The 144179-nt window shown below is 36.7% G+C and overlaps 1 protein-coding gene, 2 long non-coding RNA genes and 1 pseudogene across 3 annotated transcripts; 3 read left to right on the top strand and 1 right to left on the bottom strand.

Annotated features, from left to right (window-relative positions):
• The first annotated feature begins 56593 nt into the window (after positions 1-56593).
• On the top strand, positions 56594-108037 carry LOC141511680 (uncharacterized). Its single transcript, XR_012475364.1, has 3 exons — positions 56594-56734; positions 59059-59150; positions 107668-108037. It is a non-coding gene; the product is annotated as an uncharacterized LOC141511680 (long non-coding RNA).
• Positions 64186-67056, top strand: LOC141510882 (mitochondrial enolase superfamily member 1-like; annotated as a pseudogene).
• On the bottom strand, positions 67645-73753 carry LYZ (lysozyme). Its single transcript, XM_074226115.1, has 4 exons — positions 73531-73753; positions 72854-73018; positions 71252-71327; positions 67645-67837 (listed from the first exon to the last, which is right to left on the bottom strand). Exons 1-4 carry the CDS (start codon positions 73658-73660, stop codon positions 67771-67773), a joined length of 438 nt encoding a protein of 145 aa, XP_074082216.1. The 5' UTR covers positions 73661-73753; the 3' UTR covers positions 67645-67770.
• A 3373-nt stretch (positions 108038-111410) lies between the features above and the next one.
• LOC141511679 (uncharacterized) lies at positions 111411-117033 on the top strand. Its single transcript, XR_012475363.1, has 3 exons — positions 111411-111599; positions 113351-113426; positions 116720-117033. It is a non-coding gene; the product is annotated as an uncharacterized LOC141511679 (long non-coding RNA).
• The last annotated feature ends 27146 nt before the right edge of the window (positions 117034-144179 follow it).

Below are 144179 nucleotides of genomic sequence, written 5' to 3'. Positions count from 1 at the left end.
AACCTAAAGCCAAAGGTCTTGACTACAGGTCCAGGGTTCTTTTCTTTTTTTCTTTCATTTTCTTTTATATCTTTGATTGTATTAACTATTTCCTAAATGCATTATTTAAAAATTTTTTATAAGGCAATGGGGTTAAGTGACTTGCCCAAGTCTAGGTAATTATTAAGTGTCTGAGGCTGGATTTGAACTCAGGTTCCCTTGACTCCAGGAGCGGCACTGTAACCAATGGACCACTTTGCCCCCCCCCCCGAAAATATATTAAAAAATTTTTTTCTATTTTTTTTTGGATCCAATATTTCTCACTTGCTGCTCTTCTATCCCTACTTATTGAGAAAGCAAACAAACAATAAATAGCTAGAGATCTGAACAGTGACCAACTGCTTCTCTGGGACAGTCCTCTAGGACTGCTTCTCTCTTTTCTAGAACTATGACTCTGAACTGGGGTAATGATTGAGAACTATTAGATGACAACTACTCCTGCACTATGTATTAGTTAGGGATACCCAGAGATTTCTTCCTGCCCCAGTGCTTCCATCCTCTTGTCCCATCTCATTTCTCTTTCAGTTCTTGGATTCAGAACTTTTCTTTGTATATCATGATTCTGGCCAGAGCTAGTTCACCATGTCTGCAGATTTCTCTGTCTCCCTAAGCTTCCCTGGTCTAGAAAAACAACTAGTTGCAGTTTATTTTCCCCTTGGTTTTCTGATTAAAATTTGATCTAGTACATTTTCTAGATCTTTGAGGAGGAGGTTTGATGGGTGACCTAGGTTGTATTTATTGTATTTATTAGTTTCTTTAATTGTACATTTCCTTAGATCTCTAGATCTATGGTTCTCTAATGTATATTAAAATATCTAGTCTGAATTAATGAGCATTTATTAGTGGAGGGTAAAGTATCTGAAAATTCAAAAAAGAAGCCAAAACATTCTATTCCTTCCTTCTGACTGATGATGAATAGTCAGCAATGACTACAAAATAATATCCACCAAAGAAGAGACTATGTTTTGCTTGGAGATGATAAGGTTTGATCTTGAAAATTAATAGGAAGTAGATATTTTCTTATAGGTCTTCTAAAAATTTACCCTCTGATGTGTCTATTTTTTTTAAAGTGCCTTTTAAAAAAAATTTAACAGTTTTTTTTCCACTTGCCAAGCCAAGCAGAGTCCACCTAATTCATGAGATGCCACATATATCTGTGTGACCTTAGATACCGTGATTAATCTTGCTGGGTTAGTCACAAATAAAGGAGCTGCCGGGGTTTTATTTACAACGCCGGCTTCTTTATGCTAGTCTGTCCTCTTACTCACCAGTCCAACGCGTGATGAGTCTTCGGGGTACCTCCGGCCCCCACTCTTTGATGGGGGAAGAACCAGACAGAGCGCCTGAGGTGGATAATGAGTCTTTATTCTTCTGTGATCACATCCCGCTCCCTCCCAACCTCTCAGCAGACACTTTTATCCCTTCTGTCCTCCCTCCCATGAACTCTTACCCAATGAGGGGCTGAGTTCTGTAACATTCCCTTATAAGGTGATTATGTTTCCCCCACTAAGCGACCGCCAAGCCTCTTCCCCCCGCCCCCAACATCTCTCCCTTTCTGTTTTACAAGGTTATCACTTGGTGTGACCTTAAGCGGTGCTGAGGTTAGCGCAGAGTTTATAAAGCTGCCCTGCAACGGCCTCTTTTTCCTCCGGCTCAAAGGCGGGAATACTATTCCGGCCCCCCATGCTGTCTACTAGCCGAGGCTGCAATCCTAACAGGTGGCAGAACTGGAAAGTTCCCGTTCGGCAAAAGAGAAGGAGGAAGCAGGGCACAATCAGACAGGCCAGCACGGCAAGGAGCGTGATTAGAGCAGAAGGAGAAAGGGGAGAGAAAGAAAGCATAGTCAACACAATAGGGGTATGTCCTTCAGGCAATATCTGAGAGTAAACGCCCTCTCCTTCCTCCCGGTCGGAAACGACCGAGGCTGTCTGGAGAATCCGACCAGCGGATTCAGACGTTCCCTAGCAAAATCAGGTCCCGGGTTTCGGCACCACTTGCCGGGTTTTTATTTACAACGCCGGCTTCTTAATCCCCTTATAAAGGAATGTTACAGAACTCGGCCCCTCATTGTTTAAGAGTTCATGGGAGGGAGGACAGAAGGGATAAAATAATCCCCTTATAAAGGAATGTTACAGAACTCGGCCCCTCATTGTTTAAGAGTTCATGGGAGGGAGGACAGGGGGGATAAAAGTGTCTCTGTAGAGACGGAAAGCCTGAAGTATAGCATATAGTTCATTCTTCTGAGTGGAGTCAAAGGGGGTATCAAAAATCCAGGTGGCCGGTCTAGCAGGGTCATGGACCACAGCACGGCCCAACCTGGTAGCGTCAGTGAAGACATTAGGGCCGGTCACTGGTTCTGGGGACACTAGAGGGCGCGGGCGGGAAAGGTGCAGTTCAGCGAACACTCTAACCACCGGAGGTGGCGTGAGTCTGGTCTGAGAGAGGGTAGTCAGGACAGTGGCCCAAGCGATAGATCCATCAACTAGCGAGTGGGTCACCTCCTCTGGGAGGGTAAAGTTGAGGACAGGCAAGAGGCCAAAGAGACGCTGGCATCGCTCTGAGGCCTGAAGGCAAAATAAGGCCAGGGCCTCCCACCGGTCCCAGATGATGCTCTTAGTGGTCCGGGGGTATAGCCATTCAAGGCATCCATGTCTCTGGAATAAACATCCCCAGCCAAGGGAACTGTCCCCCAGTGTGTGGAAGAGGACAGGCGACTCTGGGTCGTATTGAACCAAGAAGGAAGAGGTTCTGCGGAAAATTTCCGAGAGCGCCTGTCTTGCCTGGGGGGTCCAACTTCTAGGGGATGACAGATGGGAGTCGCCTTTAAGGACATCATATAGAGGTTGCATTAAGGAGGATGGGAGGGGCATAGCGGGACGCAGCCACTGTATGGCGCCAACAATCCTCTGAAAATCATTAAGAGTAGTGTATCCCTCGACGTTGATCGGAGGAAGTGCCCTACTAATCTTTCCCGGAAAAATCCTATGCCCCAAGTAATCATAGGGGAAATCCATCTGTACCTTTTCCGGGGCTATGTGAAGCCCCTTCTTGCGGAGGACATGGGTGGTGCGTTGCAAGCAAGCCCGAGCCCCCGTCACAGAAGGTGCTGCAATCAAGATATCATCCATGTAATGTATGAGCATGCAATTTGGGAATTCTTTTCTGATAGGATGTAGCAGAGTATCCATGTAAAGCTGGCACAGGGTGGGGCTATTGGCCATTCCCTGCGGTAGGACGGTGAACTGATAATGTTTACTGGGGGCTTGGAAATTGATCGCGGGGAGGGAAAAGGCAAATTTTTCTTTGTCCTCCGGGTGGAGGGGAATGCTATAGAAGCAGTCTTTAACATCAATCACTATAATAGTCCACCCTTGCGGGACTGCAGTGGGCATAGGGAGACCAGGTTGGAGGGTCCCCATGGGTACCATGTTGGCATTTACTGCCCGAAGATCAATCAACATTCTCCAACTCCCCCCTTTCTTTTTTATGACAAAGACGGGGGAGTTATACGGGCTAAGGGACGGTTCCACTTTGTTCTCGCGCAGGAGGGTCATTACTATGTCTGTGAGGGCGATGAGCTTTTCTTTTGTCAGGGGCCACTGCTCAACCCAAATAGGTTTCTTATTAATCCATGTTATTCTGGGGGAAAAGCTCATCTCTAGAGTGGCCCCAATTAATTTCCCCGCAGGCTATCAGGGGTGGCAAGTGTCAGGTTAAGCTGGCTCAAGATGTCTCTACCCCATAATGCATAAGGGAGGTCGGGTAGGCACAGTGGGGTGAAGAGTCCAGATTCTTCCAAAGCTGACCACCGTAAGGCGTGTGCTGCTTTCATGGCAGATCTATTGCCCCCCACCCCCGTCACTGCTTGAGGGCTCTGTAGGAGTGGCCACTCGGGCCTCCACTGTCCCCTATTTATGACAGAGCAATCGGCTCCAGTGTCAATTATCCCTTCGAGCTTCTGATTTTCCACCGTGACGGTTAACAGTGGTCGCCCAGAGCTGACCGGGCGGACCCAGTTCACCTGAGCGGGAGGGGTCCGCAAGGGCAGCGCCTTTCCCACCTCTTGGCCCTGTTTTACCAAGGTGGGAAAGGGGTGGGGGTTTGTGACCCTTACGGATGTGGGACTTCCGGGACCAAAAATGACCTGGATATGGGTGACTAAGTCCACACATCTCTCAGCCCCTGTGATGAGCGCTGGGAAAGTAGTTAGCTCGATGGGAATCATCGAGGTTTACCAAGGCCCGATCTCTCTCTGCTGTGTCCCTTCTCTATAGTCAACCCTCACGGGGATAGTCACAGTGATGGGGCCGCTGTCTTCGAGCACGGGGGGGGGGGGGGGGGGGGGCCGTGGCCGGGCCCCTCCCTTTCCCTTTTCCCGACTTCCCTTTGGATCGGCAGAACCTGGCTATGTGACCTGGCTTTCCACAGGAATAACAGGTCGGAACTGAAGTGGAGGGGGGCCGCTGCCTGCACTGTGCTTTGAGGTGCCCTGGCTTTCCGCACCCAAAACAGGTGGGTCTCACCTGCATACCACGAAGGGCGGTCAGGAGGCTATCCTCCCGGTTCTCCATGGCAGTCACTAAGGCTTGAATTGAATCCTCGCTGGGCATGTCCAGCAATTTGTCAACAATTTCTTCTAATGAAGCGTCGGGGGGAAGGCTGCTAACGGCTGCGATCCCTTTGGGGCGAAGTCCCTCTTTAATCAATTGTCTCATAAGTAGATCAGATCCCGGTGTGTCTCCCATTATACGAGTCACTGTCTCTTTAACCTCGTTCACAAATGAGAGGGGTGTCTGATCTGCTCTCTGCTTCAGCCCAACCAACTTCTGTGTGGCTCTCCCCCCTTTCATGGCTCCAATCTTATCCCAAGCTGCAACATGTGTTTCTTTAACAGTCTCTAGCTCAAACTGGCCATACCGGGCCTGAACAGCAGGGTCAGTATAGGCTCCAGTTCCACACAGGAGGTCAATGGCTAAATCCAGGGGAGTATAACCCCGGGATTTTGCCAGCTTAGAGGCCTCTCTGTGGGCCTGAGCCTTAAAAGCTAAATATGAGGAGGCATCCAGGCACGCGGCTGCAATTTCGTCAAAGTCAGCAGGGGTCCAAGGGTGCGTAGCGAAGAGGTTTTGCATCAGTCTTTTTACATAAGGGGAGCTTGGGCCGTATTTAGTCACGGCCTCCTTAAGTTCCTTAAGCATCTTAAAAGGGACAGGGCGGTAGTCTCGGGCTCCGGTAAGGGGGTCCGTAAATACCGGGTAGAGGCCCCAGTCATCCCAGTCCACCTCCTCCCCTTTCTCTATTGCTATGGAGGCACTCGCGGCAAGTAGGCCGGATGGGCGGAGCCCTTGAGGGGATCTCTGAAGGGCGGACAAGGAACACGGGGGATTTTTTGCCTCTGTTTCCTGGCTGGGCCGCCAAGTCTGGGGCGCGGCAGCTGTCCAATCAGCGCGGACTCCTCCCTCCTCGTCAGCAGCCTCCCGGTCCCACCTACTCACGCTCCTCTTCCTGCCACCCCTGAGGACTGTTTGCACCCCTCCCTTCCCGCGCTCGGAAACTTCCGGCCCTGAATCTCTAAGTGCGCCACATTCATCGCCCTCCCCCTTTCCTTTCTGTCTCGGTAAGGAGGGGCATGCGGCATTTTCTTCTCCCTGGGGGCCCCTTGTTCCCCCATTGTTTCTTCTAAGTTCCTCCCATGGATACAGGGGAGGGGGTGGCCTTCCCTCTTCCTCTGAGCTCTCTGAATCCGATCCCGCCAACGAGCTACCCACCTGAGTGCTGATTGGTCGTGCCAAAGTCACCTTCTGGGGATGCAGGGCTGCATCCACTATCTTATACACTGTAAAATCCTCAGGGGTCAGTTTTCCCGGGCAGGTGTCATCATAGGAGGCCATCTGCTGCCCTACCACCTTCCATTTACCTGGTTGGATCCCACTATGTTGCACCCAAGGGCAGATGTTCCAGATATTCTCAACAAAAGCACGGCACGTCTTGATAGGTAATTTACAGCCATGCTTAGTGCAGAGTTTATAAAGCTGCGCTGCAACGACCCCTTTCTCCTCCGGCTGAAAGGCGGGAATACTATTCCGGCCCCCCATGCTGTCTACTAGCCGAGGCTGCAATCCTAACAGGTGGCAGAACTGGAAAATTCCCGTTCGGCAAAAGAGAAGGAGGCAGCAGAGCACAATCAGACAGGCCAGCACGGCAAGGAGCGTGATTAGAGCGGAAGGAGAAAGGGAAGAGAAAGGAAGCATAGTCAACACAGTAGGGATATGTCCTTCAGGCAATATCTGAGAGTAAATGCCCTCTCCTTCCTCCCGGTCGGAAACGACCGAGGCTGTCTGGAGAATCCGACCAGCGGATTCAGATGTTCCCTAGCAAAATCAGGTCCCTGTTCCGGGCGCCACTTGCCGAGGTTTTATTTACAGCACCGGCTTCTTTATGCTAGTCCGTCCTCTTACTCACCAGTCCAACGCGTGATGAGTCTTCGGGGTACCTCCGGCCCCCACTCTTTGATGGGGGAAGAACCAGACAGAGCGCCTGAGGTGGATAATGAGTCTTTATTCTTCTGTGATCACATCCCGCTCCCTCCCAACCTCTCAGCAGACACTTTTATCCCTTCTGTCCTCCCTCCCATGAACTCTTACCCAATGAGGGGCCGAGTTCTGTAACATTCCCTTATAAGGTGATTATGTTTCCCCCGCTAAGCGACCGCCAAGCCTCTTCCCCCCCGCCCCCAACAGGAGCTGCACTCGATGTTTTTTCCAGCTTTAAATTTATCTTAAAAGACTCTATTGAATATTTAATCTTTCCTCAGTCTCTGTCCTTTTTCTCTTGTCTCTGTCTTTCTCCCTTGGCTGCTCAAGCCTTCCCTATGAGTTTACTTTTCAATTGCTTAGTATATAGCTTGATTCTATCTACTTATTCAAAAGTTGCCTCTCCTAATTACATTGTAAACATCTTGGGCCCAGTGACTATTTCTGTCTTCCTTTTTGTCCCTAGTTCTTTGCACAGTGCTTGATAAACAGTAGCTACTAAACAACTGGGTGTTGATAAATGGATTGATTTCCTTCTGATCTTGGCTACATTTGTTTTATTTGTACAAATGCTTCTTAATCCAATGTATTCAAAACTCTCCATTTTACATCTCACTTTGCTCTCTGTCTCTTATTTATTCATGAACTGTTTGCCCATCCATTAATTTGATAAGTAATATAGTCCATGTTCTTTAAATTTTCTTGTAAAATCCCTCTAAGACATGAATCCATTTTGACCTTATCTGAGTAATTGATATAAGATATGCCCAATTTCTGTGATTTTGCTTTCCACTTTTCCCAAATTTTTTACCAAATATTACATACATGTATGTATGTTTTTATGTCTGTAGTCATTCTTTTTATCAGAGGACCATTTCATCAAAGACATGATGACATAATTTGTGCATTATGTTTATTATAATGAAGGGAACATTATGCAAAGTTTGCCTTTTCCAGAACCATTGATAGTTCTAGAGTAAACCACTATCTACAAAAAAATAATCTTTTTATTTTTATCACTGTCTATGCTTTTTTTCTGCACTTTTTGTTTTATTTCTATAGATAATATTTCTTCTATAATGTTGAATAGTTATTGTGATAACAAACATCTTTGTTTTACCCCTGAAAAAGCTTTTAACTTATCCCTTTATGTGAAATGTAGACTTCTTTTGGGATAGATAGTATGTATTCTTTAGGAAATTATTACTGTGCTTGCCTTGTCTGAATGTATTGAAAAAATCATATAATTTTTGCTTATTTTGTTATTGATATAGTTAATTATATTTATACTTTTCCTAATATTGAACTAGTTCTATGTGCCTGGTATAATATAGTTTGGTCATAGTGTATAATCTTTATGGTATATTACTGTAGTCTCTTTGCTAGTACTTTGCCTTAAGTTTTCTCATTTTTTTATTTTTTATTTTTTTCTCATTATTTTTAATAGGGAAATTAAACTCTAACTTTTTCTTTCTTTGCTTTATTTTGATTCTCCTTGATTTAGGTCTAAAGACTATATATATTTGGGGGCAGTTAGATGGCACAGTGGATAGAACATTGGCCCTGGAGTCAGGAGGAACTGAGTTCAAACCCAGCCTCAGGCACTTAATAATTACTTAGCTGTGTGACCTTTGTTAAGTCACTTAACCCTATTGCCTTGGAAAAAGCAAAAAAAACCCCTATATTTGCCTCATAGAAGAATTTGAAGGATTCCTTCTTAACCTACTTATCTGTCTGGTCCTGGATCTCCCTATACTCCCTCTCACCCCCCTTTAAGCAGCTCATTTATGGCATGTTCAATTTCTTTTTTTTTAGGGTTTTTTTTTTGGCAAGGCAAACGGGGTTAAGTGGCTTGCCCAAGGCCACACAGCTAGGTAATTATTAAGTGTCTGAGACCAGATTTGAACCCAGGTACTCTTGACTCCAGGGCTGGTGCTTTATCCACTACCCCACCTAGCCTCCCCAATTTCTTTTTCTAAAATCAAGTTATTCAATTATTTTATTTTCTGGCTTGTTAATCTAGGCCATTCATTTTGTAAATCTCTACTTCATTTAGATTATTAGTTTTATTTACATATAGTTGAGTAAAATAGCTCCTAATACTTTTTTAAATTTCCATTTCATTGGTTTTTGATACTGATAATTTAGTTTTCTTCTTATTTAAAATCAAATTAGCCATTGATTTATCACTATTATTTTACAAAATACCAGATTCTAGTTTTATTATTAGATCAATGACTTGTTTTTTAGACTTTCAATTTTGTTAATTTCTCCCTTGATTTTTAGGATTTCCACTTTGTTTTTAATTGGGGAAGGTATTAATTTGGTGCATTTTTTCCTTTAAAAATTTTTTTTGCATATAAAATCTTGTGCACTGTTCTTCCCTTTATTGATGTAAACAATTTGAAGATATAAATTTCCTCCTAACTGCTCCTTTGACTGCATCAAATAAATGTTAGTATGTAATTTCATTATTGTCATTATCTTTAATGAATTTATTGGTTATTTCTATTATTTGTTCTTTGACTCATTCTTTAGGAATAGAATATTTAGGTTTTAATTAACTTTTAATCTATGCTTCCATAGCTTTAATTGAATACAATTTTGGTTTCATTATGGTCAGAAAAAGATACATTTTATATTTCTGCTTTTCTTCATTTGTGAGATTTTTTTAATGCCCTTGTACAAGGTCAGTTTTAGTAAAGATGCTATATACAGTCAAGAGTAGCTCCTTTCAATTCTCTCTTAGTTTTTTCCAGAGGTCTTTTGCATAACTTTTTAAAAATTCTATTCATCTTCTTAACTTCTTTCTTATTTCTATTTTGATTAGATTTATTTGGTTCCATCAGGGGGTAAATTGAGGTTTCCCACTAATGTGGTTTTCCTGTCAATTTTATCTGCACTACTTTAAATTTTTCCTGCAATAATTTGGATGCTAAGCCATAAAGTGATTATAAACTCAATGATTGATATTACTTTATTGTTTATGGTAGCTTTTAGCAAAATATAGTTTCCCTATTTATTTCATTTAATTCATTTAATTTATTTCTCTTAAGTGAGTAAATTAAATTTATTTTAATTCTATAAATTTTTGCTTTTTTGCTTTACCTGTCCTTTTCACTTCACTTAAATTATAATAGATTTTGCTCTAAATCCTTTCCACTCCTTTGAAAAAGCTTTTTCTTGACTTTTATGTGAAATTTCTTAGCTTCTTCATCTCCTTTTCCTTCCTCCCAGTACTTTTCTTTATCACCCATTGACTCCATCTTTTTACTATATTATACCATTATATTCTGCTCCTCTTTCCTGTGTCCTGTCTGTCTGTCTATCTATCTATCTATCTATATCTATATATATATCTATATGTATCTATATAGGACTATATCCATATCTATCTCTATCTCTATATATCTATCCCTATCTCTATAGATATGCTCCTTCTAACAGCTCTTATAAATGAGAAATTTCATATGATTTATCAATATCTTCTTCCTGTGCAGGAATACAAACAGTTCAATATCATTAAGTTGCTCATAGTTATCCTTCTCATCCACCCCCTCTATGGTTCACCAGAGTCCTGTACTTGGAGATTAAACTTTCCATTCAGCTCTGGTTGTTTCAATAGAAAAGTTTGAAAATCCCGTTTCTTTGAAAATCCATCTTTTCCCCGAAAGAGAATGTTCAGTTTTTCTGGGTAGTTGATTCTCAGTTGTAAACCAAGATCTTTTGCCTTCTGGAATATCATATTCCAATCCCTATGAGCCCTTAATGTAGGTGCTGCCAGATCCTGTGTAATACTGACTATGGAGCCTTGGTAGTTAAATTGTTTGTTTCTGGCAGCTTTTAGAATTTTCTCTTTGATTTGGGAGTTTGGGAATTTGGCTATAATATTCCTAGAAGTTTTCTTTTCCGATCTCTTTTAGGAGGTGACCGGTGAATTCTCTTGATTTCTATTTTACCCTCTGCTTCTAGGATCTCAGGGCAATTTTGCTGTGTTATTTCTTGAAAAATGAAGTCTAGTCTCTTCTCCTGATCTTGGCTTTCAGATAACCTAATAATTTTAAAATTATTTCTTCTGAATCTGTTTTCGAGGTCAGTTTTTTTTTCCATTTTCTTCTAATTTTTGGCTTTTTTGGAAGAGTTTTATTTCTTCCTGATTTCTTGCAGTCATCAGTTTCCTTTAGTTCCATTCTGCGTTTGAAGGAGTTATTTTCTTCAGAGAGCTTTTTTATCTCCTTTTCTAGCTGGCCAGTTCTGCTTTTTTAAGGCATTCTTCTCCTCATTTGCCTTTTGTTTTGCTTTTTCCATTAGGCCTAAACTGGTTTTTAACATATTATTTTCTTCAGTATTTTTTTGTATATCCTTCACCAAGCTTTTTCTCTGTAATGCTCTCATTTTTCCTCTCAGTTTTTCCTCCACCTCTCTTAATTTCTTTTCAAAGTCTTTTTTGAGCTCATCCATAGATATGGAAGCTTTGATTTTGTCGTCATCTGAGTATGTATTTTAATCTTCCATGGGACTAAAGTAATTCTCTATGGTCAGATTCTTTTTCTGTTATTTACTCATTTCCTCAGCCCAAGACTAATTTACAGCACTTCCAAGGTTTGGGGTTTTTTTTGGGCGGGGCAACACTCCACTGGGACCTTTATTCCTCCAAGGTCTTATGCTCTCTTGACTGTGGTTTGATATGTAAATGCACTCCCTACTTCCCTCTGCCCTGGGGCTATAAGGAGGAATCCAGCTTGGCTGCTTAGTATAGAAACCCAAACTGCAACCTGGATCTGAATGTAGGCTTGCAGCCGAGTCCTACCAGGAAGGAAAGCAGAGAAATCTCTGCAGGCTTCCCTTACCATCTTTGGGGATGCAGGATGCTTTCTCCAGATTCTTGCTGCAGATTCTGCAGCTTATGCTCTTCACTCCACACTCATTCTAGTGTAGCAGAGTTCTCTCCCCACTACTTCAAGCTGTTGCCAGTGATCTCTGGGCTGGGCTATGCTATGCTGTGGCCCCAGCTTTTTTCCAACCCCTGGTCCTGGTTCAAACACACCTTTCCCATGGAACTCCTAAGTTATCTTGAACTGGGAAAATGTATCACTCAGTCTTTCTGTGGGTTCTGCCCCTCTAAATTTTGACTAGAGTCATCATTGTTTGTTTTTTTGGAGTTTGGGGGTGGGAAGGAGTTCCCAAGAAATGCTGCCTTCTCGCTGCCATCTTAGCTCTGCCCCCTCTCTGATTTCAGTGATTCTTAAATTATTTCTCCTTGATCTGTTTCCAGATCATTTATTTTAGCTGTGGGATATCTCATATTTTCTTCCATTTTTTCATTCCTTTGGTTTTGTTTTAATATTTCTCCATTTCTCAGGAAGTCATTGGCTTTCCTTCCATTAGTTCTGATTTTCTTTTTTCTTTCTTTATTTTCACCTATATGCACATGTATATTTTAAGTTACAAAATTTCCTCCCACCCTCCCTTCCTACCCCACTCCCCTCAGCAATGCATTAATATTAATTTTCAGGGAGTTATTTCTCAGGTAAAGTTCATAGATCTTGTTCCAAATTGTCCTACCTGAACTTCTGTCCTTTTGTGTCCTCCTGCTGCTTTGACTGTTCAGTCTGGAGCTTGTAACATTTTTGGGCTGCTAATATCTTTTTTAAAATTTATTTTTATTAAAGATATTATTTGAGTTTTACAATATTCCCCCCATTCTTGCTTCCCCCCCCCCCCCCCATGGAAAGCAGTCTTTACTTTGTTTCCATGTTGTACCTTGATCCAAATTGGGTGTGATGAGAGAGAAATCATATCCTTAAAGAAGAGACAAGAAGTCTAAGAGGTAACAAGATCAGACAATAAGATATCTGTTTTTTTTTAATTAAAGGGAATAGTCCTTGCACTTTGTTCAAACTCCACAGCTCCTTATCATGATACAGATGGCACTCTCCTTTGCAGACAGCCCAAAATTGTTCCCGATTGTTGCACTGATGGAATGAGCAAGTCCTTCAAGGTTGATCATCACTCCCATGTTGCTGTTAGGGTATACAGTGTTTTTCTGGTTCTGCTCATCTCACTCAGCATCAGTTCATGCAAATCCCTTCAGGCTTCCCTGAAATCTCGTCCCTCCTGGTTTCTAATAGAACAATAGTGTTCCATGACATACATATACCACAGTTTGCTAAGTCATTCCCCAATTGAAGGACATTTACTTGATTTCCAATTCTTTGCCACCACAAACAGGGCTGCTAAAAATATTTTTGTACAAGTAATTTTTTTACCCTTTTTCATCATCTCTTCAGGATATAGGATATATTACTGGATCTGTCACCATGTTCCTGGTTTAGAGTTTCAGAACACTGCTGTTAGATTCAGTAGCTATTAGTCTATTGGGAATCCCTGCAGGTTTGAACTAGAGTTCAGGTTCTCCTTTGGCCTGTGGTTCTTCCTTGATTATTGCACTTCAGGTTTTACCCTGAAAAAGATTTCATTAGTCAAAACAAAAGTCATTGGTTCTAAGACCATCAGATACCATCATAATTCCATGACAGTAAATGATGCCAACTAGCAATCACTCATGTTATTCCCTTGACCCTCCAGGTCCGGCTTTTGGAAAATCAAAGGTTTTATCTTCTGGGGCAGTTTGGTTTTGCAGAGTTGAGAAGAACAATTGAATCACCTTCCTGACAATTAGACCATCAAAAGACAGGTTGATTGTACTGCACTGTCAAACTTTAAAGGTGCCATACTAATCATTAGATGACTGAAAGACAGATTAGTCATACCATATTATCACAAGGTTGGTGCCAAAAAAATCAGCCACTACACTGGCATTGTTTATTCCCTGCCTTGCTGGAGTACTGAGGTGCCTCATTGATAAGGGAAGGAAACCATGACCATAAGGCCAAAGACTCCCACAGCATCCAGACATCACCAGAAGTCCTGCTTCCTATCAAATCAGGACATGGGGTGAGACAGTTCTAGAAAATGCAGGAAGAAGGATGCCTTTGCACAACCCCCTCATTATAATAAACATATCTTTGCCATAATATATTTGATGACATGGCCCTCCCTAGTTGCAAAGGATTGCTACATACATAAACACATGCATACATATATGCATTATTTGGCCAAAAATATTGGGGAAACTGGAAAGCAATATCAAAGAAATAGGGGCTAGAATGATATTTTAAAGCATTTATCCAGATAAGGTCAGAATGAATACATGACTTAGATATAAAGAGAGATACTACAAGAAAATTTGAAGAGCATGGAACATATTACTTATCAGGCTTATAGACAGTTTATGAATGAATAAGAGATAGTAAAATGAAGAATTCTTATAACCTTAGATTAAGAAATTTTTATACAAATAAAAGAAATGCAACCGAGATCAGAAGGAAATCAATCCACTTTTCAATACATTTATTTAGTAGTTACTATTTATCAAACACTGCGCAAAAAGGCTAAGAATAAAAAAAAGGCAGCAATAGTCACTGTGTCTAAGATGTTTACATTGTAATAAGAGAGGAAACATTTAAATAATTAGATACATTCAAGCTTTATTCTGAGCAATGGGAAAGTAACATCACAGGGGAGGGTTCTAGGAGCTAAGAGAGAGAGAGAGAGAGAGAGAAAGAGAGAGGACAAATGAAAAGATGGATACAGATGCTTTGACTTTGTCATCTTGTGAGTGTGTCTTTTGATCCTCCATGAGACCAAAGTAATTATAGTTAGATTTTTGTTTTCTGTTTACTAATTTCCTCAGCCTATGATCTGGTTTTGCTGTGCTTCCTAAACTTTTGAGTGTTTTAGGGACACTCCCCCCCTCTCCAAAGACTTCAGTTCTGTCAATCTTATGAGAGACTCTGACTGCTCTCCTGGATTGTGCTCTAGTCTATGGATCACCACAAGCACTCTCTTCTGCCCTGGAGCTGTGAGGAGAATCCTAGTAGAGGCCGCAGCTTCACGCAGCCCGGCCCTATTCAATTTATGTGTCATCATAGATTTCCTTACTCTCATATCACATATGCAATCTGTTGTCAAGACTTGAAATTTCTAAACTTTTACTTCATTTCTCTAATACTGCCACCACCTCATCTCCTCATACCTGGACTACTGCAATAGCCTTTTGATTGGTCTCCTACCCCTAAATCTCTTCTTATTTCCAACTAAACTGTCAAATTGATCTTCCTTAAAGGCAGGTCTGACTGTGTCACTCCCCTATACCCCACACATTCAAGCATCTTCAGTAGTTCCCTATCACCCCTAGGATCAAATATAAAATCCTGTGTTTGATATTCAAAATCCTTTTTGACGTTTCTTGCTACCTTTCTATGTTCTTACACTTTATATTCTCCACCTCAAGCTTTTATATTCTCATAAACCCTGTATTCCAGCCAAATTGATGTCCTTTTTATTCTTCTCATGTGATATTTCCTTGACAGATTTTGAGAATTTATTTAATTTTTAAATATTTATTTTTCTAATTATATGTAAAGATAATTTTCAACATTCATTTTTGTAAAGTTTTCTCCCTCCTACCCTTCTCTTCCTCCCTACCTTAGGTTAGCAAGTAATTTGATATAGGTTATACATTTATAATCAATTTTGAGAATTTTCACTGGTTGCCCCCCCCCCCCCATGCTTGGAAAGCTGCCTCTTAATCTCTGCCTCTTAGGTTCCTTTGACTTTCTTTATATCTCCAAGTCCCAAAGACTTTCCCCATCCTACATAAACAGTGTAATGTAACATTGAAGAATACATCTTTTGGAACTGAGTAAATTAAAGCAGGTCATATTTTAATTTAAATTTGCATAATGTCAATTTACTCATATGACTATTCCATTATTAAACCAAATCACCATATATAAAATCATTATTGATGAGAAATGAATACAGTGCTGATATAAATAAATGAGATTTAAGCATTCACAAAATAACAGTGGCAGGAATCCAAAAGGGTCTGTTTCATATTCTAGCCTATTAGTGAAAAACAATAGACTTAAACAATAAATACTCATGAGAGGTATCAATAAATATTATGTCTAAGTCACAAGAATCTGAGTAAATCTTATTGTACTATGAGAATCATTTAATATTACCCACCAAATAACATTCAAAATTCTGGCAAATTGGCAAATATTCTGGCAAATAAATTCTTTCAAACTTATACCATTTGCCTCAAGTCCTACATTTCAGACAATGGTTACTCTTCCTATTCTCTTCGTGTACTATTATTATCCTACCACCACTCTGCTTGGACTTTCCTTATACATGGAACAGGCTACATTTTTCACTGTTTGATTTTATCTATTCCTTGAGGTTCAGTTCAGATTCCATTTTTTCCCCACTAAACCTTTAGTGAACTCTGGAATCAGTGACAATTCTTCCCTGTCAGATTTGATTTATATCTCATTTATGGATTTAGGAATTCTTTTCAAAGATAGTTATCCATGTATTTATCATATCCACCCATGAGACTGAAGGGCCATTTTTTAATTAAATCTTCATGTAATTGAAAACTATGGGTTTTAGAGCTAGGGAATTGATTTCTCTTTTAATCACAATCCTAAAATGGAAAGGAAATGCCTTTAAAACCATTCCTTTACCTTAATGGGGTGTGATTGAGATTTTCCCCAAATGCACTGACATCCTACAGGGCAATCAGAAGGTGGTTGGAGATGATTAAATTGGGTTAGTTCCTTTATTTTTCTTTTTTCTACTCTGCATTATTCTAATCTTTATTATTTATATAATAATAGTATTCTGAGTATTCAAATATAAGAATGTAGTGGGCGATTAACTGGGAGAATGGAACCCAAAAGAAGTAAGGGCTTATGAGGTAGCATCAACAATAGACCTTTAATAGCTGTATTAATATGATTATATATTATATGTAATATTTTGAATAGTATTCCATTTTTGACTGGATTCTAATTTTGAGCCTAGGCAACATGGCCTAGGTTCAAAATTAAATATAAAATATATTTGCTGTCCATCATAGTCAGAGTATGTACTTGGCAATGGATAGAGAATTACTAGTAGAGAACTACTAGGTAAAAAAATTAATGTTGTGTTACTTTACTAAATGATTTTTACAGTGAGTAATATGTTATCTTTCTGTAGACTTAAGAAAAATAGTACCATATAATCCTAGGGTCCTTGGTAGACAGATATCACATATAGTATTATAAGCAGGGATGGCAAATGTGAATATATCCTATCAGTTTGGTTACTGCCACAGAATATATATTAGAATGGACTTTATTTTGTCTTTAGCATCCTCCCTCATTAATATGAATTATTATTTATAATGATTTAAAATATATCATGCCCAAATACCTTTGGGTCCATGGACAATCCTCCTCACACAGATTTAATGATGTTATCTGTCATAAGTTCTGAAATGAAAAATCAAAGCTGTTGTAAGAAAATTTCAAATTCATTTCATCCAGAAGAACAAATACTACTTATTAAGATAGAATAAACAATATTTTAAGTGTATTCTAAATTCTAGAAAACTGGAAATTGGCTCAAGAAAGATTTTATTTTTCATTCCTGATCTTTCAGACCTAAGTAATATTGATATGAATTTATATAGGATTTTTTATAACACTTATAGATTACTTTTCTTACTGCAATCCTGTGGTACTGCTCATGATAGCTCTGGTGTAGGTCTGGACATGAATTTATGAGAGTCAGGTCTAGTAGAAATGTTCTCATACAAGCAAGGTTGTATTGCAAGAATCTACTAAATTTATTTTTGGAAACTTGGACTTTTTATAACAAAAACTTATCTCAGGAATTACCAGTTAAAGGACACCCACTTTCACAATTTCCTGGGTAAATTTACAATATTTGTTCTTAGAAATCTACATACTTCTTTACCAGAAAAGCCTTTTACAACCACCCCTGGAGCTACAGATTATCCCAGGTCAGGGTTCACTGGATAGCCAACAAATCCAAACAATGAACAATAATACATACATATCCCTGATGGAAAAGGTCACCAAGGATATGTGAAAATCACTCCCAGGGATTGGCCTTCTACACTGTGGAATAGTCAGTTATCCCCATTCTTCAGATGAGAAAAGTTAGACTCAGAAAGGAAATATAAATTTAATTGTCACACAAATAGTAAATACTGATTTGGGGACTGAAAGCCAGGTGTCTTTTCAGGATATTTTCCAGTACATCACCTTTTCCCTTGTTGAAGTGAACTCTATTCAATTCTAGAATAACAAGGCACTGGAGATAATGACTTCTAACTGATAAATGCTTCCAGAGTCTCTCCCACTTGAGCCCCAGGAAATTGACATCTATGGTGAATGAGATGGTTCTCTCCTAGTCCTATGGGGGGTGGGGGAGAACTGAACTCTCCACAATCAGAATTGTATAAACATGCAGAGAGGTTGGTTGTCAGGACTCTGGAAATGTAGCAGTAGCAACAAAAGGAGAGAGCTTGCAGTTAGGATAGTGTGGGGAAGAAAAGAACTTGGTACACCACCTCTCCACAGCCTCCTTGACCAAGTGCCTTTACATAGACAGTATTAGTGAGATGCTGGAAAAAAGCCTGAAGCTGAATGAAGTGGGGCTCCTGGGAGTCCAAACAGAATAATTGATGATAGTTGTCTCTGTTGTATGGAATAAAATGGTGAACTTTAGACATACCCTGTTCCTCACTGTATGTACTCTGACACTTTTTCTGAGCCTATATTCTATTCCTCATTTCTTCAAGTTAAATTTTCTTTATTTGGTGTTCTTGATGAGTGTGTGTTTGGGAGAAAGATAGACACAGGTAGAGGCAGAGAGATGGAGATAAGGCTGAGACAGAGACCCAGAGGACATTTCTTTATTATTACTTTTTGTAATAATAAATCACTGAGATTTTCCCATATGGGGGATAATTGAACAAAGGAAATTTCATTGATACAAATTATTATAACTCTCCCAAAGCCACAGAAAAGATAAAATTAATCTGGACTCAGACACAAAATGAAGTAACTTCAGAGGAGTAAAATCAGGATAATAACCTTCTGAGGTAGTAGCTTCAGACGACTCCCTTCTCACAGTTTGGGAAAAACCCGCCAATAGAAGGTAGAGTTGAGATAAGATATGAAAAGCAGCTTGAAAGGTAGAACTGGGAAAAAGAAGCTCTACCCACCTAAGAATGGGGATCTTACAATGTAAGTTCCCTGAGAAGAAAGTATAGGTATATTGTTGTCATTTATAGAGCATGGGACAGTAGTTTTTTTTTTTAATATGCCTACTGAACTGAATTGTCTTGTTCCATGAAGTTGTTCTAGAAAATATATTACAGAAAAGTGTGTTTGGAGGAAGAAAATCTAAGACAGTACTAATGTGTTCTAAATTCTGTGTAAGAAGATGTATCTAATGGCATAGTGAATTCATGGAATAAAAATGTCTTCAAATAAAAATGTCTTGGTGAAAGCAAATGTTTTTTCATCATTCAAGTAATTTTTTTGCACCTGACACACTTGTACATTGGCTTTTTGTCTTTAAGTCTATTCTCAACTTTTTTCAATCTGTGGACTGATTTTTTTAAGACCACACCTTCTCTGGACTGCAGCTGTTAAAAATAATGCCCACCTTAATGAGAATGCCATTACTTTTGATCGAATCATTATCTAGTTTACTAGAAAACACTGACTTTTTGGATCAGGAAATAGATCCTACCTCTGCAATTAATTCCCCCTTGATCTTGGATAACTTCCCTGGCCTTTCAATGTCTCATCTTCCTCATCTGTTAAAATAAGAGGATTGGAGGCGGCTAGGTGGCAGAGCACCTGCCTTGGAGTCAGGAGTACCTGAGTTCAAATCCAGCCTCAGAAACTTAATTACCTAGCTGTGTGGCCTTGGGCAAGCCACTTAACCTCATTGCTTTGCAAAAACCTAAAAAAAATAAAATAAGAGATAAGAGGATTGGCTTAAATGACTGCAAAAGGTTTTTGTTTTTCCTCTGACTGTAACCCTATGGGCCTATGATCAAGTTTCACTTTAACATATAAATAAGTTATTATATCATGCCTGAAACAAAGTGGTAGACAGTTTTATTTGAAAAAAAAACTAGCAGCATGATGTTTTTAGAACCATCAGTTGTTAAGAATTCATGATTGTAATTAAAACAACCAAGGGTGGGGAAAGGGATATTGTATCATTAAACTCTGATGGGACAAAATGGAAGCATTAATGAGAGGTCAGTATTTGTTAACATGTATGTACTCTTAGCAACTTATTTGATAATGACAATACACTTAAATATAAGATGTTTAGATTATAAGCCCAGCAATGCTGATGGCAGTTGTGTGACTTCTTTTTTAGAAGTAAAACATTAATAGAATATTCAGGATCAGCCTAAAGTAACAAGAATTCCCATTATAGGTACCATTTATTCTAGCCTAAGGAAACTTAATTGGTAACTGATTTAAATGTCTCAAAATTTAAAAGAGAAACTAAAGAATTCTGCCAATTCCTTCTGACTGATAATGTAATAATAAATATGACTAAGAAATAATATCCTCCTAATTAGAGACACATTTCTTATTTAGAAATCATAAGTAGGGGATTGGAAAATTAATGGAAAGTGAGGATTTCTTATTGGTCATCTAAACTTTTTCACCTTTGTTTACTTTTATTGGCATAACTGCATAGCTACCTATCTTGCCAAGTAGTGTTATTGTCAACCTGAATCCAATTCTTCTAAACTATGCATGACATGCCTCATCCATTCACAGTTATGGGGTCCTTTCATTGATGCATCAATCACGACTTGTTCTGAAATATCTCATAATTAGTCTTTGATCTGTTGGGGGCGGGGGGAAGAGGCTTGGCGGTCGCTTAGAGGGGAAACATAATCACCTTATAAGGGAATGTTACAGAACTCGGCCCCTCATTGAGTAAGAGTTCATGGGAGGGAGGACAGAGGGGATAAAAGGGTCTGCTGAGAGGTGGGGGGGGGAGCGGGAATGTGATCACAGAAGAATAAAGACTCATGACCCACCTCAGGCGCTCTGTCTGGTTCTTCCCCCATCAAAGAGTGGGGGCCGGAGGTACCCCGAAGACTCACCACGCGTTGGACTGGTGAGTAAGAGGACGGACTAGCATTAAGAAGCCGGCGTTGTAAATAAAAACCCGGCAAGTGGTGCCGAAACCCGGGACCTGATTTTGCTAGGGAACGTCTGAATCCGCTGGTCGGATTCTCCAGACAGCCTCGGTCGTTTCTGACCGGGAGGAAGGAGAGGGCGTTTACTCTCAGATATTGCCTGAAGGACATATCCCTATTGTGTTGACTATGCTTTCTTTCTCTCCCCTTTCTCCTTCTGCTCTAATCACGCTCCTTGCCGTGCTGGCCTGTCTGATTGTGCCCTGCTTCCTCCTTCTCTTTTGCCGAACGGGAACTTTCCAGTTCTGCCACCTGTTAGGATTGCAGCCTCGGCTAGTAGACAGCATGGGGGGCCGGAATAGTATTCCCGCCTTTGAGCCGGAGGAAAAAGAGGCCGTTGCAGGGCAGCTTTATAAACTCTGCGCTAAGCATGGCCATAAATTACCTATCAAGACGTGCCGTGCTTTTGTTGAGAATATCTGGAACATCTGCCCTTGGGTGCAACATAGTGGGATCCAACCAGATAAATGGAAGGTGGTAGGGCAGCAGATGGCCTCCTATAATGACACCTGCCCGGGAAAACTAACCCCCAAGGATTTTACAGTGTATAAGATAGTGGATGCAGCCCTGCATCCCCAGAAGGTGACTTTGGCACGAACAATCAGCACTCAGGTGGGTAGCTCGTTGGCGGGATCGGATTCAGAGGGCTCAGAGGAAGAGGGAAGGCCACCCCCTCCCCTGTATCCGTGGGAGGAACTTAGAAGAAACAATGGGGGAACAAGGGGCCCCCAGGGAGAAGATTCAGGGCCGGAAGTTTCCGAGCGCGGGAAGGGAGGGGTGCAAACAGCCCTCAGGGGTGGCAGGAAGAGGAGCGTGAGTAGGTGGGACCGGGAGGCTGCTGACGAGGAGGGAGAAGTCCGCGCTGATTGGACAGCTGCCGCGCCCCAGGCTTGGCGGCCCAGCCAGGAAACAGAGGCAAAAAATCCCCCGTGTTCCTTGTCCGCCCTTCAGAGATCCCCTCAAGGGCTCCGCCCATCCGGCCTACTTGCCACCAGTGACCGGCCCTAATGTCTTCACTGACGCTACCAGGTTGGGCCGTGCTGTGGTCCATGACCCTGCTAGACCCGCCACCTGGATTTTTGATACCCCCTTTGACTCCACTCAGAAGAATGAACTATATGCTATACTTCAGGCTTTCCGTCTCTACAGAGACACCCCTTTTAATCTTATTACTGACAGTATGTATTGTGCCATGCTAATCCCTCGTTTAGAAGATGCCTTCATTTCCTCGACTTCTTCCATTAGCCCACTCCTTACACAGCTGCAATCCCCCTCCGTGATAGAAACCACCCCCTGTTTGTTCTTCACGTGCGCTCTCACGTTTCTTCCACCGGCCCCATATTCCAGGGCAATGCGGAGGCAGATAGGGCTCTCTTGTTAAACCTGTCCACACCTGCCCAGCTGGCACATGGTAAGTATCACTTGTCATCCAGGTCGCTCCGGCGCCTATACAGCATTCCCCGGAAGGAGGCTCGCCAAATTGTGCGCTCCTGCACTTCTTGTGCTCCCTTTAGACAAGCCCTCCCCGCAGAGGGGTCTAACCCACGTGGGGACGGCCCCAATGCTCTTTGGCAGATGGACATTACTCACCTGGGTCGTAAGTACATCCATGTCTCGGTGGACACCTTCTCCTCCTTCACCTTCGCCTCTCTACAGCCAGGAGAAGCGGTTAAACACGTTCTCTCACATCTATATGCCCAGATGGCTGTCTTAGGCGTCCCCTCGGCTATCAAAACCGATAATGGGCCTGCCTACATCTTGAGAGCCTTTGCTTCCTTTTGCAAAGAATTTTCCATTTCCCATTCCACCGGGATCCCTTACAATCCCACTGGCCAAGCTTTGGTAGAAAGAGCAAATCGCACACTCAAAACTACGCTTTTTAAACAGAAAGGGGGAGTTGGCAGGTCACTGACCCATTCAGACCTGTCTCAGGTACTATTTACCATGAATTTCCTACAAGTCAGGGATGACGGCACTACAGCCGCCCAGAGATTTTTCTCCCCAAAAGGACATGCTAAGAAAGAACCAACGCTCCTGCCCTCTCCCACCAAGGCCCTACCAGGCTCTAAAGTCATGTGGAGAGATGAAGAGGGAGGTTGGCATGGCCCTGTAACGGTAAAGAACAGAAGACAGGGCCACCTGTCATTTCATCCCGAGGATAAGATAGAAGAGCCAGAAAGATGGCTCCCTGTTTACAAGATAAGAGACCTTGATTAATGCCCAACCCTACGGGGTGAGAGGAATTTCTTTCTTTTTCAGGCCTTCTGATCGTCGTAGGGATCCTTGGAGGTGCTCCATCTGAAGGAAATCCGACATGGGGAATACTCCGAGTTATTCCCTCTCCCCTTCCGGTAGCACGGAACTCCCCGATCTACCCTCGCCTGCTAGTGACCAATACATCGATGGGGCTCCCTTCTGCCTCGGTGGGGCCCCTCATGTGTGGCCACAGGGGAAAACATCGAGGATCCCATACCATGGAGGGATTGCCAGATGGCGGGAGGATACCCCCTTGAGGGTGAACAAGGACGCTGATTCTGGGAATCACCCTACTTGTTGTCTGTTTCTGCCGCCTAGCTAGGCGACAGAGGGGCTATATGCCTCTTACTCAGAAAGACACCTAGGGGTAAGACGAGTAAACCCCAAGACGGGCAACTTCTCCTGACCCAGCCGCCTAGGACGGGCAAGGTCCTGGGTTGAAGGAGATGACCTAAGACAGGGTTCCTCGCCCCCGGCTATCAGAGGCCAGTAGAAATGACACCGCTTAAGGCTAACCTCAGCACCGCTTAAGGTCACACCAAGTGATAACCTTGTAAAACAGAAAGGGGGAGATGTTGGGGGCGGGGGGAAGAGGCTTGGCGGTCGCTTAGAGGGGAAACATAATCACCTTATAAGGGAATGTTACAGAACTCGGCCCCTCATTGAGTAAGAGTTCATGGGAGGGAGGACAGAGGGGATAAAAGGGTCTGCTGAGAGGTGGGGGGGGAGCGGGAATGTGATCACAGAAGAATAAAGACTCATGACCCACCTCAGGCGCTCTGTCTGGTTCTTCCCCCATCAAAGAGTGGGGGCCGGAGGTACCCCGAAGACTCACCACGCGTTGGACTGGTGAGTAAGAGGACGGACTAGCATTAAGAAGCCGGCGTTGTAAATAAAAACCCGGCATTGATCTAAATCATTGTACCTTTTAGCTTTTGTATTAAAGTTGCTTGCCCACTGTGCCAACCACACCCCTGTGAAGAGTCCATTTTAATAATGACAGTTCATACACAAACTACTTATCCATTATGACTTAGGTAACTAAAAGGATATAATCCTTTCTTATCAATGTCATATTAAATACATTAATTCTTTTACTCTTTTGCACTCCATCTTCTGATCCTCACTGAGACCTGATTCTTTCCTGATGAATTCAACTTCCCCAAAATTTCACTCATCTGCCTCTCCCATTTCACTGGTCAAGGAAGGGGGAGTTGGAATTTTCCTTGTGCCCCATTGTGCCCCTTCCAATCTCTCCCTCTATCACCTTAACTTAATAACCTCACTTCATTTGAGGTTCATATTTAACACTCAATTCATATTCTAGTTGCTGTTATCAAGTCCTTTATTCCTTAATTTAATTTCTAGCTAAAAATTCTTCTCTTTCCAACTCTTGCCCTTATACCAGGGAACTTCAACATACAAATGCCACTCCCTCCAACATTTTAACTTTCTATTTCCTACTTTACTTTTTATCCCATTATGAATATGTGTAGTCAATCATAATAAATTTCCACATTGGCCAAAAATTTGTCTCATTCTGTATTCTGAATCTTTTTTTTTCTTTTCTTTTTTTAGGATTTTTGCAAGGCAAATGGGGTTAAGTGGCTTGCCCAAGGCTACACAGCTAGGTAATTATTAAGTGTCTGAGGCCACATTTGAACTCAGGTACTTCTGACTCCAGGGCTCTATCCACTGCGCCACCTAGCTGCCCCTATTCTGAATCTTTCTAGAAATATCTATTCATATCGCTATTTGGATGATAACATGTTTTATCATTATTCTGGAATTCTGGTAGGTCAATATACTGATAAGGATTCAGTATGAATAGTATCTATCACATTTATATACTGTTTTTTGTTCATCCACCCTCCAATATATGAGCACCCCTCAGATTCCCATTTTTGCCATCTCAAATATAAATGTTTTTATACATTCTGAAAATTTATTCAGGATGAATCTTTCTCTTAGTCTTTCCTCCCTTTAATTCCCCCTACCCTCTTCTTGACTTTTTCTCCTGTCTTTCTGTTTAATGAAATATATTTCTTTTATTTACTGTGAATTTGTATGTATATGTTCTTTCTTCTTTGACTGGTGCAGATGAGCATGAGTTTTAACTCATTCTCCCACCCCCAATTCATTCTCTTTGTTTAAATAGAAATCTGCATGTATTCCTTAATTATATGAAATAATTTCCCCTGACTTTTCTTTTTTTAATCTTTCCCTCCCCTCCCCTCTTTCTCTTTCTTTTCATTCTTTTCCTCAAATAATCAAAGATATAATAGAATCACTCCCAGGTCTTGTCTGTTTGGACTCCTTCTATGAACCCTGATAATGACTATGGAATCAGTGAGGACACATGTATCATTTCCCCATATTTGAATGTAAGCAGTTGTTCCTTGTTTACATCTATATTATTGTTCATTCATGATTACCTTTAATGTTTGTTTTCATTTCTATGTTTGGACTCTGGTTTCTCTACAGCTCTGGTTTTTTTCACCAGAAATATTTAAAAGCCCTTTCTTTTGTTACAAAACCATTTTTCCTCCTATAGCATTATATTCAGTTTCATTGGACAAGTTATTTTTGGTTGTATCTATATCTTTTGCCTTCTGGAATTCATTCCAAGCTCTTTCTTGCTTCACAGTGTTACCTGATTAATTATGTGTGATCTTAATAGTGGCTCTTTTGTTGAATTCTTTCTTTCTGAATTTTGAAGTACTTTTTCTTTGACTTAGAAGCACTGGATTTTGGCCATGCTGTTCTTAGGAGTTTTGATTTTGAAGTACCTTTTTGGAGATGGATCTTTCTATTTCTGCCTTTTCCTCTGATTCTAAGAGATCTGGGCAGTTATCTTTTGAGCTTTCTTGAAAAAATGATATCTAGACTTTCGCTCCTTTTTTTTTAGTGATAGTGTTCTAACAGTCCAAGAATTCCCCACCAATATATTTTCTAGGTCAATTGTTTTGGCTATGAGATAACTTACATTTTATTCATTTTTTCAAGATTTTTTTGACCTTTATTTTTATTTATTTATCTTTTATTCATTCATTCATTTATTTATTTATATTTATTTATTTGTTTATTTGTTTGTTTGTTTATTTATTTATAGGGGGTTTTTTGCAAGGCAAATGGGGTTAAGTGGCTTGCCTAAGGCTACACAGCTAGGTAATTATTAAGTGTCTGAGACCGGATTTGAACCCAGGTACTCCTGACTCCAAGGCTGGTGCTTTATTCACTATGCCACCTAGCCACCCCTTGACTTTCTTTAAATATTTCTTGTTGGCTTATGAATCATTAGCATCTATTTGGTCTGTTCAAATTTTTCAAGGGATTTTGTTGCTTAAGCAAGGTTTTGTACTTCTTGTTCCAAGCTATTAATTCTTCCAATTCTTTGTTCCATAGATCTTATTTCTTTGACATATTTTCCTTGAGCACTTTCATTCTACTTATAAACAAAAATTTTAAACTCTTTTTAAAAATTCTTGTTTTATCTCTTCCAATAAATTCTAGTTGAATTTGCTCCCAAACTGTGTTTTACTGAGGATTTGCTTGAACATGTTTTGGAGTCATTCTCTTCTGGATTTGTGTCTTGACTTCCCTGCCACACTTCTGGAGGGAAGGTTTGGGCTAGTCTTGTTGCTACTTTTTTGGGGTACTATGAGTGCTATGATAATCCAGGATCTTGGAGATAGGGCAGGGGATCTTACAGTATTTCCAAAGTATTTTTATCCAGAATAAAGTCTGATTTGGGGCCCACCCCTTCCCCCCCTGCCAACCCCAATCTTCCAGCTTTGCAAATTCATGTTCTGGGATATGCTTATGAACTTCACCAGTATCAGTTATCTGGAAAGTTCTTTTGACTCAGAGCAGTAAAATTGTAAAATGCCCTTTGGTTGGAGACTTCTACCTTGGTTATTCATTTGAAGGCTATGTTCTATGTTGGAATTAAGAGCTTGCTTTGGAAGAGAGAACTGAGCCACATCACTGCTGTTGTTATTGGTGGTTTCTGGAATTCTTCCTTTTTTCCATATACAACCCAGAATCTCTGCATAGATCCCATTTCCACTCTCTTCTGTATATGAGACCTAGAACTGGGTAATAAGTGTGATAGTTGCCAATTTGTTACCTGTTCTGGTTTCACAGACCTGATATAGGCCTGTGATGGCATAGTTTGGTTTAGGAGCCTCTTCTTGATATGGTGCATAGTCCCTTCCTGGGTGCTGGAGCAACTCTTTCCACAACATATTTTTGGCCTAACCTTGTATCCAGTGTCTGAAGACCTTTTTTTTCCCCCATCTCCTTATGCCAAATTGGTCTAGATAAATGACTCTCTAATGTTTTCTGGACTTTTTCATCAGGCTTGAGTCTGTTGCATTTTCTAGATTTGTTTAGAGAAATTTATGGATGGAAACTCACTGCCATCATGTTTCTGCTAATTTCCTCATTTCCCATAACTTCCCCTTTACCACCTCAGTTACAAAGTCAAACCCTTGATTTTGACATCACCCACAAAAGCACTACTTCCATGTTCATGAATTTTGAAATTCCCTTCTCAGATTACAATTTGTTTTTTCCCTTCACTCTGCCTATCTTGCAGTTCCAAATTCTACAATTTGGTCTCACATTGACCTCTAAAACCTCAATCTCTAAGTTCTTTCCCAGGCCATCATTCCCTGTACTGACTGTACTCTCTTTTCCCTATCTTGGCTCCATAATGGACCAGTTCAATTGCACTATTCTCTTCTTTTGAGTCCTTTGCTCTCTCTTATTATACTGTTGATCTTGCCCTTACCAAGTCTAAAAGTCTTAGATCACTCTCATCATCTGCTGTCTTCAGTTCTACAAATATAAATGTTGCTGAATGAAGGTGGAGAAAATCATGAAATCATGCTGTTGGGTCCTTAATTGGACTCTCACTGTGGCAAGGCAATCCTTTTATACTTCTCTAGCCAACTTACTGTCCCACCATCACTGTGGCTTTTCAAATCTTTTCATCCCTCCTCAAGTTTCTCATAGCTTCCTTCTCCCACCTTCTCAGTAAAGAAATACCTTAAATTTCATTGAAAAAAATTCAGGTCACTCACTGAAAGCTCCCTCTTCATCCCCGCCCCCATCAGATATCACTCAGAAGACTTCTGCCACTCTCTTCTCCTTTACCCCTGTCTCACATTAAGAGGTGACTACTTTCCTTGCCAAGCCAAACTCTTCTACCTGCACAAGTGATATTATACCATTCAGTTTTCACCAGATTACATCCTCTATTATTCCCATGCTTGCTTATCTTCAATCTCTTGCTGTTTCCCTAGTGTTGACAAAAGGTCCATATGCCCATCATCCCCTCAAACCCTCCCCTGATCCAATCATTTTCTCTAGGTATTGTTGCATATCTCTCCTCCCTTTTTTGATTTGTTTCTCAAAAGGCTTGAATATTATCAAGTGTCTATTTCCTTTCCTGTAATTCTTTAGTTAGCTCTACAGTTTAACTTCTGAACTTATCATACAGCTGAAATAGTTCTCTCCATAGTTACCAATGATTTCTCAATTGCTGATTTATTGAAGTTTTTCTCAATCCTCATCCTTCAATACCCTTCTGTAACCTTTGGTTTTGTCAATCACACCCTTCTCCTTAATACTTTTGTTTCTAATGTCTCTTCTGTCTCCTTTCTTGGATCTTTATCTAAGTCATACCTGTTTGAGTATCCTCAAAGACTGTGCTGGGCCCAGTTTTCTTCTTCCCCTATACTATTTTATTTGATGATCTCAATATCTCTTATGGATCAATCTATACCTCTATGCTGATGATTCATCGATTTACTTATCCCTAATTTCTCTTCTAACCTCCAGATCTATATCACCAACTGACTATTAGACATCTCAAACTGGATATCATGGACATTATAAACTCAACATGTCCAAAACTAAATTCACTCTATTTCCCCTTAAATTCTCCCCCTCTTCTTAACTTCCCTATTTCTCTGAATGGTATCATTATCTTTCTATGCACCTGACTTTTCAGTCTACATGTCTTTCTCAACGCCTCACTTTCTCTCATGTCCCATATCCAATTTGTTCTCAAGTCTTTTTATTTCTACCTTCTCATTATCAGCACCTCACACTTGAACCACCATCATAACTTTTTGATTGGTCTTTCTGCTATAAGTTTCTCCCCAATACCAAATGGTAAAGTGGCAAGACTGTCAGACTATTCAACTTCAGTGACTTTCTATTGACTCCAGTATTAAAATTTTTATCCTGTTTGGTTTAAAAGGTCTCCAATAACTTTACTTCCTTTTCACTCTCCTTATACTTTATACTCTTCAACTCTAAACTCTGGGTTCCAGGGATATAGACCTTCCTGATTTTTCCTCCCATAACAGCACCCAGTCTCTTGACTCTAGACATTTTTAGTTGCTGTTTCCAAGACTTGTAAAAAACAAACTTCTTCATTTCTATTTTCTGACTTCCCTGTATTCCTTTACTTCTCCGCTAAAGTCCCATCTTTTTCCTAGAAGCCTTTACCAGTCTTGTTCCTTCCAATTCTATGCCTTCCTTTTGTTGATTATCTACAATCAATCCTGTATATATCCTATTTGCAAATAGTTATTTTCATGTTGTTTTCTGTATTAGAGAGCAAAGACCATCTTTACTTTTCATATTTTTTTAGGTAATATTTTATTCCCCCCCTCCAATTATATGTTAAAACAATTTTCATGCTACCTCTGCTGGTAGAATGTAAGCTCCCTGAGTGTAATGATTATTTGTCTTCCTTTTTGTCCATAGTGCTTAGCCTAATGCTCAACAGAGTAAGTACCTAATAACTGCTTATTGCATAGTTGATTGACACTTCAGACTGGACTGCCAGACCCTTACATTTTGCAGGATCCCATTCTCTTGCTGAGAGAGAGAATAAGAATTCTATCAGCCCTATCTATATAACCTCATTGCATTGGAAAACCTTATGTATTTGGAAACAGTTGCTTTGTGTTCAATCTAACTTTGCCACTTACTACCTATGTGATCTTGGACAAGGTACTCAGCCTTAGTTTTTTCACCTATAAAATGAAGAGATTTTATTAGATGAACTAAAACGTCTCTGCCATCTCTAAATCTTCAGTCCTAGCTGAAAAAAATGGATGGGAATCCAAGCCTGAATAATATGAAACACATCCAAATCAATGCCTTGCAGTGCCTATCTTTGTTACCAAGGTTGAAACTGCTAAACTCCTTTGCTTCCAATCTAGACCACACTCTAGCTGTCATACTAAGCCTAGATTCCTATGTTTTCTATAGGTTCTTAAACAAAAACACATTACTCTGAGAATAATTCTAAGTCCTATCATCCAAGCTGTAATCTTCTAGTTATGTTTCTAATTCAGGGCTGTCCAAAATATGGCCAGTTGGCCACATGCGACCCACGATGCAATTTTATGCAATCCCCTATGGGTTTCCTAATCAAAACATGTTTTCTATTGTTTTAATAAAAACTTTTAAAAGTAAGGTGGACAGCCCTCTTCTAGTTAGTTAACAGTCTTCTTAAAATATAGTGTCTACTTGCCTCTTCTGTATTTTTTGAGACATGATGGAAATGCACGATAGGAAGAAGTAATAAAACTTCAATTCTTTGCTACAAATTTAGAGCCATGGGTTTAATTTGAATTAAGAGAGCAGGAAGAAGACTTAATAAAAGAGTCCTAGGCTAAGAGGGAGGAGAGCATTGAATTCAAATCGCATTTCTAACACTCATTGGTTGGGTCAGCAATGGTTGTATCTCTATTTGTTTTCTCATATGTATATTGAGGGTAATAATATCTACTTTTATCTTCCTCACAAGCTTGTGAGGATAAAATGTGATAATATTAAGGCAGACAGGTTGGAAAGTGATGATAGAGTAGCAGGGCCTGGAGTTAGGAAGACCTGAGTTCAAATCTGAATGTGACACTGGGCAAGTCATTTAATCTCTTTCTGCCTCAGTTACTTCATCTGTGAAATGGGAATAATATGGAATAATATTAGCACCTGCCTCTCATGGTTGCTTTGAGAATCAAATGAGATAATAATAAAGTGATAGCACAGTACCTGGAACATAGTATGTGCTCTATAAATATTGGCTATTCTTATTAATATATGTGAAGCATTTTACATCAATAATATTTATAAAGTTCTTATTTACAAATAATATTTGTAAAGTAGCTAGCATACAGTAGGTGCTAAATGAATATTTGTTATTATTATGAATACATATGCATTTTGAATGAATAATATTAATTATAGTATTGAACATTAACTTTGATTTTCAATATTTCCAATTTAATACTTAATTGTGGATTTTTATTTTTTATAATTTTTAAAAAGTTGCATGCATAAATCATTAATCAGTTCTTTCTAATTTTGTTGATCTAAGCATTTAGAGATATAAATTTTCTCCTAAATACTGTGATGGCTGCATTCTATACATTTTGGCACATTATCTCATTGATGTCATTTTCTTTAATGACATTAATTTTTGTTTCTGTGATTTTTTTCTTTGACCCACTCATTCTTTGGGATTAGATTATTAAGTTTCTAATAAATTGTTATTTAGTTCCTAATAATATTCTTGCACAGTGAACATTTCATAGTGACAAGATGGAAGGATTTTTGTGGCCAACCCTTCACTCTTAATTTCCAGCCTATCATAATCTTCCTCAAGTCTATGATGCTACAGAATTTGCAACAAATCATACTGTTTTCCATCTATGATGTTCCATCTGTGATCTGCTTCCATCTGCTTTCATCTGTTTCCATCTATGATCTGCTACTCTGTATGTTTGTTTGTTTTTGCAAGGCAATAGGGGTAAGTGGCTTGCCCAAGGTCACAAACTAGGTAATTATTAAGTGTCTGAGGTCGGATTTTGAACTCAAGTCTTCTTGATTCCAGGGCCAATGCTCTATCCATACACCAACCTAGCTACTCCTGCTACTCCTTTTGTCCTTAAAAGATAGCTGTCTCCTTCTTTCAGAGTAGGACTTTTTTGAGGGGGCTGAGATCCTGTTTATTGGCAAAATTCATGCAAAATTCATTTGACAAAATAATTGATCATGTTTGGAACTTTGTACCTCAGTTTACCTTAACTTTGATCCTAACAGCTATGCCTAATATATAATATTTCATCTTTTGTCTTCCTTTCTTTGTGCTGGCTACCACACATGCTTGGTATTCATTAACTATATCTTTCATTTTTTGCAAGGCAGTGGGGTTAAATGACATCCCCAAGGTCACACAACTAGGTAATTATTAAGTGTCTGAGATCAAATTTGAACTCAGGTCCTCCTGAATCAGGGCCAGTGTTCTTTCCACTAAGCCACCTAGCTGCCCCTCTAGCTATGTCTTTCTAAAAGAATCCCTCTCTTCTTCAAGAAATAGCTCAAGCACCACCTTCTTCATGCAACTTTTCCTAATCCCCACAACAGTTAGTACCTGCTCTCCCAAATTACCTTATAATTAAATTCACATCCATATTAATTTTCATTCTATTTGTTCATTACACATTACACAGTTTATTCTATTTATTCACTACATAACTTACTATTGTTCCTATTATAATGTAAGTTTCTTGAGAGTCGGGAATGTTCATTCTTGGCATTTTTATCTCTAACACCTAGCACAGAGTAGGTACTTTTACAGAGTAGGTACTTAATAGTTGCTGATTAATTAATTGTGGAATTTCATTCTCCATATGAAGAGTTGGAGATATTAATTATGGCATTAGCAGAAAATTAAATACTGCAAAGAAATTTTCTTGCCCAAAGGCAAATGAAGATGAAGCTTAGTTTAGAGAGATAGTATAGTAGAGACTGACTAGAATTTGAATTGTATCTGTAAGATTTTAAACTATGCCATCAACCTCTGGGAATTTGTTTTTCCATTATATTTGCAGAATGGGAATGATGATAATATTTTACTTTCCATTGTGTGTGTGTGGGGGGTAAGGGAGTGCTTTGTCAATCTTAAAATTCTTGCTTTGCCTGGGCAAATTAGAGGTCAGAGGGACTTCCTAGCCTTCCAGAACAGCCATTGGGTTATGTTTCAGTACTCTTTCCAGATGAATTAATTCCACAGTTGTCAGTTTGCTCCCAGGAGGGGGCACTCCTGCCCACCTATTCCAACTGTACACTTAAGAGTGACTACATGAGATTACTTCACTCCCAGGTTGAACAAAAGAGAACTAATTTTAACTAATTCTTCACTGTTTGATATGCTCCTCCCCCATCCCAGTGATGTTGAATCCCAATGCCTAATCCATCATTCTCATTCTTTTTGACCTAACATCCATTTCCCATCCCTCCTGTACCTCTCTAAAGCTGCCTATTCCTTCCACTGTGTTCTCTGGGTTGCCTGGCACATATGTAACAAACTAATTTTCCATAATAATTTTTTTTCATTTCTGTACTTTTTTAAATTTAAATTTTATTTTTCCTGATTATATGTAAAAATAAATTTTAACACTCATTTAAACAACTTTGAGTTCTGAACTCTCTCCCTTCTTCCCACCTAACTCCCTTTCATTGAGAAAGCAAGTTATTTGCTATGGATTAAAAATGTGTAGTTATGCAAAATAATTGCAGAAGTCATGTTGTAAAAGTAAGCATAACCCACCCTCCTCCAAAATAGAAGTAAATAAAAGAAAAATAAGAAAAAATATGCTTCAATCTGAATTCAGACACCATCAGCTCTGTCTATGGGGATGGATAGTATTCTTTATCATAGATCCTTCAGAGTTGTCTTGGGTCACAGTACTGCTGAGAAAAGCTAAGTCATTCACAGCTAATCATCCTATAACATTGCTGATACTTTGCAAATAGAGAACATTTCACATAGTATCTGGTCATTTCAGTTTTTACTGAGAGCATCCTGCTCATAATTTCTTATAGCAGAATAGCATTACATCATAATTATATATCACAATTTGTATAGTCATTCTTTAACTGATGGACATCCTCTTAATTTCCAGTTCCTTGCCACCAGAAAAAAAAATGCAGCTCTAAATATCCTTATACATATAGATCATTTTCCTTCCTGGTCTTCATTTCTTCTGGAATACAGACTTGGTCATGGTATTGCTAGATAAAGAGTAGGCCTGATTTTATGGCCCTTTGGGCATAGTTCTAAATTGCTCTACAAAATAATTAAATTATTTCATAACTCTTCCAACAGTGCATTAATGTCTCATTTTCCCCTACATTCCTTTCAACATTTGTCATTTTCTCTTTCTCTCCTGTTAGCCAATCCAATAAATATAATGTAGTACTTCAGAATTGTTTTAACTTGCATATCTCCAATCAATATTGAGTTATGACATTTTAAATATAGCCACAGATAGTATTGTTAACCTCACCTGTTCATATTTTTTGATCATTTATAAATTGGGGAATGACTCTTTTTTTTATGAATTTGACTAAGTTCTCTATGCTTGAGAAATGAGGTCTTTATCAGAGGAATTTGTTTTAATTTGTTTTACTATAACTGTATTTCCCTCCATCCTATTCCCCCTAACCCTTCTAAATCTATTCTCTTCTGCCCAGTCCCTTCTTAACAGTGTTTTGCATTTGATTACTTCCTCCTACAATCTTATCTCTCTTCTATCACCTACCCCACCCTCCCCTTCTCCCATTCCTTTCCTCTAGGGTAAACTAGATTTCTGTACCAATTGAATGCACATGTTATTTCCTCTCTGAGCCAATTTTGATAAGAGTAAGGCCCACTCACTCTTCTTCACTTCCCCCTTAATGCAGATGTTGCTAAATCTTTTGTTACCCTGACTGTGACTCTGCCTTAATTGAATTATTTCTTTCTGTATTCATGCAGTATTTTCTCCCAGACCTAGGGGCTCTGAAATTTGGCTATAATATTCCTGACAGTTTTCATTTTGGGATCTCTTTCAGTCAGTGAACAATGGATTCTTTCCATTTTTATTTTGCCCTCTATTTCTACAATATTAAGGCAGTTTTCTCTTGATAATTTCTTTTTTTTATATATAGATTTTTAAAATTTTTTTATTAATTAATTTATTTTCATCTATATGCATGTGCATATTTCTAGGTTACAAAATTTCCCTTTACCCTCCCTTCCACCCCCTCCCCTCAGCAGGGAACAGTCAGGTTAGCATTTTACATATATATTTTTATAAACATGTTTACAAATTAGTAATTTTGGCCATGAGGAATTAGGATTAAGGGAAAGAGATACATAAGAGATAATTTTTATAAAGTGTTCATCAGGGGCGGCTAGATGGCAAGTCAGCAATACTTGAGTTCAAATCTGACCTCAGACACTTAATAATTATCTAGCCCTGTGGCCTTGGGCAAGCTACATAACCCCATTGCCTTGAAAAATCTAAAAAAAAAAATTAAAAAAAATTAAAAAAAATATAAAGTGTTCATCAGATTCAGAAGGAGTGTTTTTTTTTCTTTGTTTTGTTTTGTTTTTCTTCTATGGATGGGGATAATGTAGTCTATAGCCAGTCAAATATAGTTGTCTCTGCTCTCTGAACTGCTGAGAGGAGCTGCTTCCAGCAAGGTTGTTCATCTGATTAATGTTATTGTTGATGTGTACATTGTTCTCTTGGTTCTACTCCCTTTGCTCAGCATCAGATCCCATAAGTCATTTCATGCTTCTCTAGAGTCCCATCATTCATAGTTTCTTATAGAATAATAGTATTCATGCACCATGACTTGTTTAGCCATTCCCCAATTGATGGACATACCCTCAATTTCCAATTCTTTGCCACTATAAAAAGAACTGTTATGAATATTTTGGAACATGTTGAACTTTTCTCAGTTTTTATAATTTCTTCTGGATATAGACCTAGAATTGGAATTGCTGGGTCAAGGGGAATAAACAGTTTTATTGCTCTTTGGGCATAGTTCCATATTCCTCTCCAGAAAGGTTGGATCCATTCACAACTCCACCAGCAAAGCATTACTGTCCCAATCCTCCCGTAACCTCTCCAAAATTGATTATCTTACCATTTTCTCATCTTAGCTAATCTAATAGGTGTGAGATGATACCTCATTGTTGTTTTAATTTTCATTTCTCTAATCAATAGTGATTTGGAATTTTTTCGTATAATTATATATAGCTTTCATTTCTTCATTTGAAAACTGTCTATTCATATCCTTTGACCATTAACAATTGAGGAATGATTTGTGATCTTAAAAATTTGTTGCAATTCTCTATATATTTTTGAAATGAGACCTTTATCAGAACTCCTAGTTGTGAATATTATTGCTTTCCTTCTAATTTTGCCAGCATTGATTTTATTAGTGCAAAAACATTTTAATTTAATATAGTCAAAATCATTCATTTTGCAGGTTATAATGTGCCCTAATTCTTGTTTGGTCATAAATTTATCCCTTTTTCCATAGATCAGTGATAGAATATTTTTTGGTCTATTAATTTTTCTATGGTATTGCTCTTTATGTCTAAATCCTGTACTCATTTTGACCTTATTTTGTTATAGGGTTTGAGTTGTGGATCTATGCCTAGTTTTTGCCATACTATTTTCTGGTTTCCCCACCAATGTTTGTCAAATAGTGAATTCTTATCCCAGAAACAGATGTCTTTGAGTTTGTCAAATAGTAGATTACTGTAATCATTTGCTGCAGTTTCTTTTGAACCTATCCTAATGCACTGATCCATTACTCTATTTCTTTACAAATACCAGGCAGTTTTGATGACTGCTGCTTTATTAGTATAGTTTTAGATCTGGGAGCTAGACCACCTTCCTTAACATTGTTTTCATCAGTTCCTTTGCTATTCTTGCCCTTTTATTGCTCCAGATGAATTTTATGATTGTTTTTCTAGCTCAGTAAAGTAGTTATTTGGTATTTTGATTGATATGGCACTGAATAAGTAATTTAATTTGTGTAGAATTGTCATTTTTATTATATTAGCTTGACCTAACCAAGAACATTTGACATTTTTTCCAATTATTTACACCTGTCTTTATTTGGGTGAGGAGTGCTTTATAATTGTGCTCATACAGTTTCTGAGTTTCCTATCTCTTGCTCTTAGACTTTGTTGTTCATATAAAGAAATGATGATGATTAATGGGTTTATTTTATATCCTGTTACTTTGCTCAATTTGTTAAATGTTTCAAGGAGTTTTTTAGATGATTTTCTCAGATTCTATATATATATCATCATATCATCTGCAAAGAACAAAAGTTTTTCTTCCCCATTGCTAATTATGATTCCTTCCATTTCTTTTTCTTCTCTTACTGCTACTGCTAGCATTTCTAATACTATATTGAATAGTAATGGTGATAATGGGCATCCTTGTTGCACCCCTGATTTTATTGGAAATGCTCTGAGTTTATTCCCAATACATATAATATTTGTTGATGTTTTGGATAGATACTAGTTATTATTTTAAGGAAAACTCCATTTATTCCTAAACATACTAGTGTTTTTAATAGTAATGGATGTTGTATTTTATCAAAGACTTTTTCAACATCTATTGAGGTAATCATATTATTGCTATTGGTTTTGCTATTATTAATTATTAAATTATTTTAATTAATAATTATATTACTATGATATATATTAATTATTAATTATTTTATAATATATTTAATTATTGAGTGTTTTCCTAATGTTGATAACCATCCCTACTTGCCTGATATAAACCCAATCTGATCATGGTGAATTAACCTGGTAATAACTTGCTGTAGTCTCAGTGTTAAAATTTTATTTAAGATTTTGCATCAATATTCATTAGGGAGATTAGTCTAAATTTTTTTTGTTTCTTTTTGGTTTAGGTTTCAGTACTATATTGGTGTCATAAAAAGATTTTGGCAGAACTACTTCACCTTCTACTTTTTAAAATAATTTATGTAGAATAGGAATTAATTATTCCTTAATGTTTGATAGAATTCTCTTGTAAATCTATCTGGACCTGGAGACTTTTTTTTTAGGGAGTTTATTGATGGTTTCTTCAACTTCTTTTTCTGAAATGGGATTATTTACATAATTTATTTCTTTTTCTGTTAATCTGGACAGTTTGTATTTTTGTAGTTATTCATCCATTTCACTCATTATCCAATTCATTGGCATACAATTCAGCAAAGTAGTTCTGAAATATCTTTTAATTTCCTCCTCCTTGGTGATTAGTTCATCCTTTTCATTTTTTTTTTTGGTTTTACAAGGCAAACAGGGATAAGTGGCTTGCCCAAGGCCACACAGCTAGGTAATTATTAAGTGTCTGAGGCCAGATTTGAACTCAGGTACTCCTGACTCAGGGCCAATGCTCTATCCACTGGTCCACCTAGTCGCCCAGATCCTTTTCATTTTTGATACTGATAATTTGGTTATCTTCTTTCTTTTTTTTTTTTAAATCAGATTAACCAAATGTTTGTCTATTTTACTGTTTTTTTTCATGAAATCAACTCTTAGTTTTATTTATGAGATCAATGGTTTTCTTGCTTTCTATTTTATTAATCTCTCCCTTGATTTTCAAAATTCTAATTTGGTATTTAATTGGTATGTTTAATTTGTTCTTTTTCTAGCTTTTTTAGTTTCATACCCAATTCATTGATCTCTTCTTTCTCTATTTAATTCATTTAGGCATTTATTTATTTGTTTATTTATTTAGTTTTTGCAAGGCAATGGGATTAAGTGGCTTGCCCGAGGCCACACAGCTAGGTAATTAATAAGTGTTACAGGCCGGATTTGAATTTAGGTACTCTTGACTCCAGGGCCAGTACTCTATCTACTGTACCACCTAGACATCCCCCATATAGGCATTTAGAGATATAAAGTTTCCTCTCAAAACTAACTTGGCTGCATCCCATAAATTTTGGTATGATGACTCATTATCATTTTCTTGGATATAGTTGTTGATTATTTCTATTACATGCTGTCTGACCACCCATTATTTAAGATAAAGTTATTTAATTTCCAATTAGTTCTTGGCTTATCTTTCCCTGACCCATTATTACATGTAATTTTTATTGCATCATTGTCTGAGAAGTATGTATTTATTATTTCTGCCTTTCTGCATTTGATTATAAGGTTTTCAAAAGCCCTAGCACATGGTCAGTTTGGTGAAGGTTCCTTGACAGTTTCTTGTAAGATGATGTTTAGGCTTTGTTTTTGATCATGGCTTTCAAGTAGTCCTACAATTTTTAAATTTTCTCTCCTGGATCTATTTTCCAGGTGAGTTGTTCTTCCACTATGATATTGCACATTGTCTTTTAATTTTTTATTCTTTAAATTTTGCTTTATTTTTTGATGATTTCTCACAAAGACAGCAGTTTCTCTTTGCTCAATTCCATATTTTTAAGGAATAGCTTTCTTCAGTAAGTAACTCCAGTTTGGCTTTTTAAGACCTTCTTTTCCTCATTGGCTTTTTTGAACATCTTTTCCATTTTTCCCAGTCTGATTTTTAAGATGTTATTTTCTTTGGTATTTTTTTGTATCTCCACTAAGCTGTTGACTTGGTTTTCAAGATTTTCCTGTATCATTCCAATTTTTCTTCCTAATTTTTCTTCTGTCTTCCTTACTTGATTTTTCAAATCCTTTTTGAACTCTTCCATTGTCGGAGACTAGTTCATATTCTTCTTGGAGACTTTGGATGTAGAAACTTTGATTTTGTTGCCTTCTTCTTAGAATGTATTTTGATCTTCCTTATCACCACAGTAACTGTCTATAGTCAGATTTTTTTTCTTCTGTTGTTTACTTCTTTCACCAGCCTATGAATTAATTTTTAAGGAAATATTTATTTATTTTCTTTTTGTACAAATAATTTTTTATACATTAATAAAATATTCTTGTTTAAGAGTAAACAGAATACCCCCCCACACAAAATATAGAATCGCTTGAGTGATAAAGTAAAGGGGAAAGAAAAAAATTACAATAAAAAAATAATAGTAATAATTGTAGGTATGGCCAGGTGGCGCAATGGACGAAGCACCAGCCCTGGAGCCAGGAGCACTGGAAGCCCATATCTGGCTCCATATATACCCAACAATCACCCAGCCGTGTGACATGCAAGCCACCCCAACCCTACTGCCCTGTAAAAACCATAAAAAAGAAAAAAAAGCCCCCAAATAAAATAAAATAGTAATAATAGTAGGGGCGGCTGGGTGGCAAACAGAGCACTGGCCCTTGAGTCAGGAGCACCGGGCCAAATCCGCCCTCAGACACCCAATGATCACCCCACTATGCAGCCCCAGGCAGGTTACCCAGCCCCATTTGCCCTGCACCTCCCCCCAAATAATAATAATAATAAATAATAATAATAATAATAATAAAAAATGTGCTTCAGTCTGTGTTCCAACACCACCAACTGTGTCGCAGGTGGATCACATTTTTTATAAGTCCATCACAAAAGTTATTTCCATATTTTTCCAGTGTTGCCATTGCTGATCGCAACTCCCTCCATTCGTACTTCTCCACTATCATGTACTATATTTTCTCTCTCCTTTCACTCTGACTCTGCTGTAGGATAGCTGAGTGGCGCAGCAGACAGATCCCTGGTCCTGGGGCCAAGAGACCCTGAGCCACCCTACCACCCCTTAGGCCCAGCATCGACCTGGCCCTATGGTCCTGGACAGGCTATCCAGTTCCCAGCCCCTTGCAAGAAGCAAAAAAGAAAATGTTATATCTGACCACTCTCCCACCATGGTCCATCCTCTCCTCCATCACTCACATCCCCCCCTTCCCCTGTCCTCCTGCTTCTTACTCCAGATGCCTATACCCCATTGAGTATATATGCTGTTTCCTCTCCTAGCCACCTCTGATGAGAGCAAAGATTCCCTCATTCCCCCTTGCCTTCCCCCCTTCCATATCATTGCAATAGATCATTGTAATGAAGAAAGAAAAAAACTTATATGAGATATCTTGGCCTATTCCTCCTCTCCTTTTTCTTTCTTCCATCACATTTCCCTTTTTCCTATTGACTCCATTTTTACACCATATTTTATCTGCAAATTCAGCTTTCTCCGGTGCTTCAACTATAAAAGCTCCCTCTACCTGCTCTATTAACTGAGAAGGTTCATATGAGTATTACCAGTGTCATTTTTCTATGCAGGAATACATGCAGTTCATCATCATTAAATCCCTCATATTTTCCCCTTCAATCTCCATGCTTCACCTGAGTCCTGTATCTGAAGATCAAACCTTCTGTTCAGCTCTGGCCATTCCAACAGGAACATTTGAAATTCCCCTGGTTCATTGAAAGTCCATCGTTTTCCCTGGAAGAAGACATTCAGCCTTGCTGGGTAGTTGATTCTCGGTTGCATTCTAAGCTCTTTTGCCTTCTGGTATATTATATTCCAAGCCCTATGAGCTGCCAACGTAGTTGCTGCTAAGTCCTGTGTGATCCTGACTGCAGCTCCACGATATTTGAATTTTGTCCTTCTGGCTGCTTGTAATATTTTCTCTTTGACTTGGGAGTTCTGGAACTTGGCTATAATATTCCTAGGGGTTGGTTTTTTGGGATCTCTTTCTCTGGGGGATTGTTTGATTCTTTCCATTTCTATTTTGCCCTCTGCTTCTAGAATATCAGGGCAATTTTCCTGTAGTAATTCTTTGAAAATGATGTCAAGGCTCTTTTCCTGATCACGACTTTCAGGTATTCCAATAATTTTTAAATTATCTTTCCTAAGTCTGTTTTCCATATCAGTTGTTTTTTCAATGAGATGTTTAACATTTTCTTCTAATTTTTCATTTTTTTTGGTTTTGAAGTAATGAATTCTGGTTTCTCCTAAATTCATCAATCTCCCTGAGTTCTATTCTTTGTCTGAAGGATTTGTTCTCCTCAGAGAGTTTTATCTCTTTTTCCATCTGGCCAATTTTGCTTTTTAAAGCATTCTTCTCCTCAATAACTTTTTTATCCATTTGACCTAAGCTGGTTTTTAGCATGCTATTTTCTTCAGCATTTTTTTGGATTTCCTTGACTAGTCTGATGACTTAATTTTCATGTTTTTCCTGCATCTCTCCTTTCTTTTCCCAGTTTTTCTTCTAACTCCCTCATTTGATTTTCAAAGTCTTTTTTGAGCTCTGTCATAGCCTGAGCCCAATTTTTGATTTTCTTGGCATCTTTAGATTCAGGAGCTTGTGCTTCCTTATCTTCAGACTGAGTATTTTGATCCTTCTTGGGCTCATATGCAAAATATTTCTCAATGGTCTTCCTCTTGTGTCTCTGCTTGCTCATTTTCCCAGCCTGAGCCTGGTTTTGGGGTGCTTCCTGAGCTTTTGGGACACCCCTCCACAAGAATCTCAGTGTATGAGGCTCTGTCCTCCCTCTTGGTCTGTGAATGACCATATGTGCCCCGCTCTGCCAGGGGGCTGAGGTGTGGGGGCCCTGTTGTTCTATGGGAGGGCCTAGACTGCGATCAGGATCTGAATGTGTTTAGAGCCCCAGAGTCCTGTTCCAGAGGCAGAGAATAGAGCTCCGGGCTCCTGCTTACTGGCTCCTCCTGCTTCTGTTTCCAGGATCTGGGCTGTGGTGGCCATGCTGCTCACTATGTGCCCTGAGGGCTGGGCTTCACGTGCTCTTTCTGGCAGAGGTCCCCTGCTGCTCCCCCAGGTTGTGCCCAGTGCTCCCCTGGGGTGTAGGTCAGGAGAGTCCCCGGCTGCTGTGAGCCATCGGGAGGCTGAAGTTCTTTCGCTCTGGTGGGCCACCCCTCTGGCAGGCTGCCCCTCAGACCCCAGGGAGCAAAGCCTTTCTTCTCTTTTCCAGGTTACTTTGAGGAGGAGAACTGCCTCATTGGGTCCCTCTGTGGGGGTTCTGTCTCTGGAAAGTTTAGTTAGAATCCTTAGTTTCGAAGCTTTATGAGAGTGCTTCTAAGAGACTTTGCTCTCTTGTTGCCATCTTGGCTCCACCCCCCCAGTCAACCAATTTTTAACTCTTTGATAAGGTAGAGCTCTGTTTCTAGGGTGGTGGGCTCACTATCTCAAGTTTTTGACGTTTGCAGTTCTTTTCAGAAATACTTCCAGGGACTTGCAAGTTTTCAATTCTTCTAAGGGAGTATGATCTAAAGAGAGATTTTTACTACTCTCCTGGTTTCTGATCTTATCTGTGAGTAACCATGACCCTCCTTTCTGCTCTGGAACTGTGAGAAGGGTTATGGTTTCCTGGAGCATCAAACTCTGCTGTACTACTGTTCCTCTTCTTTCTGGGACTGCAACCCAGGAATGCAAATGAGATCAGAATATGGACAAAACAACAGAGTCCTGCCTCAGTGGTAACAAAGAGACACTGGATTCTCCTTTTGACCACTTACCATCTGTAGAATAAAACTGGAAGCAGTTGCCTCTCCTGATTCAGTGGCTCCCAAGGACAACTCCTGTTCCACTGGGGCCAGTTCTGTGCTGAATTGTGCTACACACTCTCTCTCTGATGAAGCAGACCTTTCCTGATGACCTTCCAAATTGTCCTTGGTAATCTCTGAGCTGAGAGATCTGGAAACCACCAAAATTGCCATTGACCCAGTCAAGTTGCTGTCTGTTCTTGGATGGCAAGTACCAGTTTGCTGTTGTGTGACCTGCACGCTCTGCACTTCTCTCTCACCCTGGTACAACAGATAATTCCTGCTAATCTTCCAAGCTGTTTTGAACTGGAAAATTGTTTCTCAGTCTTGTTGTGGTTTTGCCACTCTAGAATTTGTTTAGAGTCATTATTTAAAGTCTTAGGAGTGGTTTGGGTGAGAATTCAGACAAGTTCCTGTCTTTACAGCTCTGCCACTTCTTTCTTGTTCTTTTCCCAACTTTTTTTTTTTTTAGGTTTTTGCAGGGCAAATGGGGTTAAGTGGCTTGCCCAAGGCCACACACTTTTCCCAGCTTCTTGAGGTCGCTGACACTGGCTCCTTCTTTATGACATAGCTTCTCTGATTACCCTCTGCAATGCTTGTTGCATTTTCACTCATACCCCTGACTCACTGGTCAAAAAGGTGAGGAGCTGGAATATCCTTTGTTCCCCAATCTAAAGAAATGACTGGGTTTTTTTTGCCCTTCTTTGGATCCCCCCCCCCCCCAGCTCTTAAAATGGTGCCTGACCCACAGTAGACACTTAAACTGTAGTTTAAACACTAGACTGACCATTATTAATCTTTGTTTTTTTATGTTTTTGCAAGCCAAATGGGGTTAAATGGCTTGTCCAAGGCCATACAGCTAGGTAATTATTAAGTGTCTGAGGCCAGATTTGAACCCAGGTACTCCTGACTGCAGGGCTAGTGGTCTAGCCACTGCACCACCTAGCCACCCCTGTTATTGATCTTGACTAAAATGTTTCCTAGGATCATAGATCTAGAGTTAGAAGGGACTTCAGGTGTCATTGAATACATTTCCTGATTTCACAGCTGAGAAAATGAGGTCCATGGAAGTTAGGTGACTTGTCTGTGGTCATAACTAGTAACTGAAGTGGGATTTTAATCCTGTTCTTATTACCAGTCAGTGAGTGCTCTTTTTTCCTTCTGTCCCTCTAGTTTGTCTTTCTATAGGCATGGTAAGGACAAATATTATGATTGTTGATCCAGAGACTTACACTATGGAGAATGAAGTCACTTGGGTCTTTGGAACATTGCTAACAATAAAGCTTGTAAGAGGCAGCTAGGTGGTGCAGTGGATAGAGTTCGAGCCCTGGAGTCAGGAGGATCGGAGTTACTAAACTGTGTGACCTTAGGCAAGTCACTTAACCTCATTACCTTCCAATACCACAACTCCCCTCAAAAAAAAACCCCTACAGCAACAAAGGTAGTGGAGTTGATGGAATTTCAGTTGAGGCTAATTAAAATCCTAAAAGATGATGCTATTAAAGTGCTTGTGCCAGCAAACTTTGGAAAATTCAAAAGTGGCCTCTAGATTGTAAAAGATCAGTTTATACACCAATCCTAAAGAAAAAAAAAGCCAAGGAATGTTCAAATTATCAAAAAATTGTGCTCATTTCACACACGCAAGCAGTGCCATGTTTAGGATTCCGCAAGTCCAGCACAGACTAGTGGACCAGGAGCAAGTAAATATGAACTGAGAATTATCAGAAGAGCCAGCTAGTTTTCAAAGAGTTGGAGGACCTAGAGATCAAATTGCCAACCTTCACTAGCTTTTGCAGTAAACAAAGGAGTTCCAGAAAAAAAAAATTTACTTTTGTTTCATTAAAGCCTTTGACTATGTGGATCCCAATATAATGTGGCAAGTTCTCAAAGAGATGAAAATATCAGATTATCTGATTTGACTCCTGAGGTACCTGGTTGCAGGACAAGAAATATCAGTTAGAAATAAATGTGGAACAATTGATTGGTTTAAGATTGGAAATAGATACCAATAAGGTAATATATTGTCACCTTAATTATTTGACTTATATACAGAGTACATCAGGGAAAATGTCAGGCTGGCTAAATCAAAAACTGGAATTGAGGTTGCTGGAAGAAATATCAACAATCTCAGATATGTAGATCTGATGGCAAAAAGTGAAGAAGAATTAAGAGACTTCTGAATAAGAGTGAAAAAAAGGAGAGTGTACAAGTTGGCTTGAAGCTTAACATAAAAACTAAGATCTTGGAAACTGATCCCATTACTTCCTAACAAATAAAGGGAGAAGAAATGGAGTCAGTGTTAGATTTTATATTCTTGGGCTCAAAGATCACTCTAAAGCTGCCCACTCCTTCCACTATGATCTCTGAATTGCTTGTTCCACGGGTAACAAACTAGTTTTCACTGTGGACAGCACTGCGGCCACAGCATTAAAAGACACTTACTCCTTGGAAGGAAAATTATCTGAGATCTGGAAAGGATATTAAGAAGCAGAGCTATCATCCTGCCAACAAAGGTCCAAATATTTAAAGCTGTAGTTTTTCCAATACTAATGTATGTCTGTGAATACCCAAGGGGGAAAACATTAAGAAATAGTCATCCTAGGGCGGCTAGGTGGTGCAGTGGATAGAGCACTGGCCCTGGAGTCAGAAGTACCTGAGTTCAAATCCGACCTCAGACACTTAATAATTACCTAGCTGTGTAGCCTTGGGCAAGCCACTTAAGCCCATTTGCAAAAAAAACCTTAAAAAAAAGAAATAGTCATCCTAAACTGGGCATCATTCTACCGGTACTGTACAATCCAACTATTTGAATCAAATTTCATTCCTAGCATTGTCAGACACATTTTTAAAGAATAGATTTCCACTTTATTTCATCAGATTATCAGGAAATTTTTTTAAATTTAATTAATCTAAATTATCATCAGAATCCATGCCAGTTTTCGAAGAAGTCCTAAACAGATGGGATTTCTGGGGCATATGATAAACAAGCAACTGGGACTGCTAAAAGGGAGAATGTTACAGTTTGTGGTTTCCACTTCAACAAAATACTTTCAACAGCATCCTAAAAGGGTGATCATATACCTATTATTTTAACTACTTTTAGCTATTTTATTTCTACTTGTTAATTATTTTTCAGTATGTCTCAAGCCTAGTACACATTGGAGACAGAAGCACTCTTAATGGTCATCTTAAGTATTTATTTTTATATGTTCAAGTTTGTGAAAAGCATTTACAATTAGACTAAATGTAGTCATAGGATTAGAGCAGGAAAAGGAGAGAAGTAAATTATTAGATTTAATTAGATATACTCTTGCTGATAACTGCATTGCTGCTTGGGTCATTGAAGGAGAACAGCTGAAAGAGTCTGCTAATTGTTAATGAAAGGTAACAGAAGAAGAAGAAGAAAAGGTTAGAAGCTTGTGATAAAATGCTTATACTTTAATGAAATATTATTAACTATTTGGTAATTATTATTTATTTGTGTTATATTTTTACAAGTTATACCAATTTATTATACTTTATTAAAATTTTAATAATATGTTACATATCAAATATTATAATTAACAATCATTAGAGCTAACATTCTATAGCACTTACTATATGCAATGCATTGTGCTTTATAATTGTGTGAAAGCTAAGCACTTTTTAATTATTATCTCATTTGATCCTAACAACACTGGGACATTTTATATTATTCTCTCTTTATACATTCTATTGTATTAGTAGGGGTCTCTGACAAAAGTTTTGAAACAGAAATGAAAGAGGTTGTAAACAAGTTTCAGTTTGATTTCTCTAAATGAATTTGTCCTACTTGTTTGTGCATAAGAAACAATACTGTAAGATTATTCTCCTAAATTCAAAATAATTGGAACAAGAAAGATCTTTTCTCTCTTTCCTACTCTCAGACCCAGAGAAACAGAGTATTAAGGTTAATTTTAATTTATAAAGCACTTTAACATTTTCAGAGTATTTTTTCTCACAACCATATGGAGCAGAAATTCATGCCCATTTTTCAGAGAAGGAAAGTTAGGCTCCGAGAGGAAATGTGAATTGCTGAAGTCAGACAAGTAGTAAATGTCTAAGTCAGAACATCATGTTCAGTATGTTTTCCAGAACACCATCTTTTCTCCATTTGGGATGAATTGCTATTCAGTTTTAGGATAACAAAGCACTGGAGATAATGTCTTCTATTTGACAAATGCTTCCAATATCTTCCTTACTTGGAAGCTTCTCTTTCTTTCTTTCTTTCTTTCTTTCTTTCTTTCTTTCTTTCTTTCTTTCTTTCTTTCTTTCTTTCTTTCCTTCCTTCCTTCCTTCCTTCCTTCCTTCCTTCCTTCCTTCCTTCCTTCCTTCCTTCCTTCCTTCCTTCTTTCTTTCTTTCTTTCTTTCTTTCTTTCTTTCTTTCTTTCTTTCTTTTTTCCTTCCTTCCTTCCTTCCTTCCTTCCTTCTTGTTCATCATCATCATCCTCATCTTTTTCTTCTTCTTCTTCCTCTTAGTACTCCTCCTTCTTCTCCTTTGTCTTCTTTCTTTCTTTTTCTTCTTTGTTATTGAAGAAGACCAAAATGACATCACTTCATTGAAGACAAATTACAGTGTGTCTGACTTTGACTGATCAGACCAATGTGAGCTTGGAATGCTCTACCACAGGCTGAGCAAAAACAGTCCATGTGAACACATGGGATTGTTTTTCTAAACTTACATATATTGTGTTTTCTTTGAGCTGCTTCAATTCTTCCTTTCTCATAGAGAACAGCACCCTCACTGATGAGGGCATGCCATGCTGTGTGGCCCTGTGCCAGTGTCTCCCATGCTGTACAATCAATTATAAAATTCTAAAGAGAGCTTCTTCTGACCCCCTTGTGAGTACTTGCCCTGTGCAAGTTCTCCAAGAAATAGTCTTTTTGGCAAGTATACTTCTGGCATATTAACAATGTTTCCAGTCTGTTGTAGTTGAACTCTCTGTAGTAATGTTGGAATGCATGGCAGTTAAGCTCGAGAAAGGACCTCAGTGTCTGGTATCTTCTCCTGCCAGGGATTCTCAGCATCTTCCTAAGGCAATTTAAATGGAAGCAATTCAGTTTCCTGACATGGCATTGGTAGACTGTCTGGGTTTCACAGGCATACAACAATGAGGTCAGCAAAATGACTCTGTAGACCTTCAATTTGGTAGTTAATTTAATACCTCTTCTCTCCCACACTTTCTTTTGAAGTCTCTCAAATACTAAGCTAGCTCTGGCAATGCATGTGTCAACCTCATTGTTAATGTATATCTCCCTGTAAGGACATTGCCAAGGGAAATGAACTTGTCCATAGTCCTCAAAAGTTCCATTTGCTTTAAATGATGGTTCCACATATGGATGGCATGGTGCTGGCTGTTGAATAATCTGGATATTCTTGGTGTTAATTGTTAGGACCAAAATTAGCACAAACAGCAAAGAATCAATCCATACTTTGTTTCTCCTCAGCTTCAGAGGCTGCATTGAGTGTACAATCATTTGCTAACAGAAGATCATGCACCAACATTCTCTCCACTTTGGTCTTGACTTGTAACCTTTGCAAGTTGAATTTGCCATCAGTGCTGTAGCTGACCTTGAGGCCATGTTCATCCTCAGTGAAGACATTTGAAAACATGGCTGAAAACATCATGCTAAAAAAGCATGGCAGCAGCACACATTCTTGTTTCACTTGGGAACTTGCACCATGATGAATGAGATGATTCTCTCTGAGACCTATGGGGGAGAAAAAACTGAACCCTGTCAATGGACCAGAATTGTGTACATAGAGGTTGATCTTCAGGACTTCTGGAAATACTGTAGTGAGGAGAGTGAAATTTTGACTAAGACAGTGTGGGGGAAGAAAAGATCTTGCTACTTCCCCTCTCATTGACCTCCTTGATCAAGTAGTTTCATGTACTTAAGTAGAGGAACTCAAGAAGATGAGCTAGATGCTGGGAAAAGTCTAGAGTGAAACAATATTGGTCACCCAAACAGAATGTATAGGGTTATGGCTATCATTGATGTGAGGAAGGGAAGGACCCTTGCACTGTGCTCATTGCTTCTTTCTTTAAGAAAAAAAAGGTTAATCTTTATATTTGGGATATATTCTCAAAGGAAAGTGGTTTCTTGCGGGGGTGCAGCCTCCGCAGGGTCCTTGGAACTTGACAGGAGGGATAGAGTCGGTGAAATGAGTTGAGTCAACAAGTGGGTAAAGGCAGGAGCAGGTTGACTGTCAGCTGCTTAGATTTATTTTTATAATCTTAGAATCATATGAAACAAGCAAACTAAAATCATTTCCTTGGTTACAAAAGTATACAATTTTCATCATTAATCATATAATTCATATGATTAAAAGTTTGATCATGTAGTGGTTACAAGTGTGATTATTAATCATGTAGTTAATTTTCTTGTCCCTGCTCAGACCGTGATGACCTCAACCTGCCTGTTGCCTAGTTTGCTGCTGCATAGTAAAGTTATTGATTAAACAGAACTTTCCTTATAATAATCTTTGATATAATTTGTTAAATGGAATGCTTCTATGTTTTTGTGCTGCATATGTAAAGTTTTTTGATATGCTCCCTTGACAACCTATAGTGAGGGTAGTTATGTTTGTCCACCTGTCTGTTGACTCCTTCAATAACTAATTTTCCTTTCAGCCCTTGTTGGTAGATGCTACGGTTTCTATGACTTTTTATTCTTTCCCAATAAACTAAGGTTGTTAGAGTTCACATATTGGTTACCTATACTAACTATTCTCTCACCATCTTTGTCATATATTCCTGTGTATGCTAAGGGGGGGGGGAACTGTTAATTTCCCTGGAATTCTATCTGACCCATCTTGTATCTGGTTTCCCTGTATATATTCTGACATCTCCCCGGAACTCCCAGTGCTGTATCTTCCACAGATTTCATAATGTTGAAGCCTTTTGTATGTCTCAGGGAGAGGCAGTCCTGTTAAATTTGGACAGAGTTCACAATCTGTTTTATTCAAGAAATTTCTCTGAAATCCTTCCTTTATAGTCATTCCACTATTAGGATAAGTAAGTTTTGCAATCAATAATAGACCTATAAATATGGGTATACATGGAATCCCTGGATATATATTGAAGAAGGAAATGTTGTTCCATCAGGCAGTGTGACTGCCCTGAGTCTTGCCGCGACTGTGTCAAACAGCTTAGAGACCCTGGCTCCCAACAGTTTCTTTATGACATGATTGAATATGGGTGTTCTTGATAAGCATTTAAAGTTGTGTGTGTGTGTGTGTGTGTGTGTGTGTGTGTGTGCGCACATGCGCGTGTGTGGAGAGAAATAGACAAACAGAAACAGACAGAGAAGCACAGAAAGAGGATGGGAAGAAAAAGGAAGATGAGAAAAATAATTTTTTTTATATAAACCCTGGGATTTTCCCCAATTGGGGGTTAGAGTTCAGTAAAGGAGGATTTTATGGATTCAGATTAATATTACTCCTAAAGGCACAGAAAAGATAAAATGAAGTTGGACTCATACTTAGGTACAACATAAATCAGCAGTATTCTTTAGAGAGGAAAATCCATAAGTTAAATCAGAATAATGGATATCAGAGGTAGGTCCAACATTCTTCCTAAATTGTTTTTTTTTGTTTAGTTTTTATAAGGAAGTGAGGTTAAGTGACTTGCCCAAGGTCATACAGATAGGTAATTATTAAGTGTCTGAAGTCGGATTTGAACTCAACTCTTCCTGATTCCAGGGCCAATGCTATATCCATGCACCAGCCTAGCTGCTCCTGCTACTCCTTTTGTCCTTAAAAGATAGCTGTCTCCTTCTTTCAGAGTAGGACTTTTTTGAGGGGGCTGACATCCTGTTTATTGGCAAAATTCATGCTTTGTCAAATAATTGATCATGTTTGAAACTTTGTACCTCAGTTTACCTTAACTTTGATCCTAACAGCTATGCCTAATATACAATATTTCATCTTTTGTCTTCCTATCTTTGTGCTGGCTACCACACATTCTTGGTATTCATTAACTATATCTTTCTTTTTTTGCAAGGCAGTGGGGTTAAGTGACATCCCCAAGGTCACACAACTAGGTAATTATTAAGTGTCTGAGATCAAATTTGAATTCAGTTCCTCCTGACTCCAGGGCCAGTGCTCTATGCACTCTTCCTATATTCTGAAGAAAACTCTTCCCCACACTGTGTAGAATTGTAGTTGAAGGCATAAAAGTCAACTTGAAGGGAACAGCTGGGAAAGAAAGGCTTTACCTATCTGAGAGTGGAAGGCCTTAGAATGTAAACTCTCTGAAGGTGGGTACAGATATTTTTGTTTTCAATATATCCCCAGCATCTAGAAAAGATGCTAGTATAAAGTCAAATTTAACTGAAACGTTTTATGCTATGAAGGAAATTTATTCTGTAATTAAATTTGTATTATAGACAGGATGTTTGGAGGAAAAAAAGCACAAGTACAAAAATTCCTATTGACAAGAATTCCACTTATGCTGAAGACTAAATGCTTAGAAACAACAATAGGATTTTGTCTCTGCTCATCCAGGATGTCTGTTATCTTAAAGTTTGTTGATCAAGGTACTGACATTGTGATAACCAGATAGATAATTGACACAGATGAAAAGGTCTTCACTACTGTATTTCAAATTGTGGATAAGAACAAGTCTTAGTGGCATAGGGCTTCTTGGAAGAGAAATGTCTTAATCAAGGGAAGTAAATGATTTTCATCTTTCAAGTAACTTCTTTATGAAACTGATATACTCTGCTATGTTTTGTCCATTATTTTAATCTCAAAATTTTTCAATCTATGGACTACTTTCTGTGGACCACCTTTTGCACCCATTTTGAACTACCACTATTAAATCAATAAAATTTGTCAGCATTAATGAAATTGGCATGCTCTTGATAACACAAAATTCTGTTCTATTCTAGTGGAACAAAAAAACACCATTTAGCTTTTTGCATCAGGGTTTAAATCCTCATTTTGCAGTTTATTTTTGTGATCTTAGATATGTTACTTCACTACTCACTTCCTTACTTTTCTCATCTGTAAAAATGAAAGTTCAAGCCAAATCACCTCCATTTTTTCTTGTTCTAACTTTGAGTCAAAGATTAAGTGGGTAAGTTTCATTTTAGCATATTTTAAGCAAGTTATTAAATTGTGCTTGAAATAAAAATGTAGACACAATTTTATTTTAAAAAGAATAAAACAACAGCAGCACCTCAATCACTTAAAACATGGTCTTGTCTCCCTGGATAGAATGTAAACTACTCAAGGACAGGCACTTGTATTTTCATATCTCCAGTGCATAGAGTACAATGCCTGGAACATGTTAGTCACTTCATAAATGTCTGTTAATTGATTGAATCAATCTAAGGTTTAGATTCTCAAAAAATGATGTCAATGAGGAAAGTCAGATTAAAGTTTAGTTGCCAAATACTGTGCTAAGCCTATTCTATTCGGGTAGTTGTCTGTCTCTACCTTCTCCTTTCCTTTGGTCTGGGTGTTTGGAAGAAAACTTAGAAGACAATAGAATGGAGGATGTAAACCATCTTTTCCCTTTGGTTAAAACAAGACAACAAAGTTAATTTTATAAATGAAGTTTAATTCTCTAGGATCTTACCAGAAACCCATGGGTGGACGGCATCCTTACAAATGCCAACATTGACCCAACGTTTTGGGGAATTTTTATACAATTTAGAGAAAGAGCTGTAAAACTTTAGGTGATCAACCAATGAGATTTCACACAAGTACTATGGTTTTACAAATACAATTCTCTCAAATCTTATGATATTTTTTGAAAATTCCTATTGACAAGAATTCCATTTATGTTGAAGAGTAAATGTTTATAAACAAAAACAGGGTTTTCTCTCTATTCATCCAGGATGTTTCTTATCTTCAAATTCAGCTCTCTCTTGTGCTTCATCTATAAAAAACTCCTTCTACCTGTTCTATTAAATGAGAAAGTTCATATGAATATTATCAGTATCATTTTTCTATGCAGGAATACATGCAGTTCATCATCATTAAGTCCCTCATATTTTCCCCTTCTCCACTCTCTATACTTCACCTGAGTCCTGTATTTGAAGATCAAACTTTCTGTTCAGCTCTGGCCATTGCAACAGGAACATTTGAAATTCCCCTGGTTCATTGAAAGTCCATCTTTTTCCCTGGAAGAGGACATTTAGTTTTGCTGGGTAACTGATTCTTGGTTGTATTCTAAGGTATTTTGCCTTTCAGAATATTATATTCCAAGCCCTATAAGCTTTTAATGTATTTGCTGCTAAGTCCTGTGTGATCCTGACAGCAGCTCCATATTTGAATTGTGTCCTTCTGGTTGCTTGTAATATTTTCTCTTTGACTTGGGAGTTCTGGAACTTGGCTATAATATTCCTTGGGGGTTGGGTTTCTTATTTTTTTTTTTTTGATTTCTTTCTCAGGGAGATAGGTGGATTCTCTCAATTTCTATTTTGCCTCTGCTTCTAGGATATCTGGGCTATTTTCCTGTAGTAATTCTTTGAAGATGATGTCAAGATTCTTTTCCTGATCGTGACTTTCAGGTATTCCAATAATTTTTAAATTATCTTTCCTGAATCTGTTTTCCTTATCAGTGTTTTTTTTCAATGAGATGTTTCACATTTTCTTCTAATTTTTCATTCTTTTGGTTTTGAAGTATTGTGTCTTGATTTCTCATAAAATCAGCAGCTTCCCTCAATTCCATTCTATATCTGAAGGATTTGTTTTCCTCAGAGAGATTTCTTATTTCTTTTTCCATCTGGCCAATTCTGCTTTTTAAAGCATTCTTCTCTTCAATTACTTTTTGAGCTGTTTTATCCATTTGATGTATGCTGGTTTTTAACATGGTATTTTCTTCAGCATTTTTTTGGATCTCCTTGACTAAGCTGCTGACTTCTTTTTCATGTTTTACTGCATCTCTTTCATTTCTTTTCCCAATTTTTCTTCTATCTCCCTCACTTGATTTTCAAAGTCTTTTTTGAAATCTGTCATAGCCTGAGCCCAATTTCTGTTTTTCTTGGAGTCTTTAGATGAAGGAACTTGTACTTCCTCATCTTCAGATTGAGTGTTTTGATCCTTCTTGGGATCATATACAAAGTATTTCTCAATGGTGTTCATCTTTTTTCTCTGCTTGCTCATTTCTCCATCCTGTCCTTGGTTTTTGGGGTGCTTCCTGATCTTTTGAGTATTATTGAGACACTCCCCCCAAAGGATCCCCATGTGTGAGGCTCTGTCTTCCCATCTGGTCTGTGAATGACTACAAGCATACCTCTCTGCCATGGGGCTGAGGTGGGGGGGGCTGCTGTTCTATGAGGGGCCTAGACTGGGATCAGGATCTGAATGTTGTCAGAGCCCCAGAGTCCTGTTCCAGGGACAGAGGACAGACCTTGGCAGTCCCTCTCCACTGCCCTACCTAGGCTCAGCACTCACACCTGAGGACTCCTGCTTACTGGCTCCACCTGCCTCCAGTTCCTTGATCTGGGCTTCCAAGGCCAGGCTGCTCACTGAGTGTCCTGAGGGCTAGGCTTCATGTGCTAGCTCTGACAAACTAGCACTGTTAAGAGATCAAAAGTTGTACTCTTGCATACTGTGTTGTGAGATTTTAGGGGTTCTGGCCTAGCCTTTCCAAATCCCCAAAAGGTCCAGTGACCTCTTCTTAAATCCCTGGGTCTGAGGAGAAAAAAGAAGAGTTACTGGGGAGTAACACAAAAAAAACCTTTAATCTAAATTACTTTTATTAATTTTTATTTTTATTTTACATGCTAATTAAGACCAAGTCAGTGTAATGTGCCAAATCAGTAAATCAAACCCTGTCAATCAGACAGAAAAGAAACAATAGGAAATAATGGTAAATAATAGAACCCTCTTCTTCCCCTCAAAACAAAGCGTGATTTTCAGGAAAATCTGTTCCATGGTGCCAAATCATGAATTTTTGGAAAAGAAAAAGATCTATTTTTGAAAAGGAAGAATGGAAAGCACAGAGACATGAGCATGCAGAGAGACGGCTGAGAGCTTCCCTCTGCCTGTAATTTAACACAATGACATATAAAACACATAAAGGGCATTTTAAACCAGAGTCCCCCTGAACTCCAAGGAAAACCCCCACCTTGTTCTCACACTAGAGGGTTCCCTAAACACTACATAGACAAAGATAAGGGGGTGCCACACAACTCCTTTATGCTTATCTAAGGATAAATTTTTAACACTCTCCCCAGCAAACAAAAAAAAGCCACCATGAGTGACAAATCTCCCAACAAAACAGAGCTAAAAATCCAGAGAACATTTGATTTTCAAACAAAAAAAATTCTTTTTAAAATAAGTCTATCTATGCAAATTGTTCACTTTCCCATTTGAAAGCAAAAATGTATTTACTGCTAGAAAAAACAGGTATGGAAAGACAGCCATTGTATAGGTCAGCCACAGTGAATACAGTAGCAGAGGGAGAAATGGACACCACAGGAGAGGGAGGGAAGACAATAGCTGAAACTGGTTGTCCAAGGTGAGTTTTAAAAACTTGGAAGACTTGTGGGGAAGGACTTCTTAATTTCTGGTTTTTATTATTTTCTAAATCTCTGAGAAGGGACCTACACTGTTTTTTCCTGATGTCCAGATTTTTTTGCAATTATGATGAATCCTGGCTGCCTGATCCTCAGGCTGCCTCCTAGCTGTAGACGTGTCTTGGGTGGGGAGGTGTCAGCTGCTTGTGCTGCAGTCAGAATCTTATTTTTCTTTGCCCTTAATTCTCTCTTTTCTTAGAAATCTTTTTCTTTTTGCTCTATTAAATTTTGACTCAATTTCTGAGCCAATTTGACAATGAATTGAAGATATTTATCTTACCAGCTTGGCTCACATATCTTAATATTCCTGGATAGAACAGGGTGCAAATTGTTAACAAAATAAGAGAGAAACTGAATCTGTCCTCATCCTTCTTTATCTTGCTTCAAACTTGAATTTGTGTTGCAGGCTTCTGCTAATCCATCAAAATATTAGAACACTGCTTCAGCTTCCTTCTGAACAATAGTTTTAATTTTTGAAAGTTTTACATCAGATACAGCTTGTCCTCCATCTGCAGGTTGAACAGTCTGAGAACATGGTGTGTTTATGACTCTGAAAGGATGGACCTCCACTAATTCAGACTTCAGACATTTATCTGGAGCTGAGGAACAGGTAAATGAGATAGGAGGGTAAAGAATGAACAGTCAAGGAAGAGGGAGGAGGTGGATAATCAGGAGGGGGCTAAGAGAATGAGTTAGGAACAATGCTCACAGCCTGCTCTCCTGACTCAGGATGGGAAGGAGTGGAGACCTCCACTGGAAGAGACTCAGGGGCCTTTTCAGCTATGAGGCTTTTTGCTTCTTCAGAAGAAATTTCCTGTTTGGCCCTAAATGAGGCCTTCTCTGATTTTTCTTTCCTCTTTCTAACATTTCTCCATATTAGGTAAGCTCAATTTTCTTTCTTTTTTTTTTTTTTTTTTTTTTTTTTTTTTTTTTTTAGTTTTTGCAAGGCAATGGGGTTAAGTGGCTTGCCCAAGGCCACATGGCTAGGTAATTATTAAGTGTCTGAGGCTGGATTTGAACTCAGGTACTCCTGACTCCAAGGCCAGTGCTCTATCCACTGTGCCACCTAGCCACCCCTCAATTTTGTCTTAAGATTATTTACTTTAGTTCTGTCAAATGAACCCCACATAGGCCAGTTAAGCTGGGGGTTATCACTGGTTAATTTTTGCCACTTCTGGCAAAATATGTGATCACTGGAATCGTAATTTTTAGTCATTTAAAAAAAAGCAGGAGTTCTCTTCATTGGGCCTCTGATCTTAGATTTAGTTTGTCCCATATTTTCAACAGTCAGTTAGCAATAACTATACACAAAATCCACACACCAAAAAAAAAAAAAAAACCACACTAAACAAATAACATACAACATGCACTAGACACAAGACACTAGGCAAATATTCCTTTAAGTTTTTATCAAATCAACAATGCCAGATATCTAACCAATGAACTATCTTACCAAGATATCTTGCTTAGATTCTAAAAATAAAGCCTTAACATCCCTTTCAGCCTGCAACCAACAAACCAGGCAACAATTTGCCCATGCAAAACCCTCAGCAACAATCCCAGAGAACTTCACTTCATAAAACAGCACAGTTCACAACCAGGGCAATTTGAGTTTGAAAAATAATAATCTCACCTTTAGACAAGACACTAGCTCCAGGCTTAAATATGTCCTGTTTTCTTTCCCTTAGGGATCCCTTTGATGAGTTGTCCAGAGGAAAAAAGTTTATCTTTTTTCAAATTTAAGCCTAGATCTGAGTTATGGCACCATTAACTGTAAAGCATTTTTTTCCCCTTTGGCTAAAACAAGACAACAAAGTTAGTTTTATAAATGAAATTTAATTCTCTAGGATCTTACTCAAGACTCATGGGTAGATGGCTTTCTTGTAAATGCCAATATTGACCCGACATTTTGGGGAATTTTTATACTATTTAGACAAGGAGTCATAAAACTTTAGGTGGTCAACCAATGAGATTTCACATAGATGATATGGTTTAACAAATACAATTCTCTCAAATCTTATAATATTTACTGAAAATTCCTATTGATAAGAATTCCACTTATGCTGAAGAGTAAGTGTTTACAACAACAATAGGATTTTCTCTCTACTCATCCAGGATGTCTCTCATCTTAAAGTTTATTGATTAAGGTACTAACATTGTGACAACCAGATAGATATTGACACAGGTGAAGTCAACATTATAGGAGACAGGCATAGCAGACTAGCATTGCATAACCCTTAGTTAAAGGTTAATAGATCAGAAATATATTGCTTAAGAATTATTAATTCCATCTCAAAGAATATCAGGTTATACATTTGTTTGTCATTGATTCAACCAGGGCAGTTTTCCTGTCTTTCCAGGATGACTCTCCATCTAATGTACAACTTGAAAACCATTTTTTGAGATGCACATTTGAAAAGGTCTGCACAGATAAAATCTTTTTCCCTTTGAGCTATCAAAAAGACAAACCCTTTTTGTGTCTGTGTGTGTGTGTGTGTGTGTGTGTGTGTGTGTGTGTGTTGGGGGGGGACAGAGATAAATATTCTGAAGCTCATTTAGAGCTAACCGAATCAGAACTATAGAGATCAAGAAATGTATTAAATTAGACAGGGAGAACATGACTTTTAAAAAACTTTCTTTTTTTCCCCCTCCCTTCTTTTTTTTATTTTTCCAATTACATGCAAAGTTAGCCTTCAACATTCATCCTTTTGCAAGCTTTTGAGAGCATGACTTTGTAAAAAAGTTTTTAGTTGTCTGAGATAAACATTTACTCAAGTAGTTATGTAATCATCATTAGAATTTTCATATAGGTATCCTGTTAAGCAATAAAAAAATGGAGATTTGTACATAAAAAAGAAAGCACATGAGTTTTCATTGTTGATTGTTCATATTATTCAATAAATAATAATTTTCCTGATTATCTTCTAGCCAAGAAATGGACAAAAGTTTAGGAGATCTTGAAAAAGCTGTGTTCTCTTTTGATAAATAGAGAGTCACTCTGGGAGACTTTAAGGCATTTGTACAGTGATGAGTTATGTTTTGATAAAAGGAATATTAATCAACAAGAAGGGCTACTCTTTTCTACCTACATAACTTTTTGACCTGTATAAAAGAATACTTTGCAAACCTTAAAATCTTATGTAAATGTTAATTATTGTCATTAAAGTAAATATCTTCTCATGAAAATCTCATGAAATTTCTCAGCTACAGGTACTATCAACTAACCAATTGGAGGAAATTCATCTGGATTTGGGGATCTGAGAACTTGGGTTCCAATCTAAGCTCTGTCATTACCTGTGAGTCCTTGGACAAGTTGATTAATTTACTGGGTCTTTTTCTCCATTGTAAAATGAGGGAGTTACAATTGCTCCTTTTAGCTCTAAATCTACTATATTATAATTGTAGAAATTAGCTTAGTATGTGTGATCTGTGTGTGTGTGTGTGTGTGTGTGTATGTCACTCTTGTGTCTCTCTATTACTGTCTTTCTATTTCTGTCTCCCTGCCCCTCTGTCTTTGCCTCTCTCCTCCTCCTTTCTCATTTCTCCCCCCACCCCACCAAGAAATATGAACTGAATTTGAAATCAGAGGACCTGGGTTTGAATCCTAGCTCTATCATTTAATTTCAGTATGATGTGAGAGAAATGATAATTTCTCTCTACTGTAATACTAATTCATTATTTTTTTGAGACTGAGGCCTTCTTCATCCAAAAATCAACCCATAAGGGAAATCTTTCTCAAATTTTTACTCAGGCTAAGATCTAATCAGACCATAAAAGGAATTTTAAGTTTGGGCCAAAGGAAGGATTTCTGTTCATTGTGTTGGGTCTGACAGATATAGGCTAGAAGCAAATTATCTCTTTTATATGTATGTTGAGAAGTCTATTTGATCAAGATTTGTGTAATTCAATCCAAGAGCCTTATTGTAATATAGTTCAATGTCTCACTGTAATATTATTTTTTTCATTAATTGCTAACCAATCAGAGTTGATTGCCCCCTCAAGAACATTTACTCTAAGAGAGATGGCCAAATGATCATCCTTATATTAGTTTTTTTTTTTTTTTGCAAGGCATATGGAGTTAAGTGGCTTGTCCAAGGCCACACAGATAGGTAATTATTAAGTATCTGAGACCGGATTTGAACCCAGGTACTCCTGACTCCAGGGCTGGTGCTTTATCTACTGTGCCACCTAGCCACCCCTCATCCTTATATTAGTAATCTTGCTAGCTTTATTAATTAAATGATTAAATTATACAGAAATTATATCTCTTAAAATGCCACAGATCTTGATCAAATCATTTAAATTTTCTGGGCTTCTTTTCACATTTGTCCATGAGAGGGATTAAATCCTATTATCCATTACAACTACATGAACCTTTATGACATTGTATTGGAAAGAATTCTTTTTTCTGTTTTCATCAACCTTTGCAAACCTCTCTTTGGGAAAGTGACTTCTGTCATTAAATGTTCTGTTTACTTGGCTTCAGTTTACTTGTAAGAAGGAGATCAATTGGAAGTTTATATAAAAGTTCTATTTCTTAGAACTTTTAATTTCCCAGTGAAGATGTCAAAATACTGTGGTTTTATTCTCCCTATTGTTGCAAAATGTAGTGTAATACTCCCTACTGTTTCACCTTGTGATACTATATTTCACATTGTTTCATGATCAAAGTCAGCATAACAGAGAACTGTAGCAAAGACTGGATAAGAAGGATAAGCCTTTGGTTTTATTATTTTATTTATTTTTGAATCATGCCTGTAATTTCTTGTGATTTTATTCTCCTTATTGTTGCAAAATATAGTTTAATGCCTTCTACTGTTTCACCTTGTGATGCTATATGTGATACTATGATCAAGGTCAGCATAACAGAGAATTGTAGTAAAGACTGGATAAGAAGGATAAGAATTTTGTTTTATTATTTTACTTATTTTTGAACTATATCTGTGATTTCTTTGGTAAAAGGAACTTCACATGAAGCAGTTACCTCAAGACCATTTTGGAGTTGGTTGTCTTTGAGAATTGCCTAGGACACCACTGAGGAAGCCATGGGTTAGAGGTGGGATTTGAACTCAGGTTCTTCCTAGTTTCATGAGAATAGATCTCTGTCCACTTTGATATATTATTTCTAATAATTAGCATGTATATATATATATATATATATATATATATATATATACCAGACAAGAGAATCAGAAATTGAGATAGTCATTCCCAACACTATAGCTTTTCTTGTTTCATTGTTTCAGTTGTATATAATTATGTGACCCCATTTGGCCTTTTCTTGGCAAAGATAGTGGAGTATTTTGCCATTTTCTTCTCTGGCTCGTTTTACAGATGAAGAAACTGAAGAAAACAGGGTTAAGTGATTTCCTCATGGTCACAGAGCTAGTAAGTATCTGAGATCAAATTTGAACACAGGTCTTTCTGGAGATTTAAAAATTTAATCACTCTAAGTATTCATGAGCCATTTATAACAGAGACCAAACCCAGTGACTCTTTCCCATTATGTGTCCTCAGTGACCTTTCTGAGCCTCTGCCATTGCTAGTGACCACTCCTTTTAAATGTCCTCTGCTGCTCCAGATGAATGTGCTCTTCCCTTACTCAAATTGACCCTAAAGTTCTTTGTTTGGAACTCTTTTTCCCCCCAATAGACAATTTTTAGCTTATAATGTACACATTTGGATGCAAGCTGTGTCTTTTCTTTTTTTTCTTTTTTTCTTTTTTGCTAGGCAATGGGGTTAAGTGGATTGTCCAAGGCCACACAGCTAGGTAATGATTAAGTGTCTGAGACCAGATTTGAACCCAGGTACTCCTGACTCCAAGGCTGGTGCTTTATCCACTACACCACCTAGCCGCCTCCAAGCTGTGTCTTTTCAATCTAATTGTAAGCTTTTTTTTAATTTTAGAAAGGTTTTATTTTTTTGTTTTTTAATTTTCCCCCTAATTTTGCTTCTTGGAGGAAAAAGAAAATCTATTTTGCCAACTTTATGTCCCTCACATTTAGTAAATATGAGCTTTGCCTAGATACTGAACCTATGGCATGATTCTATCTTTAAATTCCTTCTATCTTGCAACCACACCCTCAATCAGAATTTAAACTAGTAACACTTCTGAAGCTTGCATGACTTTGGACAAATCACTTTCCTGATATCTCAGTTTTTCTCATTTGTTAAAAATGAGCCAGTTGTAATAATTAATTTCAAAGTCTTTTTCAGTTGTAGATCTATGATCTTTGCTCTCTAGGTAATTGAACCTTTAGCCAAATTCACTCTTTGAGGGGGAATATCATTCATCAAGAACAAAAGGTTCATTCATAATTCCTTTTTCTTGGTGCTGTTTCAATTTCATGTTAAATTCAGTAGTAAGTTCAAAGGTTCTCTTATATGTTGAAGTTTAGAGATATGAAGGGGCTTCTGATATATAAATATTATGGAGGATCATGTAATTACAGCATTAGGGATGGAAGCATTTACTTTCAGCTTAGAACCTTCTAAACTCAAATGCAGGAGCACTTCTGAGGAGCTGTTTATAGAGGTAGAAGTGACTTTTGTGCCAGAATCTCTGAGTTTTGGGAAAAAAAAACAAAACTAAATATGTTCTTGTTGATACCGCCTTTTCAAATTCAACACATTTTAGCAAGGCTCCCCCACCCACCCTACCCGCACCCCTCAATTCAGCAATACTGGAAAACTTCTGTACTTAAATGTTAAAGTAGAAGGAACTTGGATCAGGGGCTATGAATTTAGTAGAAAATTTGAGACTCAGATTATGCAACTAAAGAGGGAGATAAACTAGGTTTTGTTCAGTGGATTCTGGACACAATAATTCATGTTTGATATTATTAAGACTTGAATTCCCTCCCTCCAATCCTAAAGCTTGCTCCTTAAAATTTGGTTTTGATGATACTGTTGTTGATGGCATTTGGGGTAACCAATTAAAGATAGAAATCTAGGGTTACTGAAAAAGAAAGGAATTCACATGCTAGCTGCCCCATGTTAGTTTAATTCTTTATTAAGGTTGAACTCACAAAGGTTGACAGTTTCTAGGGGATTCAGTAAATGTCTTTAAACTGAGTATTCTATTTTGTTACGCTAATAGTCAAAGAAAATCTAAATACAAATTTTTTGAATTTGTCACCCCTGTTCTTAGCCCTTCCCTTCTGTGAAGGATCTATAGGATATCAAACTTATAGACATTCAGGTTAATTCCATTGTAGCCCTTCATGTCATGATTTTTCAGAACTTAAACAAATTCAAGGGGAGGAAGAGAAACCCCAAAAGAAGGAGGACCTTTATATTGTCCAACTGCTCTAATTACAATTTGTCCCCTTTCTGATATACATCTGATGAAGTATTTCTTGGGAGGAAGTTTCTGCCTTTTTAGTGTTTGACCAGACTTGTCCAATGAATCACATTTATCAGCAAGCAAAAGTATAGTAGAGGGATGGCTCAGATAAGTCAATCAACAGTCAATAAACCTTGATTAAACATATACTACATGCTAGGCATTATACAAAGTCTTAAGAAGCCTAACAGGTTAAAATTCCATTGCCTAAGGTTAATCCTAATTTAAAGCCACTCTTTCTACTGTGTACCTTGACATACCTGCTCCATAGATACACAACTTGTCTTCATCTTAATGCAGCTGGGGTCAAGATGATTTTGTTTAGGACTCTGCCCTTTGATGGAGATTGATTCCTCAATACTCCACATCTAGGATGAGAGGTAGATTTGACAAGAGCTGGGAAGAGGGGAGATCTTGGTATTTTCACATGAGTTTCCATTAATTTTAAGGGACAGGTCCTTGAAGGAGAAAAAAAATCTCTGGGAAGAAGCAACCTAGAAGAAAGAGTAAAGAATAAGCTGATAGATAAGGAGATACTAAGGCTTAGATAGATCATATGAGAATGATTATTAGAGCAATTTGTTGAAGAAGGGAAGGAATGGAACTGAGATTATAAATGAGTTGCTATTGGTAAAGAAGTGATCCATTTTTTTTCAACAGAAATTGGAATAAAGGAGGAGAGAGTGAGGGAAGCAGATGAAGAGTTTTGAGACCTAAAAAAAGGGAAAAGTGAGAGTTCATGGTAATTGTCCATTATTTTCTCAGTAAATTTCTCAGATACTTTACTAAAATGGAAGAATGAAAAGATGGTGTGACAGATTTGAGAAGAGAAGAGATAGTTTAGAACAGCTGCTCCAGAAAATGTGAAAGAGAATTAATTTGAGAAGGGTACGAAGATTGTTTTACAATAATGAGTACCTAGTTGATATTTAAACACATACATTTGAATTGGACCCAGCCAACTTGATCTTGTTACTTCCTCTAGCATGTCAGTTGGAGTGAAAAACACAGATGATGAAGGAATTGCATATGGGGTTAGGATTTCACAAGACAAGAATAGTGATAAAATAAGGGAACAAAGTATTATGAGATGATAAAGTTGAATTTGAGGATTGAGATTGTGAAATGAGGGTAATGAAATCAGAGCAAATGTGGTAACCTGCAAAACATGAAGAGGAGAGGACTGAAGGGTACAATGAAGACAAAAAAAATTAGCCTCTCTCATATTCTCTTTTGTCAAAATCAGGACACTTGTCCTTCCTTGATACTATAGCCTCTTCTCTTTTCTTCACAATCTTTCATAGATCAATGGTGTAGTGATCACTTCTAATATAACAATTTGGCAAGCATGTCTTAGACATCCACTATGTTAATAAAGTACAGGTAAAGATGGAATGATAAGTGATCTTGGTAAGAGAGGCATTTTAGATTTTTTTTCTAAGAGTTGATTGTATTGATACCTTTTGTGTTTAATCTAATTTTTGCATTATTTCTAATTTATCTTCTCTTTCCTCCATCCAGATATCTATAATGTGGCTAGATAATTTGGAACAGGATCTAGAGGAGGGATCAATTACAATAGAGTAAACTTTTACAGGAGAAGGTTTTGTTTGAGTGATGACAAGAGAGAATCTGTAATTGGCAATTTTGAACAAGAAGTATGGTTCCTTCTGGTCCAGTGTGGGGTGTATATGAGAGGATCCAGTAGAAGAGAGTAAGGTCAGAGATGCAGTGTCTTCTGGGGTTTCTTCTCTATGACTCCTAGAACATGGAAAGAGTATGAGAGTGAAAGGTCTAAGTGTGTTAATGATTAAGTGAATGAAAATTCAAGAAGATATTAGGGACTGACTGAAAGAGAAAGGACCAAAAAGGAGAGAAGAAGATAGATGTTGGATATATACCTGTATATACCATTTCCTATAGTGACCAGGTTATTCTGACCAATAGTTAAAGCAGTTATGCAGGAAAGTACTCAAGAAGGGTTGGACAAGGTTTAAAGTAAAAATTGGTGTGGATCTTTTTCTTTTGGTGAGGCAAACACACATAGCTAGCAAGTATTGGATTTGAACTCAGGTCCTCTTGACTCCAGGGACTATGTTCTATCTATTTTGCAATCTACACAGTCTGGTGCTGATCCTGAAGATGACATTCATAGATGCATAATAATGATAGAAATGATTGGACCTTAAAAGATTTATTTTTTATTACATAAATATTTTATTTGTTTTCCAATTATATACAATAAAATTTCTACCTTTCATTTTTTTGTAAGGCTTTGAATTTTACAAAGCCCTCCCTTCCCTTGTCCCTTCCCCCACAGAAGGCAATCTGATAATCTTTACATTGTTTCCATGCTATGCACTGATCAAAATTGGATATGTTGAGAGAAAAAACATATCCTTGAGGAAGAAATAAAAGATAGAAAAATTATGTAGAACACAAAACAACTTTTCTTTTTAGATTTTTGCAAGGCAATGGGGTTAAGTGGCTTGCCCAAGGCCACACAACTAGGTTATTGTTAAGTGTATGAGACCAGATTTGAACCCAGGTACTCCTAACTCCAGGGTCAGTGCTCTATCCATTGTGCTAACTAGCTGCCCCCACAAAACAAATTTTTTTTAAAAAAAATTGAAGATAATAATTTTTGGTCTTTGTTTAAACTCCATAATTCTTTCTCTAGATACAGATGGTACTCTCTATCACAGATACCTTAAAATTATCCCTGATCATTGCACTGATGGAATGAGCAAGTCCATCAAGCTTGATTGTTACCCCATGTTGTTGTTAAGGTATATAATATTCTTCTGGTTGTGCTCATCTTGCTCAGCATCAGTTCATGTAAATCCTTCCAGGCTTCCCTGAATTCCCATCCCTCCTGGTTTCTAACAGAGCAGTAGTGTTCCATCACATACATATACCACAGTTTGTTAAGCCATTCTCCAATTAATGGACATCCCCTCCATTCCCAATTCTTTGCCACTACAAACAGAACTGCTATGAACATTTTTGTACAAGTAATGTTTTTACCCTTTTTTATGATCTCTTCACATTTTTATTGCCCTTTGGGCAAAATTCCAAATTGTTCTCCAGAAATGTTGGATCAATTCACAGCTCCACTAAGAATTCATTGGTGTCTCAAATTTTCCACATCCCTTTCAACATTGATCATTATCCTTTCTGGTCATATTGACCAATCTGAGAGGTGTGGGGGATACCTCAGAGATGCTTTAATTTGCATTCATCTGATCAGTAATGATTTAGAGCAGTTTTTCATATGACTATAGATAGCTTTAAAAGATTTTTGATGGTGGTTGTTGACTAGCGATGGAATGTACCAGAGTGGATGTTAAAGTTGGCTGAATTTAAGACACTGTGGATTGAAAAGTCAACCTCCTCTGATGATATTCTTCGACATGCCATCACCTCTAAGTCCTTAGCCCCATTGGAAATTGGCATTGTAACAGGAGAACAGTGCCATAATAAAGTAATATTTAAACAGTTCATAAAGGCTTATACCCTACAGTTTCTCCAGATTGACAGTTGCAGACTGGGAAGTATCAATAAATAGCTCTTTGTTATTGATGGCCAAAAACTTTCATCTTCTTTACAGGAATTGGCCTCTGTGAGATGATAGAGTATTTAAGAATATTTGATTATATTTCAAAATCTGGAAGTCCTGTAAATAGAATATGTGAACATGTAGATCATCTGTGAGGATATTTCACATATCCTACAGTAATTAAAAAAGTCTCTTACATGTCTTCTAAGGATACCAGCTATTCTACAGAAATGAAAGAAGAGTCTGTAAAGAAGTCTCAGAAGGCGAAGTATGGCAGAAACTCAGACTGCTCAGCTAAATTAAGTTCTTCACCTAACTATGGCTTTCCCCCCTCTCATACACATGAACTTTTAGTGAGCAGAGGGGGAGAAAAACTTGTCTAATTTGATATATCAAAGTCACATTATTTTCCAAGTCACTAAGGAGGCAACCCTTTACATAAATTTCTCAGGTATCATTCTCAATGATCTGATCCACAATCTTTGATTGTTTTTCTTAAAGAGAAAGTAGAATATCATAACTTTGAGCAAAATGTATATAAACATATTTATGTGATATTTGTATTTAACTCAGATGTGATTCTTCAATATAATCAGTCTTTTCTTTACACACTTTGCATAAGTAGTTATTTAGATAACATTATTATTATTATGTATGTTACCTATTTGGTAAAGGAAAATTCACTTTACTATACACATTCAATTTAAGATGTGAATCATATTTTATTTAGTAATGCAGAATGTCTGTATTCATGATACTAAATTATCCATTCACATTCAAACATGAATATTCTGGAGGTTTGTTTGATAACCAAATAATTTCCTTTGAGTGTTCCTGGAAATCAAAAATTGTAGCCAGACATGAGACTATTATGAAACATTAAGTCTTTTGACAAATAACTTTTTTATTCTGTGGCAACTTTAAGAAAATGATTTTTTTAGGGAGAAAAATGCAATATTCAATTTGTAAAAAGTTTCTTTATAGTCAAGGGAGTCATGATGACTTGAAGGACTTAAAGACGACAGCCTCTGAGGTAACTGGAAACATCTCTTCCTTGGCAATTCTTTCTCCAGGCCACCCTACAGAGAAGGGGAAATGAAGCAATGAAAAAATGAACAAAACTACTTTTGGATAGATGTTCATTTTTTTTATATGCATGAATATGGAGACATGTAGTAATATTTTTGAAATGCAATGAACTATTTCACAAAAGTATAAAACCCTTTAAAAAACAAATGGTCCCAATAGGACTCACTGATTAGGCCTTGGATTTCTCATTTTTAAAAGAGGATTGTGCATTTGGATTTCAAAAATTTCTACCGGGTCTGAAATTCTGTGATTCTTAGTCTTGGGGCATTAAGAAAGGAGTCCAATATTCTATGTTTTGATCAGAGCTAGACTCTTCAGCATCTCTTGTTTTTGTCCCAATGTCTACTATCTCTGATCTTTTGATCTTGGTGTCCCCCATGCATAGAATGTTCACTCACCTCTACCCTGACATTTTTACCACATAAAATCCCCCCTTCTCCTTCAAGGTTCATCTCTTGTCACCTCCCTGAAAGTTCTCGAGACCTACCCAAATGAAAATGATTTTCCCTTTAAATTTCAACTGTTATCTTTTTTCTGTATATCTCCTTTTCACCTAATACATTTGATCTTGTTTCATAACCATTTGAATGCTCATCTTTTCCCTCCTATTTGATTGTTTTTTAGAAATAGAATTTATCTGAAGCATCTAATGCAATGCCTTTTCTTACTGAAATGAATTTTATAAACTGTATTTACTGAACATGTTATCTAGTGCCGAAGATATCTATTTCAAAACATATGATAAAAGTAATTGAAGGAGTTTTCCTTTACTCTACTCTTCACCAATCTTTACTATCATAGAAAACACCCCAATCATCCTATTTTGCCATGCTTTAAGCCTACAAGTGATTTCTGACCCCTCACTACATCTCATTCCCCCATATCTAATCAATTGCCAAGTCATCTATTTTCCATTTTTGTAATATCTCTTATCTTTATTTCCTTCTTTATTTTGGTATTGTTATCATCCTGGAGCAGTTTCCTATCATCTTATCCCTACATTATGACAACAGCTTTTGATTGATCTCCTTCCCTGTATTTCTCCCCATTCTAGTCTATCCTCTAGTGAACTTACAAAAAGATCTTCCTATAGCACAAATCTCACCATGTCATGCCCTATTCAATTTACAAATCCAATGGTTCCAAATTACCTCCAGGATCAAATTCAAAATCCTCTGTTGGGCATTCAAAGCCTTTTACAAACTGGTCCAAACCCACCTTGCCAAGTTCTTTAAAATCTTATACTCTTTGCTGCTTTTTCCCTATTCAGTATCACTACTTGGCAAACTGTGCTTTGAACAATACACTGCATCTCTCAACTGCACAGCATTTTTTCTGTCTCACCCCCATATCAAGAACTCTCTCATTTTTACCTTCTGGTTACTCTGACTTCTTTCAAGTCTCAGCTAAAGTCCTGCCTTCTGAATACATTAAGATAAATTGCACCTAAACTCTAGGTTACATGAATTTAAATTATTCTTGTTTTATGAGTTTCATAAAGACTACTTTTTGCCTACCAAACAGCATTCAAATTTGAACTGGCATCCCTCCCAATTTGTTCAGTCTCATCATAAACAAGTTTCCTCAAGAGGTATACTTCCAGCCCTTGCCTTCCTTTCTATATTTCCTATTGCTGTCCTGCCCCAACTCTGCTTAGACTATTCCTGAGGTATAGAATGGTGCATTTTTAGCCATTTGATCCTCTCCTTTCTCCCCTTAAAGTTCAGCTTAACAACTATTTCTTACTTTCAGTGAATTTCAGAACTAACAATGATTTCCCCCCATTTGTATTTGATTTACATCTTACTTTTGGACTTAGGGATCATTTTGAATTATTTCTCCCTGGGTTTATGACAAATCCACCTCCTAGATCCTGTTCATTGAATCTCCCCCCCCCCCCTTTTTCAACACCTAGCTCAGTGCTCTATACATAGGAGGTATAAAATATTCCTTTTAAAAGTTTGAAGACCCTTATAGTCATATCACAAACTTTTTTGATTAAATCTTTATGCAAACTTTATGTAATCTGTGCCAGTCTTTCCATTCAAATTATGGTTTTCCTTTGGGCTGGGGAGAGATGATTCTTGACCACAAAAACAAATTGATGGAGTGTTTTCCCTACTAAAGACTTTCAGATATTATTTTCACAGGGGAAATTCATTTGTCTCCATCCTTCATGAGGTGGGAGTGGATGATCATAGAAATTATAAAACAAGATGAGATATGATATTCACATACTGAGGATTCATATTTTTCATTTTCTTTTTCCTTGACTTAATTTGATGTTTGGATTTGCAGCAAAGGAAGAAAACAGGAAGGAAAAGTAAGGGAGACATCAAATGAACTGATAGAGAAATTAGGAGCTGCACTAGAAAGAAATTAGGAGCTGCACTAGAAAAAAATTAGGGCTTAATGAGGAGACTCTTTGAGTATAGGACATATAGCAAAAAGGCCAACATAATTAGGAAATGTCTTCACCAGAGAGCAGAGAGAAATCTGAAGCAATCAGGAGAAATGATTCTCTGTTCTTTCACCTATCATAAATTCTAGTGCTAATGAGGGAAAAAAGTAGATTTCTCTTTTGATCCTAATTCTCAGAAGGGGAAGGAACGCCCCAACATTGTTCCTTTCCCAAGAGTTTGATGGAGCTACTCCTCAGCTGCACCCAAACAAGTGACAGGTTAATAGGAAAAGAGTTCAGATGAATGAATCAAGCTAGGTCTTTTTTTTGCTTAATGCATACACTATAACCTCTATAATCATATGATTCCAAGTCTCTAAATCAGTGATTGTAATGGTCAGTGAATTAGAAGAGCAAAACCCAACAGTTTTAGAGGCTTCTTGTGATAGTATGAGCTAGAAATCTCATTTTAATATTCTGAACAATATTTCATTTTCAGATCCTGTTTTGAACCCTGCCATCATGAACTTAATACTAGCTGCTTTGTGCTGATATCACAACCAGAAGATGATTAAGCTGGGCATAGTAACCTCAACATCTTCAGTCTGAGCAATTTTTGGTGGCCAGAATGGATATTGCAATTACTTAGGAAAAGGCTGTCTTCTAGAGAAAAAAGGACTTATATGATCACTTGATTAGTAGTTCAAAACAAAACCTCCTAGTAGGCAATTCCAACATTGTACTTCTTTGTTGGATAATTTCAATGATATAGTATTATTTTATAGGATTTGGAAAGCAACACTGTACAACCCTAGGATTCTTATTATGAGAGATTGTCTTATAGAATATTGTTAAAAATGTTTGCTAATATGAACCTATCCTAACCAGTCTATATTGCAGCTATACAATAAATATTAGTATGGACTTAATTTTAACTCTGAGTATCCTCTCCCATATTCACTGAAAGAAATGAATTATTCTTTTTTAGTGATTGAAAACATACCATGCCCCAATGCCTTGTTGATCTACAATCTTCTTTGCACATCTTACAGCTTTAATGAGATTATCTTCCATAAGTTCTGAAAGAGAAGTGAAAGAAGACATAAAAAGTTTCAAGCCCATTTTATCTAAAAACAAAACCAAACTCGGTCCTTTTTATAGCAGAAACAATATTATAAAATTATAATCTTAAATTTCAGATAAATGGGACTGTAAGAGAGAAAGGTCTAGTTTCTCATTCATCTTTTTCCAGACCTAAGTGGAACATAGCACTTTAATCAAACCAACTTGAATTTCTATATTACTTTAAAATTTACAAAATTTTCTCTCCATAACTTATGAAGCAGGCAGTTATTCCCATTTTCAGATGGAAAAATGTGAGATTCACAGCAGAGATGTGAATTTTTCATAGTCAAATACATAGTCAATGTTAATATCAGCACTCTGGGCCATGTGTCTTGACTACAAGTCCAGTGTGCAGGTACAAGACAGCATGATGAGGGTCATCCATTTAAAATATCAGGAACACAGTCAATGAAAAGTAATGACTTTCTTTCTTTCTTTCTTTCTTTCTTTCTTTCTTTCTTTCTTTCTTTCTTTCTTTCTTTCTTTCTTTCTTCCTTCCTTCCTTCCTTCCTTCCTTCCTTCTTCCTTCCTTCCTTCCTTCCTTTCTTTCTTTCTTTCTTTCTTTCTTTCTTTCTTTCTTTCTTTCTTTCTTTCTTTCTTTCTTTCTTCCTTCCTTCCTTCCTTCCTTCCTTCCTTCCTTCCTTCCTTCCTTCCTTCCTTTCTTTCTTTCTTTCTTTCTGTTAACTCATCCTTAAATCAAACTAAGGAGAGATGAATTCTTGGGAGTTGTCTGAGGTGAAGTGACTTTTGTATGGTTGCTCAGCTAAGTTTGTGACAGATTTAGGATTTCAACCCAGGTTTTTCTACCACTACTCTCATCCTTCTAGCCAATAGACTGACCACATAGGAAAAAAGCTTGGAAAAAAATTACAATTTGACTCACTGGTCACAGAAAACAGTCAGGGTTAGGTGCAGCATAGCTATACCTCCCACATTCAGATTCTGGAGCTGAAAGATCCAGGTTCAGATCTCACTTTGGACCCTTCCTCCCTCTCCATTTCTGCTTGTGATCTTGGACAAATCACTTTACTTCATAGACTGTACTTTTAACCCTCTGTGAAAAGAGGTTTATGGAATAGATGGCTTCTGAGATCTACTTCTAAACTCCTCTAATGTGGACTAATAAGATCTATCTGTATTGATAAAAATTTCAATTTCAGGCATTTTCTAGCCTAAGAGCATTCATTTGTAGAAACTAATTTATATAGCTACCTAAAATGAAAAGAGAATTTGAAGGTTCATGATGATTATTTTTAATAAATTACATTCCAGTCAACAGGACAAGAAATGACATTTTCCAAAGAAGAAGTAATCTTTTTTGACCTGGGAATGATGAGACAGGATTAGAAAATTGATTAGAACTAAGAGTTTCTCATTGACCTTCTAAAACTTCTTCCCATTGTGTAAACTTTTAACCTGCCTAACTTTCTACTTTATTGAGCAGCTTTATTGTGCCCCAAATCCATGAAGCTGATCTTACCTGTGCATTTGACATTACACCCATTAGATGCATTTGGTGTCTTGCCATCAGCACACCAGAAGTGACTGTTGATCTGAAATATTCCATAATCAGTGCTTCTATCTCCAGGGTTGTAGTTTTTAGCTTTGGTATTAAAATTGCTCTCCCCCTGTACCAAGCACACCCCTGTGAAGAATTTATTTTAATAGTGATTATTTTATATCTAATCCTATATAACCAATAATCCTGAATTGACACATTCCTCCTTTATCAATGATACAGTCTATAAGCAGTGCAGTGGATAAAGTACTGTCCATAAAGTCAGGAATACCTGAGTTCAAACCTGATCTCAGTGGTGTCTAGCTGAACATATCATTTATCCCTGCTTGCCACAGTTCCTTACCTGTAAAACACGATGAGCTGTAGAATAATATGGTAAACACTCTGATATCTTTGCAAAGAAATCCTCAAATATGGGAGCTAAAATTGAAATGTCTCAACAACAATGAAGTATTACTTTGCTGGGGTGATCTGATGGTTAACTTTTCAGTGTGAGCTTTCCCACTTCAGAAATAAGCATACATCCCAAGAAATTAAAAAAAAAACCCAAGAACAACAAATTATGCAATTCTTTGAAACTGTTCTTATATTTAGTCCCCTTCTTGTAGTGTCTGTGGAGATTCAAAGATCAGACTTACAGTTAGCCAGGCTGATTTTACTATCCAGATTTAGCTGCTTTGCTCTTCTGGCAAATTCACATCTTTCCATGATCCTACCATGTACTACCATGGGGAGAAACATGAATCCCAGAAAAAGGAGTACCTTCATGTTGTCTGAATAGTCGAACTGCTCAAACTACTGAGACTGCATTGGGCCCCAGTATTTAACCTCTCTTCGATTGCTCTTCCTTGCTTTTTGAGTACTCTACATCCTAGTTATGTGGAAATCAAGTTCTACTTAATGTTACATTTCTCCACTTCCCCCTGAATGAAGGAAACTCAATTTCTGTTCCTCTTTCCCAAAGTCCAGTTAAATTGTGGAGAGGGGAAATGCATTCAACTTTCCTAGTGTTATATTAGACATATCCACCATGAATCTAACTGATTTACCAATGAATCAAGGACTAACAGAGAAGGGTAGAGTTTGGATAAGATTGAAATCAATCTTCCTCAAAGTTGAGGCCAATTAGAATTCAGAACATCATCACAATCTTTAACAGGTAAAAACCAAAGTAAAGCATAATTCATAGATAAATGAGACCAAAGAAACAGAGAATCACAGAATTTCAGAACTAGAATGGAGTTCAATCCTTTTCCAGTCTATATTCAAGTAGAAACTTCTTTGCAAATCCATGTGATGAATAATCATACAACCTCTACTGGAATCCAAAATCCATTTACATTTTTAACTACTATGAAACTTTAATTGACTTCATCTGAGATAATATGAGTGAAACAATTCATAAACTTTAAATCTCTGTAAAAATGTTATTAGTCATGGAGAGGAACAGAAGCATGGATATTGCAAAATGGTAAATCAATAATTTTTTAGATTTGATTTTGAAATGTCTTTTAATCTTTTAATATTAGAATGAGGCTTATCAGGAAGGGATAGATTAGATTTTCTTAACCTTTGTGGTGATAGCAGAACATAGAGCAATGCACAGAAATCACAAAATGGTAGATTTCAGTCAGTATTTGTAAAAAAAGTTTCTAATAATTAGAGCTGTCCAAAAATAGAGTGAGAAACTTGAATTAACTCTCTATCCCAGTGGATTTGTTGAAAGGGAAATTCTTCAAGTGGCTTTCACCCTGATTAAGGAGGCAAGATGAAAGACAATTAAAGGAGTTTATTACAAGTAGGTTAAGGTGGCAACACATCACTGGAAATTAGTGCTGGCTTCAGGGTGAGGCCAACTTTCTTGGCAAATTTCATGATGAGTAAAGACAGTTCAGTTAAGCCAAAGCCAGAAAAAAATACATGAGTTGTCTGAAGACAGCCTTGTGATGCTGAATACAGTGACTGAGAGACTCTTGAGCCTGTGATACTGAAAATATCATTCAAGAGGGATGTAGGATTTCAAAGAGAATCAGGGATCCTAGACAAAACCCACATGAAACCTAAATAAACCCAGGTCCTTCTTCCAATTCATACTTGTCAACACCATTTGGGTAGGACCAAAGCACTGCCTTTCCAGAGGGGTTGAAGTTGTTATGCTGTTGTTTTCAGCACAAGTGGGTTGCTGCTCTGGTATCAATCTTCAGTAGCAGTTATTTCCTCCTTTTGACTAAGATTGTATTTTAACTCAGTCCTTCATGACTCTAGGCCTGTACTCTATCGACTGTACTCCACCTTGCTGCCCATCACAGAATAGCAACCTACTATAAATTTAATCAGTTGGCAATCCTATTGATAATTAGTTAACATCAATTAACTTTTCAAAGGGATATTTACTGAAAACATTTGAGAGCTATTTACTGAAAAAATTAAGAAATAAGTACAAAAAAAGAATATGAGCTCTTTTAGAGGGATTGTCTTTTGCATTTTTGGTATAATAAAGGCTTAGCACAGGGACTGACACTTTGTAGACACTTAATAAATGTTTACTGATTGATTGTTGGATTCATCAGATGGCCTTCCTCTTTCTTTTGATGTAGCTGTCTCACGGGGATTGAATTGGACAGCAAAGTGTGGACATTCAGCATTTAGAAAGAAATTTGCCTGTGCTCTAGGATCTTAAGAGCTGTTATAAGTAAAAATGATAAATAATGTGAATTCTTCTTTGTTGGACTTTCATAAATTTTGTTTTGGTAGTGATAATTATTAACTTGTCATTTTGGTATGCATGGATACTCCCTAAAGTCTGCATTTAGAGCTTTGTCTAAGATTTGTGTCAAAGGAACTGCTTAGGATATTTTATATAGAAATTGGGGCATACATGGGATTTGGTGGAATTCCTTGGTATAAGGCAAAGGAGAAAGCATCTGAAATAAAAAAATAATCTCATCTTTTACATAATCTTGGAAATCTTTTTAGAACTGGAGTATGGACAAATGCGCCAAAGACATCCTCGTTGATTTTCTGAGAAAAGGAGAAGTCACATCAGTTTTTCAATTTTAAATGAGTGTCTTTATCCTATGGACTATCATTCTCTTTCTTTGGAATTTCTAATGAAGGATGAGTGATGGGCCCCTGGTGGATGGATCCTTGAGCAGATCTTAGAATACGGGGACAGAACCAGCTCTCATAGAAGGATTCACTCTGGTAGCCGGGGGCACAGTTCAGAATGGAGTGGTAGAACCTGTTAGGAGCCTGTTCCTGGCAGAAGGGAACATTAGCTTCACTCAGGCCCCATCATAGGAGTAATTTTCAGATCCTGTTGAGACTCCAACAAGTCCTCCAATGACTGCTGCATCACCCAACCAAACTGGGAGACTCTTCATTGCTCTACTGACACAGAGGGAAAAGTCTCAGACCAAGGAAGAAAAAAGGAATGAAAAAAAGAAGGAAGGAAGGAAGGAAGGAAGGAAGGAAGGAAGGAAGGAAGGGGGAAAGGAACATTCAGTACATAGTTCATACTTGTCAGTCATTGTGTTAAATGTTTTACAAATATTCTCATTTGATTCTCCTATTATCCTCAGAGGTAGGTGTTATTGTTATCAATATTTTATGCTTAGGGAAACTAAGTTGAGGAAACTGAGACAGAGAGAGATTAAGTGGCTTGCCCAGGGTTTAAGTCAGTAAGTGTCTAAAGTTGTATTTGAGTTCATTTCTTTCTCACTCTAGTCCCTGAACTCAATCTCCCTCACTACCTAGGAAGAAAATCAGACCTTAGTGTGGACATGTGCCTGTGCAAAATACAAAGGAACTCACAGTCATGGACTGTACAGGGGAGAGTTATGCTAGAAAAACCACAAAGGGGAAGTTCTGGGAGGGATTGGGAAAAAGAATGGACAGTCTTTCCCAGGAATAGGTGGGACACAGAAGCAGGATGTTTTATAGTCATAGTTGACAGCAAGGCTGCTTTGGGCCAATGTGGATGTGGAGGGCAGTGCAGCAAGGTCAACCAGAGAACACCAGTAAAAGGAGTGAGCAAGATTGACTCACTGCAGGTTCCTGATTGGTTCCTTTCAACAAACAGGCTTGCTCTATAGCAGTGTACCTTTCAGGTAAAGTAAATCATAAAAGCAGACATCTTAAGTTCAGTGGTGCTTCTACAATTTTAAACAAATACACAAGAGGAAAAAAAATATATATATATATGTAAAATATGTCCATGTACATAGCAAAACATAAAGAAAGGATTAAATATAAAACCACTAATTTCCATTTCAAAATTGGTTATGTTTTCTTAAAAAATTGTAATAATTATTTCACATTGTTTTTAAGACTACTCATTCTTTCTGTGTTTCCTTCTAACTTTTCTTTTGTTCTCTCCTGTCTCCTTTTCTCCCCCTCCCTCCTTCCACCCCCTCCCCTAGAGGACTGCAATTAAAATATGTGTATATACTCACATATACACACAGAGAGACACCCCCCCCCACACATATGTAAAATCATACTCTACATACTTATATTTAATAATTGTTTCTCTAGAGATAGTATCTTTTTTTCATAGAGCCTTTGGAGTTGGTTGGAGTATTTATGATATTTTGAATTAATTATCATTCAAAGTTATCTTAGGACAATATTTCTGTTACTGTGGACATCTTTCTCTTGGTATTGCTTATTTCACTTTTGATTTTTTTCCGTTTAAGCTATTCCATGTTTTTCTAAAGTCAACTAAGTCATGATTTCTTATAACACAATGGGATTCCATCACAATTATATACCACAACTTGTTTAGCCATTCCTTAATTGAAGACCATCTTTCATTTTAGCCAATCTATAGGCATAAAATGATATCTCAAAATTGCCTTAATTTTCATTTCTCTAATCAATAATAATTTGGAGCATTTTCCCAATAATTTGGAGCATTATATATTGTTTTGATTTCTTCATAAAAAAACTGCTTGTTCATATTTTTTCACCATTTGTCAATTGGGAAATGACACTTATATATTCAAAAAATCATCAAATTTCTTCATTTAAGAAATGAGAAATATATCTGAGATACTGTCTATGAAGTTCCCCTCCCCCCAATTTTCCATGTGCCAGGTCTCCTCCAGGAGAAGGGAGGAAATAAGATATGAACAGATCTCTATTTTTAAATAAGTAATGAAATGGAGCCCTCAAACAAGTAAGAAAAGGAACTTAAGAGAGAATTTAATCATAGGGTGCAGCTCAGACTCATCATTTGGAACAGTTTGACTAATTGGACAATATCATGGTTTTCCTTCTTCTGGGGTTTCTCTTCCTCTTCATGGTCATGAATTTGTTGAGACTCGAAAGATCATGACATAAAAGGTTACAATGTCATCAGACTGGCTGATATAAGTCTGCTCTTTGAAGATCCTAAATGGAAGAGGGGGCTAAGAATAGGGGTGACAGATTCAAAGATATGTATTTTTTGTCCTTTTAAATTTTTATTTTTATTTTTAATTATTGTTATTTTATTTAGTGTTATGTTAATTTAACTTATTAATAAATTAATTATAACATCAATAATTATATATATTATAGCAATTAGTCATTAATAAATTAATTCAACCAATATATTTTATTATATTAATATTATTATAATAATTTGGTATACTTATTAATATAGCACAATTAATTATATTATTAATTATTGATATTACTTATCCTCAGTTGAAAAAATTATCTAAATTACCTAAAATCCAAACTTTAAGGAATGGTGTAGGTTCAGGGAGGGGAATTCAAGGCCTAATAACTTCAGACATGAGTTATGGTGTCCAAAATCCATTGAATAAAACCAGCAAGTTAATCTTCTTCTGGAGTTGCATTGCCCCGACCCGCGGGACAGAAAAGTGGGGTGTCGAGGAGGACCCAGCCTGAAATGGAATGGGTGAGAATAAGGAGAGTGAGACCCAAGGATGGTGGATAAGGTCTGAGTTTATTTGAGAAAATACATGCTTATATTGTAGAGAAGGAACAAGGGGATTAGCTTAGGGGTGGAGTTGGTATGCCTTGGCCTGAGAGAAGGGATAGTCTGTGATCTGTTTGTTCTTGATAATGGAGGGTGAGGCCTCTTTTCTTTGTCTTGGCCCTTGGTATGCCTGGAATTTTGTTTGCTCCTTTTATCTTATCTGACAGGGGGCTTCTTGGCTCCTGGTATGTCTGGAATTTATTTGCTCTTTTTATGGGGGCTTCTTGGCCCCAGGCATGTCCCCCTTTTTTATTTTAAATTTATGGGCAGGATCCCTGTCTTAGGCTGTGCAACTTGATTTTCATGCTTGGTATCCGTGACCAGGAGGGGACCTTAGCAAGGTCCTTGTTATCTCCTGTAGGATCTGATGTTCCCAAGTCATGGAGTTGCACTAAATCCCGTCATTGGGTATCACTGCAGCCCTTAGGGGGTGCCTTTCCTTGAGCAGATGCAAGCATACCAAGGTGGGCGAGGTATAAGAGCAGCGAACCTCAAGGGTTCCATTTGGGGGTCCTCACAGGACCCTTGGCTTTTCAATTGGTGATATAAGACCGAAACTGGTTTTCCAAGGGCTGAGTCAATTTGGGATTTGATAAAGTTGGTCAGTCTCCTGAAGGCCCATGGTCCAAAAGAAATTAGAATTAGGAAGCCAATTAATGGGCCTAGAAGGCTTGGGAGCAGAGTAGAGAGCCAGGGGGATGTGGAAAACCAATTTTTATACCATGCCTCACCTTTCTCTCTCTCCCTTTTTCTTTTTTCCAGGCTATCCTTAACCCTTTGCAGACTTTCTTCTACCAGGCCAAGTTTATCCTTAAAAAAAAAAACAGCATTCTTCCTTTAGTGCCGCGCAGAGTCCCCCCTGTTGTAAAAATAACAAATCAAGACCGCGTCTATTTTGTAATGCTACTTCAGCTAGAGAGGCAACAGAATCTTTTAGGTGTTCTAACCCTGCTTGAAGTTCTGAGAGATCCTTATCAATAGCAGAGCTAAGCTGGGTGTACTGTGCATTGGAGGAGACTAAGGAGGCAATACCTGTACCAGAGCCAACAAACCCAAGTCCAATCAGGACTGTGAGTGTAACTGCTGTCAGGGGTTCTCTTTTGTCTCTGATAAAGGTACCCCTTCCATGTTCCCAAAATTGGAGGAATTCCTCCGGGTAGTGGACAGTTAGGTGAGGAAAAAGGGAGACAAGGACATAATAGTCCTTTTTCTCAAGGAATTGTTTGGTGTCCACAAAGGTGGTTAGTCCTGATGAGCAGGCAAGATAGGTATTAGGAGGGGCTACAGCATATCTATAGGAAGTATTAATAAGGGTACTTTGGTTACATACTGTGTCTAGCTGAAGAGGGGGGAGCATTTGCGGGCCAAGGAGACAATTTCCCTGACCGGAGATTTTTGCAAGAGTGAGGCCTTGGGATTCCCCAGTGCCCCGTCTGAGGTCATCTGTTCTGTTGGAGTGTGTGATGTTCCCGAATTGAGCAATACCTTCATAGAAGGGAGGGGAAGAGGAATAGCAGATCCAGCATTCTTCCAATGAAGAATTCTGTATCTGGGTCAAAACTTGTACAGAGGCATTAATGAAGTGATCCAGTACCCAGTTCCTGTAGTCTCACAATCCCATCTTTACAATAGAAGTCCCCGTTCTACCACATTGTGGGGCTGATGAGCGATGGTATCCTGAGCAAACATAAAAGGAGAGGGTCCCAAGCCTCTCTTTTCTATCTTGAGAGCCACAGCCTGTCATGCGATCATCGGACCCCCATACTGCGTCCCATCCACTGTTCCATTCGGATAATGGACAAAGATCTGGGTACAGGGGAAGCCAGGGTGTGGTGGAGTCAACTTTCGAGGTACTCCAGATGCAGAATCCTTGAGCATCTTCGACTGACCCAAGTGTAGTTAAGTAGTTGGTATGACCAGGACAGCGGAAGGAGCAGGCACAGGACAAGTGCCTTCATGCTGGATCTTTTATCTACAAGAGAGCACAGAGGGGGATTCCTCAGGGGGTTCCCTGGGTGGATTATGTGATTTTACTAGACGCTCGGGTAGCCATCTAGCATTTTGAGCTGATGAATCATAAATACAGGCATGTCCTTTACCCCAGATAAGGACTGGGTCAGGTCCTTGCCATTTGTTGGAGATGGGATCTCTCCACATAGCCTGTGCATAATTGTGTTCAGTAGTGGGATGCCAAAGGAGATCTGCTGCAGATTTGGCATTAGCATCAAGGGAGAGGAAATTGAGGACAAAGAGGGCATGGTTAAGAATAGTTTTAGCTTTGTTAATCTTGGGGTAGAGTGTCTCTGACCCTTTCTGTAATTTAGTAATCATGTTTTTGAGCGTTTGGTGGGCTCTTTCTACAATGCCCTGTCCTTGAGGGTTTTTCATAAGCTCCCTTAGAAGTTTTATAGGTAGTTGAAGCAATGGTTTGACAACGATCAAAAAAATCAGCCTTCCAGGTGAGGAACTTTCCTTGTGTAAGTACTGCCTGGACTACCCTGAGCCACTCATAGGGGAGAAGATATTCCCCACGGGAGATGGCTTCTAGCGTGGAGAGAGTAAAGGGGGCATTAGGCCCATAGGTCTTAACAGCTGTATGTAAGTCTTTCAAACTTTTGAAGTGGATTTTTCTATAATTTAGTGATTTTTGTTCCCCTAGACTATCTGCCACTTCCCTTTCATCTTCCCTGTTCCTATTCTCCTCTTCCTCTTCTCCTTCGCTATGGGAAGACTCGGGGGGCTCAGCCTCTCCTGCATTGGGGTCACTATCATCTTGGCGGGATCTTGTCATGACAGGGAGTGCCATCTGTTTTTTATAATTCATGGCAGCTCCTGCCTTATTGAGTGTGGTCATGTTAGGCCCCAGGGGCAGGAAGGCAGGGGCAGTTAGGTATGGAGGGGGAGCGGAGGCTAGGGGCCAGTCTGGGTTATTATATCTAGCAGCCTCTTCCTCAAGTTCTGCCTCATCGCCTGGGTCTGGAGGCTCTGAATCTGGGTCCGTTTCTGGACTGGACCAGAGATTCTTATTTCTTGTAAACACTGGGCAGGTTATGGGGTCCTCTGCTGGTGTTATCTCAGAAGGGAGAGGAGGATAGAGGGATTTGCTTGGGGGGATTTCAATAGCTGCTGAGGGAAATCTAGCTGGAGTTTTAGGGGGTTTCGCTTCCTCTTCTTTCAAAGACTTTATACGCGAAAAAGGGCAAAGGCAGGACTCTGCAACTGAAAGAAGCTGTTTTTTTGTGGGGTCCCTGGTTGCGCTTTCCACTATGTCTCTTATAAGACCCCAGTAAGAAAGGGCTGAAACAGGGACGGCATCGGGTCCTTCTATTTTCAATTTCTGATTAAGATCTCTTCCTACTTTCTGCCATTTGCCTGGGTGGATCTCAGGTCCTGTTACCAGAAACCACGGGCACACTTCATCTATAAAAAGGAAGAATCTAACAAGATCCTTTTTCTTTACTTTAACTCCCCTGTCTTTAAGTGCCAGTTTAAGGTCCCGTATAAAGACCTGTTCTTTAGACAGCTTGGAACCCATGAGAAAAGAATGAGGCAGACGTCACTTACCTGTTCGTGGGGCTCTCCGGAGCGATCAGAGGGGGTCGCGATCAGAGGGGGTCGCGACGATTCTTCTTTACGGGGTCTGCCTGGCAAGAGTCCGTGCCTCGAGCCGCACGATGGGCGCCACGTGCCCCGACCCGCGGGGCAGAAAAGTGGGGTGTCGAGGAGGACCCAGCCTGAAAAGGAATGGGTGAGAATAAGGAGAGTGAGACCCAAGGATGGTGGATAAGGTCTGAGTTTATTTGAGAAAATACATGCTTATATTGTAGAGAAGGAACAAGGGGATTAGCTTAGGGGTGGAGTTGGTATGCCTTGGCCTGAGAGAAGGGATAGTCTGTGATCTGTTTGTTCTTGATAATGGAGGGTGAGGCCTCTTTTCTTTGTCTTGGCCCTTGGTATGCCTGGAATTTTGTTTGCTCCTTTTATCTTATCTGACAGGGGGCTTCTTGGCTCCTGGTATGTCTGGAATTTATTTGCTCTTTTTATGGGGGCTTCTTGGCCCCTGGCATTGCATAATTTGAGTCTGAAATTTTCTATGAAATACTTAGCATCTAAGCCCAGCTTCTTAAGTACTGCAACCTTCCAGTATTGCTGAATTGGAGGAATTCCTTTTTAAAATGTATACAATTTGAGAAAGTAGTGTCTCTTAGAAAAGTTCAAGCTTGGTTTGTTTTTTACAAAACCCAGAAATTCTGGCCCCAAAGACCCTTCTATCTCTGTATAAAGCTCCTCAGAAGTGCTTCTTAGTTTAAGTGTAGAAGGGCCTAAGCTGGAGGAGACTGTCTCTAAAACCATCTTTTACTTGGTTCCCCATAATATTTATCAACTTCAGTGACACTTTCATATCTTTTGTTGGAAGTTATGATTGTCTATTAATTAGTATGATATGTATAATTTAATAATAATAATCTTGTTTCAGAGCTCCTTTTTTTTTTCATAGACAGGCTATGGACCTGGGAAAACAGAGAAAACAAAGTAGCAGAAGCCATCCATCAATCATGACAAGTCCTGCCCTGAATTGTGTTTCCCTGTGTTAAGTGAAACGTATCAGTATAAACTATACCTTGTTGTAACTCCCAAATTATGCAATCAACCTAACTGTTCCCCCCAAACGCCTACTTGGTTAGTCACAAATGATATAATTGTAGTATTGTTCTGCATGGTGGGCTTGTATTGGGAAGATCTCTTGAGCTTCAAATCAAATGGTTCTGATCTAACTGCCCACTGATGATCATGTATAAAATATCGGGTTCCACAACAGCAAGGTGGAGTTCCAATGAATGGAGTAGAACCATGATTTGCAAATTTGTTCTTTATAAAGTAAGTAATTAATAAACTGCTCTGGCTTGCTTTGTCCTGACCAGGTTGGAGATTACTTTTGAAGTAACTACTGAAATGAAGCTGAAATTGAAACAGAACTAAGAAATGGGAATTATTAAACCCATATTAAAGGGCAGTTAGGTGGCGCAGTGGATAGGGCACCAGCCCTGGAGTCAGGAGTACCTGAGTTCAAATCTGACCTCAGACAGTTAACAATTGCCTAGTTGTGTGACCTTGGACAAATCACTCAGACTCCATTGCCTTAAACAAATAAAAAATGAAAAAAAACCCATATTAGGAAGGAACCTTTAGTATTTGGTGAGGGATATTACCTACCAAGGAGAGCATGGGTACTACTAAGTAGTATGAATTTGGCCAATGATACCATTCCCTAGAGAGTAAAGAGTATTCCATGAATCATAAATCTACAACTGAAAAGACCTTGGAGATCACTTATTATTACAACTCCTTCATTTTTAACAAATGAGGAAATTGAGGTCCCAGGGGGTGAAGTGAGATGCTTTGGGTTATACATAAACTTCAGAAGCATTAGTTTTAAGTTTTGGCTGAGGGTGTGGCAGTAAGATAGAAAGAAATTAAAGATATAGCTGTGCCATAAATTCAGTATCAAAGTAGAGTCCTGATAGTTATAGAAAAATTCAAGACTAAGTGCCAGACAATGGAGACATGAAGATGACCCAAAAAAGTTTCTTTCCTTTTGGAGGATACAGTTAGACATTAGGGACAGGGTGTATATCCAAATTTGTACATTATAATTTTGTCTGTCAGGGCAAAAAAAGGGTCGCATAGACCAGTTTGAAGAAAGTCATTTGAAGAAGAGGGCATTCAAGAAGAGAAGTCACCAGCAATATCAGAGGTTCCAGTGAGGTCAATGAAGGACATACAGTGGGGAAGGGTCAGTTAGTTTCATCTCTAAGAAGATCAATACCTATTGGAGGAACAGTTCCAGTAAAGGGAATGGCACGATCATAATGCAGAGTGCATGGGGTAGAGGAGTAGAATGAGTGGTTAGGAAGTACAGGCAACATAAAACATAGATTCAAGATGGGAACAATTTGGATATGCTTTAGTCCAACCTTTTCATTTTTCAGTAGAGGAAACTCTCATTTAATTCCATTAGAGATTTTCTTTGCAAAGATACTTGGAGGTAAACACCTCCAAACACATCAAAGGCCATTCCTTCTCCAGTTTATTTTTGACAGAAAAGGAAATTGAGCCAAACAGAATTGAGTGACTTGGTCCCATAGTTTGTAACGGTCTGAGACCAGATCTAAACTCTGGAAAATGAGTCTTCCTAACTCCAGGGCCTAGCTCTATCTGTTGCAATCATCTTGCTATTTGTTGTTTTTTTATTCATTCATGTCTGATTCTTAGTTTTTCCAAGATATTTGACAAGATATTAGAGGACACCTAATTACCCACCTAGCTGCTAAGGTTACTTAACTGTCTATTGAGTTGAATGTAAGGTAGAAAGAGAAAAGTGCAAAGGAAAAGTCAAATCATTTAATTTCATTTTTTATTAAAAAATAACATCTCTGTAGCATTTGAAGACTTGCAAAGTGTTTTTATATATCTTTGATCATCATGTCAACTATATTGATGCCATTATCCCTGGGCATGTGTTTGCAGTGATGTGAGAAATAATTGGGCCAGGTGGAGAGTCATAGATGACTCTGTTTATTGATAAGGAGTCTAGGATATTTATACTGTAACTACAGAAGTAAACAAGTTTCCACTCCACTTGATTCTTGCAATACTTATTAGTCTTATCAATAGACCATGTTATTCCATAAAGTCAAGGTACAGCAGACACAGGTGTTTGTCATGATTGATCTAGTAGCTTATCAGGATATGTGATTAGCCCATACCTGATCAGGACATGGTCCTGAATCACAGGCAGTCATGCAAAGCCTCAGGTCTCATCACAAGTAAAACCTGGAGCTGGTCTCAGAGATCCTTGCCTTGGACCACATCATAGGTGAAACCTGAAGCTGACTTCGGAGAGCCTTGTGGAGCCTGGATCAGGTATCAAGGCTTTCCACAACATAAGAGGTAGATGCTATTTTTATCTCCATTTTACTGAAAAGGATATGAAACTGTGAGGGTAAGGTGACTTGTCCAGGGTCATGCAGTTTATTAGTTGAATATCTGAGATAGGTCTTCATCTAAGATCTTCCTGACTCTTATTTAATACTCTCTTCACTCGGCCCATCTAAAAACAACAAAAAGTGCACTATATTGAAAATCAAAGGACCATTTTACTGGTGAGAAAACAGAGAAAAATAAATCATAGCTGTTTTCATAGTAAATGTTTTAAAAATCAAATCATCTTAAAGTTGGAGTAGATCTCAAAGTCTAAGGTGAACATGAGAAATCTTGATTTGAAGGCAAAACTCTATTATGCTTCCTTTATCTCCTCTTCTCTTTACCATCGATCATTTTTTTAAAGGTTTTTGTAAGGCAAATGGGGTTAAGTGGCTTGCCCAAGGTCACACAGCTAGGTAATTATTAAGTGTCTGAGACTGGATTTGAACCCAGGTACTCCTGACTCCAGGGCCAGTGCTTTATCCACTGCGCCACCTAGGCGCCCCTTTCCCATTGATCATTAATTAGACCTGGAAAGAATCAATAGCCTCACTGATTTACTAATGCTTTTATTTTGATACAACTAACATTTCACTTTCCAATAACCTTAGGCCTACCCCATGCAAATAGAATTACCTCTATAACAAAAAAAAATATGTAAAAGAAATTATTGCAGCACCAGAACTGTAAATAGAACCACCCTTGTAGCAATCAGTTATGTAAAAGAAACTATTACTGTACCAGAACTGTAAATAGGACTACCCCTGTAATAAAGGAAATCAATTATGAAAAAGAAACTATTACAGCACCAGAAGTGTAAACAGAACTACCCCTGTAATAAAGGAAATCAATTATGAAAAAGAAATTATTACAACATCCATGGAATCTGGCCATATATTCAATAGTCTACACTTATATTTTACCAACTTTATTTTAACAAGGAAGATTAGTATATCAATTTCACAGAGGAAAGAAAAGATTAAAAAATACAAAATAATATTTATTGACTTGAAATATACTTTAAATAAATTGCTTTAAACACTGTATAAGAACAGTTTTTTTTCTTGAAAACATGCTGTACATTGACATCTGTCATCTTTGTGTCTACCATAATGATTTTTTACTTACTTTTATCACTTGCTCCTTCACTCAACCATGTCTCTATTCTCCTCAGATAGTGAGGATTTGGGGATTAAGATCTGGTCCAAAACAAACTCTCTTCCTTAAAAACATCTATAAGGGAAGCCTGCACAAGAAAAATTCCTCAGTTCTCTAATCCTATCCACACACAGATTTGGTATAGATTTACCAGGTCATGGAAAGCTGTAGGATGAGGTGGTTAATGAAGAAGGTTCAGGATCAGGTGTGGACTTGATATAATGAGGGGATATAATCAGAACAACAATTTATACAGCAACAACAATAAATATAAAGATAATCAACTTTAAAAGATCAATACAAAGAACTCATGAAAATACATGCTATACAACTCCAGAAAGAAAATTAATGGACTTGCTGTACAGATTGAAGTATATTTTCCTCCCTTTCTTTTTCTTGCTTCTTTTTTTGGAGGAGGGAGTGGAAATTTTGTTTAGCATGTCTATGATATTTTTGATGAGCTAAAAACCTTTCTTGTCTTCTCAAAAGGGGAATGGGGAGGGACAAAAGTTTGAACGGGAAATAAAATAAAATAACAAAAATAAAAACTCAATCACTGACTGCCTCTTATACAAATACTTAGTACCATGTTACATTCATTATTCTCTCTGTCAATCTGGAGTAATAATTTCTACAATTGTAACAGCATGCAAAATGCTCCATACTTGTATGAAAACTCAGTTCAACATAACAAATTAGCCTCACTGAATATAATCTCTGGTGTGATATCCTAGCCATTCTGAACCTTCTTCATTAATCACCTCATTCTACAACTTCCCATAACTTGATGAATCTATAATACATCTCTGTGTGGATAGGATTAGAGAACTGAGAATGTAGGGAAACTGTTGTCACCCATAATCCCAATCTTCAGAACTCTATTCTCTGTTGTAGGACAAAATAGGTTATTCTAGTAACTCCATGATTGGAAGGAAGCAGAAGTGAAGATTGTGGAATATGGGAAGACCTAGTCTTCTCTACTACTGGTTAATAGTCCATGCAGGATGTACCACTGTTGAGGTTAAATAGAAATGTGGAATGTTTATATTCTCCCATGAATTCTTTTTTTTTTAAACAAAATAATTTGGATTTGATTTGGAAACATTTACCATTCTTTCCTCACCCTCAATCCCATAAAAATTTTTTTATTGGTTCCTTCTATTTTTATATTCAATTCAATTCATCAATTCAATTCAATAAGTACTGACTAAGTGTCTACAATGTGCCAGTCACTGTGCACTGGAAATACAAAAAGAGGCAAAAAGATTGTTTTTGTTTTCAAGGAGCTTACTTGAATATGACAGACAATATGCAAATAAATATGTATACAGCAAGCTATGCACAGTATAAACAGGAAATAAATAAAAGAGGGAAATCTTTTCTGAATATTCCATCCTGCTCTCACCCCAGAATTAAAATCTGGCATGTAAGAAAGAGAAACATGATTCCATCTGACAATGTAATGTACTCTCAGCTCTGAAGAGGGAATTATATTTCATTAACTCATTTCTAGAATTATTATTCATTTTTCAATTCCTTAGACTATATTTTTCTTTTAGAAATTGTTCCATTTATTTCATTTATCATTGTGTTTTATTCTGCATTAATCCTTATAGATCTTGTTTGGAATTAAAAACCAAGATAAGAAGAAAAGCATAAAATTGTGGAAAATTTTCATACAGTTTCTCAGATTAAAACCTCATTTCTTAAATATATAAAGAACTTTCTCAAATATGTCAGAATATGAATCATTCCTCAATGATAAATGGTCAAACACTATGAACAGACAGGTTTTTGATGAAATAATCAAAATTTTTATAGTCATAAGAAAAAACGTTCTCTAAATTATTATTGATTAGAGAAATGCAAATTAATATAATTTTGAGATATTATCTTACTTCTAGGAGACTGGCTAAAATGATAGATACTTTTGAACTGGGGAATGTTGAAACAAGTTGTGGTAAGTGATTGGGATGAAATACCACTGTGGTTTAAGATATCATGAGCTGGTTGGTTTCAGAAAAGTATGGAAATGAAATAAGCATTAACAAGAGAATGTCTAAAGTCAAAGAAATATTATTCTAAGAACAAATTTGAATAACTCATTTTGAGTATCAAATACTCAAACTCACTACAAAGGTTATATAAAGAAAGGTCTTATCCATTTCTAGAAAAAACTGATGATTAGAAGTATGTATAGTATAATTTTTCATCTATGTATGTGAGTATATATATATATTATATATAATATATATATATATATATATATATATATATATATATATACATGTAGATATGTTTCTGTTAAGTTGTAATCTTCTGTAGCTTAGAATCTGGAGGGAGGAAGAAAAGTACCTACCAAGAGGGGAAAAAAAAATCACTTTTTTCACTATATGAGGAGAGGGAGTCAGGAGATGCAGTATCTTCTGAAAGTTCTTTCTCTGTGTCTCCTAGAACATGTAAGAAGTATGAGAAGTAAAGTCTAAAATGAAAGAAAGTTTGTGAATGAACAAATGAAAGAAAATTCAATAGGGAACTAGGGAACAGCAGACAGAGATTATGTTTAAAAGTAGCAGCATCCTGGGATGGGTGAGAATGAAAAATGGGAATAGGTAGCCATGAGGTGGGTTGTTTTTATTTAGACGTCTAGGGATTTGTGTGCATCTGGGATTGGGAGAGGAGGAAGAAGCAACTGGTAGGTCATAAGATGGGGGGGGGAATATCTTTTTCTAGGCTTCTTGATTTTAACAGTTTGTGAATGACTAAGAATAAGTCTTTTGTCTTTTAAGTACTTGGAGAAAACTAAGATTGAGTTTAGTGCCAGCAGCCCATAGGGTAGGTACTAACAGATTTCTGAGTCTTTCAACCTTATCCCTCAAGTAGAGATCTGTTGTTGGAGGTTATGATTTTGGAAGTAAGAAGTTTAGGCTCTAAGATCATCATAATTTTAGAGAATATAAAGCTGAGAAGAATAATTATTATCTTGAATGATTGAATCAGAATCAAAAGGACTTAGGAGAATGTGAGATTTTGAGTTCCTTTATTTCTTATTCTTCTTTGTCTTGTCTATTTCATTTGATATACTTTAAGGTTTTCAGTGTATTTATCTATAAATATACTTTTATGCATGTCTACATCTATATATACATTTATATCTATTTATATCTATTATATCATCTACTCATTCAAACTTCATCTCATTTATTTTTCTTCTTTGTAAATAGTTCTAAATTCTTTTAAAATTCTTATTTCACTTTATAGTTGGAAGTCTGAAAGTGATATTCTTGTTTCATTCCTCCTCTTTAAAATTATTTCCCTTGACATTCTTGATTATATTTTTCTCTAAATTAATTTTATTACTTTATCTGGATCTAGAAATCATTCCTTTCATATCTTGATTAGTATTTGACTATTTCAGTGTATTAAGATTGATAATACTTTCAGTGTCCAGAAAAGGATGCTAAAAAATTCTACATAATAAAAATATTTCTAAGAAAAAATTTGAGCAAAATCTCATAATATATAAAGAAATCTATGCATATATCTATTTATATATAGACAGATTTTCTCTAAAACATCTATACAGTACATTTTTACTTAAATGAATTTTATAAATTATAATAAACACAACTCAAGCTGAAGAAATCTATTCAAAATATATTAATATTATTATTAATAATAATAATACTCAACACCAGCCTTTATTATTCTCTCCCATTTACCCAAAGTTTTCAAACTTTGAGTGATATCTGACTCTTCACTCCATCTCATTCCCTATATCTAATAAATTTTCTGGTCATCTGTTTCCTACCCTTGCAATATCTCTTATAAATATTCCCTCTTCTATTTTGACAGTTCCATCCTAGTGCAGGCTTTTATCTCCTTATAACTGAATTTGTGTCCTAAGCATAGTATTTTAATATTTTGAATACTATTTCATTTCAGACCCCCTTTTAAACTGTGACTCTAGGAATTTAATTCTATCTGCTCTATGCTGAGAACACAACCAGTATTACTGGAAGGGGACAGAATAGCCTCAATATCTTCTAGCTGAGCATCCTCTGGTGACCAGAATGGATATTGCAACCCCCATGGAAAGGGCTATCTCCCTGAGAGAAAAGGACTTGCAGATTACTTGATTAGTGGTTTAAATAGAGAGCCACCTGGTGGGAAATTCCACCATTGCACTTCTTTGCTAGACAATTTCATTGATACATTATCATTTTGTAGAAATTGGAAAGCAACACCATACAACCCTAGAATTCTTAAAGAATATTGTTAAAATGATTTCTAATATGAACATATACTAACTTATCTAGTTGCTGCTATACAATAGATACTAGAATGGACTTTATTTTAACTTTCTGATCTACAATCTTTGCACACTTTACTGCTTTAATGTGGCTATTTCCCAGAAGTTCTGAAAGAGAAATGAAAGAAGACATAATGTTGGGAGCCAGGGTCTCTAAGCTGTTTGACACAGTCGCAGCAAGAAGATTCAAGGCAATCACACTGCCTGATGGAACATTTCCTTCTTCAATATATATATATATATATATATATATATATATATGTATATATATATGTATATGGATTCCATGCATACCAATATTTATAGGTTTATTATTGATTGCAATATTTACTCACCCTAAAGGTGGAATGACTATAAAGGAAGGATTTCATAAAAATTCATTGAATAAAACAGATTGTAAAATCTCTCCAAATTTAACAGGACTGCCTATCCCTGAGGCATACAAAAGGCTTCAATATGAAATCTCTGGAAAACCCAACACTGGGAATTCCAAGGAGATGTCAGAATATATACAGGCAATACAGATACAAGATGGGTCAGATAGAATTCCAGGGAAATTAATAGTTTTGCCCCCCTTTACCATATACAGGAATATATGAAAAAGATGGTGAGAAAATAGTCAGTACAGGTGACCGATATATGAACTCCAGCAGCCTTAGTTTCATGGGAAAGAATTAAAAAAGTCACAGAAACCGTGGCTTCTATCAACAAGGCCTGAAAGAAAAATTGGTTATTGTAAGAATTAATGGATGGGTGAACAAGCATAAAGACCCTCACTATAGATTGTTAAGGAAGTGTATCAAAAAACATTACTTACACAGAAAATATAAAAAACTTTCCATTAAAAGAATTGCTTAATTAATAACTTTAAATGAATTAACAGTTATACAATGTAGTAATAAATAAGGTAACAGATAGGTTGAGGTCATCATGGTCTGAGTAGGGATAAAAAATCAATTAACTATATGATTATTATTTAAACTTGTAATCACATGATTAAAACTTGTAACCACATGAATTATATGATTGATGATGAAAATTGTACACTTTTGTAACCAAGGAAATGATCTTAGCTTGCTTGCTTGAAGCATACATGATTCTGAGACTATAAAAATAAATCCAAGCAGCTGACAGTCAGTCAACCTGCTCCTGCCTTTACCCCTGTGCTGAACTCAACTCATTTCGCTGACTCTGTCCCTCCTATCAGGTTCCAAGGACCCCATGGAGGCTGGACCCCCACACATAATATGTTTCAAGTTCATTTTATCTAAAAAAGTTTACTTTTTATAGCAGAAACATTATAAGATTATAGTCCTAAATTTCAGATAAATCAGACTTTAAGAGAGAAAGACCTGTTCTCTCATTCATCTTTCTAGACCTAAGCATTTTTAATCAAACTGACTTGAATTTCTATATCATTTTAAAGTTTACAACAATTTCTTTCTATAACTTATGAAGCAGGCAATATATTCCCATTTTTCAGATGAAAAAAGTGAGACACAGAAAAGGTGTGAATTTTTCATTGTCAAACTCCAATCTCTGAAACAGAGACAAGAACTATAATCTCTAGTATGGCTACTCAATACTTGATTGTAGGATCATGACTGATGATCTGAATCCTGAGGCAGAAGGATCTTTTTGGTTAAAATTTCTTGCTCTTGTTCTTCTAAGAGATACTACTTTATGAACCTCATTATGACAGAGAATGCCCTCCAATTCAACAATCCTTTAAGACTTTCATGAGGGTTGAACTGAAGGCAGTTGGTCTGGCTGGGACTTTGGGGCATGACTAAGGAACTAAGAAAATTTGTTACTCAGATTATGCAAATATATGGTAAAATAAACTTGCTGATTTAGTAAAATAGATTTAGAAAGAGACAATAGTTCAAATTTTAAGTTAAATGAAGCTTGAGTTCCTTTTCCCTACTCCTAATAGCTTATTCATTCAAATTTGGCTTCTGGGTGATTCAGGTGATACTTTGAAACTGAGAACCTTTGTATCCTATTGCAACACTTAAAGAAACTGAACAAGTAAGAACAACAAATTGTGCATTCTTTTGAAACAATGCTTGAATGAAGAGTAGGCTGTCTCCAAGTGAATCTTCTCAGCAACACAAGTGAAGAATATTCATACACAATTTGCTGGAATCCAAAAACTATTTACATTTTTAACAGCTTTGAAAGTTTCATTTTCTTCATCTGAAATCATCTGTGTGAAACATTTCAAAAGCTTTAAGTAACTTTATAAATATCAATTTTTGTAATTGCTCATGGAGAGGAACAGAAGCATGGATATTGCAAAATGGTAAATCAATGAATAATTACTTGATATTTGGCTTTGAAACATTTTATAATTTACAATTTCTATTCCAGTTCTTTTTATAGATGAGGAAAGTGAGGCATAAAGGATTAAGTAACTCACCCAGGGTCACATAGTAAGAATGTGCCAGAGTTCGAATTTGAACTCAAACCTTCCTAATTTTAGGCCTAGCACTCTATCTTCTTTACCACCTATCTTTCCATCTCTGATTTGCATTCAGTTTAACCAGTTTAATATTACCTCAATTCAGTAATAATGATTCTAGTTAACATCAATTTGCCTTAACAAAGGAATATTTACTGAAAAAAATTAGCAAAAAATTATTTCCTGAAAAAATGAAGAAATATCAAAGTACAAAATAGAAAGGATTGTGAACTCCTTGAGAGATTATCTTTTTGCTTTTTGTGTATTTTCAAGGTTTGCTTAGTATTTGGCCCCTTGTAGAAAATTAATAAATGTTTATTGATTGATTGATTAATCAAATGACCTCACTCTTTCTGTTGGTGCTGGCTCAATAATATGAGGAAGTTCTAGTCAAGGGGATTGGCTTTTACAGTAAAGTGTGAGCCATATTCAGCAGCTAGGAATGGATTTGCAAATACTCTCATCATTAGGAGGAGTTATCATACTTAAAGATAATATTCTTCTTTCTTAAAATTCCATAAATTTTGTTTTGGCAGTTGATAATATTGATGCTTTTCACTCAAGTTAGGCATGGGAACTCCCTAAAGTCTGGATTTAAAACCTTGTCAAAGAACTTAGCCAAAGGAACTACTTAGGACATTTTATATGGGATTTGGAAGCTGATGAGATTTTATGGGACTTCTTAGTGCAAAAAAAAAATTGGGGAAACATCTAAAAGAAAAATACTTCTTAGATTAGAGATTTTTCTGGAACTGGGCTATAGAAAAATTTACCAAAGCTACCCCATTAATTTTTTTTTTTTTTAGCTTTTTGCAAGGCAAATGGGGTTAAGTGGCTTGGCCAAGGCCACACAGCTAGCTAATTAAGTATCTGAGGCCGAATTTGAACTCAGGCATTCCTGACTCCAGGGCCAGTGCTCTATCCACTGCACCACCTAGCTTCCCCCCCCAAACTGCACCACCTAGCTGCCCCCATTGATTTGTTAAGAAAAGTATCCATCAAATTTTCAATTTTAAAATAGAGTTTTTCATTTTCCTGTGAACTAACATTCTTTTCCTTTGAAGTATCTGTTGAGGGATGAGTGAGGAGCCCCCGGGGAATGATTAGCTGAGGAGATCTTAGAAGAGTGGTGCAGGCAATCTGGTAGAGGAGGGCAGTGCTCATAATGTAGGCGTGATAGAACCCGAAGGATCCTGGACCTGGCAGAAGGGGGCATTAGCTTCACTCAGACCACATCATTGGGCAGTTCTCATGTCCCAGCAGTGGCAGGCCCTAGTATTGTTCATGCCCTGGAACAGGGTCACTGTTGAGCCTCCAACAAGGTCCTCCAATGTCTGCAGCATCACAACCCAAATTGAGCACAGTGGTGCCAAACACAGTGGGGCAGTATTTAAATCCTGGTAAAGGGAGGAGGTGCCAGGTCCCAACTGTGGCAGAACTTGATCAGGGAGAGTGCAGGAGGAGCAAAATTTTATCCTAGCAATGGGAGACTTTCATCATTGCTCTATTGACATAGAGGGAAAGATCTCAGGCCAAGGAAGGAAGGGAAAAAGGAAGGGAGGGAGAAAAAGAGAGAGGGGAAACATATTCATTACACTCAATAGTTGCCAGTCACTGTGCTATGTGATTTACAAATGTTATCTGATCCTCAGAGGAGGTGTTATCATTTTTCTCATTTTATATTTAGAGAGACTAAGTTGAGGAAAATGAGGTGGATAGAGGTTAAATGAGACTTGCCCAGGGTCAAACAGCTAGTGAGCCTCTAAACTTTGATTTGAACTCATTTCTTTCTGACTCTAGACCCTGAACTCTATCCACTTCACCACCTTCTGTCCATGATGTTGGGGAGACCTTGCTAGTAGGCATAATGCCAGGAACAGGGACTTCACTTGGACCCTCCAAAATTGAATTGAGCCCCCTAGTAGCAACTGGAAGTGGTGGAGGGTACAAGATCAGCAGGCAGTGGAATGGCTAATGGCTCAGGCCCCAAGGGCAGCAAGGTAGGCAGCCAAAAAGTCCTCTGTGGATTGGACATTGCCCTAGACATTGAAAAAGTCAAGTTTAGTGTAGCCCTTTGCTTAATATAATCTGCAAGTGATTAATCTCTTCCTGGATGATATCATTACAGTACTAGTTGAAGAGCTATTTCCTTGGAAGGGCTTAGAAGATCAAGGGTTGACTGTTGACATGAAGCTTACTTTCTGCTATAGGTAGGAAAGGGAGATTATTGACTCAGTTGACTTTGAATAGTGGAGGCAGTCCCTCCCTCATCAGAGGCCTTTAACATGACAAAAGTTTGGTCACCTCTATGGTGATCCTAAGGAAAGGCAAGTTTTGACTGGTGAGCTAGGAACTGTATGATTAGTAGTATTTCTGAATTCTTGGTAGATCTGGATCTTGATACTGAACTGTCTGTATGCAAGAAGGTTTTTTCCTCTTACCTCCCTTCTGCTAACAGAAGGAAGTCTAAAAAAAAAAAGGTACCCTTAAAGGAAGGAGGCCAAATGGATGAATCTCTCTCAAGCTCAATCAACATAATATCATGACCAACATAGAAGCATGGTCAACAAAAATCAATGCAGCATTCCTTTTGAGGATCCTTTCTTTGAAATGACTATGTAAACTTTGTTCTTTATTGAGGGGAGGACAAGTGCTCCATTTCGTTTAACTCATTTCCTTTTTAACTATCTACTAGGACAGACAAAATCAGACGTGGCCTACACTATTGGGCTTGGTAACAGCTAATTGGAAATTCAGAAAAAGGAAGACCTGGTGGCCTCAATCAAACCCCAAGGGGATTGATTGTATTCTAAACTGTCTATGGACCTTAAAGCACTAGCAGCAGATGCAAATGGATTCTTTGTCTTTAAAACTCATCTCCGGAAGACTAAAACTTATTTAAATAGTTTTTTTAATTTTCATAGTTTTTATATTAAGTGTCATCAAGTCAATAAGCATTTCTAAAGCTTTTTATTGACTAGGCATTATGCTAAACACTGGGGTTAGTATTATGGAGACCCTGTTCCACTTGTAAAGGAGTAGAAAGCTAAAGGATAATTCCATGGCTCCTTTTCTCTCTGCACTGCCCCTTCCCATAGTGGCCAAATTCAATGGCTTTTCTCAAGGCTCATTCTATGACAATTAATCCTGAAAGAAATAAAGAAGAAAATAAGGAGAGAAGGAAAGAATGAATTAAGGAAAGAAGATAAAAAGAATTTATTTAATATGTATTTAATATGTACTCAGCAATGTGCTCAAAACTTTACAAATATTATCTTATTTGACCACCAACAAAAACCCTGGAAGATATGTGGTATTATTATCTCTGTTTTATAATTGAAGAACCTGAGGCAGACAAAGGCTAAGAAACTTGTCACTCACTCAAATCCAATTCACAGACATCACCTCCTTGATATCTTTGTATTCTTTGAAAATGAAGGACAAGAAAACATCATTCCAGAGTAAAAAAGCTAGAAACTGAGGCCAGATTTGACCTCTTTCTTTGACTACAGGACCTAAGCAATGTTTATCTTTACAACTTGTATCTATGGCACTAGAGGACTTTGCTGGGCAGAATGCAGAGAGCAGAGACATTACATGTTCTCACACAATAGTCAGCAAGGACCACAGTAGCCACTGGAAGCAGTAGGGATTCTAATGACAGTATGAAATTGAATGGCCATTGCTAGATGGTTCAGGGGAATGGACACCAGCAGAAAGACTGGCAAAGGCAGGTCTAGTGTAGTCCTTTGTTTATTGTAATCTATAATTGATAGAATTCCTCTGCATTTTTTCCATTATAGTATCCATTGGATAGCACTTTCCTAGGAAAGGTTCATAGGATCAAGGGTGGCTGTTAGGAGGTGACTTGCTTTTTGATGAGGACAAGGAAGGGAGACTCAAACATTTTGTTTAAATTTTTAAATTTAAAATTTTATTTTTATTTATGGTTTTAGTTCTTTTTTTCAAGGCAATAGTGTTAAGTGACTTGCCCAAGGCCACAGAGTTAGGTAATTATTAAGTGTCTGAGGCTGGATTTAAACTCGGGTACTCCTGACTCCAGGACTGGTGCTCTATCCACCCTGACTCAAACACTTTGAACAAAGGAGACCATCCTTCAGCTGAGGCCTCAACAGGGGCAAGATTTGATGTTTCACCTTCCCTCTCCCTGAGGTTGTTCCAACAGAAGGGGAGGCTCCCAACTTTTAAGCTAAGGTCTCAATGAGGGAGTTGTCCTACTTGCAGAACCTTTATAAGGAGTTTTGTCTGCAAGAGAATTATGACCTCTTAGGTCCCTTCCTCTTGAAAACTGGTGTGTTTGATGAAGCATTATAAGTACATGGGGAATGGATTATTGCCAAGGGTGGGGTTAGTTATGCTAAAGAGAAGGAACAGGTCCCATAAAGGAGTACTTTTTAAAAAAAGAATTTGGGTCTAGACTAAACTTTAGGGATTGGTAACATTCTCTTTTATTTCCCTTTCCCCCTTGTGGGAAAGTTTTATTGTTACCATTTATTTTATGAATATAAATATATAATACATATGATACATGTAAATTAATTTAATTTTATATGTAAATTTATGAATATAAATATATAAATACATATATGTATATAAGTCTATATAAAATATAAAAACTACTTATATATTTGATTTGATTCAATAAACATTTAGAAGTACATAATGTATGTGAGATATTGTGCTAAGCACTAGGAACATAGAAAGAGGCAAAAGACATTCTGTCTTCAAGGAGCTTACAGTCTAATGGGAGTAGGGGGTGGGGGAGACAACATGTGAACAAATGTATCCATAGTTAACTATGTACAAGGTAAATAGGAAATAAATAAAAGTGGGAAATCATTTCTGAGTATTCCATCCCTCTCATACCCCCGAAATTAAATTTTATGATATGAGAAGTGTGACTCTATTCAATAGGCTTAATTAGATATTTTCTATAATTTTCATTGATTTTCCAGTTCCTTAGCACTTTTTTTAAGGTTTTTTTTTTTTTGCAAGGCAGATGGGGTTAAGTGGCTTGCCCAAGGCCACACAGCTAGGTAATTATTAAGTGTCTGAGCTCGGATTTGAACCCAGGTACTCCTGACTCCAGGGCCGGTGCTTTATCCACTATGCGCCCAAGAGCACTTTTCTTTTAAAAATTTTTCATTGACTGTTTAGTCATTGGGTATTAGTTCTACTTCAAATTGTTTTATTCTGCAACAGTTCATGCAAATATCCTTCTTGTGCCTTCATGCTCCTTATATCTCTTATTTTTATTACACCATAACATTTCATTATATTTATCTATAATATTATTTCTGTTTTTGGTTTATGACAATCTTCTTGTTTAAAGTTTATAATTAGATTTAAATTAAAAAAGTATTACAAAAAATTTGTATGCATCTATCTTGTTCTAACTCCTCCAGCACTGCTCCATTTGTTTTTCATCATCTTTGCTAGTTTGCAGTATACACATTCAGCTCTCTGATGCTTTAGTGATCCATTTGGTTTGTGTCTTTTTTTTATTTTATTAGATTTGAAATATAGTAGAGCTAGTAGAATGCAAATTTACTGTACAAAGGGAAAGTCTCACTTTTACATTTCTTTTTTTTGTGCTTTCTTTTTTTTTTTTAGGTTTTTGCAAGGCAAATGGGGTTAAGTGGCTTGCCCAAGGCCACAAAGCTCGGTAATTATTAAGTATCTAAGGTCGGATTTGAACTCAGGTCCTCCTGACTGCAGGGCTGGTGCTCTATCCACTGCACCACCTAGTTGCACCTACATTTCTTTCTTTAGTGACTAACACAGTGGTTGACATATAGTTGCCATTTAATAAATGTCTATTGATTCATTTATTTTGTATAGGTTCTTATCATTGATTTTTCTTCAACTGAGAATTTTCAAGGTCTTATTTCTTTTGTTATAGTTTATAAGTATGCAAAATTTTGATTACATCTAAAGAACATGTTGCATGTGATACATCTCTTCAGACAACAGATGTTACTTATTTTCTGGTGAAGCAATTTAATGATTTCCTCATTGTCATTTAACCAGTTTGTGTTACCACGAAAAGACTTATTAACATATTATATAATTTCTTATTTAATATTTTACTTTTAATTAAATTAAAAGTAAAAAACAATTTTGACATTTGTTTTTTAAATTTGAGTTCTAAATTCTCTATCTTCCTACTCTTCCTACCTCATTGAGAAGACAAACAATTTGACATAAGTTTTATATCTATATTCACACAAAACACATTTCTGTTTAAGTCATTCTCTAAAGAAAACACAGGCAAAAAACTTCAAAAAATAAAGAAAAGAAAAATTACCTTTGATCTGCATTCAGGTTCTATCAGTTCTTTCTCTGGAGATGGAAAACATCTTTCATCTTAATTGTCTTTGATCATTGTATTGCTGAGAATTTTGCTATTACTGTTGACAGTGTTCTCTGGGTTCAATTCATTTCACTTTGCATCATTTCATGTATGACTTTCCATGGTTTTCTGAGAGTATCATGTTTATCATTTCTTAAAACACAGTGGTATTCCATCATAAATCATAAATAATGACATGTCCAATTTCCCTAATTGATGGATTTTCCCTCAATTTCCAAGTCTCTGGCACCCCTAAAAACTACTAAAAATTAATTTTGTATTCATAAGAACTTTTCCTTTTTGTCTTTTCATATCTTTGCAATACAGACCTAGTAGTAGCATTGCTTGGTCAAAGGATAGGCATGATTTTAGAATACTTTAGGCATAGTTCCTGATTGCTTTCCAGAGTGTTTGAATCATATATATTCACTGAAGCTACATTAGTGTTTTAATTTTTCTACATCTCCTTCAAATTTTGTTACTTTCTTTTTCTGTCATCTTAGTTAATACATATCTTGCAGGTGCAAGGTAGTAGCTCAGGGTTGTTTTAAATTGCATTTCTCTCATCAGTAGTGATTTAGAACATATTTTTTCATGTGACCATAGATAATTCTAATTACTTTATGTGAAAGTTGCCTGTTCATATCCTTTACTTATTTCTATTAATTTGACTCAGTTTTTAATGTTTGAGAAATAAAGCCTTTATCAGAGAAATTCACTGTGATTTTTTTCTCAATTAATGATTACCAACTATAAATTTTCCTCCGTCCTATTTTATCCCATTTATCCTACTCTCTTCTTTTACTCTGTCTATTCTCAAAGATGTTTTGCTTTTTACTTCCTCAAAATGTCCTCCTTTCTATCAGCCCTTTCTCTTATCTTTTTTCCTTCCTACTTTCCTGTATTTCCAAAAATATTTCTTCACTCATTTGGAGTTCGATGTTTTTTCCTCTTTGAGCCAATTCTGATGACAATAAGTTCATGTGTTCCCTTCCCACTTCCCCCATTTCCCCCTCCACTGTAAAATCTCTTTTAGATCTCTTTTATGGCAGATAATTTATCCATTCTACTCCTTCCTTTTCCCTTCTCCTAAGGTATTATCCTTTCTCATCCTTCAGTTTTATTTTATTTTTTGGTAATCATAACATGATATATACCTCATATTGCTGCTTTCTGTTTATGAGCAGAGCTTATAAGTGCCCTTTAATAAGAAAATTTTAGGAGTATATCATTTTACAAGAAGGAATGAAAAGTCCTTTGACTTTTCCTTTTGGGCAGCTAGGTCATACCTTTTCCCAAGGTCTTTGGGGAGCTGCTGGACACAACCAGCATGTTCAATAATGAGAGTTCAAACCAGGAGAGATGAGTAACAAGTTTTATTAACAGGCCACTACATCTCTGCATTTGCAAGCAGACAGTCCTTTTTTATATATGTAAAACCATTCTATCAGCCTCTTTTAGGTATGAAAAACAGTGTAACTCAAAGATCACTCCCAGGCTTCCTCTTTCACACTAGGTGTTCTCTTTTCTATCAACTTCAAAGGAGTAAGATAATGGTTAAGTAAAGAAGGACCAGAGCTCCTCCCTGAGTACAGAGCACACTCAGATATTTGCTGTTATCAGAGCATTCTGACCTTGTGCAAACATCTGGGTCTCATGTTTTCTCAAGTGAACTTCATGGCCAGCATTCTTAACTTTAACCCTTTGCATTTCCTCTTTCTTGTTTAAGCGCAAAGCACTCACAGATCTCATGGAAAGAGTTGCCTTGGTGGATTGACATATAGATCAGTCATTACTGTTTTGACAAAAAACATCAATGCCTTTATCAACAATGGCAAACAGATACAGAACAATAAAATTCCAGTACCAAACAAAACATACAGTAACATAAAATGTAATAGCCCATCATGGGGTGAATGAAAGAAAGAAATTAAGCTATCTGATCAGAAGATGCTTCTGTGATATCATCAGCAATTTTAGCTAGCCTAGTTAATTCCAAAGTAACATTATCCAATCTTAACCCATGTAATTATGCTCTAATAATATTCCAGGCCACCTGAGGTTCATTATATTTAGCTTCTATAAGACAATATTGATTATATTTGTAGTCACAGTGTAATTTTTGTTGTAAAGTCAAATATTGAATTTCTTCTCCCATATACAGAGTAGCCTTTTGCAATTGAGCTATCACTGCATGAAACTGTTTGTCTATCTGTAATTGATTTTTAAAGCCTTGTGATACATTTTTCATCAACATCTGTAATTCCTGTGCTTCCACAATTTGATTCTGAATATTAGAGATAGATAAAGCCAAAGCTGTTGATGCTGCAATAGTTTGCACCAATAAGGTAATTCACAATATAATGCAAGAAATACATCTTCTGTTTCTCTGTTGAAAGGAAATATTTTCCCATTAATTTTCTCAAAAATATGATCACTATGTGTTCTATACCAGTTTTTTTTGTTTTTACAACAGTAAATGCATAATGTGGTCATGTTACTATGAAAACTTTTCTACCTACAGCAAATTTAGGACCTATGCAGGTTCTTACTAAACAATTTATACAGGTTAAATTGAACATCCCATCAGAATATTTAGTTAATGTAATATTAAATTTTCCTTCTCCTAAAAATGCATATCCCTCACCCAAGCATACCCTAGCACCAATAGTGATATTACTAGTTATATTATTTCTTATATCAATATTAACCAATTCAGGCATTCCTTGCACAGTATGTCCCCCAACCGATGCAACAAGTTTTTATATCCCTTTAACCTCTATTCCAGATCCATGTATATATTGCAGTAGAGGATAATTTACTGCTCCTCTGTCTTGCATGTCTCTTATGGTATTATGGCAAGATATTAAATATTCTGTATAATTCATAAAGTCTAAAGGTACTTTGATGTACTGATGAATATGACAATATTTAAAGAGCATGAAACCAGGATAATGATACATAAGTGACCAATTATGAGGAAGAATAGAATTACAAGAAGACCTTAACCTGTTCCCTTGATATTGTTTAGTTTCATTCAAAGGTATCTCAATACCATTTAATCTCAATGTATATAAGTAATATTTCCTGGTGTCAATTTGTATAGAATTCTTATTTGTTTTTACAGCAACATCCCCCAAATACATCCTTCTACCCACAATCTGAGTACACCATCTATCAGCAAGTACAATACTTTTATTGTAATTCCATTCAGTGCCCAAACAGATTCCTCCCATTTGTTTCTGGAAGCACACAGGAAATCCCTTAATCAATCCTGTGAAAGTCATTGTTTTGTTAAAGTTCTGTATGGATTCATTACTTGTTATTTCTTCAACACCACCTTCATTGTACATGCAAGAAAGATTTCCATGTAAAATAAATTCTGGCATAGTATCTGTCCAGGATAGTGCTTTCAACCACGGTGGAGACAGAATGAAAGCCCATCAATGATCAGTCATATCAGCCTTTCCTACAGTTAACAAGTACATCATCATAAATGTTCTTATGAGCATCTTTAATTGTCTTTTATGAGCATGATTCTTTCTTTCTCTCTTGTCTCTCCTTCTCTTTCGTTGATTCTTCCTCAGTTTCCACATTTCTTGCTCTTTTTGCAGGAACCCATTTGTCTCCATGATCTGTGGAAACGCAAAGAAACCCTGGTCCCCATATTAATACTCTATAAGGTCCAGACCATGAACCATCGAGCTCTTTTACCAATACCATAGATTTATTTTCAGAATTATTTTAAAAGTATTTTCTTTCCAATTGTCTCTTAATTTGAAGAAAATGTCTCATGGCTGGAGACAAATTGTCCAGTTTAGAAATTTGTAAAAAATTATATATATATATTGCTTTGTTTAGAATTCCTTGTGATAGACGTCCTCTTCCCCTTTCTTGTTTCACAAGCATCACCTTAATAGTTCTGTTAGCACGTTCCACTATAGCCTGACCTATAGGATTGTAAGGAATTCCAGTGACATGGGAAATGCCCATTTCCACCAGCCAAGTTTTAAAAGATGAAGAGCTATATGCAGGACCATTGTCAGTTTTTATTTCAATTGGTGTCACAGACACAGAAAAACAATGATAAAGATGATTTTTCACATGTTTTACCTTTACTGTTTATCATTACTCACTCACTCCATATTTTTCCCAAAGACATGAACTACATCCCAATCAGTGTAAAATTACCCTTGTTTAGTTATTCTAAAGCTTAAGAACACATACCTCACAAGTCTGTCCTGACTCCCATGACTCTGGAGGGGCTATAAAACATCAGAATCCAAACTCAAATATATTCTTTACAAACCCCTTAATTCAATTTACATGTATCTTTAGATAATCAGGGCATTCTTGTTCATAGCTAGTCATCTGCTCTCCTACTATTTTCCATTTTTCAGGGGTTAATTCTATATCTTGAAGCCCTGGTGAAACAGTCTGAATTCTTTCTATGAAACTCTTTAAATCTGAAAGGTTTATAGTTACTCCTTGTTTCTTTACAATTTTATATAATTGTTGAGCCCAAACTTCCTGTTCTTCTGGTTTAATTGTGGGTAACAAATTTCCCATCTTCCTGACCTTTTTTGGAGTACTCTCACTACTTGCTGTCTTTCTGTTTTGACAGGGTCCTGGTTCCTATTCTGCCCTATCCCTGTCCCTGTTTGGGGAGCCACTTGAAAAATCCTTTGACTTTTTCTTTTGGGCAGCCGAGTCATACCTTTTTCCAAGGTCTTTGGGGTGCCACTGGACACAACCAGCATGTTTAATAATGAGACTTCAAACCAGGAGAGATGAGTAACAAGTTTTATTAACAGGCCACTACATCTCTGCATTTGCAAGCAGACAGTCCTTTTTTATACATGTAAAACCACTCTATCAGCCTCTTTTAGGTATGAAAAACAGTATAACTCAAAGATCACTCCCAGGCTTCCTCTTTCATACTAGGTGTTCTCTTTTCTATCAACTTCAAAGGAGTAAGATAATGGTTAAGTAAAGAAGGACCAGAGCTCCTCCCTGAGTACAGAGCACACTCAGATATTTGCTGTTATCAGAGCATTCTGACCTTGTGTAAACATCTGGGTCTCATGTTTTCTCAAGAGAAGTTCATGGCCAACATACTTAACTTAAACCCTTTACATAGGAATATAAACCTTTTAACCTTTTGGAATTCCTTATGATTTCTATTTCCTGTTTCCCTTTCAATGCCTCTTTTGCATATTGTATTTGAAACTCAAATTTTCTATTCAAATATGGTCTTTTCATCTTGAATGCCTGAAGATCCTCTATTTCATTGAATTTCGTTTGTCTCCTGGAAAGATTATATACCATTGTTGGGTGGGTGATTCTTGGTTGTAATTCTAAGTCCCTGGAATGTTATATTCAAAGATCTTTGATCCATTATTGTTGAAGCTGCTAAATCTTGTGTTATCCTGCCTGTAGTTTTTCCATATTTAAATTATTTTGTCTTTGATGGCTTGCAGTATTTTCTCCTTGATCTGGGAAGTCTGGACTTTGGCTGTAATATTTTTTGGAATTTTCATTTTGGAATCTCTTTCAGAAACTGACTGGAGGATTCTTTCAATTTTTATTATGCTCTCTGCTTGTAAAATGAGGGCAATTTACTTTGACAATTTATTGAAAGATGATGTCTAGCTTCTTTTTTTGATCATAACTTTTTTCATTTTAAAAAAATTGATCCTTTTGTAAATTTATAAATTCCACATTTTAATACCACCTACCCCATGACCTTGGTAGCAAAGAGTCTGGTAAGAGTTGTACATATATATTTAACATATTTTACATATTAGTAATTTTGTGTAAGAGTAATTAGGACTAAGGGGAAAGAAAGAAAACCATGAAATTAGAAGGAAAAATTGAGAAGTATTAAAAAAATGAAAGTATTATATATATATATATATATATATTTATATATATATATATATATAATTTGTATATATATATATATATATATATATATATATATATATATATATTCAGATTCTGTGGTGATTTTCCCCCCATTGGACGTGGATGGTATTGTCCCTAATAGGTATCCCAGAGTTGTCCTTGATCTCTGACCTGCTGCAGCCATTATAGTTTGATCATGACTTTTAAGTCGTCCAACAATTCTTAAATGATCTCTTTTGTATCTATGTTGTATCTGTTGTTTTTCCAGTGAAATAATTCACATTTTCTTCTATTTTTCTTCTTTTTATTTTGTTTTATTTTTTTCTTGATGTCTCATAAAGTCATTAACTTCCACTTGCCAAATTCTAACTTTTTAAAGAATTATATTCTTCAGTTAGCTTTGGTACTACATTTGCCATTTGATCAATTCTACTTTTAAAGGAGTTATTCTCTTTAGTGAATTTCTTTAGAGGCATTATTTAAAACTAGTTGTAGGGATTTAGGAGAGAACTCAGGTGAAAAGGGGGTCAATACTCTGCCATCTTGGCTTGACCTTCATATTGTGAAATTTTTTTGACCAGTTACTATCTTCTTTTGTACAGGAATCTCACAACTATTCTGGAATGTGTGGGTCCTTAATGCCATCATCTAGAAATTACTAATGTCAAACAAGAGAATTTATTGAGAATTATCTCTATTTACTCATTCACATTTCTATTTTATTTCTACTAGAACCAAATACTTTTTGATAATTTCTATTTCATAAACAGCTGGGGATCTGAAAGTACTTATTTCTCTTGACATTCTAGATGAGTTTTCTCTAAATTTATTTTCTTATCATTTTCTAGATCTATAATTGATCTTGTTATTTTGATTGTTATTTGACTATATCTGTATACTAAGATTTATAATATTTTCATTTTTATCAAATAAGTACGATCCAGACATGGACACTAAATAATTCTATACAATACCAACATCCCCATGAAAAAATCTGAGCAAAATGTTGTAATCATGAACAAAATGCATATAAAATTTTCTATATGTATATCTATATCTAAATCTGTAACTATAATTCAGATTCTCGATTCTTGAATATTGTCATTCTCTTCTTTTCATTTTTTGCATTCAGTAGTTGCTAAGAATGATATACCCATTTCTCCTTTTCGGTAATTTCCACTGATTTCTGAACAGATAGAGTTGGCTGTCACTATCAGGTCAGAATTTCACCTTATACACATTCCCTTTAAGATGTGGTCTCTGGAAACATACATTTCTAGAAATGTAGAATCTCTGTGTTCATGATACAAACTTTTCTATTCACACCCAAACCTGAATATCTTAGAGGTTTGTGTGATAACTGGATGTTTTCTTTCAGTTTGAGTATTCTTGGAAACTTAAAAAATATAGCCAGATATGAAACTATTATTAAGAAATTAAGGCTTTAGAAAAAGTATTTTTTTCCTGTATCAACTTGATTTGAACAAAAAATTTATAAGGGGAAAAAATACATCATTTGATTTGAAAAAGTTTATTTAAGTTAGAGGAATCATGATGAGTTTGACATCTTTTTTTTTCTTTATTCCAGAACCTAAGCTTTATGCAAGGTAAAATGCAGGGAGAAAAGACATTATTTGGACCCAGCACAATGGATAATGAAGATCATAAATTGCAATTGCCAGGTGGAGGGGGCTACAATGACATCAGGCAATGGAATGGTCAGTGAAACAGTTTCTGAAGATATTGGGAAAGAGAGGCCAAGTGTAAATCTTTGCTTTCTGTAATCTAACTGCTGGAATCCCTCCACATTGCTGCCATTGTGGTGTCCATTGGACAACTCATTTTTAGGAGGAGCACAGAGGATCAAGTTGTGACTCTTAGGAGGTTCTGTTTTCTGATGAGAAAGGAGAGCAGGAAGCTCATGTTAAACAATGGAGGCATCCTGAGCTAATGTCTCTAAAGAGGTAAGATTTGGTGTTTCACCCTTTATCTTTCTTATAGGATTTCTACAGAAGGTAATATCCCAACAGCTGGGCTAGGGAGGGACAACTGAGTGAACTGTGGTACTTTTAGTTCCTTGATAGGGATTTTACTCCAAATAATAGACTTCTTATAAAAGAGTGATGACCTCTCCTCTTAGCTCCCTTTGCTCAGAAAACTGCTGGAAGGACCCTGTCAAAAGTGTTTTTAATTGTGTTAAACACAAGAATGTAATAATATATTCTCCCAATACTTTTTTAAAGACAATTTGGGTCTAGACTAATTTTTTTGCCCTTGTAATTGGTAACATTCACTTTTATTCCCTCCCCAATAAAAGAAAGTTTTATTGCTATCTCGTATTTTATTTAATTTTACATATATATTATTTATATAATGAATTCTCTTCCCAAGGCATGAATTAGTGGTTATAATGTACAAGAAATTGTGTTAATCCCTGGAAATATCAAAAAAAGGAAGAGTCCTTTCAAGGAGTTTACAGTCTAATGGGGGAAACAACATATATATATATATATATATATATATATATATATATATATATATATATATATGTATATACAGCAAGCTATATACAAGGATAAATAGTAAATAAATGAAAGAGGGAAATAATTTATGAATATTTAATCCCACATCCCAGGATTTAACTCTGTTATATAAGAAAAAGAACCATGTTTCCATCTGACAAGATATGCAGCTGTCAGCTGTGAATAAGGTGACAGGTTTCATTGGCTAATTTCTACAGTTTCTTTGAGTATACCTTTCTTGTCATTTCATTGACTGTATTCATTGAGTATTGTTCTCCTTCAACTTGTTTTTATTATGTATTAATATGTACAAATATTTATGTTTTTTCAGGTTGCTCTCATTTCCTATTAGATAAGGTCTTTCCATTATATTCATTCTAATCTTTCTGCAATTCCTTCTAGTCTTGACTGCATTGGATTTGTTTGTGCAAAACTTTTTTAAAATTTAATGTAGTTGAAATCACTCATTTTGCAATTTATAATATCCTTTATCTCTTGTTTGGTCATAAATTGTCCCCTTTCCCTAGATTTGACAGATAGACTATTTCTTGTTCTCGTAATTGACCTAAGGTAACACCCTTTATATGTAAATCCTGTATCCACTTAGACCTTATTTTGGTATAGGGTGTGAGATGAAGAACTATGTCTAGGTTCTGCCTTACTATTTTCCAGTTTTCTCAGCAATTTTTGTTAAAGAGTGAATTCTTATTCCAGAAACTAGAGTCTTTGGCTTATGAAATGAAATAGTAGAATACTCTAATCATTTACAATGCCTCTGATCAACTTTTTATTTCTTATCTAGTACCAGAAAGGTTTGATGACTGTCACTTTATAATATTGTTTTCGATTTGGTATAACTAGACCACCTTCCTTTGCAGTTTTTTTTATTAACTCCCTTGATAGTTTTGATCTTTTGTTGTTCAAGATGAATTTTGTTGCTATTTTTTCCTAGCTTTGTAATGTAGTTTTTTGGTAGTTTGATTGGTATGGCACTAAATAAGTAATTTAAATTAGTTAAAAATGACATTCTTATTGTATTAACTTGGCCTACCTATGAGCAATTGACATTTTCCTAATTATTTAGATCTAATTTCATTTGTGTGAAAAGTGTTTTGTAATTGTGCTCATTTAGTTTCTGGGTTTGTCTTGACAGGTAGACTCCCAAGTATTTTTGGTTGTCTATAGTTAACTTTAAATGAAATTTCTCTTTCTATCTACTACTTGCTGTGCTTTGTTGGTAATATATAGAAACTGTTGATTTATTTTTTATCCTGCAAATTTGCTTAAGTTGCTAATTATTTCAAGTGGTTTTTTTAGCTGATTTTCTAGAATTCTCTAAGTATACCATCATATCATGTGCAAAGAATTTCTTCATTGCCTATCCTAATTCCTTTAATTTCTTTTTCTTCTTTTATTGTTAAAAAATAATCTTTCTAATATATTGAATAATAGTGGTGATAACAAGCATCCTTATTTCCCCCATGATCTTACTGGGAATGCTTCTAGTTTATCCCCATTACATATAATGCTTGCCAAAAGTTTAAGATAGTTATTGCTTTTCATTTAAGGACAACTCCATTTATTCCTATACTGTCTAGTAAATAAAATTCTTCAGTATCTATTGAAATAATCATATGATTTCTATTTTGTTTTTGATATGGTCAATTATGTTCATGGTTTTCCTATTATAGAACTAGCCCTGAATAAATCATACCTAGTCATAGCATATTATTCTAGTGATTTCTTTGCTAATCTTTTATTTAAAATTTTGGTATGAATATTTATTAGGGAAATTTCTCTATAATTTTCTTTCTCTAATTTATCTCTTCCTAATTTAGATATCAGCTTCATATTGGTGTCACAGAGGGAATTTAGCAGAACTATTTCATCTATTTTTTCAAACAGTTTATTCAGAATTGGAATTAATTGTTCTTCAGATATTTGGTAAAATTCAAGTATAAATCCACCTGTCCCTAGAAATTTTTTTCTTAGGGAATTCTTTGATGGTTGGTTCAATTTCTTTTTTCCAAATTAGTGTTGCTTAAGAATTTTATGTCTACTTCTGTTAATCTGCCATTTTTAAAAAATTTAATTAACCAAAGATTCAGGTATTTTATTTCTTCTCAAAAAATCAATTTAGTTTTTTATTAGTTCAATAGTTTTCTTACTTTCAACTTTACTAATTTATTTTTTGATTTTTTCAGATTTCTAATTTGATAATTAATTGGGATATTTAATTTGTTCTTTTTCTGGTTTTTTTAGTTGCATGCCCAATTCATTGATCTTCTCTTTCTATATTTTTATTTTATTTTATTTTATCTTAGTTTTTTTGCAAGGCAAATAGGGTTAAGTGGCTTGCCCAAGGCCACACAGCTAGGTAATTATTAAGTGTCTGAGGCCAGATTTGAGCTCAGGTACTCTTGACTCCAGGGCCAGTGCTCTATCCACTGTGGAGGCATGACTTGCACAATTATATTTACAATTATGTGAAGGGTAAGTTGTGCATGATATTCTTCACACTTACCTTTACTAGAATCTTTCCATCCTAGGATGTAATTTTTTTAGAAACAGGACTATTAGAGATGGTCTGGCTGATTCAGGAGTCTTTTGGTCTTAAATGCTTTTGATTCCTCCTGTATCAATCAGTGAGGCCACCATAGCACATCAACAGTGCTGGGCAAACAATAGCTTGCACTATGTGATGACAGTATTTGACAACCTGGTACATCCTAACCTCTCTCTCCTCTCTCTCTCTCTCTCTCTCTCTCTCTCTCTCTCTCTCTCTCATTGGGCTAATCATCAGTACAGTCTTTTTCTCTCAAACCTTCCATCTTTGAGTTGTGATTGTTGGAACTACAATGATATCTGATTGTTAGCTCATTCGACACTATCAGAACAGTGATGTTTCCCAAAGCCTGGGTCTTTCTCAGCATGGAAGTCCATTGTAGGAAGATGACAAGATGTGAACTTGCTAAAAGAAGAAAGGATCTACACACAGGTTATTTTGCTCCATTGTTCATTTCTAAAATGTAAATCTGATCTGTGGCTTTCCAAAGATACCTGGAGGGATGACAGTTTCAAAAGGATACAAGATTTGTCATTCTTATCTTTTCATTTTCTTTGAGCATTTCTATAATATGAAATAAAAGTTTTCAGTTTGAAACATTACCTGGATCACCTAGAATTCAAATTTTAAAGAATAAGATGTTGGGGGAGGAGAAAGGAAATTCAAGTCTTGTTTAACTTAAAAAATGACCTATTGTCTCTTCCACAGTCCTTAGCCTAAATCAACAATTTTATATCTCTATGGTATTGCATAATTTAAATCCCCAATTTTTTTATTAGATCCTTAGCCATGTCCCACACATAGCAACTGTCTCCAGTTCAACTCTCATTGAGTCCTTATAGACTTGTTGAAGTGGTGGGCATTCTTGGTGACAGTTCAAGATCTTAGGATAGAATTTAAGGTTTTTGGATAAGAGACAGATTTGACCCCAAAGACCCTTCTGCTTCAGTGTCCAGTTCATTAAAAGTGCTCCTGAATCATAGATGAAGATTCCTATCTCTGTCTAATAGCTTTTGGTTGTAAAGTACCAAATTGTTCTCCAGAATTATGCTTATAGTTTCCCTAATATTATAACAACCTTTCATTCTTGGTATATAAATCCCATTTAGTCATACTGAATGATCTTTGTGATAGATGAATATAATCTCTACTAAAGACAGGAAAAATGATTAGTAGGAAACAGAATATCTTGATTAAGGAAGAATAAGGAGGTCAATGTCAATGAATGGAAGAAAAAGTACAACTGGGTAGAGTGGCATATAAGTTACAGGAAAACTGGGGATGTTAAAGGAGTGCCAGATAGTGGAACTTTGAAAGCAAACTGAGGGTGTACAACCAAAAATTGCCACCTAAATAATGCTTTGAAATTTCACAGGACACACTTTTAAGTTTAATCTGCACAACTAATATTTTTTCCATGAATTTCTTAAGTCTAGAAAAATTTTATTTATTTTGAGTTTTATAATTTCCCCCCAATCTTTCTTCCCCCCCAGAAGGCAGTCTGTTAGTCTTTACATTGTTTCCATGATATACATTGATCTCAGTTGAATGTGATGAGAGAGAAAACTTATCCTTAAGGAAAAAATATAGTATAAGAGATAGCAAAATTACATAATAAGATATCATTTTTAAAAAATTAAAGGTAATAGTCTTTGGTCAAATATAACAATTCTAATAATTTACTGCTTTTTCAATTTGAAAGAAAAAAATGAAAAATGTTTGACTTCCTTCTTTTTTTTTTTAAATGCATGACCCTCAACCAATTGTCATGTACCCTGTAGCCTGGGCATGTGGTCAAACCAATTGTCTTTAGTTTATGACATTAACAATATCAATGTGTTTTCCCATGGATAATTCACATCTCCTCTGTATTACTTTTTTTTCCATCTGAAAAAATATAGATAACTGCATGCTTCCCAGGTCTATAGAAAGAAAAGTACTTTGTAAGTCTTAAATTAAAAGAGAAATTTAAGTCAGTTTGATTAAAGTGAAGTGTGTTACTTAGGTCTGCAAAGGAGGGATAGAGAGCAAGTCTTTCTTTACTTTAGTCCCATTTATCTGAAATTTAGGAGAAAAAAATTTACATTATCATTATTCCTTCTCCTTTAGCTTGGTTCTTTTAGTTATAATGAGATGAGACTTGCTTACATCTTTTTTCATTTTTTTATCTGAACTTCTGGAAGATGACCTTGTTAAATCAGCAAATATGCAAAGACAATTCTGGCTTCACAAGGAATGGAAAAATAGTATGTTTTCAATGTAAGTAATAATTTATTTCTTTCAATAAGTGAAGGTGTTCAAAGATAAAGTCAATTTTGTTGTGAATTGTATATTAGCTACTAGAATGGTAGATTATATTCATTTTAGTAATCATTTTTAAACAATATTCAATGGACAACCACTCCTAATAAGAAAGCTATACAAGTTTTGTGTGGTACTCCTACAGAAGAAAAATCTATCATTGGAAATTATTCAGCAAGAAATTGCAATGTTTCTAGGGAGCACTCTAGTTCAACCATAAATCAAGAGATCTTTTAAGTCCTCTTTTAGGACTCTACTGGAAATAATTCTTTCTAAAGAGGCTGCAATGTTCATTCTGGTCAGAAGAGGGCACTTAGAAGATGTTGTGGCTATTCTCATTCTTTGTGTTTTCAACTCAAAGCACTTGATATTAACTCATGTTGTCTGGGTTCAAATTAATATCTGAAATGAAATATTGCACAAAATATTAAAATAGAAAGTCTGTGGGTTTTTATACCCCAAGAGCCCCTAAATCTTGGGTTTCATTTTCTCAGTTCACTACTTATTCTATTAATTGATTCGGAGATGTAGAATCAAATGATTATGAAGTTTATTTTGTATAGAAGAAAGCAAAAAAGACTACCCTGATTTATTTGCCCCCAATAATTTCCAAATGATTCACCTTCCATATATTTGGGTGAAACAGTGCAGAATCTCCATGACAATCTTGTAAAAGGCATAATGTTAGGAGCTTTCCTTCTCCATCAAGAACTAAGATCAAAAGATCTATCAACTTGCTCGCTCAGCAGTCTAACAGGAATTGTGATAGGTGGAAATTTCATTATTACAGGATCATTTCTCCTGATTACTTTAAATTTCTCTCTGTGCTTTCTGGTGGAGACCTCTACTGATTGTGTTGATCTCCACTTATTTCAATTTTTGTCCCATGCTTAGATAGTATCCTTATGGAGCCCCAACTTTTTTTAGCGCAACTCCTTATCTTTCTATCTGTCCATGTAACTGCTCTCTTGCTCATCCCCCCCCATCCTGAAAGTCCAAATATCAAGTCAACAGAAGGAAGAAAGACAGTGAAAAATAGACTTTTAATGAACAGCATCCCTTTTCCTGTGTTATAATTTCTTTGACCACCCACCCCAACCCTATGAAGGTTGAATGGCAATGAATTTTCTCTGTGAAAGTAAATCTGAAAAAAATTCTGGGGAATAATTTGAAAATCTGTTTTTTGTGGCCAGTCATCACCTCTCTCCAGAACAAAGGAAAACTATAATTTTGAGAAGGAAAGTCAGGAAGAGGCACAGGTTATAGAAAAATTTAATAAAAAATATTTTAACATGACTATATGGGTCTCCAAACTTTTTAAAAGAGAATTTATTATATACCTCCTGTGTAGAGAGCATTGTACTGTATTGAGAGAAAAAGATTCAGTAAGACATAGTCCCTGATCTCAGAGAGCTTATATATTATCTAGGAGGTGGATTTGCCATAAACTCAGATAACTAAGTTCATAAGTAGATGCAAACCAAGTACAATAGGAAGGAATCATTGTTGAATCTGGAGTTCACTGGAAAAAAAATGGTGGTTGAGCTAGATCTTAAGGGAAGGAAGGTAGGATCAGATGTTTAGAAATGCACCATACTATACACCAATTAAGAGTCTCAGCAGAGTTGGAGTAGGACAGCAACAGGATATGTGGAGGGGACAGGAAGAAATGGAAGTGTACAGTTTGAGAAAAGTTGTCTTTAATGAGATGACTGAAAGAAGTAAGAGGTAATAATTTGATTCTATAGAACCAGACTGCATTTGAATGTTATTTGGGAGGCAAAACATAGGCATTACAGAATTGTGTCCCAAGTCCCATTTAGCAAGAGTAACTTAGATTCATGCAACAGCATGCTTAGATCTAATTTATCTTATAGAGATAAGGTAGTACTTTAGTTGAGACTTGAAGGAAGTCAGAGTAGACAGGAGTTAAAAATGAAAAGGAAGAGAATTCTTGCTGTGGGAGGAGGTAGACAAAATGCTGTGAACTTGAAAGATGGATTGTGTCTTTCAAGGTACAATTAGGAGACCAATGTTCCTGAATGGTAGAGTACAGCAAGGAGAATAAGATTTAGTAAGAAGACTTATAAGGTAGATATGATCCAGTATGTAAAAGACTTTGATTTCCCAATAGAGGATTTTGGATTTGATGCTGGAGGTAATTTGGAACCATCAGAGTTGATGATTGGATAAGAGGTGACATGGTGAGATTTACATTTTAGGAAGATCTTTTCACAATTGAATGAAGGATAGACTAGAATGGGGAGTAACTCATGGGAAGTTAATGAAAACATTGTTGTTAAATGGCAGGTATGAAATGATAAGTACCTGCACCAGGATAATGGAACTGTCATAATAGATAAGGAAACATATACATGAGAAATATTACAAGAGTAGAAAACAGATGACTTGGCAGCCAATGAAGTGTGGAGTGAGAAATAAACATTAGGCTGGGTAAATGGGAGAACTGTGGTATCTTCTACAATCACAAGGGCTGGTGTTAGGTAGGTTTCAATAAATGCTACTTCAGGTACTAGTAATATGTTTTGAATAGATTTCTTCAGCATTGGGTAATATATTTAATAGATACAATTCATAAAATTTATTTCAGTAACAATAGGAACTGTAATTGATGCTTGGGATAAATGCTATTTCCAAGAAACTTACAACCAAATAACATGGGAAATATAAGTATTCAAATGGTTATGAAACAAGGCAAAATGTGTTAGATGTAAAGGAGATACGCAGAAAAATGTCAATTTAAATTTGAAGACAGAGATCACTTTCATTTAGGTGGATCATGGTAAGCTTCAGGGAGGAGGTGGCAAATGATGAATCTTGAAAAAGAGAGAGAATTTTATGTGTAGATAAAAGCAGGGAAGAGGTGACTGGCCATTCCATATATAGGTGGCACCTTGATGAAAAAATACAGAAATGGTAGACATTGGGGGCAAGAACAGGAAATACTGAAGTTTGGTTGGAACATAGAATAGTGGATTCATTTCTTTGTTGCTTCAACACTAAGATCTGGTAGAAACTTTTAAAGCCAATGTGATCTTTTAAGAATGAAGAAGCCATGGCCTATTAAGTTCTTTCTTTTAGGACCATTCAATTTTTTTCTGTTTTAAAATAGATAATTGCATTTCATAAATGTTACTACATGTCTCCATATTCATACCTATCAAAACTGAGCATATATCCAAAGAGTAGTTTTGTTTATTTTTACATTGCTTTATCTCCTTTCTCTGCAGGTTGATCTGCAAAGAAGAGATGATTTTAAATACCTCAGATATTAAATGGAATACTATTGTGCTATAAGATATGGAGAGTAGTATGCTTCCAGGAAAAAACATGGCAGAATTTATATGAAATGATGAGAAGTGAAATGAACAGAGAACATTGCACACAATAACAGTAGCATTGAATTATGAGCAACTATGAATAACTTAATTATTTTCAGCAAAATAATGATCTAAGATAATTCCACTCATAAAAATATTATCTACCTCCAGAGGAAGAACTGCTGGAGCTTGAATGCAAATCAGATAATATATTTTAAATGTTATTTTCTTTTTGGTCTATGTTTTTTTTTCTTTTGTTTTTTTTCGTGGGGCAATGGGGGTTAAGCAATTTGCTCAAGGACACATAGCTAGTAAATAGCAAGTTTCTGAGATGGGATTTGAACTCAGGTCCTCATGACTCCAGGGCCAGTGCTCTATTTGCCTCACAACCCAACTGTTCCCTGGTCTATATTTTCTTTTGCAATTTGACACTATGGAAATGTTTTATCTGACTGCACATGTGTAATCTATATCAAAATGCTTATTTTCTCAGGGAGAGGAGAAGAGAGGGAGGGTGTTTGGAAGTCAAAACTTATGTTTTTAAAAAATTTAAAATTGCAATTAATACGTGTAATTGAAAACAATTAAAATTTATCTAAAAATAGGTAATTTTTGCATTTAGAAGCAGACAAGGACAATCTGGCTGACAAACACATGAACAATATAGCACTCAAATCTCTTGGTTAATCACCCATTCACTCCCAATCTTTTCATTGCTGAAATTCCACCCATCTTCTAAAGTCAAACTCAAATGCCTATTCTTCTATGATTTCCACAAGACATTCTAAAGGGCTAATTTTTCTCCCCTCTGATCTCATATAACACTTTGAACTTGTTTTTGTCATTTGTGATATTTTAAAATATTAATTTGAGTAATATTGCTACCAAATGCTAAGCAACAACCTAGTGTAATAAGATTCTTGTGTTATTTAATATTTGCATTTCTCTTAGCAGGTAGTATGTAAAGCCTGCAACAAAGAAGGTGCTATACTCCATAAGCAAAGCAGAATCACAGTAGCACAAGCAAACATGGACTGGAGCAAATGCTCTAATGGACAACTTGTGCCTGGTCTGTGTTAATGCCTTCTGAAATCTTTTTTTTTTTAGTTTAGTTTTTTTAAAAATTTTATTTATTTTGAATTTTACAATTTTTCCCCATTCTTGCTTCCCTCTCTCCACTCCCCACAGGAAGCCTTCTGAACTTTTATGAGACTGATCTGTCAAAGCTGTATACACTGTACCTTGACCCCTACACATTGTGATATCATTGGTCCTTTTTGAAAATGAAGAATAAACAAGAACAGTAGCTAGTACAATCCTCTGCATGCAATAACATTTAAACATTTTCAGAAATAGCCATAATCTTTGGGATAAATCAATGTTTGTAATATGGGGAGATTTACATTCATTGATGAAAATTCCATTTCTTATCATTTCCTTTTTTTTAAAAAAAGCATTAATAATTTCCTATTCTCAAAACTGTCTTATTTATCTTTGCTTCCTTCTGATTGTTACATTTTTAATAATGGTCCTCTTTTTGTTTCATCCTTACTTTTAACCATATCTCTTCTCTCCATCTCCTGCCATTAAAAAAAAAAGGAAAACAAAACCTAAAATAAACTCATAACAAATAATAAAAAATATTCAGAGTAAGAAAATTAATCTCCACAGTTATCATTTCCAAAGTTGTGTGTCTCTTTCAGTACCTTGAGTTCATTACCTCTCCATCAATAAGTGATAACATGCTTCATCACACAGGACCTCTGGAGATGAAGATCATCATTGTATAGTGTTATCAAGTCTTTCGAAGGTATTTTTCTTTTTTTTTTCTTTTGCAAGGCAAATGGGGTTAAGTGGCTTGCCCAAGGCCACACAGGTAATTACTAAGTGTCTGAGATTGGATTTGAACCCAGGTACTCCTGACTCTAAGGCCAACCTAGCCGCCACTGAAGTTATTTTTCTTTATGATGTTGCTGTCCTTTATTATTTCTTCTTTTTAATCTTCTAACTTTATTTATTATCAACTTATACTCCCCTATGTTCCCTTAATAACCTTATGATTTCTTTTTTTAAAATTTTTATTAAAGATATTATTTGAGTTTTACAATTTTCCCCCAATCTTGCTTCCCTCCCCCCACCCCTGCCCCACAGATAGCACTCCGTCAGTCTTTACTTTGTTTCCACGTTGTACCTTGATCCAAATTGGGTGTGATGAGAGAGAAATCATATCCTTAAAGAGAACATAATTCTCAGAGGTAACCAGATCAGACAATAAGACATCTGGGTTTTTGTTTTGTTTTTTTCTGAATTAAAGGGAATAGTCCTTGTACTTTGTTGAAACTCCACAGCTCTTTATCTGGATACAGATGGTACTCTCCTTTGCAGACAGCCAAAAATTGTTCCCAATTGTTGCACTGATGGAATGAGCAAGTCCTTCAAGGTTGAACATCACTCCCATGTTGGTGTTAGGGTGTACAGTGTTTTTCTGGTTTTGCTCATCTTACTCAGCATCAGTACTTGCAAATCCCTCCAGGCTTCCCTGAATTCCCATCCCTCCTGGTTTCTAATAGAACAATAGTGTTCCATGACATACATATACCACAGTTTGCTAAACCATTCCCCAAATGAAGGACATTTACTGTATTTCCAATTCTTTGCCACCACAAACAGGGCTGCTATAAATATTTTTGTACAAGTAATGTTTTTACCCTTTTTCCTCATCTCTTCAGGGTATAGACCCAGTAGTGGTATTGCTGGGTCAAAGGGTATGCACATTTTTGTTGCCCTTTGGGCATAGTTCCAAATAGCTCTCCAGAAGGGTTGGATGAGTTCACAGCTCCACCAACAGTGTAATAGTGTCCCAGATTTCCCACATCCCTTCCAACAATGATCATTATCCTTCCTGGTCATACTGGCCAATCTGAGAGGTGTGAGGTGGTACCTCAGAGAAGCTTTAATTTGCATTTCTCTAATAATTAATGATTTAGAGCATTTTTTCATATGGCTATGGATTGCTTTGATCTTCTCATCTGTAAATTGCCTTTGCATATCCTTTGACCATTTGTTAATTGGGGAATGGCTTTTTGTTTTAAAAATATGACTCAGTTCTCTGTATATTTTAGAAATGAGTCCTTTGTCAGAATCATTAGTTGTAAAGATTGTTTCCCAATTTACTACATTTCTTTGGATCTTGGTCATAGTGGTTTTATCTGTGCAAAAGCTTTTTAATTTAATGTAATTGAAAACATCTGATTGGTTTTTGGTGATGTTCTCCAACTCTTCCTTAGTCATAAACTGCTTCCCTTTCCATAGATCTGACAGGTAAACTAGTCCTTGATCTTTTAATTTGCTTATAGTATTGTTTTTTATGTCTATGTCCTATAACCATTTGGATCTTATCTTGGTAAAGGGTGTGAGGTGTTGGTCTAATCTAAGTTTCTTCCATACTAACTTCCAATCATCCCAGCAGTTTTTATCAAAGAGGGAGTTTTTATCCCAGTGGCCAGACTCTTTGGGTTTATCAAACAGCAGATTACTATAATCCTCTCCTGCTTTTACACCTAGTCTATTCCACTGGTCCACCACTCTATTTCTTAGCCAATACCAAACAGTTTTGATGACTGATGCTTTATAATATAATTTTAGATCGGGTAGTGCTAAGCCACCTTCATTTGTATTTTTTTCATTAAGCTCCTGGCAATTCTTGACTTTTTATTTCTCCATATGAATTTACTTACAATTTTTTCTAGCTCATTAAAGTAATTTTTTGGAATTTTGATTGGTAGGGTACTAAACAGATAGTTTAGTTTTGGTAGAATTGTCATTTTTATTATATTAGGTCTACCTATCCATGTCCAATTGATATTTGCCCAGTTATTTAAATCTGATTTAATTTGTGTGAGAAGTGTTTTATAATTGTTTTCAAAAAGATTCTGAGTCTGTCTTGGCAAATAGACTCCCAAGTATTTTACACTGTCTGAGGTTACTTTGAATGGGATTTCTCTTTCTAGCTCTTCCTGCTGTTTCTTGCTAGACATATATAGGAAAGTTGAGGATTTATGGGGGTTTATTTTATAACCTGCAACTTTGCTAAAATTGCTAATTATTTCCAGTAGTTTTTTAGATGATTTCTTGGGATTCTCTAGGTAGACCATCATGTCATCTGCGAATAGTGAGAGTTTTGTCTCTTTCTCTTCCTTCCCAATTCTAATTCCTTTAATTTCTTTTTCTTCTCTAATTGCTGATGCTAACATTTCTAATACAATATTGAATAGTAGTGGTGATAATGGGCACCCTTGTTTAACCTCTGATCTTATTGGGAATGCCTCTAGCCTCTCCCCATTGAGTATAATGCTTGTTGATGGTTTCAGATAGATACTGCTAATTATTTTAAGGAGCCGTCCATTTATTCCTACACTCTCTAGTGTTTTTAATAGGAGTGGATGCTGTATTTTGTCAAAAGCTTTTTCAGCATCTATTTATATGATCATATGTTTTCTGATAGGTTTGTTATTGATATAATTGAGTATACTAACAGTTTTCCTAATATTGAACCAACCCTGCATTTCTGAAATAAATCCTACTTGATCATAATGTATTATCCTAGTGTTGACTTGTTTTAGTCCTTCTTACTAAGATTTTATTTAGGATTTTTGCATCTATATTCATCAGGGAAATAGGTCTATAATTTTCTTTCTCTGTTTTAACTCTTCCTGGTTTAGGTAACAGTACCATATTGGTTTCATAGAAAGAGTTAGGCAGAGTTCCATCTTTCCCTATTTTTCCAAAGAGTTTATATAGGATTGGAACCAATTGTTCCTTAAATGTTTAGTAGAATTCACTTGTGAATCCATCAGGCCCTGGAGATTTTTTTTAGGGAGTTCAATAATGGCTTGTTGAATTTCTTTTTCTGAGATACGGTTGTTCAGGTATTTAATCTCTTCTTCATTTAACCTGGGCAACTTATATTTTTGTAAATATTCATCCATTTCACTTAGATTATCAAATTTATTGGCATAAAGTTGGGCAAAATAATTTCAAATGATTACTTTAATTTCCTCCTCATTGGTGGTGAGTTCACCTTTTTCATTTATAATACTAGCAATTTGTTTTTCGTCTTTCTTTTTTTAATCAAATTGATGAGAGGTTTATCAATTTTATTGATTTTTTTCATAATGCCAACTTTTGGTTTTATTTATTAATTCAATAGTTTTTTTGCTTTCAATTTTATTAATTTCTCCTTCAATTTTTAAAATTTCTAATTTGGTATTTGATTGGGGATTTTTGATTTGTTCTTTCTCTAATTTTTTTAGTTGAATATTTAGTTCATTGATTTCCTCTTTCTCCAATTTATTCATATAAGCATTTAGAGCTGTAATATATCCCCTGAGAGTTGCTTTGAATGAATCCCATAGGTTTTGGTATGTTGTTTCATTATTATCATTATCTAGGATAAAATGGTTAATTCTTTCTATAATTTGTTTTTTGGTCCACTCATTTTTTAAAGATGAGGTTATTCAGTTTCCAATTTGCTCTGGGTCTATATCTCCTTGGCCCAGTATTGTATATGACTTTTATTGCATTGTGATCTGAGAAAGATGTATTCACTATTTCTGCCTTTCTGCAGTTGATCATTAGGTTTTTATGTCCTAGTACATGGTCAATTTTTGTATAAGTTCCATGTACTGCAGAGAAAAAGGTATATTCCTTTCTATCCCCATTCAGTTTCCTCCATAAGTCTACCATATTTAATTTTTCTAAAAATCTATTTACCTCCCTAATTTCTTTCTTGTTTGTTTTATGATTTGATTTATCTAGATCTGACAGTGGGAGGTTGAGGTCTCCTACTAATAGAGTTTTGCTGTCTAGGTCTTCCTGTAGTTCTTTCAGCTTCTCCTCTAAGAATCTGGGTGCTGTCCCAGTGCGTGCATAAATATTTAATATTGAAATGACTTTATTGTCTATGGTACCTTTTAGGAGGATAAAGTTTCCTTCCTTATCTCTTTTAATGCTATCTATCTTTGCTGCTGCTTTGTCTGAGGTAAGGATTGCTACCCCTGCTTTTTTTTACTTCACCTGAAGCAAAATATATTTTGTTCCAACCTTTTACCTTTACTCTATATGCATCTCTCTGCTTCAAATGAGTTTCTTGTAAGCAGCATATTGTAGGGTTCTGGTTTTTAATCCACTCTGCTATTTGCTTACGTTTTAAGGGAGAGTTCATCCCATTCACATTCAAGGTTATGATTACTAATTCTTTATTGCCCTCTGTTCTGTCTTCCCTCTGTTTGTATTTTCCCCCCTTTCCCCCCTTTTATCCATATTCCCCAGTATTTTGTTTTTGAATACCACCCCCTTCAGTGTGTTTGCCCTCCTATATCACACCGTCCCCTTTCTTTTCCTTTTCCCTGTTCCCTTCCCTTCCTTTTGTTATTTCCCCTTATTTCCTCCACTCCCCTTCCCTTTCTCCATCCCACCTCCCCTTTTCCCCTTTTAATACTTGAAAGGTTAGATGTTTTATAAGTTAACTGAGTATGTGTAGGTTGACTTTAAGCCAAGTCTGATGAGAAGAAGCTTCAGGTGTTTCTCCTCTACTCCCTTCTTCCCCTCTATTACCATAGGTTTTTTTGTACCTCTTAGTGTAATGAGATTTGTCCCATTCAATCCCCTCCCTCCTTCTGTCTCTTTCTTGTCCCCCTTTTTAGGGAGGTAATGTATTTTTTTTAGATCATTCTATCTAAGTCATAGACAATTCTGAGTGTCTGTCCCTTCTAGTTCAGTATATTCTGTTGAATAGAGTCAAAATTCCTGAGAGTTATTAGAGTCTTTCTCCCCAGTGGAGTTAAAGCCAGTTACATCCCATTAGATATCAGTCTCATGGATAGGTCATGGATGTCCATCATTTCTGGCTAGGTATATTCTCTCTGTTAGAGTTGCATTTCTCAGGATTTATGAGAGTCTCTTACCCCCCCCCCCATGCTGGGATATAGCCAGTTTCAACTTACTGGATTACATTTTTTTACCACCCCCCTTTTTTTTAACCTTTTCTTGTGTCTCTTGAACCTCCTGTTTGATATCCAAATTTTCTGTTTAGCTCTGGTCTTTTCATCAGAAATTTCTGGAATTCTTCCATTTTGTTAAATGTCCATCTTTTTTCCCTGGAAGAGAAGTCTCAGCTTTGCAGGAAAGTAGATTCTTGGCTGCATTCCAAGCTCCCTTGCTCTTTGAAATATCTCGTTCCAGGCCCTTCAATCCCTTAAAGTTGATGCAGCCAGGTCCTGCATGATCCTTACTGTGGCTCCTTGATATTTAAATTGTTTCTTTCTGGCTGCTTGCAGGATTTTCTCTTTTATCTGATAGTTCTGGAGTTTGGCCACAATATTCCTTGGTGTTTTCATTTTAGGATCTTTTTCCTGGTGGGGATGGATGTACTCTTTCAGTACCTACTTTGACCTCCGATTCCCTGATGTCAGGGCCGTTTTCCATCACTAGATCCTGTAATATTAAGTCCAGGCTTTTTTTCTCTTCAATGTTTTCAGGAAGTCCTATAATTTTCAGGTTGTCCCTTCTCGATCTATTCTCGAGGTCAGTGGTTTTGTTGATGAGGTATTTCACATTTGCTTCTATTTTTTCTATTTTTTGATTTTGTTTAACTGACTCTTGCTGTCTCGTGGAGTCATTAGTTTCTGTAGACGCCATTATTTTTGGGGGGGAGGGGTTTTCTTCATTAACCTTTTCCAATTGGTCAATTCTACTTTTGAAAGAGCTTTCCATTTGACCAATTGAGGTTTTGAGAGAATTAATTTCTTTTTGCATTTGCTTATTTGAGTATCTGAGAGAATTATTCTCATTTTGTAATTGTCCAATTGTACTTTCTAAGGTTTTGTTTTCTTGTTGCAAGGTATTATTTGTCTCCCCCAAATTTTCCAGTTGATTTTTAAACTCCTTCCTTATTTCTTCAAGGAAGTCTTTCTGTGCTGGAGACCAGATTGTATTCTCCTCAGATGTTCCAGGTCTCTCTGGGTTGGGGTCTTTCCCTTCCAGGAATTTTTCTATGGATCCACCTTTCTGCTGACCCTTCTTCATTATGCTAAGACCTTGAGTTGGGTGGGGCTGGTTCACCTGGGCTTGGGATCTCTAAAGGCTTTACTGAGTACAGTTTCTCTAGCTGGCCAGTAGGAGGTGCTGGTTGCTTTCTCTGGAGTGTCTGTGACCTTGGTTGCTAGGCTTTCTCCCTTTGCTTGAGGGAGGGGATTGGAGCTATTGAATTCTTTTGCCTTCAATCAATGGTGGGCTTTATCCTGGCCTGAGGTCATTCCTCAGCTGGGCTGGTTCTTTTGCTCACACACCTGGGCCTGAGGCAGAAATAATTTGCATTTGTTTGAGAAGAGGGCTCAGTGCAATGCAGGCATAGGCTCAGAGTTTCTCAGACCTGAGGAGCCCAGGGATGGCGTCCACAGCTCTTCTGCACCAGACCTCTCCCCACAGCCCCTTCCCCAAGCTCCAGGGGGACAGCACCTACACCAGCGCCTCTGCTTTCCCGCGGACCCAAGCCCCCTTCGTCCACCCCCACCCGTGATTCAGCAGGTCCGGTTCTCGGGCCCTCAGACTCCTGGTTCCAATTTAGCTGTTGATCTGGCTGATCCCGGGCTGATCTTCCCTCGGAGCTCAGACTCACCAGCTGGTACTCAGCCAAGGCTGCTGCGGGAGACAAATCCTGAGCTAGATTTTCCTCTCCTGGCTTTTCTTTCTGGGTTTCCTGGTTCGGATTTCTTTTAAGTGGTTTGTTTCATGTGATAGATAGGGAAGAGATCAGGAGACTTTAGAACTGTGCCTGTCTTCTCTCCGCCATCTTGGCTGGAAGTCCAACTTTATGATTCCTTGAAGTATAATAATATTACATTTATTTATCACAATAGGTTTAACTGTTCCCTACTTGTCTAAGAGGAAATCCATTATGCTTTTTTAGATTCTAGTTGCTTGCTTCTCCATTTTTAATCCCACTTAAGGATCATAAAGTTTTTTTTAACTTTTAGCAATTTCCTCTCCACTGTAATTTTCCTTAATCTATTTTTCCACTTCATTTTTTCCCTTGGATTTGATGTATTTTTGCAACAAACTCTGTAGGTATATCCATGTGGGCATGCATGCCCATGACTTGTGCCCATTTGTTCAACCTTTTCTCATTTAAGGTAAGAATGAGGTTTATTTGATGCTCATTTTTCCTATACCATTCTCCATATTCTTCTCATGAAGTCAAATATGAGAAATATCAAGTTCTATCACCCCCTCCCCCCACCCAAGGTCACACAGCTAGATATCTCAGGTTAGATTTTAATCCTCTCTATTTGCATAGTACATAAAATTTGAAAAGAGAGGCAGCCTAGATAATATATAAATACATTTTGAACCTCACATTATCTTATTCAGCTTGCTTTGATACTAAATGACTTTTACTTGTTTAGTAAAAAAAATACCTTTGTGGAATCTGTTCAGGGTTTGGAGTGTCTTTGAGGTGGATGAGAGCAAAATGAGAATAAGGACTGGATGGAGCACAGACTGGATAAGTGGGAAGAAACATTTTAAGGGTCTTTGATGGTATGAAGGTATGAAGGAGAGTTGTATTTTATTTGGTGTGTAATAAAGAACCAATGAGGGTATGTATCAGAGATAACTCATTTTTAGAAAAAAATTTCACTTCATTCAAAGGGCTAGTTATTGATGGAATATCTCTAAAATAATTTACAATCAGTGTTTTTAATTCAATCATTACATCCAGAAGGATGTCAACATCCACTACAAAATATGTCTTTTTTATAAGTTTTTTTTGCAAGGTAATGGGGTTAAGTGGCTTGCCCAAGGCCGAACAGCTAGGTAATTATTAAGTGTCTGAGGTCACATTTGAACTCAGGTACTCCTGACTCCAGGGCCGGTGCTCTAACCATTGTTAAACCTAGCCACCCCCCAAATATATCTTTAAATAAAACTTATTTTAGTTTATTTCAATTTGTTACCAGTTTTATCATTTCAGTTGTGTCCTACTCTTCATGCTCATTTTGGGGTTTATATTCAAAGACACTGGAATGGCACACCATTTTCTTCTTCAGCTCACTTTACAGATGGAGAAAATGAGACAATCAGGGTTAAATGATTTACCTAAGGTCATACATCTAGCATGTGTCTGATACTAGATTTCAATTCTATAGAGTTGCACAGTGCATAAAATTACAAAGAGAGGTAGTCTAGATAGGAAAACCTAGGTTCAAATTCCACTTTTATCATATTATTCCCCCAGAGGGGCAAGTCATTTAATTTCTAAGACCCCCAGGTAAATGGCCCAAACTAATGAATTGCAGAGAGACAATAATCTGTACTAGCAGAAGTTCCCAATAAAATCACTGTTTGGATTCCCCTGTAATTAAAAGCAAAAACAAACAACCTTCATAGAAATAAAATCAATGAAATTAGAATATGAAGGAAAACTGTCAATAGAGAAAGAGGAAGCCTTTGCATAAAATACATCTGATACTGACACCCAAGGTTAATAGAGTGCCCAATTATATAATGTAATATGCCATTCTCCATTAGAAAAGTAATCAAAGAATATGACCAATTTTCAAAAAGGAATGAACAAGAATCAACAGTCACATGAAATATTGCTCCAAATCACTAATAAAATTTAGACTAAAATCAACTCTAAAATTTTACCTCATACACTGCCAATTGATCAAAATGACAAAAGATTTAAATAGTTTATGTTAGAAGTACTACAAAAATGCAGGCAAATTAATAATATACACTGAATAGTCTAACCATTTTAGATATACAGAAGAAAAGTCATGAAACTGAACCTATTGTTAGACTGAGAAATACCAAAATAGACACATAATAAATGATTGTTGACTTTCTCTGACAATTAGTTTTGTTTCTGATTAATTTAAATGGAATAAAAAGCATACAAATGTGGGGTTCAAACTTGAAAGTTATTTGATCTTGGATTTGGAAGTAAAATAAGAGTCTACATAATAGGTAATAATTAGAATAAATTGGATCATTTTGCATTACTAATATTATATAGGCATGTTTTCTCCATGCTGATCCTATGTTTTTTTCAAAGCAGCTTGGTTTTGAAGAAGCAGCAGAAACATCAATTTATTTATATAACGTTCTCAGGATCTTGAACTTGAGATGATTCATTGAAAAAAGTAACAGTGGAGAAGCCTCAATGGAGACAGGAACGTGTAGGATTTTATGTGGTAAAAATGGCAGGAATGAGGTGAGTGACCATTCTATGCATAAAGGATACCAAGATCAAAAGCAGAAAGATGGTATGTAATGGAACAAAAACAGGTGATTCTGAATAGTCTAGTTTAATCAGAACATAGAATAGTATATTTCTGTTTTTACTTGCCTCAACATAAAGAATCATGGAAGTTTTTGAACTGGTAGTAGTTTTTGAAATCCAATCTTCTTTTTAAAAATGAGAAAGCCAAGGCCCACCTTCTATTAAAATCATTATTACTCTTTCTTTTTTTGTTATGAATTAGATATCTGAATTTCATAAATATTACTCTATATCTCCATATTCATGCATATAAAAAACCAATATTTTGCTCATTTTTTTTCATTGCTTCTTTTTTCCTTTCTCTGCAAGGAAGGGAAGGCTGGTTTAAGTGTCAATGAAATGATCATTCCAAATATCTCAAAGGATGCTATCTGTAACTTGGCATCTTTAGGTCCTTCAGCTCATCATGATTCCTCTGCTTACAAAGAAACTTTTCCAAATCAAATATATTTTTCCCCTAAAATCTACTTTTTTTCAAATGAATGTAGCACAATAGAAAAGAAACTAGATTTTAAAATACTTACTGCTTAATAATATTTTCATGCCTGGCTACATTTTTCAGATATCCAGGAACAATCAAACTGAAATGAAACTTTTCTAGTTATCACTCAAATTTCCATGATAATCAGGTTGTGATTTGAGGAGACAATTTACTGTCATGAATAAAGAAATTATTTAGATCTAGAAAAATCATGCTTCCAGAGAGCACATTTTACAGTAAATGTGTGTAAGGTGAAATCCTGACCTGTTACTTTAGCTGTTACTTTAGCAGTGGAAATTGCTAAAAAAAGAGAAGAGGATGTATATTTATTAGGTAATTATATAATACAAAGTGTGAATAGAAGAGATTGATTATATTCAATCTGAATTAAATATATAAATATAGATATAGATATATACATTTTGTTCAAAATTATGATGTTTGGCTCAAATTTTATCTTAGAGAGGCAATTGTGAAGAATTTTTCAATGCCTATGTCTGGGCCATGCTTTAATAAAGAAGTTTATTATATTATTAAATTTTATTAATTACTGATATAATTATTTTATTTTATTATTCATATCATATATAAATACTCATTTATTGTCATTAAATAAATAACCATATAATTTAATAAAAGTGAAAATATTGCCCATCTTAATATATAGATATGTCCAAATAAAAATAAAAATAACAAAGGAATGATTTCTAGATCCAGGCTAAATAATAACAAAATTAATTTGGAGAAAAATCAATCTAGAATGTTAAGGGAAAAAAAGTTTTAATGGCAAAAGTGGAGCAAGAACAGCACTTCCAGATCTCAAATAGTAATATAAAATAGGAACTGTGAAAAGTATGTGGAATTGGTTACAAAGTAGAAAAGCAAATGTTCTAAGGTTTGAATGAGGACAGTTATTGACATATACAGACATAAGTATATGCTTTTATATACTATGTATCTATGTGTAAATATGTTCACACTCAACATTGCAAACCTTAAAAGTCCATCAATGGAATAGGCAAGACGAGAATGAATAAGAAAAAAGTGAACCCCCAAACTCACATTCTAGGTTCTTAAGTTCTTTTGATAATGAATCCACCATTCAAGTTTACATCTAGTCTCAGTTTTGTATTCTCTAAAAATATGATTGCCTTAGGGACTAAATTCAATGCTTCCAAGAGCATAGGCTTCAAGAATAGGTTTCTACAGGTTTTTAGGGATCAGGTTGAAAGACTCAGTTACCATATTTTCTTGCTGTAAATAGCTCAACTATGGGCTGCCAGCACTAAGCTCCAACTCACTTCTTTCCTAGTACTTGAATGCCAATAGACTTCACTCTTGGATATTCACAAACTCTTAAAGGCAAAAACCCCAGGAATGACATCCTCATATCTTATGACTTGTCTCAACCCCAGTTATACATAATCCCTAGTTGCTCATGCAAAAACAACCTTCTCCCCTACTATCAATATTATATAGGCATTCTTTTTCCCTACTGATCCTATGTTAGTCCAAAGCAGCTTAATTCTGAAGAAGCAGCAGAAACAACAATTTGTTTATATGATCTTCTCAGGATCTTAAAAATGTACTAAATTATCACCATTTGCAGAAGATGATTGGGTTCAAACCACAAGACAGAGAAATTTCAGCCCATGAAAACACATTGTTGTGATGGTTGTTCAGTCATTTCAGTCATACTTGATTACTTATGAGATCACTTGGGGTTTACTTAGCAAAGATTCTGGTGTGGTTTGCCATTTTCTTCTCCAGCCCATTATGAAGAAATCAGACAAATAGATTAAGTGATTTGCCTAGAGTCACATAGCTAGGAACTTTCTGAAGCAAGATTTGAACTCAGGAAGATGAATCTTTCTAAATGCAGAGATTGCGGGAGCTCCATCCTCTGTACCACCTAACTGTCCCCATAATGCCACACAGAGAAACTGGGAAATTTCCTCTACCAACTCAGGTCAGCAACTCTGTAACTTAACCTTAGAGTTGTTTGGAGAAACTTAGGTAGCTTATCTCTGTCACACAGAGATTAGACTGGAGCTCAAGTCTTCCCTATGTCCAAAGCAAGACCCCTAGCCATTGGTATCCAATTGTACTTAACCTTTTGCCATTTCTTTGGCAGTCTGGTGAAACCTATGGACAACTTCTAAAAAAGTTTTTAAATACGTAAAATAAAACACATATGATTATGATGGAAAGCAATTACTTTGAAAGTTATCAAAATACAAAAACACAATAAATTCACAGATCTCCAACTAAAACCATTGCTCAGTTCCTTAGCATGCAGTAAGCCCTTTATAAATGTCAGCTATTATTACAACTAATTGGAACTTTGGGTGGAAATAATTCTACAATCACTTTCATGAACTTAACTGGCAATCCAGTAGAACCTCTGACTTATGGCTGGCAGGATTTTCCAACTCAACATCCAATTTCCTGTTTCCTACATGTCTGCCAAGTCATCTCTTAACTACTGTGATATTTCCTGCATCAATGTCTGCATCAAAGAAGATGTTGTGTTCTATCAGCAAAGTAGAATTGCAGCAACTCAAAAGTGTGGTCTGCAAATATAATCCAAATATTCATAAGAACTACTTGTGCCGGATCTGTGGTAAAGTCTTCTGAGTTCACATTGCTGTGACCAACCAAATCAAGTTAACTGTACCTTGACCCAAACACAGTGATGTCATGTTGGTCTTTTTCCAGAACAAAGGACAGCAACCAGGATCACCTCTAGGTTGCTACCCTCCACCAGGTCCTGTCCTCTCATTAAAGACCGTTAGGAGCAGATTAGACTAGCCTAGTTGCCATCACTGGGTGAGAAGATGGGCAGGTAACATTTAGGAATGTTTTAAATTGCTAATTGTTGAGATAAAAGACACCTTAAATAGTGCTGTGAGAGTTCTGATATCCATCTCTTAGCTGCCTTTCTACATACCTTGTTTTTGATTTGTTTTATAAAAATAGTGAAAATTACTTTAAATATGAGACATATCTTTTCCCATTTTTAAAATTAGCATAATAGTGAATTTGAAGAACAAATTACTCTTCACCAGCCATGGCTCTTAATAACTTTTCAATTGAAGTAATATTTGGGAGAGAAATTGTAAACTCATTTTTATTCTGCTTTAAGTAAACACAATGCACTTTTTTAAAGGTTTTTGCAAGGCAAATGGGGTTAAGTGGCTTGCCCAAGGCCACACAGCCAGGTAATTAATATGTGTCTGAAACCAGATTTGGACCCAGGTACTCCTGACTCCAGGGCTGGTGCTTTTATCCACAGCTAGAGCTGCCCCAACACAATGCACTTTTACAAAGGATAACTGTAGAAACTCATAAAAGATTCAAATTACAAATACATAATTTTTATGTTTTTCTCTTTGTGTCAATTGGCAACAAAAACTGGAATCAGGTTCATAAGGCTGAAGTCCCTAATAGCTCAGATTTATTTTTAGTTTATCCCTTGTATATGAATTAAATACTTAATGGATCCAGATGAATTTTTGCAGAGGTTATTGGACCAGAGGATAAAAAATAATCTCTAGAACAAACAGCCATGTTCCAGGATTTATGGCAGACCTTCCTGGGGTAATATGGTAGTCTCCTCAGCAACCTTTCCTCCTCCCATTCACTCAGTCTTCTATTGACTCCTTATTGACATTTTACTATTACCCCAAAAATTATTAAATATAATGAAAAATCTCTTAATAAATTAGCTCAAAATCTCACCACAGAAATACTGAGGAAATCTTGAAAATTCTGACTTAAAATGTCTGAAATCCTGCTCAAAAATCTGCCAAAAGTTAATATTTTTATGTTCTTATGGTTCTGCTCATCTCGCTCAGCATCAGTTCATGCAAATCCTTCCAGGCTTCCCTGAATTCCCATGCCTTCTTGTTTCTAATAGAACAATAGTGTCCCATAACATACATATACCACAGTTTGTTAAGCCATTTCCCAAATGATGGACATTCCCTCAGTTTCTATTTCTTTGCCACCACAAACAGAGCTGCTATGAACATTTAAGTACAGGTGATGTTTTTACCCTTTTTCATAATCTCTTCAGGGTATAAACCCAGTAGTGGTATTACTGGATCAAAGGGTATGCACATTTTTGTTGTCTTTTGGGCATAATTCCAAATTGCTCTCCAGAAAGGTTGGATGAGTTCACAGCTCCACCAACAATGTATTAGTGTCCCAGATTTCTCACATCCTTTCTGACATTGATCATTGTCCTTTCTAGTCATATTGGCCAGTCTGAGAGGTATGAGGTGATACCTCAGAGATGTTTGAATTTGCATTTCTCTAATTATGAGTGATTTAGAGCAATTTTTCATATGACTATGGATTGCTTTGATCTCCTCACCTGTAAATTGCCTTTGCATATCTTTTGACCATTTGTCAATTGGGGAATGGCTTGTCTATTTTTAAAAAAATTGACTCAGTTCTCTGTATATTTTAGAGACAAGTCCTTTGTCTGAAACACAAGTCAAAAAAATTGTTTCCCAATTCACCACATTCCTTTTGATCTTGTTTACAGTGGTTTTGTCGGTGCAAAAGCTTTTTAATTTAACATAATCAAAATTATCTAGTTTATTTTTAATGATGTTCTCCATCTCTTTCTTAAATTGCTTCCCTTTCCATAGATCTGACAGGTAAACTATTCCATGATCTTCTAGTTTGCTTATAATATTGTTTTTATGTCTAAATCCTATATCCATTTTTATCTTAGCTTGGTATAGGATATGAGGTGTTGGCCTAATCTAACTTTCTTCCATACTAACTTCTAATTTTCCCAACAGTTTTTATCAAAGAGAGAGTGTTTATTCCAATAGCTGAATTCTTTGGGTTTATCAAACAGCAGATTACTATAATCATTTCCTGATATTGAACCTAGTCTATTACACTGATTCACCACTTTATTTCTTAGTCAATACCAAACAGTTATGATGACTGGTACTTGATAACATAATTTTGGATCTGGTAGGGCTATGTCACCTTCTTTTGTACTTTTTTCCCCCATCAAATCTCTGGAGATTCTCAACTTTTTTATTTCTCCATATGAATTTACTTACAATTTTTTCTAACGCATTAAAGTACTTTTTTGGAATTTTGATTGGTAGGGTACTAAAGAAGTAGTTTAATTTTGGTAGAACTGTCATTTTTATTATCTTAGCTCTGCTTATCTTAGCTCTGCTTATCCATGAGTATTTGCCCAGTTATTTAAGTTTGTTTTTGTTTTTATTTGCGTGAGAAGTGTTTTGTAATTGTTTTCAAAAAGTTTCTGAGTCTGCAACCTCTTCTAATAAGAATGTTATGATTGTGTCGTGCTGCTTTCCAAATTCTACAGGACAAGATATTGCTATAATAATTATCCAACAAAGAAATACAATTTTGGAATTGTTCACTTAGAAGCGCTCTATTTGAAACACCAATCAAGTGAGCTTGTATGTCCTTTTCCTGGGCTCTATTGGAGAGAACTTTTTCCCATGTGGCTGCCCATTCTGGACACCAGAGGGCACTCAGTCAGAAGATGTTAACCTACTCTGGACTGCCTCCAATCATACTCTGGTTGTGTTCTCAGCATAAGGCAGCAGCATTAAGCATATAATAGCAGACTTCTAATTATGGTCTGATGTGAAATATTGTATGAAATATTAAAGTATGAGATATGTGGCCAATTGTACATCAAAAGCCCCTAAATTTTTTGAGTATTTTTCTCCCAGTCCACTCCTCACTGCATTGATTGAATCAGGGACTTAGAATCAAATGATTATGAAGTTTATTGTATAATGAATAGCTCAAAAAAAAGACCTAACCTGATGCATTTGCCTCTAATCCTTTTCAATTGAAGAACCTGCCACTAATTTGACTGAAACAGTACAGAAGACCTATCACACTCTTGGGAAAGGAAAAGAAAGTTTTGGACATTCTTTCCATCTGAGAATTATGATCAAATAAGAAATATGATTCCTTCATCAGTAATACAACAGAATTTATGATAGATGGAAATTTCATTAATATAGAATCTGGATTGCTTTGAATCTCTCTCTGTCTCTCTCTGTCTCTGTCTCTGTCTCTCTCTCTCTCTCTAGCCTTTCTAGGAGTCCTCTCCTGATTGTGCTGACCACCTATCTTTCTGTATGTCTCACGTGCAGATAGTCTCCTTAGGCAGCCACAACTTCTTTCTAATTTGGCTCCTAATTTTTCCTACCTGGGCATGTGACTGCTCCCTTGCTCTCCCTTCCTGTTCCCTCTTTATCTGAGAGTCCAAACAGCAAGTCATCAGAAGGAAGAAAATGAAACAGACTTTTTGGTGTGTAATTTAAGATCCCAAATCCTGTTTTATAATTTCTTTGATCACCTACCCCTACATCATGAAGGGTGAGGGCCAATGACTTTCTTCTGTGAAAGTAATAACTGAAAATTCTCTGCCAATCCATTTATTTTTGTGGCCAGAAACCATCCACCCATAGCCTAATGGAAATCCATAATTTAAAGATGGAAAGGTAGAGAATAACAAGTTAAATAAAAAAAATTGTGACAGGAATAGATGGGCTTCAAACTTTTAAACAGAGCACATATTTTATATCAAATGTGAATAGAGAACTGGTAAGAGTTGAGGGATGAACAAGATTCAGTAAGTCATGGTCTCTTTGTTCATGGATCTTAGGATGTGGAAGGTGAATTTACCATAAACCCAGATATCTATAATTTAAAATGATATCTAAGACATAGATGAGAAACAAACCAAATGCAAAAGAGAAAAAACTTTTCCTTTCGCATTTCACTGAAAGAAATTGTGTTACAGCTAGACTTTAAGGGAACGATGGATAGGATTAAATAGTTAGAAATTTACCATTTTAGATACCAGGAATAGTCTGAGCAGAGTTTCTGGTATGGGGAGAGGTTGAGGAAAATGTTGTGTAGTTGAGAGATGGCACAGTTAGGAGGTCAATGTCACTAGACAGTGTTTGACTAGAGTTATCCAACATCAAAAGGATCTGATTTTTCAGCAAACATATAGTAGAGGGATGGTCCAGATAAGTCAGTCAACAGGGTCAGAATGGAGAAGGGAACACATTTGAGAGATTTTATGAAGGTAGAAGACAAATGACAAGGCAGTTGATTAGTTATGGGGAATGGGATAAATTGAGGAGTCAGCAATTACTCCTAGACTGAAAGTCTGGTAATGGGAGATTGTGGTGTTTTTTTTTTTAATAATAAGAAGAATTGCAATTGAGTTGAGAGGAGCATTCCTCCTTTAGATACTCTTAACATGTTTTTGAATAGATTTCTTCAGCACTGAGTAACCTGTTTGGTAGACACAGTTTAGAAGATTCATTTAAATAACAAAGGACATTGTATTAAATGTTTGAGATAAAATCTATCTCCAAGAAGCTTGAAAAACATATGAAAGAACAGGCAATTATTCAAATGGTAATGAAACAAGAAAACAATTTGTTTGAGGTAAAAGAGACGTGGTGCAGAAAACATAGTTTAATTTGATGAGAGAGAAATCATTTTGTAGTATAGAACCTGAGAACTTTCAGGGAGATGACAGGGGATGAGCCTTGAAGAAAAACTGGTATTTTATGGTGAAAAGGCAGGGTAGAGGTGAGTGACCCTGGTATGCCTGAGTGACAGCATGATCAAAATAACAAGTATAGTAGACACTGAGACAAAAACAGGAGATACTTAAGAGTTTGGTTTAGTCAGAAAATATACTTGTGGGTTCTTTTAGCTGCCATAAAATTAAAAACCATGAAAGTTTCAGACTTTGTAGATATCTTTCAAATCCAAAGCCTAATGTTTGTTTTACAAATTTTAAAGTGAAGGCCTCAGCAATGACTTTTGTTAGAGCCATTTGTTTTTTTTTGTTTTGTTTTGAAATACGAAATTTTATTACACAAATATTAATGCATGTCTCTGTATGCTTGCAAATCAAAAGTGAGCATTTATCCAAGGGTAGTTTTATTCCCTTTTTCATTGTTTCACTTCCCTTTCTCTGCAGGGAAGAATGATGAAGCAAGTTCCAAGGAGAAGAACTTTCTGAATATCTCTGGATGAATATGTCTGTAACCTGCCACCTGCAGGTCATTCAACTCATTGTGATCCTTCTGCCTATAAAGGTTCAATTTTCAAATCACATAATGAATTTTTTCTATTGAAGTAATATTTTTACAAATAGAATTAGCAGAGAATGAAAAAACTATTTTACAAAAGAATTACTATTTAATAATGTTATATAATAAAAAATGAGTGGATTAATCTGTGAGATTTCTTACATCGCCTTTTTCCCCCCTGCCCTTCTCCTTCCTCCCTCCTCCTGCCTTACTGGATAAACAGTTCTTAGAGAGCAATTGAAGGAACTTTTGCAGTACTTTATCTTTAGTTTTTTTGGAGGGCAATGGGGTTAAGTGGCTTCCCCAAGGCCACACAGCTAGATAATTATTAAGTGTCTGAGGCTGGATCTGAACTCAGGTCCTCCTGACTCCAAGGCCAGTGCTCTATCCACTGCGCCACCTAGCTTCCCCCTCCATTCACAGTATTGAATTAGATTTTGCTCCTAGTATGTAAGACCACATTCTCAGTCAATGAGAATAAGGTCAGTGGTGGTGGTGGTGGGGTAGGGCATGGGAATCAAATAAAAACTTTTCTCTTCATATCTTGAGAGATCTTTGATAGTTATTGCATGGGGTACATACCACACAAAAATAATATAAATAAAACATTTTAAAAATTTCCATGAAAACTCAAATTGAAAGGGAATTTTATCATTATCACTCAAATCTCCCTGGTATTTATGTTTTGGTGTGAAGAGATAATTTACTATCATGAATACAGACATTATTCAGTTATAGACAATCATTCGTTCAGAGTCTACTTTATAAATTGATTGTGTGTAGGATGAAATTGGCACCCAGTAATGATCGTCACTTGGTTTCATCTCTTCCATTCTTCAATAGGTTGCTCTAACAAACATCTCTTCTTATTTATCACCTTTTATTCTTACTATTTCTTTTTGATGACTTCTTTCCAGAGTCTTTCTCTCCCTTTGTCCACTCTCTGAAGAGTAGTTGGAGATCCTTGTGCCTTCTCTCAATCTGGAAGTCAAACTGTCATGATCTCCCTTCTTTCTAGTTCTTGTCAACTCTACTTCTCCCTGCAGACATAGACCACTGAGGAATTAAGCTTCACCAATGATCAGAGTCTTATGGAAATAATCTTGATCCATGGTTGCATTAAGATGAAGACAAATGGTTTAACTTCTGGAGCAGGCACGCAGTAGAACACAGCTCTATACTGAAGAGTCTGGTTTGGTCAGAAAATATACTTGTGGATTCTTTTAGCTGCCATAAAAATGAAAACCATGGAAGACTTTGTAGATATCTTTCAAATCTAAAGCCTAATGTTTGTTTTAAAATTTTAAAGGTCAAGGCTTTATCAATGATTTTTGCTAGGGCCATTTATTTTGTTTTGTTTGTTTGTTTTTGTTTTGAAATAGAAAATTTCATTACACAAATATGAATGCCTGTCTCCATATACTTACATATCAAAATTGAGCATTTATGCAAGGATAGTTTTATTCACTTTTTCATTGTTTCACTTCCCTTTCTCTGCAGGCAAGTATGATGAAGCAAGTTCAGCTAGCGGTGGATTTGTTCTAGGTAAGACTAGTCACTTGGGAAAGGAATTTTAGCTTGTTTTGCCTCTTAACACAGAAGAAAAAGATGTAATGGTCATTGACTATTTGTTGACTGACTTACTTGGACCATTCCTCTACTTCATTTTTGTTTGCTGAAAAATCAGATCTATTGATATTGGATAAGTTTGGTCAAGCACTAAGAAGGTAGAAAATGTTTCTCACACTCTCATTCTACCTTCAAGAGAAGAGAAAACTTCCATGTTCTGGGAAGGGAGGAAATACAGCTATAAATAGATCTCTATTTCAATGTAGTTCAGGAATAAGAACTCTTAAAAAAAGTAGTTAAACATGGGCTTCAGCTCAGGCCCAGCAATCAGAGCTGTTTGATTTGCTCTGTAGAAAATATGAAGGTTTTTCTTGTTTTAGGATTTCTCTTTCTCTTCACAATAGTAAATTTGCTGAAGCTCTGAAAGGTAATGACATGGAGGGCTGCAAAGGAATTGACCTGAATGACTGTAAGTGTAATCTCTGAAGATTCTCCATAAAACCCAAAAATGACTAAAAATGGAGTAACAGCTTCAAATAAATGTACCATTTCTTGTTTCCATTTTCAAAATTTCTTTGGCTACTAATATAACATATATTAGTATTCCTCTTTTGAAAAACATTAACTGAGTCACCTAGAAACCAAATTTTAGGGAGTCAGGTTTTGGGGATCAGGGAAGGGAATTTAAAGCCTGATAACATAAAAATGAATTATTGCATCCACAATCCATTGACCCAAACCAGCTACTTTATATCCTATGGAGTTGCATAATCCAAATCTTAAAAGTTTCTATGGAATTCTTAGCCTTGATGGAAGCTCCTTATAGTTCAACATTTAAATACTTAAGTCTTCTAGTTATGCTGAAATGGGGATTATTATTTTTTGAAAACTTTGAATTTGAGAAGGCAATATCTCTTCTAAGAATTAAAGTTTTTTTCCTCACAAAATCCAGAAATTCTGGCCAAAAAGATCCTTCTGGCTTTCTATACAGTTCCTCAGAAATGCTCCAGTCTTTGAGGGTAGAAGAACCCAAACTAGATGTAACTGCTTCCATCCCTGACTAATGTTGTCTTTACATGGTTCAACATAATATTTATGTATGGTTAGATCATCATCTTTAGGAGACCCTTCATATGAACTTCAAAATATAAGAGAAGAAACTTTGCACTAATTACTGAAAATAACATGAAAATGAAACAGTAAAAAGAAAAGCAGGCCATTAACATGCTTTTTAAGAATGTTCCTAGGGATATTCCTACCTATGGGAGAGTGGGTGCTAGGTAGTATGAATTTGGTCAATTTTTCAATTTCTTGAGCAGTAATGGGTATTATCTAAGTTCATAGATCTACAACTGAAAGAGACCTAGGAAAAGAGTACATTCAACTGGAAGAGAAGGTATTCAGGAAGAGTGGTCACCAGTAATGCTTGAGGTGTCAGCAAGATCAATGAAGACTGATCCTGAGAAAATGGTCATTGGATTTGATCCCTAAGAGGTTAATATTGCTGGGAGGGGCAGCTTCAACAGAGAGAATGAAAGGATCACAATGCAGATTGTATGAGATGGAGGAGAAGAATGAGTGGTGAAGAAGTACAGGACAGATGAAACATAGATTCAAGGTGGAATAAATTTAGACATGATTTAGTCCAATCTTCTTATTTTTCAATGAAAGGAACTCCATTTGACACCATTTGGAACTTTGTTAGAAAAGATGATGGATGACTTCTGGACAAGATGGCAGAGAGAAGATAAGCACAGTGCTAATCTGATCTTCTCTCTTGATCTTCCCTCATATATGTAATATGAAACAAACCTGTTAACAGAAATCTGATCTACAAAACCCAGGAAAGGATATTTGGAGAAGAGCATCTACCTCAAGGTTTGTCCTCCAGGATTATGGGTGAATCCAAGCACAGAGGGCAAGCTCTGCCAGGAGCACAGGACAGGGTCAGACACTGAGAACTCCAGTAGCCTGAGCTCAGGGCAGGTGAGAATCAGAGAACTCAACTGGCCTGATCAGTGGGGTTGGACTGGAGCTGGAAGGTCTAAAAGCTGGGGAAGCCTGATTGGCCACTGGGGCAACTTGGGGGCAGAGGTATTGGTTGTGGCACTGATAATATGGAGCTTGCCTACAGAGGAGGAGGGTGAGTTCCAGTGCAGAAGAACTGCAGCCATACTTTCATTTCAGCTGAAGCCTCTTCCCAGAACAAATACTATTACAGCCCACCTCTGCCCCAGGATAAGTGCAGCAGACTTCCCTCAGCTGTGAATAGGGAGAGGAATTACCTTGCCCTAGGGCAAAATGCACCACTGGACAGAGATAAAAGTACTCAACAACTTCATCTACCAGCTCTAGACTAAGGGAGAGGGCTTCAAATCAAGGTCACAGACACTCCAGAGAAACCAACCAACACAGTCTACTGGCCAGCCCACTTGGAGTTACTAAATCCAGTGAGTAAAGCCTCTAGATCTCAACATCAAAGTTCTGTGAACTAGCCCCTCGCCAACATAAGGTCTTAGAAAAATGAAGAAAGGTCAGAGAAAAGGAGGGTCCATAGAGAAATTCCTAGAAGGAAAAGACCCTAACTCAGAGAGACCTAGAACCCCTGAGGAGAATATGATCTAGTCTCCAGCATAGAAAGACTTCCTTGAAGAAATGAGGAAGGAGTTTAAAAATCAATTGGAAAATTAGGGAGAGACAATTAACACCTTGCAGCAGAGAAACAAATTATTGGGAAATACAATTGGACAAATGCAAAAAGAAAATAATTCTCTCAAAACCTCAATTGGTCAAATATTCAAAAATAGAATTGACCAATTGGAAAAGGGGCTGCAAAAGGTAAATGAAGAAACTTGTTCTCTAAACAAAAGAATGGAGTCTGTGGAAACTTATGACTTCATGAGACAGCAAGAAGCTGTTAAACAAAACCAAAAAATGGAAAAAATAAAAGAAAATGTAAAATACTTCATCAGCAAAACCACTAACTTTGATAATAGAATGAGGAGAGACAACCTGAGAATTATAGGTCTTCCTGAAAACACTGAAGAGAAAAAAAAAGCCTGGACTGAATATTACAGGATTAAGTGATGGAAACTACCCTGATATCATGCAACCAGAGTGCAAAATAGTTATAGAAAGAATACATCATTCCCCTCCAGAAAGAGATCCTAAAATTGAAAACACCAAGGAATGTTGTGGCCAAATCCCAGAACTATCAGATAAAAGAGAAAATCCTTCAAGCAGCCAAAAAGAAACAATTTAGATACCAAGGAGCCACAGTAAGGATTACATATGACCTGGCAGCATCAACATTAAGGGATCAAGGGGCCTGGAATGAGCTATTCCAAAGAGCAAGGGAGCTTGGAATGCAGCAAAGAATTCCCTACCCAGCAAAGCTGAGCCTTCTCTTCCATGGGAAAAATGGACATTTATCAAAATGATAGACATTCAACATTTCCTGATGAAATAATAGGAGCTTAATAGAAAATTTGGAAATCAAACAGGAGGCTCAAGAGACACATGAAAAGGTAAAGAAAAAAACTGCTATCCAATTGGATGAAACTGACTATATCCCTTCCTGGGAAAAAATTCTCATAACTCTTGAGAATTGTCACTCTTTTAGAGAGAATATATTTAGCCAGAAGTGATAGACACTCATGATTTTTCTGTGACTCAGATAAAATCATTTAAAAAAATACCTCCTCAAAATGGGGGACAGTAAGGAAACTGGAGGATGTAAGAGACTGAATGGGGTATGTCTCATTATATTAAGAGGTACAAAAGACCAGTTGTAATAGAGGGGAAGCAGGGAGGATCTGAGAAGACCTGAATCTTCCTTTCATCAAACTTGACTTAAAGTTAACTTATACAAACAATCAGTTAAGTTAAGAAAATTATCTCACCTCTCAAGTATTAAAAGGGGAAAAGAGGAGGGAAGGGACAGGGAGGGGAAGAAAAAGGGGAACTAACAGAAGGAAGGGAGGGAAGAAGGGGAAAACAGAAAGGAAAAAGAAAGGGAAGGGGGTTGATATAGGAGGACAAACACACTGAAGGGGGAAGTATATGGAAATAAAATACTGGGGAATATGGATAAAGGGGAAAAAAGAGGAAAAATACAAACAAAGGGAAGATAGCAGGAAAAGCAATAAAGTGTTAATAATGATAACTTTGAATGTGAAGGGGATGAACTCTCCCTTAAAGCATAAACAAATAGCAAACTGGATTAAAAACCAGAATCCTACAATATGCTGCTTACAAGAAACTAATTTGAAGCAGAGAGATACACATACAGTAAAGGTAAAAGGTTGGAGCAAAATATGTTTTGCTTCAGCTGAAGTGGAAAAAGCATGGGTATCAATCCTTATCTCAGACAAAACAACTGCAAATATAGATTGCCTTTAAAGAGATATGGAAGGGAAGTATATCCTCCTAAAAGGTACCATAGACAATAAAGTAATTTCAATACTGAATATGTATGCATCCTGTGGTATAGCATTAAAATTCTTAGAGAAGAAGTTGAAAGAGCTACAGGAAGACATAGACAGCAAAACTCTACTAGTGGGAGAACTCAACCTCCCCACTCTCAGATTTAGACAAATCTAACCATAAAATAAGCAAGAAGGAAGTTAAGGGATAAATAGATTGTTAGAAAACCTAGATAAGATAGACTTTTGGAGGAAACTGAATGGGGATAGAAAGGAATATACTTTTGTGTTTCAACAGTACATGGCACTTACACAAAAATTGACCATATACTAGGGCATAAAAACCTAATGATCAATTGTAGAAAGGCAGAAATAGTGAATACATCTTTCTCAGATCATAATGCAATAAAAATCACATGCAAGACTGGACCAGGGAGATACAGACCCAAAACTAATTGGAAACTAAATAACCTCATTTTAAAAAATGAGTGGATCAAACAACAAATTACCAAAAGAATTAATTATTTCATTCCAGATAATGACAATAATGAAACAACATACCAAAACCTATGGGATTTACTCAAGGCAGCTGTCAGAGGTTATATAATATATTTCAATGGTAACATGAATAAATTAGAGAAAGAGGAAATCAATGAACTAATCATGCAACTAAAAAAATTAGAGAAATAGCAAATTAAAAACCCTCAATTAAATACCAAATTAGAAATTCTAAAAATTAAAGGACTAATTAACAGAATCAAAAGCAAGAAAAATATTGAACTAATAAATAAAGCCAAAAGTTGGTTTTAGGAAACAAACAATAAAATTGATAAACCTCTGGTCAATTTGATTAAAAAAAAAAGAAAGAAGAAAACCAAATGGTGGTGAACTCACCACCAATAAGGAGTCAATCACAGCAATAATTCCAAATTATTTTACCCAATTCTATGCCAATAAATTTGACAATCTAAGTGAAATGGATGAACATTTACAAAAATATAAGTTGTCCAGGTTAATAAAGAGGAAATTAAATCTGAACAACCCAATCTCAGAAAAAGAAATTTAACAAACCATTATTGAAATCCCTAAGAAAAAATCTCCAAGGTCAGATAGATTCACAAGTGAATTCTATCAAACATTTAAGGAACAATTGGTTCCAATTCTATATAAACTCTTCAGAAAAATAGGTGAAGATGGAACTCTGCCTAACTCTTTCTGACACCAATATGGTGCTGATACCTAAAGCAGGAAGAGTTAAAATAGAGAAAGAAAATTATAGACCTATCTCCCTAATGAATATAGATGCCAAAATCTTAAATAAAATCATAGCAAATCGATTTTAACAAGTTATCACTAGGATAATACACTATGACGAAGTAGGATTTATTCCAGGGATGTGGGGTTCGTTCAACAT

Source organism: Macrotis lagotis, chromosome 2 (assembly GCF_037893015.1).
Source record: "Macrotis lagotis isolate mMagLag1 chromosome 2, bilby.v1.9.chrom.fasta, whole genome shotgun sequence".
Classification (NCBI taxonomy): domain Eukaryota; kingdom Metazoa; phylum Chordata; class Mammalia; order Peramelemorphia; family Peramelidae; genus Macrotis; species Macrotis lagotis.
Note: the sequence above shows the minus strand (reverse complement) of the source record. Positions and strands in the feature narration are given on the sequence as shown.

Excerpts from the sequence above, each read along its gene's own strand:
- LYZ (XM_074226115.1), bottom strand. The coding sequence starts at position 73,660 with ATGAAGGTACTCCTTTTTCTGGGATTCATGTTTCTCCCCATGGTAGTA. Across the intron at positions 71,328-72,853 it reads GTGTAATGTCAAATGCACAG|AACTTATGGAAGATAATCTC; the intron begins GTAAGATCAGCT and ends CTTCTCTTTCAG. Across the intron at positions 67,838-71,251 it reads CAACAAGGCATTGGGGCATG|GGTGGCCTGGAGAAAGAATT; the intron begins GTATGTTTTCAA and ends CCTTCTCTGTAG.